Raw genomic sequence first — 121,896 nt, 5'->3', positions numbered from 1 at the left:
CTACATCAAAATCATCACCAATTTTATTAAATCTTGTGCCCAAACAATTTTACATAATTTTGGCGGACGGAGGGAGTAGTGTTTTTTTTTTTTTTTGAGGAAAACTATTTAGGAGTTTATAAGTTCTTTCAAAGTATTTGACAAAATAAACTACTAAATAACTTATAAGCTACAAAAATAAGCTCAAAGAGCTTACAAACTCTTCAAAAAATAAGTTGGTCTACCCCAACTTAATTTTAATAATTTTATATGCAACAATCATTTTACAAATATTATTAAACCATAGTTTGTTATTTTCATCATATATTTTTTCAAATTCATCTCTCTTTAATTTTCTCTCACTAGCTTAAAAGTTTAATTATCCATACACTTTGATAAGCTATAAACTTTTAAGAAAACTACATCTTATAAGCTCTTAAAATATCTAATAAGAGTGTGTTTACTGTGATTGTAAAATTTTCATCGGAAAATGATGGATAAAAAAAGATGAGAAAATATTATCTTTTTTTCCTTTCCTATCATATTTGTTTATTAAAAATGAAAAAATATTGAAAAATATTTCACATCACTATCCAACACTAAAGATAAAACAAGTGAAAATGAGCTGCACGATAAAATATTCCATTCTGTCTGTAGAAATTTCTTTTATCATAGTAGTAAATATGTGAAAATTGTGAAAATATATATTTTCTCTCATTTTCCAACAAAGTAAATGGCCCCCAAGTTATTGGAACTTATAAGCTATTGAAATAAACTTAGCCAAACACCCTCAACTTCATCTATAAAACCTTGTTGTTTGGAAACTTAACTTCACCCAAATATGCATCCACGACAAACCTAATGACATCCTTAAGAATGGCAGGTCGCAGTTGGAAATATAATACAATAAGGAAGAGAAAATGTGAGATGCTGATGTATGGTTATACAAGGCAAGGCAAAGCAGTAGGAATTGGGAGAGTTGAGAGAAATGGTCTACCATCCTCCACTTTCCTTTCCTTTACTGTCTCCTCCATACAATCGAAAGAGGCTAAAAGCGGAGACAGCAGAGAGGATGAGTGTGGAGAGGGTCATGAGTAGTGAGGTGGCGACGCCTTCCCCGATTTGGTTGCAGAACTTCCCAAACATAGTGCAAGTCTTCATCCACTCCAGCTCTGTCTCACCATATTTCGAGAACACCGCTGATTGAGCAGACGCTCCCACTGCAGCCAAACTCAAGTACGCCAACACCTGCAATGCAATCACTCTTTCAACTGCAACACCACACCACCTACTTTACCAATTCTTCTATCTCTAATGCCTAAACTTAGTAGGCTAAAAAACTGGAGTTGTTGAAAACAAAACTAAGAGGATATGAAATTGCCTTTTCTGAGTTTGGAAAACTATCACCAAACGGGATCTTATATTCCCTAGACACAAGGTTATAGATGAGCTAAAAAACAAGATTCAAATATGTAAGGAAAGGTAAAAGCAAAGCAAAATCACACATTGGCACAGTGATTAACATAATTTGCACAAGCTAGAGAAGCTGTATCCAAATCTAAAGCTAAAGCTAAAGAAGAATGAGGTAATTAAATGGTGTAAGAAAATAGGAAACCTGATCCCCAGAGAAAATGGCCCAAGCCAAGGGCTTGTTGAAGAGCACAGTCCCTCTAAGCATACTCACACCACACCTCACAACTTGGAAGAGAGAGTAGGCAGCCGCAATCCCATTGGCTACAACCAAGAAACTGCAATCACAAAACATACAAATTAGTAACACATGAGCCTACAATGGGGCCAACCCAACTTGCTAGCAATCCCAACATCTTACACGAGTGCTTTCATGTCTGTGAATTTGGCCCTTTTCCGAATAGTGAAGAATTCCTTAACCTGAGTGTCAGTCGCTATTAGAACAGCAGAAACGAGGGCCAAAGCGCAGATCAGACACCTCAAAATCAGCTCTGCAATCCTCACTCTTCTGTCCAACACCCTCAGATTGCTGCCGTGGTACACCGGAACATTGCCAGGACTCACACCCACACCAAGATAATTCATCTTCTTTATCAAGATTCAAACACTCCACTCAAGAAAGAGAGACTAGTAGTTTATACTAAATTCAATTTTTCACCTACCTGCAATCCCACCACTTATATAGACACCCACTTATGTACTGTATATTTCCAATTTATATTTGTGAAATTTCTAACTACGCCGCTCTTTCTTTCTTTTCCAAGCAAAAATCTTAAATCAAATGGTGTTTCAAGGGTTATCCGAGTGCCAAGTTTGGAGATGGGGGGCCTACCACAAGATTAACAAGAAAAGATCAATTCTTTTAGCTTTCCTTGGGAAGGGGTTATGCCCATTATCATTATGTGTAGAAATGTGGAGTGGGGGAGACCCACCTAATTTCAAGAATTGATAGAGCATTTAATGCATAGCCTAAATTAACATTGAATGAGGTTTGATCAGACATCTGAAGCAGCATTTAAGAACAGAGCCCTAATATTTGAGACTCTTCTTTAATTTGCCAAAAGTTTTTTTTTTTGAGTCATTTTCTAGTGTAGTTGGAGCAAGGTAAGTGGGATATTAGTGGTGGAATTCATGATTAGGGTTACCCATTCTTTGACACGAGAGAGATAATTTGACATGTAGCTGTCAAGACTCAAAATTTCAATTCTTGGTGTGAATACACGGCTATATAGTATTATTATGGAGTTAGATATGGAGATACAGAAATGGCAAAGTTGGTGTGCTTTGCAATTATAATTAATAAATAAAGTGGCCACAATTAATGCCCATATTAATTAGTAGTGTTGTTTTTTTTTTCGACTGTCGGGTTTATTTCTAATCGAGAAAATACTTGAAGAAAAATTGATGTGCCCCACCACTAATCTTCATTGCTGAAACACCAAAAACACACATGGTTAGTTTTGTACGCTGTAATTAATTTGTTACATACCTAACTATATATAATTAGTTAATTAACAGTCCCAAATCTATAATATACACCTGAGGCCCTAGTCCAAATTAAACATTTTCCGGTGTTCGATATTCTCACGCATCGTTTTACATATAAACTCTGATAAGTTAATTGATTATTTTCTCCAACTCCTAATTGATTCGAGCTGCAGAGTACTTCGTTGGCACGAAAATTCTTTATCCAACATTTTTGGCATTTTTTATGCCTCTCTACGGCTAAACACTTTTTCGTTTATTTCTCAAAATTTTCCTTCTATTTTAGCTTCTTCTCTTTGAAGGGTTTTTTTTAATGGATTTTTTTAGTATTCTATTAGCACTATATAGATGTGCGATATTGTAGATCACTATAATAACTAAAACTCCCTATTTCTTATACCATTTCTTTCATCTATTATTGTGTTATAATTTCATGCAAATATCAACGAGGATATATTCGTATTACAACAGATCATTTTCTTTTTGTAGTTTCAGTCAAATTAAAGCACATAATATCTAACATTTATGCACTCATATGTATATAATTATTATTTTACACACCTAGCACAAATTTTTTTGCGACACTGTGAAAACTTTATCACAAATTTCAAATATGCTGGAAACATGTGCTATCAATTGAAAAAGAGGAAAATGTAGAAAATCCGGAATCGAATTATATAATTGTATTTGCGTGAATATTAATCTCTAGGTATATCATGTAGTATAAATTTATTTTATTTTTTGATAAATTATACTCCCTCCGTCCCAAACCGAGATTAAGAAATGTGTATAAAGTAGATAAAATGGGTTGGTGAAAATTATTTAAATATTAAGTGTAAAGAGAGAGTGTATTGCCAAAAAAGGAAACATGACATTTCGTTTGGAACAGCTCAAAAAGGAAAACATGACATTTCGTTTGGGACGGAAGGAGTATAAATTAATAAATAAATTTAAAGACCGCGCGACATGAACTCGAGCCCAAAACTTTAAATTTTGGGCATTAACCTCCTACCAGCAGCCCAACAGACGTAGTATAAAATTTGATAAAGCAATGAGTGGTTGTTAGGTAAGAGCATAAACGGTCAAGTATAGTCACCATTACATCATCCTCACTATTGCAGAATAGCATGACGCAGTCTTGGGCTGAGTTTTTGGGCCCATTTGGAATCACAGATTAAATTTTAAGGCTCGAATAAGAGCACTCGGTGCCGAATTAGATGTCTAATTTTAACAATCAAAAAGCACTACTTTGCACTTCTCACAAAAGCACTTCTTTGACATTAGGAAAGAAAAAAATGGAAACAAATCACCTTCTTTAAATAATAATAATAAAAAAAAAACGAAGCCTGTCATAAAAGAAATTGAGACATCTATTACAACTATAAAATATGAAGAAAATTTGATGACGAGTTTTGGCTTGTAACAGTGCTCAAGGAAGATACTCGAACTTGCACGAATTGTGACCTGTCATTGAGAGTAGATTTGCATTTACTTTATAAATTTTTATTGAACAAAAATTTCAATTGAAAATTATTAACAAAGAGCAATCTGTAAGAGATCTTGTATTAATCATTAGCTAACACTGAAAAACGTTGGCTAAAACTGATTTACACGATAGAAATATATCGAGCATAATATTTGTTTCAATCTTATTCTATCCGTGATGTCGGCTCTTTTTTTTCTTTCTTTCTTTTCTTTTGTCCTTTTAAAACTAGGAAAAACTCGGGAATAGGCAGGTCGATTGCATGTGACATATCTAGCATGTAAAACATTATATTGCTTCTTCTACTATATGAAATGAAAATCCTGATTTACATTCCTTAAACATGAATGCAATCACATTATATTATCACAAGTGATCTCAATACAACTTTCCAATTTCATAATCCTATTGTAGTCAATTCATGAAATATTTATTGAAGAATTTTCTAATTGCTTTATTCAAAAGGAAAGTATATATCAACTGTGCTGACTCTAAAAAAGTTATCAAGAATTCCATCTCCTTGACATGAAATATAATCTTAATATGCAAGCAAATCAACAATATATTGTGTAAATAATTAAAGAATAGCATAAAACTTACTTGGATCGAGATCAGATAGAATTGCAGCAGCATTAAAATAACAGCTGCCTCCTTTGTGCTTCATGTTCTGATAGTAGCTGTTGAATGCATAAGAGGCGTGGTCCTTGACTGTGTTGGGAAGGTAGCACACCCCATTCTCTCCGATGGCGCTGCAGTCGGCTCCGTTGCCGCAAGCCCACTTCATGGCTTGCACCACCTCATCCTCCGGGGTTTGCTCGTCTGCTATGCAATAGTCCGCAAACTGTCCATCTAAAAGTAATCCAATAATACCTCATTCATTTTCATCTTTGTAACTTCTCGTGGATATGATATGATATGCGATACATTAAGAAGAAAAACATTGATTAATCATATTCCAACCCGTTACAAATCTTTAAAACAAATTCAATTTGTAGTAATTCAATAAACCGGGAAAAAGGTTGAGTTTCAAAGTGGTGTAAATCTGCATAAATGTAGGGACTAAACAGAGGCAGAAGAGGAATAATGCAATAAGAATGTTACCAGAATTGTGTAGTAGCGAGAGCAGGAAGAAGAGAGCGACTAGAGTCCTGGTCAACATCTTCACCACAAAATCAAAAGGATTAAGTTGTGTACAAAAATGTAACGACAAAACTTCTCTCTTTATATAAAGATTGATACACAGATTATTATATATTTATAGCCTTTTCTACACATATGGCCCAAAGATGAACCTTATCAACGTAAAAGATAAAATTGGAATGTTGTAATTAGTAATTACTCCAAGCCTCGTTCTTGAATTTTTGTAATCAGATGTCAGGATTGCTCAATAAATACTGAAAACTGGAAATTTCATACTGCAAATAGAGGCGACAGGCATGAAATTTCATACAGTATTATATTTTCGCATTACATGTCATATTCTAAAGGCTTTTCGCACATGACGGCATGTTATTGGAAAAGAATACACATCGAAACCATTTGCTGTTAAGAGCACCAACATCGCCTTAACTACGAAGGAAACATAAATAAAAGTTGCAAGTAAAGATTCTCTTCCTTTCCCTTTTCTCCGATTCCACCGACATAACGAATCAGATAGATTTGATTCTTGTCCAATTCCTTTACTCCACATACAACAAACACAACCAAAAGACAACTACACACCTTCGTTTACAACAGCATTACATCACTTGTCCTTATCCACACGCTTGAACAAATCAGTGCAACCTATAGAAAGATCCAAGTCAAAACGTTTAAATACCTAATTTAGATGGGGCCTCCACCTTCGAAGGCGTGCTGCTGTACATGTTCTTGAGCAGGTCTTGGATTTTGTTGTACATCTGACAAGACTCGTTCCCGCCAGCGCTACTCTGCGACGCTCTTGAACTCTCCTGGAGCTTGATCTTTTCAAACAGATACTGCTTCTCAGCTTCGGCTTCATGCAGTCTCTGTTTGAGATACCTACTGGCATAATCATCCTCTGACTTCTCAGTCTTGGCGAGTGCAATTCTGCGCAGCCTCTCAGCTTCTCGTCGGGCCTCATTGGCCTTCATCTCAAACATATCAGCCTCAGCCTGTTTGAGTCTTACAATGCTTTCGAGCTCATCAATCTGCATCTTCTTTCTCTGCCTTTCCATCTTCAGTTCAGAAACTTCCCTCGCTTTATCCTTGAGCTCCTGATCACAAGCCTCGACAGAAAATCGTGCCTTTTTTACCATCTGCATCTTCTCCTCAGCTACCATTTCCATCTTTCTAACAGCTTCCTGCACTACTTCCGCTATCCTATTGAATGCTTCCTGTGGAGACAGCATTCTGCCAGCTTCTTCATTTTCTTGATTTTTGAACGAATCTTCAAGTTCTGTTAAAGAAATAAGATTTTGAGCACAATTAACACCACTACATAAACAATTAATGTTATCAATGAGCACAAACGAAATATGGCAATGAGTAAAGCTCTACCTTGAAAGAACATCAAGATTACTTTACAAGGAATAGGTTCAGCTGCCCCATTTTTCAATTTCTGTATGATCTCTTCACATTTCCATAATAATTTCCTGCCTCTTGGGTCCTCACTCCCACGGAAAATTCTACTTACATAGTCGAGCTCTCTAATCAAAGCATCCCTATCCCAGCTTGGTGCACATTGCTGAAACACATCTTTTACCCACCCGAACAACTCAGATGTTCGACTGCAAGCTCGGCACCTAAAGAGCATCTCTGCTGAGCTCACCCCATTTTTAACAGAAGGACCCATGCCAATCTGTCCATTTCGAATAGCACAGTCAGTGTGAGTCCAGTGAGAGCACGAGTCACACCCAATCCAGCGGCATGTGTTGACCTCAAAATCGAAAGTGTTGCAGATCACACACATGCAGAGATTGCAGAAACCATTTCTTCTCGAGCACAACTCACAGGCACAGTCCTCTGCAGGCAATGTGCTTCCACATGCTATGTTTCTGCACCTCCTGTATAAGAATATATCGATAAGAGAAGCTTGAGATAGACTGACACTAGGATGTAAAAATGCCTGAATTCCAGTCTTCATCGCAACCAGGATCTCGAGCTGAACCCTGTGTGCCATAATCAGTGTTTTATCTGTCAAATCACCCCTACTCTGAACCATCTTCTGAAAAAATAGGAACTCTTCTCTTTGCTGTGAACCACCTAAACCTTCGAGAGAAGCCCGGAGCTCGTTCTTAAACTTTTCCAGATACTCATCTGGAAGGTTTTGCATCCTCTCTGCTATAATTTCTACTCTTTCTCTAGCTACATCCATAAGACACAACTTATCTGAACTGGCGACGTGCTGCATGACAGACTGCTCTGCGAAACCATTCTCTCTTTCTTTTTCCTTCTCCAGTCTCTTCGCTACCAAAGCATCAGCAGTGGGCCAAGTTTCTCTGGAACTAGCACTTTCAGATGGCGATTCCCGGACCTGATCAGAATTTGAGCCGCGCTCATGAAGATTTGGAGATCCACAGGCATCTGAAGAGACCAAGGAGAGGGATGTCTGAAGCCCACCTCCTCCAGACCGTGGCTGTTGCCGAGGAGGCAGCATTGATGATTGGTCATTGATATGAGCTCCAGAGGATGTCCCCATTTGAGGCTGCCCCAAATGATCTGGACTCTTGCAGAGATGAAAATTGAAGCACAATCTGAAATGACTATATGGTCAAACTGATCGCCTTCTTTAGTTAACTAGTAAATTTCAATGTTCCAAATCAAAGTGTAGGTTTTGGAAGTTACAGAAATTTCATGGAACTCAAAAAAACTTAAATAAAATTATTAGATCCATATTTTAACGACTGAAAACGAACCAACACTTGTCACTATCCATTCGAGCAAATACTCGAAGTGAATAGCTGGTACAAACAAGTATAGATGCCTACCACAAGTGGATTTTAGAGTGGTCCAACAAGCCCAAACTTCATGACCACAAATTGAAATACAAGATGTGTATGCATTTAGCGCAACAAGTAATTGAAGAAAAACAGCAGCAAACATGCAAACGCTTTCCAGCAAAGTTGAGGCAATAAAATTTGATAGCCACTACCCTACCTATGAGACTTGCTTTTGCAAATGCAGTTATTAGTGGTAATAGGGAAAGAAATTTGCAAATATGTTTTATCAATTAAACTGCATGATGCCGAATGTTCGAAAGTGAGATCATGGAAGAGTTTTCAGTCAGTACATTTAAGATAACAAAAAGTGAGAACAAATTCTATGAATTTCCCATCCCTCTTAAAATAGTAGCTCTATCCTCTAGTGTTTCCACAATAAACTCGAAATATTTTGTGTTTTTTATGTACTTCAGTGAGATTTTTCTACCCCCATTATACATAGTCGACTTTTATGGACTACAGTCTCCTGGTTTTTCTAACTTGGGTTTCCAAGTGAAGATTCTTATCTCCATATCTTACTATTCTGCACTTTATTGCGATTTCTAGGTTTGGCCCCACATTTTGAATTAAGGTAGTCGAAAAAGATCAGTCTAATTCATCTATTTAGGTGTCATTTGTTTTGACATTCTTTCCCAAATTTATGCATAACTGATAATAGAAGACATTTTCTCCATTCCTCAAAAAATAATAACATAGACATTTTCTTCGAAAGCATAAAATAAGTATAACATCATGAGCCAGTGTAACACCGAAATAAAGAAAAGAAAATGAAAGAACAAACTTTAACGGGCTGCCGCCTGTGTAAGATCTAAGTCAATTTTCATCGTTACAGAAAGTTCTAGCAAATCATTCCGAGCTCTCTACTTAACAATTTTAAATTTCCAAACATCAAGTTATTGATTCACATATAAAAGCTTTCAGCAGCTACTCGGCATAACAGAAGCGATATGAAAGTTGAAAATCACAAAAACCTAAATGAACAAATAAAATCTTTAAAGCAATAACCAATTCAATCAACCAAAAACTCAATTTAGACAACAGAAAATTGATCAATTCAAAAGCTATATCTAGTGCCAGTAAAATGAAATTAAGGACCAAGTAATGAAATAAAGATCCAGATTTTACCTGCGTAAGTGGTGTTTTCGAAGGGATTAAATTTGAATCTCCGCCTCGATTGACAAGTTGAGCTTTTCTTCCCGATTGAAAGTAGAAACCCTAACCCAGCAGAGATTTTGCGGTGTTGTTGTGGGGAAGTCCTCTGGTTTGAAGCATTTGACCCGGTAAAGCTAAAGCGTAAATGAATTCGGAAAAGAAAATAAAAAATAAAAAGAAGAAGAAAAATCTGAGTTGTGCCGCATTAGGAAGTAGGGGTGAGCAAAAAATCCGAAACCGAATAACCGAACCGATCCAAACCGAAATTTTAAAATATGGTTCGATTTTTTTGGTTTTTCGGTTCGGTTCGGTTTTTTTTTCCATAAAATTTCGGTTTTTCGGTTCGGTTCGGTTCGGATTTTTTAAAACCGAACAAAACCGAAAAACCGAATTATATTTATAATATATATATAAATATATATATATAATATTTTAATTATAATTTTATAATACTCCTAATATTTTTTTAATTTTATAGTTTTTTTTGGAATTTTCGGTTTTTTTCCGAAAATTTCGGTTTTTTCGGTTTTTTTTTCGAAAATTTCAGTTTTCTTCGGATTAATTCGGTTTTTCGGTTCGGTTCGGTTTTAATTAATTCGGTTCGGTTTGTTCGGTTAATTCGGTTCGGTTCGATTTTTTTTTTAAAACCGAACTAAAATATGGTTTGGTTTGGTTTTAGCAAAAACCGAACCATATAACCGAATGCTCACCCCTAGTAGGAAGAGTGGCCTAAGTCCTAACAGACACATTAGTCAACTTTTTTTTCTTTTTCTTTTTATGTCAGCTGCTCATTAGTTTAAGTGTGAAGGGCCCACGTAACGGATTTTCGGGCTTGTATTTGTTAGTATTCGGGGAGAACTGGAGAAGCATTAATTTTTTTTTCTCCGGACGATCTGTAATTAAAATGGAAAAAAAAGAAAGAAGGAAAGGAAACATTAACAAATATATCTAAATTTTGGTAGATATGTTTCAATTAGTTTAGTGTGACCAAATTAGTAATTTAGAATCTAGGATTTATATAAAGAAAATATACACTTTAATTATAGACAAAATTAGGATTAATGCAACAGATCCTTCACTTATATATCAATTGATAAAAGTTCTTGCTCTCGCAAGTTAGAGAATATTGGAATAATTGTTTGAATAAAGAATCTAATAACTACTTTTAAAAGCAATAAATGAAGTGAAAAATAACACTACAAGAAAACACGATTGTAACGACCGAAAAATCGGTCGGCAAACGCGAAAAATCGGTCGTTAAATGCTTAACGATCGAAAATTATTGTCGCAGTTTTGTTCGTCGTCCGGCCACTAACGACCGAAAATTTTCGGTCGTTAAATATCAACAACCGAAATTTAATATTAACGACCGTTTTAGTCTGTTGTTAAAATCGTGGAGAAGTCGTGCACGGACGACGAACCGGGAGAGCTAACGACCGAATTAAAACGGTTGTTAATCTCTGGCGACATTTAAAGACCGTTTTTTTTATTCAGTCGTTGGTTGCCGTTTTATCTGTTATTTTAAGGTGACAACTAAGGACCGTTTTTAAAAGTAACGACTGTAATTTCGGTCGTTATTTTTATTTTTATTATTTTTTTGCAGAATTTATATTTCCCGTTTTCAGTAATATAGCAATATATAAATGATTCAAAATAACGAAGATGATTAAAGTAGAAAATCATCAAATAACAAAGTAGCAAATCATAAAACACGTCAACGAGTTTAGAAATGCAGTATTCAAAGTAAGAAGTCATCACATAGTGTCTACAACAAAAGAGACTGAAGATAATCAAAGGTCCGGGTGGGTCCCATCAGAGACATCGGAGGGGGATGGTGGTCGATATCCTTGCATGAGCTGCGCGATCTGGGCCTGCATCTCCTGTATAACCTAGGTATGAGCCTCCTCATTTTGTATCATGACTTCTAGCTCCTCCCTCAATGTGGAGACCTCAGCCTTCGAGGCAACAGGGAAAGGAAACTAGGAGGTGCTAGTGGAGTGTGTGCCCGACGACTCGCCGCTCTCAGTTTTCGCCTTCGACATCATCATACCTAATCCCATGATGCGCCCACTCGAATCACGAGCGACAACCTCTCGGAAGATGCGATCCACATTTGAGGGCGTGACCTCCTCCTGTGTCTGACGCAGCTCTCCCAATCGCCTCTCGACCTCCAATATATACACGCATACATTAATAAAAACATGTTTAATCGTCTCTCCCCCACCGGCAAATGAATAAAATAACATTTACACTCCAAATAACTAAGACTTAAAAGATGTTGTGTTCTTCAAATAAACTTAAGTTCAAAATAGGTAAGAATGTAACTAAGTTTTCCAAACCAAATAATTCTAAGTTTTACTAACTAAGTTCGACGAACTAATTTCTAAGAATGTAACTAAGTTCTTCAAACCAAATAATTCTTAGTTTTACTAACTAAACTCGACTAACTAAGTTCCATGGTTCACATAAACAATAACATAATTCACATATAATTTGACATAAATTCACATACATTTTAAAATTAATTCACATATATATATTCACATTGGTTCACATAATTAATTTCACTAAGTTTTATATAATTAACAATGTCTAACCTAAATTAATAAAATCTAACCTATATTTCACATAATTAATTCATATATTTAGAATCAACCTAAAATCTAAAAAATTAAACTAACCGGAAACAGCAAATTCCGGCGATGGCAGGGGTGGTTTGGCTAGGGCAGGGGGGTCCGACGATTGGCAGTGACGGTCCGGCGAGGGCAGGGGCTGCGAATTAAGGTTGGATTAATTTTCAAATGTATTAAAAATAAACACACACAAATTAACACACACAATCAACACCACTCACCGACAGAGGCGTGGACGTACGGCGTCGGCTAGTGATGCCACCGGTTTAGGAACCGCCGATTCTGGGCCCGAACCGGCGGTTCAGGGTCGGAAAAAAGTGGAACCGGAACCGATCCGCTAGTTCTGTTGAAGGGTCAGTTTTCGGGCCCTGAATCGCTGATTCCGGGCTGGGCCGAAAACCGACTTTTTCTTTTTTCTTTTTTAATATTTTTTATATTCTTTTTTATGAAATTAAATGATTTGTGTTGAAATTTCAAAATTTTTTACTTTACAAGTGTTGAAATTTTTTCAAATTACTCAACTTAATAACTTATAGTCTTATAATTTTTAAATGGGTAAATATCATGAAAACCCCTGAACTATACCCACTTTACCAAAAATACCCTAAAACTTTCGAAATGTTCTCTAAACCCTCAAACTATCAGATTTTTATCAAATACATCCTGCACCTATTTTTCGGTTACCATAAACGTGATGTGACTCGCCGGATGCCACAATGTAATTTATATTCTATTTTTCTTAAATACATAGAAAAAACGACTTCGTTTCATACTATATTCTATCGTGTTTATCCCTAATTCTAGGTTATTAGCGTGAATTTCAAGCACGATAGGGGTGAATTTTAAATTTCAGAGTGAATTTTTTTAAGGGTTAAGTATCAAATAAGCCCTTAACGTGGAAACCCTTATTACATTGAACACCCTATGGCAAGGGGTGTGACAAATAAACCCCTAAACTAATTAAAATCGAACAATTACACCCTTAGCCCTAACGCCTACTTAACAGCCGTTTACTTTATATATATATTTTTTTTCTTTTTTTTTATCGGTGCGGAGATGACGAAGGCAGCCGCTGCTGCCGGGCCAGGGCTGGGAGATGGAGGGAGGCGGCGGCGTCGCCGAATCTGGAGAACAAACGGCGGCGCTGCTCTCGTGCGGAGACGACGAAGGCAGCCGCTGCTGCCGGGCCTCGATGGGTTTTGAAAGCCCTCGCTGGGAGAGCAGCAGGAGCGAGATGGAGGGAGGCGGCGGCGTCGCCGGATCTGGAGAACAGACGGCGGCGCTGCTCTCGTGCGGAGATGACGAAGGCAGCCGCTGCTGCCGAGCCTCGATAGGTTTTGAAAGCCCTCGCTGGGAGAGCAGGGCTGTGAGAGCAGCAGGAGCGAGATGGAGGGAGGCGGCGGCGTCGCCGGATCTGGAGAACGGACGGCGGCGCTGCTCTCGTGCGGAGATGACGAAGGCAGCCGCTGCTGCCGGGCCTCGACAGGTTTTGAAAGCCCTCGCTGGGAGAGCAGGGCTGGGAGAGCAGCGGGAGCGAGATGGAGGGAGGCGGCGGCGGCGCCGGATTTGGAGAACGGACGGCGGCGATGCTCTCGTGCGGAGATGATGAAGGCAGCCGCTGCTGCCGGGAGAAAAAAAAAAGAAAAAAATATATATAAAGTAAACGGCTGTTAAGTATCCGTTAGGGCTAAGGGTGTAATTGTTCGATTTTAATTAGTTTAGGGGTTTATTTATCACACCCCTTGCCATAGGGTGTTCAATGTAATAAGGGTTTCCACGTTAAGGGCTTATTTGATACTTAACCCTTTTTTTAATGATATGGTACGAAGTCGTTTTTACCATTGCATTTTAGTAAAATAGAATATAAATTACATTGTGGCATTCGGCGAGCCACATCATGATTTTGGTGACCGAAAAATAAATGCGGGATATATTTGATAAAAACCTGATAGTTTGAGGGTTTAGAGAATATTTTGAAAGTTTCAGGGTATTTTTGATAAAACGGGTATACTTCAGGGGTTTTCATGATATTTACCCTTTTTAAATATATGTTGTGTTTTTTAAATTTTGTAATTACTCAACTTAAATAATTTTGAAATTATTCAACTTAAAAATCTTAAATAATATAATAACTTACTCATCAAAATAATTCTTATTCTTTATGTCATTTTTTTTTAATTAAATGACTTGTGTTGAAAATTGAATTATTGAAATACAATAAAGAAAAAATAATACTAACACATTGACAATCAAAATAATGCATAAAAATTGATATCTTTATTGAATTTATTTTATGTACAAAAAAAATATTACAAAGATACAAATTACAATATTCAAAATTGAATAAGTAAACTAACTAATACTAACTAAATAACTAATTCACTATACTAATTCCAAAATAAAGTTGTCTAACAGTGGGGGGGGATAACTAATTAAGAGTCGGAACCGCCGGTTCACGGGTCGAACCGACGGTCCAAGGGCCGAGAATTGCTGAACCGTAATCGGCCCTTTGCTTTAGGCAGTCCGGTTCTGGAACCGGCCCGTGGTCAACGGTCCGAGCCCGAACCGTTGACTTTTGGGTCGGTTCCGGGCCAAACCGCCGGTCCTGGTTAGCCCATGGCATCACTAGCGTCGGCAGGGGCGTGGACGGACGACACCAGGCGTGCCTTCAACGGGCGGGAGCGGGGACTGACGGCGTCGGATGGGAGGAGGCGACGGCGGGGATGGGGGCTGACGCCTCGTATGGAAGTAGGCGACGGCGAGGGAGGATGGCAGCGGCTGGGGCGTCGTGGATTCGTGGACGTCGGTGAAGGTGGGCATTCATCGGGGAAGGTCGAACGGCGGAAATCGACGGGAGTGGTGAAATCGGCGGCGGGTGGGGGGGAGGGGGGGAATCGGCGGAGGAAAGGGGAAGGGAAGAAAATGGGGGAAAAAATGGAGACCCTAAGTATAACCCGTAAGCCTAACAACCAATATTCGAATTAACGACCAAAATTTCGGTCGTTAATATGTATAATTTAATTTTTTTTATTTCGATATATAACGACCGAAATATACGATCGTTAAAAAGGAATAAATAATTATTTATTTTTTATTATTATTGACGACCGAAATTCGGTCGTTAATATTAATTAGTAATAAATTAATTTAAAAACACAACAACCGTTTAGTAAACGGTCGTTAAAATTAAACAAAAATTAAATAAACCATTTCTGAAAAATTATTAACGACCATGTAACGATAGTCTGTAACGGTCGTTAACTTAAAAATATATCAAAAATAAAAAAGATAACTAACTATCGAAAATTGGTCATTAGAACGGTCGTTATTGTTTAACGACCGTTTGGTTCGGTTGTTAATTTAAAAAAAATTAAAGTTAGAAAAGTAAAATATTTTCAGTCGTTATTTTTAAAAAAACGGTCGTTATGACCGCTTCTTTAACGACCGAAATTTTCGGTCGTTAAAATCGGTTGTTACAGGAGTTTTCTTGTAGTGTAAATTGTGTATACAATCAATACAGTAATTAATTAATTAATTGCAGTTGTGAATTCACTATAATTATCTCTCAACAACGACAATCATAGAAATTTCTCTAATCCTATCGAGAATGCTAGCTAGTAAAAAGTTAAGACTTACTTAAGTTATTGAAGACGAATACGAAGTCCTCTCAACAACACAAACGCAACCAATCTATATCTACAACACATGAGTCCCAATCAAGATAAATGAGACGTGTGTTTGGATGTTGGAACAAGCTTAACAACAAATCTACCATTCGATGTACACTTGTATTTTGCTCTGGTGAATTGGTGTCGATTGCAGTGGGTCTCATCTCTATTTATTTATAAAGGCTTTGAAGCTTGAAGATCAAGACTACATATATAGGTGAGATCGTGCATGAGAGAATGTGGGTTGAGGTGTGTACTTGGAGCCAAAATAAATGTGGTGACCAAGCACATTATTTCTCCTAAAATGTAGCATTTGACTAAGTCTTCTTTATCTAATCTTCAACCCCATAACTGAATTTATTAAGCTGAAAAACAAACAAAAAATATATTCTCCAAAAGCAAATATATATATATATATATATATATATAGAGGTGGGCTAAAATAAAAACAGTTTTTTTTGTATAAAATAGGAATGGATCTCACCCCTTTATTTTTATAGATCCTATGGCTTGATTTCATCCTAAAGATCTCCCTTAAGATTAACGTTTATAGGCTTAGAGGATTAATTTGTCATTTTAATTTTTCAGAATCGGTTACCATAGATTTTTTATATTCTTCCCATATCAAAACATATCTTTACATTATTAAGAAGATTAAAATATATCTCTGCAAATTAAATCCCAATTTTTACACATAAAAAACCTACTTATTTGCTATTATCTTCTCCAAACACGCAAAACACACGAAACAAATTTTTAATCCACAATTCAATTCGTCATTTTAGAGCTTCACATGGAGTCGTCTGGTACGTTACTATTCTCAGTTCTCTCTTCTATGTATCCATGTCTACTTATTTGTTTTCCATATTAATTCGGCAACAATACATACACTTGAATACAAATTCTTGATTCTATAATAATTGTTGGAATTCGTTCAAAAAATTAGTTTATCATTCTTTTACTTGTGGATAAAGAACTTTCAATTAGTAATATGTAATATGGGTTAGGTATATAACAATTTTCGTGAACAAAAACACTGCTTTTTACGACATTATTTGTTGGAATTATTAGTCCTACACAAATGACATGAATTACGTGTTGATACAGAACAAATCAAAAATTAATTTGCATGAATCACCCGTTGATACATCACGAATCAGTAATAATCCAAGGTCTATATTCATGCAATGAACTATGTGATTCATGCAGACAATTATGTAATTCATTAGTATTGTGAATTTTGTGGTGATTTTAGTGCTTACTCATGAATTAAGTTATGTCTCATGCTTTTACTTAGCAATCATTGAATCATTGTCACAATACTCTTATGGCTCTAATTAAGTTCTTGCAGAGGAAGAGATTTGTTATTGTTGAAAAAGCTGTTGCAGAAGGAATTGAGGAGGTTGTTCCAGATGTTGTAGGACATAATTTTGTTTCTTATGTTAATAAAAGGAAAATGGGTTTAGGGTAGGGAATTTGCTAAATTATTTTGATATTTGTCTCTAGTTCTGGAGTTATATCGTTTATGTAGTGTGTAGGAAATATATAATTTTTAACAGATCATGCATTTTTGTGATGAATTCACAAAAATGTATATAATGTAGATCAAATCAACTCGATTAAGTTGCACATTCATGTACAAATCCAAAAAATGTTGATCAATTCATGCCGATTAAGTCAAAGATTCATGCAATTGTATGTAATAAATGTACCACATGTGCCGCCAATTCATACCACTTCCTAGACTGTTTAAAAATTATACACACACACATGAACTGTCCATATACTTTAACACCCCCCCCCCCATCATAAAAAAAATACTTACACTGCATTACTTTCTAAAATAACATTATCTAATTAATGGGCATTGATGTTCACGAATCGAAGTAATAATATGTAAATGTTGTACAAAAAATGAAAATTGATATACTAAAGGCGATACAAAATATTTATTCCCTGAATTTTTCATTAGACCAGTTCAAGTAACCATTATATTTCGTACAGATTGTAATGGAAAATGACAACCAACTTACAAAAATTCAATTATTATAGTCATTCTTAAAAAAGAAATATCTCAACAATATGAAATCCTTACTGATACTAAACATAACAAAAAAGTTTGTTATGAAATCCAGTAAATAATCAAATCCTAATATCGTCATTGCCTCCCTTTGACGATCGTTCATCTCTTTAACAGCTTTCACCAAGACACAAGGAGTAGTCCTCGTAAACAATGACGGATAATCCTCAGGATATTTGACAACCCACTCCTTGTAATTCACCATCTCCGATTTGCACTTTTCATATCTTGTCTTCTTGACAGCAGCAACAGGAGACCCTCCACCATCAGCCAAGGCGTTTGATGCCTCATCAACAGATTGCTTAACAACCTCCATGAAAAGCTACCTATCTAACGTACAATTCATTCATGAAAAGATGGAATTTATTATCCATGCACACATAGATTTTTAGATTACCATAAAGTCCACGCTCATCAGCCGCATAACAACATACAAAAACACCCAAAGAATGATTACAACACAAAGAGTCACCATAAAATTCATACATGCATTTTGTAAGCCAATTAATTCACACACCATTTGATAGTGATTCACATTAAAACTATCCGGATTCATGGATCCATATGCAAAGTAAAAAATAAAAAACAAAGAGGTCAATGTCATAACCTTGAAACACGTCATCTTCCTGTTCATCCGTAGCAAAAAATAAAAAATACTTCATACAGCAGTGTCCTTTGAACACTGAGATTGATGAAACATTCGATTTATAAGCCAACTGGATATATAAAATCAGGGTATGAAAATTTTGATTCATACCTGACACAGTTGGGTATGAACCATTTGATTCATAAACCAAAAAATTAGATATGAACCAATCAATTCGCACACAGCTGCTAAAAATTTCGATTCATAGAAGACGAACGATTATTGAACCCAAAAAAACCCACAACCAACAAAGCTATAATATTTGCTTGACAAAAAAAAATAAAAAAAAGGAAAGAAACCCATCTCAGTCGCACTCACCAGCTTGTTTCGATTACGTAATAGCCATTGTTTATCACCAAAACCCTAGCCCGTTATGCTATTCTTTTTATAAAAAAATGGAATCGGAACCAGTTAACTTAGAGTAGCCGAAATCTAAAAAGGGAGTAGTTCATACGCCGGAAGTTCTTGAGCGAGATAATAATAACAAAGCCCTAGAATTTTTGGTTCATACTGTATTTGAATAAAATTTTTACTTCCTTCACTGAATCCAGTATTTCTGCATTAATGGTCAAAGATTTGGAGAGATTCTGCGTTATCTCACCATTTTTTCGAAACCAATCATATATGGAATTTATTCTCCTAATAAAGGCAGCACTATTATCGGAGGGAAGTTGGTGCAGGTGAAGGGCCAAAAATTGAATGTCAAAAATACCCTCAATCGAAAATTATGTATGCATTCTCTAGTATATTTAATGTGAACCAATTAATTAAAAAACTTTCAATCTACATCGTTAATCTAACTAGATCTATGGTTAGGATTTATACTTATTTTATACACTAAGGGGTGTTTTCACCCTAGCCCATCCCTATATATATATATATATATATATATATATATATATAGGGTGTGGTTCTAGAGAGAACTACATTATTTGTGAGAACGGGAGAACCATCAAATCTAATGCATTCACTGTAAAAATTAATGCATCCGCTGTTAAAATTAATGCACTCAAAAAAATAAAAAAAAATGCTCCCTTCAGGATTCGAACCCAGGATCTGCATTCATCCAACAAGATGATGCATCCACCGTAGATCTTGATGATCGAATGACTGAAAATGGTTCTCCGGTCTTCTTTTATTTATGGTTCTTTCCTGAACCTCTCCATATATATATATATATATATATATATATATATATATATATATATATATAGGGTGTGGTTATAATGAGAACCACACTTATCGTGAGAACATAAGAACCATTAAAATCAATGCATATGCTATATAAATTAATGCATTCGCTATTAAATTTAATGCATCCGAAAATAATAAAAATTTTGCTCCCTTCAGGATTCGAATCCAGGATCTGCATTCATCCACCAAGATGATGCATCCACCGTAGATCTTGATGATCGAATGGCTTAAAATGGTTCTCCGTTCTAATTTTATTTAGTGGTTCTTATTTGAACCTCTCCATATATATATATATATATATATATATATATATATATATATATATAGGAATTGGTTCAATTGAGATTTATATATATTTTGAGATTTTGAGATAAATGAACATATAAGTACATTTTGATGAACTTGTCAATTAATTTTTATGAACGCGCGTTGGTCTGGGGTTCAATCCCTACAAGTGGCGTGTTTTTTAAATAAATTAAATAGATTCATATGTTCATCAGTTATATTGGTTATGTTCAAATAATTTATTGATATGTTCATTTATCTCAAAATCTCAAAATATTTAAAATCTCAATATAAGCTAACCCTATATATATATATATATATATATATATATATATATATATATAGGCTAAAGTTCAATGAAGAAGGCCTAAATATAAGAAAGAAGAGAGAAGTAATCTAATCCGTTGATCTTATCTAATCTAACGGACATGATTTATTCACACCATGTTCAACGGATTTTTTCGTTGAACATATGGGGGGTCGAAACCCAGAACCCCCAAAAATATTGTATATGTTCACGAATGTTCAACGAAAAAATCCGTTGAACATGGCGTGAATAAATCATGTCCGTTAGATTATATATGATCAACAGATGAATTACGAGCCAGCAAAAATGCATGAATTTTATGTATAACACGCATGAATAAACTGTATAAAGGCATGAATTGCGAAAAATAATTTTTTGCTACCTTTGGGATTCGAACTCAGGACCATGAATTTATCCAACAAGGTGATGAATCAACCGTAGATCTTGATGATCTAAGGGCTGGAAATGGTTCCTAATTTATATTTTAAGAAGCGTTCTTATTTTAGCCATTCCCTATATATATATATATATATATATAGAGAAAGGTTAAACAGAGAATGATAAATATTTAGAGAAAGGAGAATTAATCTGGATCATCCAATCTAACAAATCTAATGGCCATTTTTTTTCTATATATTTTCTATTATTATAACCGAAAAGGTTAGTTTTGTACTTTGATATTTTCGACCAGCATGTTTTTAGGAAAACAAATCTTAATTTATCTATTTTTATTTGGTAAGATTTGATTCTCAATATCTATTCTACCGTAAATTCTTCTTCTGTAAAATTTGTTCTGCTTCTCATTATACCGTAAATCTTCTACCGTAAAACCTCTTCTTCTCCTTATTATACCGAAAATCTGTAAATCTTGGGAAGCTTGAAGTCGGCGGCCATGAAGTCTGTTTTCATGGAAGATCTAGGTAATATTTTTCATTTTCTGTAGATACGTTTTTCCCATCTACACCATTATACCGAAAATATGTAAGTCTTGAGAAGCTTTAAGTTCTGTAGGAATATTTGTGTTAAGTTCTGTATATGATTTGTTTATCTAAACCATTACGTCAACATCCCTTACAGTGCGTTCCTCCCTGTTCGGTTGTTTTAAGTTGTCTGTTCGTTTTGTGATGATGTTTATTCATTTCTCAATTGTGTTATGAATTCCCATTTTTTTTTTTTGCTTTTTAAAGTGGACTTCATATTTCGCTATTTTTTTTCCAGTTTACTGTTATTTTATTAAACTAGCATTAACACTTCATCAAACTTTAGTTTTAATAATATATCTACGTCATTTGGTTGTTTACTGTTGTGCGTAATTCTCTGTTCGTTTATTAATTGTTTCTGTTCGTTTACTTAAATTGCTAATTCATTTGTTAAATGGTGCTCATTGAATTCACATTTTTTTTGTTTTTCCTCCTTGCGAGGAGAATACTAAACATTATGAGAGGCAGATATTTGCAAACTCTAAAAAAGCTATCTTTGTCTCCTTCGATTTTTTTCAGATGGCAAATCTAATGGCCAACAATCAAGTTCGTGTTCTCGTCACTGACGTTGCTGTTAGGAACTCTTTTCATGTTTAGCTTCAATGATTTGTTTATTTTTTTTTTCATTTTTTTTTGTGGATTTTTTGATGTGTATACAGCTAGATCGCCATTTTCTGTCGATTTATTAGTCGGATTATCAGTATATTATTTCGACTGTTTATTAGTTGATTTTATGGAGATCTAGAATTTGCTCTGTATCTAACTCGTTGATTCACATTAACCTTATCTGATTCGCCATTGTGAATGAAATGCAGGATTATGAAAAAGTCCATGTGGTTTATGCGGTATTGAAGTTCGATCCCATTGGGAACTTTTTCAGTTATTTATGATTGTGATTTTGGAATGAATATTTCAATTTGAGAGATACCTATATAATGTAACATAATATCAAGTCTCACTTTGAATATAATTCATTTTATGTTGGTAGGAATTGTCAGTAAGAAAAATTCAAATATTTTTATTCAGGTGTTCGTAATTTTATTATGCTTGTTCAAAAAGTTCTATGTTAAATATTTTATGTCAGCAAGAAAAATTCAAAAATATTTTTATGTTCATAATGTTTTAATGCTTGTTCGAAATGCTTTATGTTAAATATTTTATATCAGCAAGATAATATTATTCAAGAATTGTGAATATTAAAAACATTAAGATGAATAAGATCATATTATTCATGAATGTCATATGTAATGAATAATCACAGAGTATTTAATGTCAGTAAAAAAAAATTCGAATATTTTATTTAGATGTTCGTATTTTTTTTAAGCTTGTTCGAAATGTTATATGTTAAATATTTTTACAATTTTCAATTAGATATCAATAGTAGTATTCAGGAATATAATACGTAACGAATAATTATATCTTATCAATGAACACGCACTCTAATTTTCAATGAACATAACATAATTTATAGATGAACAAACCACAATTTCAAAATTAACAGAACATATTTATTTCAATGAAAAAAAAAACAAATTTTGAAATAAACAGCCAAATAAAAATCATACTTATGAAAAATCTCTTCATTCGTCTCTATCAACTATAGAAAATTTGTTCACAAATTAATAAAATAAATTTATAAAATAAAATAGAAAAATGGAAAAGAAAAAGGCATCTTTCTTCATCCTCCTACTCTCACAATCATTCCTCATTCTCGAAAATCTTGAACTATGCCAGAAAACCCACTTTCATGGCAGATCGGGAATTATGCATTTTGTTTGTTAGCCCCGATCCTCGTCCACTGCATCCCTCACCTGGGCGTATTATCCGCGATCTGCTCCGCTTGCGTGCTCCACCACCAGCATCAGCCGTTCATCTGCCTTCAGTATGTTTCCAACGTCTTGGGGCTCGGATCGGATGACGACAATGATATCTCGCAATAGGAAGTCTATCAAATAATAATTTCGCAAAATATATTTTGAACAAATATGGAGAACAAATTGAACAACCAAAGAAATATTTAGAACACATGACAAAAAAACAAATAAGATGTTTATCAAATAATAATTTCGCAATAAACATTTTGAACAAACATGGAGAATGAATTGAACAATCCGACAAATATTTCGAACGGGTGGTAAAGCAACAACTCAAAGCTTTATGAACTGATATATTGGTGAAACCTTCTTTTTCCAACAAACTTAAAAGAATTCAACGAAACAACATTTGATTATTACAGTGGAAAATTTGGAGATCATTAATAGAATATTATTGATTGTTCTACAAACCCAAAACGAATATGCAATCAAAACCAGAGTATATTGAAGTTGGAAATGAGGTCTTATGATTTCGGTTTTGAACTTTCAACAAACATATATTGTGTAGTTCGCATTTAACTAAGTTGTCAAAGTAAATTCAATTTAAACTTGTTCATGTGGTTGATTTGCCCAGAATTATAATTCCATGAAAGTGCCAAAAAAAAAATGCCAACTGAAATCCTCACCTTGATCGGCGAGATGGGCAGCAAGCACGGGGTGCTGCGGTGCCAGGATGCGCGCTCGAACCAGCAGCGGCAGCAGTCGTGTGCTTCGACAAGCCCGTCACGTAAAGTCAGCGAGCGACTGCCGCGTTCGTCGCAGATGCCGACGATTGAAACGATGACCGTTTTTTTTCTTCTGCATTTGTACATATCAACCAACACCCCAAATACTTTAAACAAAATCCAATCATGCTTTAAATCGACATCCAAAGCCTCAAAATCAAAACCACAAATTTTATAATACACTTATATTTCATAAACCCATATCTTCAAGAAATTGAAAAACTGAACTTATATTCAAAAAATTGAAAGCCCAATATCTGAAATCTCATAATCTCGAATTGCAATTTTACAAAAAATTTCTTCATCGTCAACAACAATCAGTTGTTCAAAACATCATATTCGAAGCAATAATACCTAAATTAATTCCATGGAAAGGCAAACAAAAATCGAAAAAACACTGATTTGTTTTGTGAAAAATCAGAACTTGAAACGAATAGCTACCTGCAATCGAAGTTGGTCCGTTCGATTTCAGCAGATCTTCAAAACCTAACCCTTTACGAACAAGTCGCCGACGATTCTGACATTGAAATCGAAATAACAAAACAAAAGTTATTGAACCATAAGATTTTGAATTGATTTGTTTAGTGAAAAATCGAAACTTCAAACGATTACCCACCTTCAATCGGATTTGTTGCGTCGAAATCTCCTTGGAACCTCAAATCGGACGATTACCCACCTTCAATTGGATTTGTTGCGTCGAAATCTCCTCGGAACCTCAAATCGGATTTTGAATCGATTAGGTTGACAGTAAATGTTGGGGGGGATGAAATGCGGTAAATGAGAGTAAAATCCGGTGGTTGCAGTTTTTAATGATTTGCACAGATACCAAAATGCCCTTATTCTATTTAAAATGTAATTTCGAACAATATTTGTGGTAATTAAAATTGGGCAGCGGATTTATTTTAAACCGCACGATTAAGCGGTTTTAAGGGCCAAGATTTATTCTCTATTCTCTATACATAGGGTATTTCTTTGTTTAACTTGACCCTATATATATATATATATATATATATATATATATATATATATTAATTTAATTGAATACTCGCCTATCCAAATACACATAAAATCTCGCAAACATAGCAATAACCAAAAATAGAAATAAACACGAACACACAAATTGGTAACCCAGTTCGGTGATAGAACACCTACGTTTGGGGGGCCTTGTCCAGGGAAAACGATTCACTATGAGAGATTAAATTACAGCAGGACTCACACAAGACTCGATCTTCAGTGGCTCTATAATTTCCCAAAACCTCAACACTAGAAATCGTTGAAAGCTAGATAACACTAACCTTACTAAGTGTATACCCTAACGAGATAAATGAAATTGCTTTGCTATCAACAACAGTAAACGCGAAGCAAAAGAAACCAGAACATATAATCGAAACAACGATGCTCTTTCAAAGAAAACGTGCTGCACACATGAACTGCTTGAATAAATGCACAAAAAACCCCACCAGACTTCTTGGATGATTCGACTTATATAGAAGAGATCAAAGACTACTTCTTCGATTAGAACTCGTCATTGCTAAGTTTTGAGTCAATTCATAAGCTATGAGAAGTCTTCTTCGAATATAACTCTGATCTGGGATCATAATCTGTAATAATCTTTGTGCTCGTCTGCAAAGGAATCTTCAAGGAACATTTTGGAGCAATCGGTAAGTCGGTAACTCAACTGGTATCTCCGATGGTATCAACGAATAAGCAAGTGTCTATATAAATTACAATATCTAAATAGAGTAAACACAACTCTAACATTAATAAAGAAAATAAAATAATAAAATAAATAAATAACTATAAAGTTAATAAATTAACTCTAATTAACCATACAAATTGGTAACAATTAAATTATTTTAATTTCAAAGATAATTAGTGCGACATTAATTAAGTGTTAATTAATTAACTTCCAGTACGTGCTGGCGACAATCGTAATTAATCTCATAGAAAATAGATTAAAAACATAATTTATTAATTAGAGTCGTATAACATCTATAGCATCCTCCATGCGATGACAATAGGATGGACATACTTAAGCAAGCAAACCCTATCAACTCATACAATATCACAGTCACAGATGAAGAGAAGTGTCGATATCAGAGGCGCAGTTTTGATCAGCAAAGCGCAACGACTTTGAAGGATTTGATCGGGGCGGCGGCGGCGGCGGCGGCGGCGGCCAATCCGGCCACATCGACAGCGAAAGTTGGCAATGCGGCTTCGGTGGCTCCGCAAAGTAATTAAAACTGCTAGTGCTACATAACAACATTCTCACTAACTCTCTCTCCTCTCTCATCTCTTTCATTCTTTGCAACTGTCTGAACCTCTCCTGCAACAATAGAGGGACCACGCCATGCCCGCCTTCGCTCATCATTTTAATTTACAGAATTTACTTAGTAGAAATGATTGATTGTTGCATTTGCATGGCTTCCATCACACGCATTTATATTGAGAGAATTGCGCGTGGGAGCCTGCCCTTTTCTTTTTAAAAGTTTGGCGTTTTTCGAGAAATTGAAGAAGATGTGGGAATCGCCGATCTAAGCAGATAGTCCAAGAGCAAAACTACGACACCTCAATCTTGGCTAGTGTTTGGTGGAGAGAGGTTAAAGCATTAATGCTTTCTTACAAACTACCAAAACTAGGACATGGAATGGTGTGTTTGGTAGAGCCATGCATGCTCTTTCTTCACATTCTCCCAACTCTTTATAAATTTAACTCCTTGCCTTATCCTACACTTCTATTTTATTTGTGTCATAAGATTAATAGAATAACACATATATATAATTATTTAGTATTTGAAAGATTAATAATTATGTCCCAAATTAATCTGTTCGTTAAAATAAATTAGGACAACCTTTATTGTTTTAAATTAATTGATTGGATATATATGTGTGTGTGTGTGCAATCAAAACATAAATTTGTTACTACATCAAATACGTGTTTATTCCTTTTGAGGTATATATATATATATATATATATATATATTCGACAGATGTTAGTTTTAAAGAGAAATGATGCATGTCAAGGATTCAAATTCACAACCATCAATCTCCCTTTTGCTTTATAGTTCACCTTTAACTTTCTTAGTTGTTGGAAGGTAGTGATTTGGAGGGAATTGAAGGGCAAAAGAAAGAAGACAAGTGGAAAGAGTTATGATTTAGTGATTGAACTATAATGGTACCATGATGGGCTTTTAAAATTATTAAAAAAGATTGCCCAACATTCCCTCTATCGCTTTGATAAATGAGAAAAACAACAAACATTCTCTCTCTTCTCAATTCATAGTTTTGTCGTGGTCCAGTTGGAATGAAATGGCATGCATGGTGAAAACAATTGATGATGGGATGCATCTAAATATTTTATGCAGCTGCAAGCCGTGGCCTGGTCCCACACATTTGAAATGTGGAAGATAATAGTAGAGAAATGCGCGCATGCTATTGGTAGTTGTTGATAGTGCGTGGCTGTTTTGGACACTAGTTGATAGCGCATCATCAGGAACTCTTGTCACCACTTCTTCATATTTCCCATTGTTTGTCGCAAATATGTCTCACAAAACAAATGTTTTCCATTTTTCCTTTACTTTTGAGATATTCTAGTGATGCTGCGAGGAGAATTCCATCAACGTCTATGTATATGTCTGATTAAACTCATGATTCATACGTTTTGAATTTGTTATCATGTCGACACAATAACAATACAATATAATAAAATTATATATATGTGAACACCATCCGATCCGTTTAAAATTTGTTCAAAACAAAAGCCACATGAAGGTGAAATAATTTCGTTCATGTCGACACGAACGAACCGATCGGCACACTCCACTACAAAATAATCAAATAGAAAAATAGAAATTATAAAAAATATCATCATATTGTATGAACATGATACGATTCAACACGAACATAAACATGATCATGACATGAAATTATCGAGTTATACAAACATGATATGGATATCTGACACAAACACGGCACGAAATTATCGAGTCCTTATTGCGTCGACGTGCTAAGTATATGAACACGACAAGGTTGAACATTAACTCATTAATTATGTGCGTATTTCATGTTGTGCTTTCATGTCGTGTCAAAAAATGACAGGTACAAGGCTATAGGTTCGAACTTGTCACACGTGATCTCTTTTATATGCTTTGCAGGAGTAAAACACATAGAAATTCGTTGTGTAAATGTATGAATTGCAAAAAATAATTTTTTTTTCTATCTATGGGATTCGAACTCGGGACCATAAATTCATCCAACAAAGTGATGAATCAACCGTATAATTATATTTTAGCTAGTTTGTATTTTATTTGTTAAGAAGCGTTTATACCCTAGCTAGTTTGTATTATATATATATATATATATATATATATATATATATATATATATATATATTGCACGAGTTTAGCTAAAAACAGTATCATCAACATTCATGTGCTAGCATGGTCACTCTGTGCTATATATTTGCTTTTGCAAAATAAAAAAAAATGGATCACGTGAAAGCTACAATCTATATATATATGCATGCATCCAGTAGGCAGTAGTCTGCGATAAAGGGCCAAGTCTGCAGCCATTAACTGGATGAACCAAATTAACCATAGCGTGTAGAGAGTTGAATATAATTAATGAAGCAATTAATTCTTGCTATGTAGTAAATGAAAACAAGTTCGAATTGTGACGAATTGCATGTTCACAATTTCACATGCATGCATGAACTCTAGTCTCAAATGGCAAAATTTTCGACTGGAAATCTAATGAAACGCGATATTTATAATCTTTACGTTTGCGTTGCTATGTGTTCACATGCATGAAACTTGTTTAATTAATAATTAATATATGTATTTTATTGATCGAGTAGCTAGTCTGGAGTCTGGACTGTGAGATATTGCATACGAGAGTGCAAATATATAATTACATACTAATAAGCTGAAGGCCAAAAGAATATATATATATATATATATACACTGCATGTTTTAATTCAATAATATTATATATATATATATATATATATATATATATATATAGAGTAGGGTTAATATAAAAACCCCTCTTAAGATGAAAACTAGGAACCAATTTAAAGCCATTGATTTAAATAAAATAGAGGGCTGAGATTAAACTACAGATGCACAATTTCGATTGCATAGATGCACAGTTTCAATTGTATAGATGCACAATTTCGATTTGCTTGAGTATTTTGCATTGTTGGTTTCAATTGCATAAAATGCATATTTTTTAAGTGCACAGTAAAATATAATAGATGCACAGTTTCTTTTGTTGACTAAATCATAACCATTAGATCTAATATTTAAAAGGTCAAGATTAGGTTCCTAGTTCTCATTTTAACAGAGATTTTTATTAGAACCTCCTCCTATATATATATATGAATACATAATACTTGATATATCCAGAAAGCTTATAATACTTTTATCATGCATGAGACCAATTTTGGATGTCGAGAAAATCCCATTTAACGATTTATTGTGTCCTTTCTGAAGATAACGATTTATTGTGTCCTTTCTGAAGATAAATAAATAAAATGAAGAAACAGAAGAGAAGAGAAGATATTGAATTAAGAAGCTTGCTCTCCGCTAGCTTTTGATACTTGGACTTGTCTTCCTTGCAATTGGTGTGAGTATGAGATGAGGGCTGCGATTAATTATATTCCATCAACTCCTTCTCACCCCTCACAACTCACATGCTTTGGCTCTTCTTTTTTTTTTTTGAGTAAAAATGGCATGCGCGAATCTCATATCACACTGGATATCAAAATAAAATTGAAAATTTCATGAGTTTATAATGTATGTGTTTGTATATATTGAGTAGACTTTAAAAATGTCTAAATTAAATTAGCAAAAATAAAAACTAATCCATTAAGATTAAAAAAATAAAAAATAAAGTTAAAATTGAATCAGACTTACCATTTTATTCTTCAAATTTTTTTTTAATTATCCACTGATTCGTTTAGTTGTGAATTCGAAATCACAACCAAGACTATTCCTAATTGTGAATTTGAGTATTGAGTTATTCTAGCTTTAAAACTCGAACTCGCAATCAAAATTATTTATAGGTGTGATCAATTCTAGCGTTAAAACTCAAATTTACAACCAATGTTATTTCGAGTTGTAAATTCTAATTTTAAAACTGGAATTCATAACCAAGATTATTCATAGTTGTGAATTGTAGGTTTAAACCTGGAATTCACAACTAAGACTATTCCAAATTGTAAATTATAGTTTTAAAAACTCAAATTCAAAACAACGACTATTCAAAGTTGCGAATTGTAGGTTACACCTCGAATTCAGAACCAAAACTATTTGGAGTTGTGAATTCTAGTTTTAAAACTCGTATTCAAAACCAAGACTCTTCCTAGTTTTAAATTCTAGCTTTAAAACTTTAATTCACAATCAATCTATTCGAGTCCTGAATTATAGTTTTAATTAAAATTCAAATTCACAACTAATCGAGTTGTAAATTCATCGCTATTTTCAAACTAGTTGTGAATTCAAAAATATTAATACAAACATAAAAAAAAACTCACAATTCAAACAAACATAATTTCCCAGCTTACCTCTGCTTTGCTGGAATCACCGACACAAAGAAATAATGAGAACATGTAAAAGAAAAAGTAATCGGATGAAATCATGCTGCCATTAAAAAACTCCCAAAACTCTTCCATGTCAACGTCTCTTCAATCTCCTCCAACAAACACCCATTCCCTCAGCACCACTGTCCATGGCTCCATTAGAAAAAATCATAAAAAGTAAACGAGCCATAAAGTACAAAAACAAATGATAAATTATACTCCCTCTGACCCATTTCAATAGGTTCATTTTCCTTTTTGGGTTGCCCCACTCCAATAGGCTCATTTTTTTTTGGTAAAAAAAATTGTACTTAATTGATGTGGATCACACCACTTTACTACATTTTTTCTACTGAAAAGTACGTTTTCTTAATCTCCGTGCCCAAAAGAAGTGAGCCTATTGGAATGGGACGGAGGGAGTATATAATCTCAGGTTGCAGTGTATTACTATTCTTATGATTATAAGTAACAGTTGCCGTGTGTGTTGACCTAACGCTATCTCAAATTCGAATCCATCATGGACAGTCATGATCTGATCTTTAAATTTGATGTTATAATTACCACCCACAAAAAAAAAAAAAAAAAGTAGTTGCGAAAGTGATAATTAATATTAATAAAAATGATAATATTAATGAATTAATGTGATAGTTCGTGTATACAAAAATAATTGGATTAGATCTTAGTAGAATTTTAGGTTGGGACGGACTTGAGTTTCGGCCGAATCCGACCCGTGCACACCCAAGTGCGCCTATAATGAAAAATTAAAATAGTCCCTCCCGGCAATGTATAAACTTTATTCATTTGCTATTTATTAGTTTTTTTAAAAAAAAATTATTACAACCAAAGAAAAGAAAAAACTCACTCATACTCTAGCTCCTAAGGTGACTCGAACCCCCGACCTATTGGTTGGAGGGGAAGCGTCTTACCAACAGACTGCGCTTCATCGTCATGCTATTTATTAGTTCAAAATACTCAACTTTGAAATTAAAAAATTGCGTCCTTTAAGAAAATATGTAACATTGACTATGTACAGATTTTATGAATATCGTTCTCAACTTTTTTTTTTTTACTTGAGGAAAAAAAGAGAGTGAGATTTAAATTTTAAATTTCAATGTTAACAAAAGATCGTTAATTTGGATATTTTTGGAGGGACAGTTTGATAATTTAGATAGTGTACTCTTTCAAATTTGATAATTTGGTTTCGACAATTTCTAATTACAATTACGTTTCGAAATTTATCAAATACTAGTTTATATACATTTAGGATGTGACATGTGAGGTGTAATAATTCAGCCCATATAGTTCACGATACTAAAAAGAAAGTAGTCACAAGACTCACACAGCTGCCGAGAATCATCATCTTTGATTCTTGCAGTTGGCACATTCGATGCCCTATTTTTTGACGATAAAAAATATGATATGGTACAGTTTTTTCCACATATATAAAATTTTTTATTTCCATGTAATGGACGAACGCCGTTTTGAAACAACATGAAAGATGACAAGAAGCTGCAGTTAATTTTGACCCCAAACGTTTAACTTTCTTTAAATAGCGATTAATAATGATTTCTTTGATAAATTAATAAAGATCAAATTACGATATTAAATTCAAACTTAAGATCTTTGGTTTTAGGCATTAAGGCCTCTACCGTTAAATCAACACACACACTTAATAAAGGTTCCTTATTTCTCTTTGTGGTGACTCAAACTCTAACTTAATGATAAAAAAAACTATCTTATCAATTAAGTTGAACTTCACTGTTAAAAAAAATGCAAATTTAGAGTTGTGTTTTCATACGCAACGTTGGGCGAGAAACGTATTAACTATTATCCAATAAAATTATGAAAATCTTGAAATATTAAGCAGAGAAAAAAGAAAAAAGTAAAAAGAAAGGCCAATCTCCCAGTGTAATGGGGCTATGAATAGAGTCACTCTTATAGTCCCCTTTCTACGCTGCATAGCCTCCTATTTAATAAAAAATTATAAGAGCACTCCCAGCAAAAATCTCAAAATTATGCTCTTATATTTCTCCCTAAAGTTTCCCTATTTAATTTTAGGATCTCGATTTTATAAATGTATACACCAGATCTCCTATTTTCTACATAAAAACAATAATTATGTGTGGGCCCTACTAATTATAAGCTTAAAATAAATTTAGGGTGGGTGTAAATTTAAGATTGAATTTAGGTAGGTGTAAAAAATTTTGTGGGCCCCATCCAATTTAGGGGATCTGTTGGATGCATTTTTTATCTCATTTTCAATTGTTTTAGCCTAAATTTAGAGTTAGTGGTGCATTTAGGTGATCTGCTGGGAGTGCTCTAAATATACTATCTTATTTCATAATCCCAAATTAAAATAACATATTTATATATAGCATCCAAAAATATAAAAAAAAGAACAAGCACCATCCCATTAATTTATCAACCGTCGCTTTTGCGGGTGGTGGTAGTTCTAAGAGTGTCGTTGCACTACAAAGGCTGCAATGGTAAAATGAGAAAACATACTCCCTCCGTCCCGTTATTAATGGCACGTTTCTTTTCGGCACGGAGATTAAGGAGAAGCAAGTTAAGTGAATAAGGAGTGTGGTGTTTGTGATTAAGGAATTATTAATTGTTTCTAAAAATTTCTGCAAAGATCACAGCAAGATTAAGGAGAAGTATAACCCTTCCTTTCTCCTCCAACCTCCAAAATTCTGCCGCCGGAGGCCGGTGGCCGGAGTCGCCACCGCCAAGAACAGCTCCTGGCCGGATCAACCCATCTCCAATCACCAAAGACTAAGGCTCTAAAGCATCTCCAGAAATTCAGTAAAAACTTGAAGGAATTTCCAAAAATTATCTCAGCAAATTACCAAAACAATCACAAAATTACAAACCACAACATTACAAGACCCAGATTACAAACATTACAACGGGAAGGAATTGAATAATTAAACCCAGATTACAAACATTACAAACATCAACCCAACAATCTCCGCCTCGAAGCATTTTAAGAAATTCTCACAACATTACAAACCCAAATTTTAAGAAATTGAATATCAAAGCTTACAAACTCAGTCCGGCGTCCAGTAGAGAAGCCGGCGTAGCGCCGCCATCTCTGAAAATTGCAGCTGCCTCCTCTGTGAATTGCAAGTGTCGCAGATCCGGAGGCGGCGCAGATCCGAAGCCCTAATTTTTGAAGATTAAAGGGGAGGTTGGAGGCGAGCGAACTGGAGGGCGGAGGCGGTGGGTGGAAGCGGCGTTGCCGCGCCCTCGCCTTCGTCTCTTCTTCCTCAGCACCGGCGACGATTTCAGATCGCCAACTCAAGCGACGCAGTAGATCTCTGCGACACAACAGAGGAAAGACGATGGAGAATAGGGAAGGAAAATAAGGGCGAGGCGAAGGGCGCTCTTCGTCGCCGTTGCAACGAGTCCGGCGAGCAACCAGTGGAGGAGGAGAGGCAGCGAGAAAGAGCAATCGGGAGAGAGAGAGAGAGAGAGTGTTAGGAGTGATTGATAGAGTCTGTTTTGTTTTTAATTAAAGTAAGTGTTATTAGGCTTTTAATTAGGGTTTTAATTAACATTAAACACTCCCTTATTTTTTCCCAAAAAGGAAACGTGCCATCAATAACGGGACAACCCAAAAAGGAAAACGTGCCATTAATAATGGGACGGGGGGAGTATTTATAGAATGGAAGGTATGCGTGTGTTTCTTGTGAGCCTTAATTTTTTGTGATAATTGATTTTGTGCAGTAATAAGGCCCTCCAACACTGATTTTGCAGCGAAGAAGGTGATAGTCCTACGCCGTTGGAGTTGCTGCTCGAAGGTGAAAAATGCGCTTCGATCATATCATCGAAATTCAACTATATATTGCGGTTGTGTTAATGAGAGAGAGAGAGGTTTCTTGAATGATTTGATAGGATGTGGAGCAGAGAGAGAGACGAGGAGTGCAAAGATGGTGATTGGAGATGACTACTGTGATGATTTTGGTGAAATGAGGAATAATGATGCATCTCAAATCCATGGATTGAATAGAAGGTTCTGATTTTGCAGCGAAGAAGGTGATAGTCCTACGCCGTTGGAGTTGCTGCTCGAAGGTGAAAAATGCGCTTCGATCATATCATCGAAATTCAACTATATATTGCGGTTGTGTTAATGAGAGAGAGAGAGGTTTCTTGAATGATTTGATAGGATGTGGAGCAGAGAGAGAGACGAGGAGTGCAAAGATGGTGATTGGAGATGACTACTGTGATGATTTTGGTGAAATGAGGAATAATGATGCATCTCAAATCCATGGATTGAATAGAAGGTTTTGATTTATTCAGAAGGGGGCTAAGGTCACGTCAAAATTGAAAAAGAAATTGGGGCTAAGGGACTATATATATAGAATATCTCCACTCAATATCCAATGAGAAGGCCCATTCAATAACGTCTCTACCCAAGCCAAATTACATTCAATAAAGGCTCAAATTTCATTAGAAGAAAGTATGATTTAGTAGCTGATAATTAATCGAATTTAAGTCATTATCTTTCAATCATAAAGACACCGACCAACTAATTTAGAAAAAGCTGCTTAATAAAGTAAAGCATTTCCACATAAGAAATTAATTAATTAATTAAAGGCACAGCAACTACTTAATGACTCTTTCCCTTTCCTAGTCTTTATCCCGTGTTCCATCTTTTTCAACTTACTTAATAATTAGAGTATCCAAAAAGAAATTACAATTTTTGCTCTCTATAAAAAATTAATGCTATAAAAAATTAATGCATCATCTGCTAAATTTGTTGCACTGAAAAAAAAAAAATCGCTCCCTTCAGTTAAAATTTTAATGATCTAGTGAAAATTATATTTTTTGTGAGAACGTGAGAATTATTATAATTAGTGAATTTATTGTAAAATAAATTCATTCGCTGTTAAAATTAAAACGATATTTTTCGTGAGAATGTGAGAATCATTCTAATTAGTGAATTTGTTGTGAAATTAATTCATTCGTTGTTAAAGTTAATGCACTAAAAAATCGTTTCATATAGAATTTGAACCCAGATGATGCATTCATCCAGCAAGATGATGCATCAACTTAGATCCTGATGATAAAAAAACTGAAAATAATTGTCCGTTGTTATTTTATTTAATGGCTCTTATTTGAACATCACCATATCTCTCTCTCTCTCTCTCTCTCTATATATATATATATATATATATATATATAAATGAGAATGGACAAATGTGGTGAGAATGAAGAATGATTGCATAAACCTGTAAAGATGTTGCATAAAATGCTTGTAATTTGCAAAAGGTGCTTGTAATGACTGCATAACGAAATTCAATTAATTAGATAAAAATTTCGTTCCCTCCAAGATTTAAACCCAGGTAAAAATTTTATGTAATATTTATACTGCAGTTTATGCAACACTATATACTGACTTATGCAATCATTTTCATTTCTCACGAAAGATAGCATTCTCAGTATATATATATATATATATATATATATATATAGGGAAGAGCTAAAATAAGAGCATTTCTTAAGATATAAAATAAGAATCATTTTCAGCCCTTAGATCATCAAGATCTACGGTTGATTCGTAATCTTGTTGGATGGATTTATGGTCCTGAGTTCGAATCCCAAAGGTAGCAAAAAATTATTTTTCACAATTCATACCTTTATACAGCGAATTCATACGTGTTCTACACAAAATTCATACATTAAAAATTACTCTTATTTCTTACTCCATTTTAAGATGTGCTCTCACGGTAGCCCACCCATATATATATATATATATATATATATATATATATATATATATATATATATATGGTCACATTCTACAAAAAAAATGAGTTTATACAAGAAATTAATAGTAATGCGGTTGAACATACCAATAATTTTATTGAACGTTTGAGAGTTTTAGGGGTTCGAAATCTGGATACGTTCAACACAATTACCAATATGTTCATCATTTTGCATGACTGAGTATTTTTATTTTAATTTTAATTTCATCATTTTAATAGGATAAAAATTAAGTAAAATTAATTCAAATAATATAAATAACTAAATAATTTAAAATATCTCAAAATTTCAATATAAAAATTAAATAAAATTAAGTTTATTAGTTTTATCTATTAAAAATAATTTTTAAAAAAATACTCTTTCTGTCTCGTTAGGGCGTGCATCACTTTTAATGACGCATATTTTAATAAAATGTTAGATGAGTCAATAGTAGTTGAAAAATGATTCACTTTATACTAACAAAGTAAAATGTGAATTAGGCGATAATTGAGTGTTGGCCCCCGAGTTTATGAATAGGTGTTTTGTGCTTTATGATAAGAGGCGGCAGAAAGAAGATTCTTCCACACCACAATACAATATTAAATCCTCCTTCACACGTCCGCATAAAAGGGGATGGTAATCATCATTCGTCATGCTACTTGACACCAAAAATATTACCCCTACTACTTTGAACCCACCACCCCTCAAACACACACACCAAGAGAGAGAGAGAGAGAATAATGTTATGCAATATTTAAGAGCCTCCAATTTCCACATTTCAACTTTAAAAAAGTTTGAGTCAGAAATGTTGATTTGGTCACAAATGGTGACGCAAGAAAGTATTATTATCCTTGCCTCATCAATACAAAGATTTGTTTTACATTACACACATATTATACATTATAAAACCAGCAAATGGGAATTTATTGGTTAATAATTTTATAAAATTAACTAATCAGTCCAAGATATTGGAAAAACATAATACTTCAGCCACATATTAACATATAAAATTACCCTCATAATTTAATTTTGTTAAGGTTTCATAAGGACATAAATGTAATTAATTTAGCACCCGTCTTTATAATTCATTTAACTCATTATATGCGGAGATTAATATTGGGGTTTTCTCGTTGGTCATATAAAATTGTGAAAATTAATAATTATCTTTAAGCATAATTTCAATAAAGTATCAAAAATAAGTGTTTTAGACGATATTATTTAGCCTTTTTTTTTTTACGTACAAAAAAAAAAACAGTGGCTCTCTTTATTTTCATTACTTCCGCACTCTCTCTCTCTCTGAAATCCTAGTTTTGTAGTCGCGTCTCCATTGTTGCTATTTTTTTTCTTACAATACATCTCTCTATCTCTCTCGATAATCTCTTCTCTCTCCATCTCCGATGTCACTAGTACGTTGCCGTCAATATCCTCTTTTTCATATTTGCTTTCATTCAAGATCTTCGAGAATCGTGAGATCTAAGAAGATTTGGTACGAAATTGTACCATCCATTCCAAGATCTGTCATGTAGCGCCAAAAGTCATTAGCACCACCATTCGTGTCACGAGTGAGAAGAAAACAGTCTCCAACCATGCATAGTGGAGCCTTCCTCTTCTCCAACTGCGGTACGAAAATATAAATGTGTACCCTTCATAATAAAAGGGTCCTGAACACATACAAAAAACATACTACAACTGGAAAGAGGATTCACCTCCGCTGCCGAACCAACTCGTACCCTTCATAATAGGAATTTAACTAGCTTTTTTAGATTTCGTATTATTTTGTTTAATTTGCTCATATAATTTGTAATTGTATTTGTTGAAAAATGAAGAAAAATAATAAAATGTTGATTCGAATTATACTCATCAATTGTACTTGAATTTATTCGTGTTTTTTTAGATGAGTGGTACGAATGAGACTGTCCACTATTCGTTTCAAGTGAGGTACCACAAATGTTGGGACCAATGGTGAGAATTGTTATTTTGTACCATTCGTTCCAAGTTCTGGCAATGCACAACTTGGAACAAATGGTGGGAAATTGCATATTTGCACCATTCATTCGAAGTTGTGCGAATATGTCATTTTTGTACCATGAATCACAACATTTGACACGATTATTGGTATTAATCACACCATTTCGTACTATTCGTCTCAATATTTGGGCATACCTTTGAATGAATGGTATGAATAGGTTCTTTTGTACCATTCGTCCCAATATTTGGGACTACAAACCTTTGGATGAATGGTGCGAATTGGTTATTTCGTACCAATCGTCCCAATATAAGACACAACATCTCTTTGGGGCGAATAGTAGGAAATTAACACAAAATAACACAAATTGGGAAAACACACACGCAATTTCAAAATAACTCCTTATGGACTCTCTCGAGAGCCACCTTTCTACAGAGCCACATTCTCCACAACAGGGTTTCTATAAAATGGCTCTATAAGTATTTTATCTAATTTTTAAAAATTGAAATTTAAAATCCAAAATTTTATTAAATTTAAATTTGAAAATTACAATAATTAAAATAGAAAATTACATTAAAAATTACAAATTGGGCAAAAACAAAATATAAAAAAATTATAAACTAAAATTGAAACTGAAAAAAAAAATCAGATTTTTTTACTGAAGAGCACGCACCTGGTATTAGACACTTCGAATCAAGCTCATTTTTTAGAGTCACCCATCAAGCTCGGCAACGAGATCAGTCTCGCTCCAGCCCAACGAGCGTCGTTGTGTATGCTATTACAAACTCCACCAAACTTTAAACCTAAGATGTCATGATTCATTTTTAAGACCTAATCTCAACACTAAACCATGCGTCACTGTATTGCGACTTGTGAAAATGGATTACATAAAACTATGATGGCTCACTCAATTATTCAGGCGCGCAAATAGTGTCGTACAATTAATTTAACCTCGGGTCCACATAATAATTATTTTTTATTGATTATGACAAAAAAAATACGAAATTTAAAAAAATTACATTTTTTTTTAAACTTTCAATTAATTTTTAAAAAAATAAATTTATATTTTAGTTGTAATTTTCATCTAAATTTGATATCCGTCAAAATTAGAGCTTAATTAGTTGACAATCAAAATTAAGTCAAATATATTAATTTTTGCCTTCTTAAACCTACGAGCTTCTAAATGTTCATTATCATCAGAAGTTAGACAAACATCAGGCGAACTTTCCAATGTCAACTAAGCTATAATTTCGTCGAAAGTCAAATTCACGTGAAAATTACAATTTTTTTAAAATTCGTGTAGTTTTTTGCCATAACCCATTTCTTTGTTTCTTTTTCTTTTTGAAAATTGATTGGATTTTTATTCGTATATTATATCTTTAATCAGTTTGACGCACGTTAGGTCCGATATGAGCATTTAACTAATGTTATATGCTCACCTAATCAGCCTATCACCATTTAAACAATGATTGGTTTTTTCAAGTTGATGCATGATTGATTAATCTCAAATGCTGCCCACCTGAGGCCACTTTAAGAGATAACAACGACACTAAATGAGATACCAACTACAATTTATTATTTTTATGAACTACAAACATTAATACATAGCATAAATGTTTTTCAACATAGACTTTTGTCATTAATCCATGAGTACTCACATAGTTATTTTACGACTAATTATCAACAGTAATGCAACAATTTAAGTCGCTATAACAATGAAATTCTTTATATGAGTATATAACAAGAAAATAAAAATCTACCACTAAAGTTGTCTCTTTTCGTAGTGTGACGAGAATGGCCTGATTCCCAGATGAAGTCTTTTTATTAATTTTCAAAAAAGGTAAATGTAAAACTAATCGTAATATGCCTTTTTTGCGGTCTAATTAAACTTGGGATAGGTCAATACCCTTTTAACGAGTTTAAATACGATCATCTTCCTATATAGAGAAGTTGCTTTATCATTGAACAAGCTCATCTAAATTACACTTAATTAATTATCAATTTAAAGGCACACCAATAAACTTTGATCGTCAATCACTAGTGATCTTTATAAAGTGCGTGGAGCTTTGCTGGGGGAAAAACTTGATTTCAACTATTTATAGGGTAATTAGAATTCCACATTGATTAAATATGAGGATATGCTTGAATTCATAAATATAAATCATATCTCTATTAGCATTAATTTTTTAGTATCTACAACACCGATCTTCCTCCAAATAAAATAATAATAATTCAATTTAAATAATATGTTTTGGCTGGGGAAAGGTTCCATCCCCCTAAACAATATATTTTGGGTATATGGAAATGTGAAACACAGACATCCGTTCCACAGTGGAAAAAGCGCACACTTACATATCTGTAGACAAGCCAATACAACGATCATTTTCATTGAGAATTAGATGGAATAATTGGCGTCCCTCTTTTGTGGAAAAACATTTAAAATTGGATTTTGTATTATATTAAAAAGTCAATATTTTAATTTAAAATTAATTTTAAATTGATTTTAAAATTGAGTGACAATTTTATAGTTATAATAAAAACTTGAAGGTTTATCTGTAAATTATACTACTATATATATATATATATATATATATATATATATATATATATATATATATAGGGGCGCGCTCCAGTGAGACCCCATAATTTTCGTGAAACACTAGGACAATGAATAAGACATATAATACTAATGAATAAAACGTATATATAATGAACAAGATGTATATACTGATGAAAAATAAAATTTAAAAAATTCGTAATGAATAAGACATATATACTGATGAACAGGGCCGTATATACTGATGAACAATGCAGTATATACTGATGAATAACAAAATTTAAAATATTCTGCTCCCTCCAGGATTCGAACCCTGCGAAAAAAAATCACCCTCCAGATACAATATCAGCCATAGGATTGATAAAATAAACGCACCAGATCGTGCCCTAGATCTCACTAAAATTAGGGGGTCTCATTGGAGCGGCCCCCTACATATATATATATATATATATATATATTGATCTTCTTATCGTTTTGTTTTATTTCATTCTAAAATTGTGAAATTTGACTAATCATAAAATATTTAATATGCATATCAAATTAAAGATTACGATAAAAACTTTAATTTGATACTATATTTTATGTAAATATTTGATTTAAAATGTAAAAATTATATTTATCTAAAGATTAAAATAAACAAAAAAATTCTCTCTCCTCTCATCTATTTTTTTAATAAATCTATTTTTCAATTCTTTTGTTCATTTTTTAACTTATTATTGTGAATTCTTTTTTATTTTTTTATTATTCAGCTCAAATATATTCAATTAAAATTATTTTTTATTATATTTATAAATATGATAATCGAATTAATATTATTTTTATATAAATATAAAAATATTTCTCATGTATTACAAGGGATGTAAATATGCTAGTAAAAGTAAGAAAATTTGACCTAGATTTCATTTAAAATAATTGTTTATCCAGAAGAAACAAATAAACTAATATAGTGATCGGTGAGCACATGATAGAATATGTATACAGAGTAGATGTAATTTTCCGGCTATCAATGAGTTTCGACGCATCATAAGTAACGTATTTTTAGCTGTAAATTTATTATAAAAAATTCAACGTATCAGAAGTAATCTAATTCTTTTTAGTTGAAAATTTATCACGAGAAAAGAAGGTGAAAAATAAATTTCTTCCTTTAAATCTCATCTTTCTTTTTCCTTATTTTATAAAAGAAATTTTCACACTGTATATCTCATTTTTCCTTTTCTCTTCAAGATGGGATAATATTATCTCTCACTAGAGTGAAAACAAGGAATGAGCAAAGGTGTATTTTCTTTTATAGATAATGAAGAAAAAAAAGGAGAAATTTAAAGAGATATTTTTTTTTTTATCTTTTTTTATTTTTTATTTTTAACGATAAATTGCCAATCAAAGAGCACACCGCCCTTAATAAAAAATATATTTCAAGTTAGATGAGATGATGGTATATATAATGTCGTTTATCTAGTTGATGATGTGAGCAATTTCTATATCGATCTATCTATAATATTTTCACGAATTGCGAAACTAATTAACAAGAAGACAAAATAAACAAAACAAATCATTGACAGTTTATGTGGCTCTCTATGATCAGCCTATTTTCACCAGCAAAAATAGTTCGTCTATATATTATTTTGATTGAAAAATCAATGTACAAAAACCCAATTGAATACCTCATTGTTGTGCAAAAATCCACCACATGAATTAGGGCTCTCTCTCCACCAAATTAAAGGGTTGTATTGTTCCCATCGCTCTTCATGATCACCACAACAGACCTTTACATAGGAATTGCCCACCACAAATCTAGGTCGGGTTATGAATCACGGTCTTTATTTAACTTTGAGTTAATAACACGGCTACATTAATTCACCTATAAAATTAACAAAAGGTAGTAATGAGGGCGCGTGTAGAACACGCACCAATTTTAAAAAGAGATCGGATATACATACAGTTCGAGTATCCCTCGAGTAGGATTGGCTTGCAACGTCCTACTCGAGTAAGCCCCATCGAGTAGGGCGATGCAGATGCTCTAAAAATCACCTATAAAGCATCAAACATGTCATATACAAGTCTTATTTCCAACAAGTCTTAGTTCCATAATTAATCTTCAAATTTCTTCGAACTTTCAATATAAGTAAATTTATTAGTCATTATTCTTTTAGGGTGTATTCTCGTGTAAATTTATCATGAGAAATGAAGGGATAAAAAAATTCCTTTAAATTCCTCATTTTCTACCAAAGAAAATTTCATTATTTCATGTTTCACATTTTCACTCCAATAAGAGATAATGTTATCACACTAAAAATGGAAAAATAATATTATCTCTCATTTGAATAAAAAAAACGTGGGAAATGATGAAATTCTTTTTTTTGTAAAAAATGAGAAAAAAATAAAGAAAAAATTTAAAAATATAATTTATTTATTTTTATCGTGATAAATTTACAATCAAATATAATATGTCCTTAATCTTATAAAACAACCTTTTTACATTTACTTCATTCATTACATGTCACACTGGATTCGAAAGAATATCATACTAAGCCCACGTTTGGTTGAGTGTTTTTAGAGGTTGGAAAGAGAATCAATTAATTGAATCAATTACTCATTGTTTGGTTTGGGAATGAGTCAACCATTACCCTTACTTAAGGGTAACCCAATCACCCAATTTATTACCACTCAAAATAGAAGGGAAATAAGAATCCCTTACTAATGATTCATTTCCATTATTAAACCAAACATTCAATAAAAATAATGATTATTATTACCATTCCACGCATCTATTTGATTCCATTCTCTTTCCATTCCCCTGCTTGAACCAAACGAGCACTAAATTCTAATCAAATGAAAAGTCTTCGTTCTATAGAAGAATTATAAGGATAAATTAATCCTGGAAAAGTGTAGGTAGAAAAAAATCGCATGATCTGACGGTGGGAGTGAAATTAAGGCAGCAGCTACTCCGTTACTTCTGCCGTGTTGCGCGTTATATAGTAGTATAATAATACTAAAAGGAAATGCAAAAATGCACCATTGGAAGAATAAAATTATTTATTCGACTCTCTCCAAAACAAACATATGTTGAAATTAATGTTGCTTCTGGGAACAAGGCTGTCAAAACGACGCCGCAAATCCAAAATCCAAAATTATTTAAAAACACAGCTCTAAATCAAAGACCCTTAGTTTTTGTATTTAATTACGGGCAATGCCATCGTGTACGGAATAGACTGCCCATTGGTTTTCAACGGTCCGCGTTGTCCGGATCATCTCCGGTTTGTTACGTTTTTTTTGTCTTCTAGCTCACCAACTCATGCTTCCAAAGTTAGGATTTTATTTCTGATTTTTTTCTTTGTAGTTTATTATCTTTGATTGTAAATTTATCACAACAAAATGAGAGATAATTAAAATTTCACTTTTTAAATCATTCTTTTATTTTCCCTCATTTTCTACTTGATCCTTACTCGTTCATCTTTTTCACTACAAATAATGGATAATATTATCACACCATTTTTGGAGGGATAATATTATCTCTCATTTACAGTTAAAATGAAGAATGAATAAGGGTCAAATAAGAAATGAGAGAAAAGAAATGAATGATTTAAATGGTGAAATTACAACTAAAGAGAACATATCCTTAAAGAATTAGTCTTGATAGATAAAAATGAATAAAATTAATTTTTTATTTATTTTTCTATTAATTCATACCATTCGTTTCAATGATTGTCTCGACATCACCTGGAAGACTGGATAATATATGTCAGCGTAAATATCATCGAACAGTCCGAAATGACATATTCCCTCCGTCCCCCAAATAACTTATTTTTTTCTTTTTTGGGTTGTTTCCCAAATAACTTCATATTCATTTTCGGACACTACCGCACCACTAATAAAATTTCATTTGTTCTTGATTTTAATCTTTTCATCATTTTGAATATTAATTATAACACTGTTTCAATACTTTCAATACTAATTGTAACACTTTTTCAATAATTTCAATATACTCAAAAACTTTATCTTAAAATTCGAGTCTAGAAGTTATTCGGGGAACGAATGAAATATTTCATATAATTCGTGTTGCGCACATATGCAACGGATCCATGAACAAACATGATGGATGGTGACAACGGATCCATTTGGACCATCTATTCCTTCGAGTAAAACGTTAGATCTTGAAAATGATAGTACAAAATTGTATGTCAAGAAACAAAATCAAGGTAGTTATATTAAAAAAAGTTAAAATTAATTAAATATTATTAAAATAATATAAAATAAATAATTATTAATTATCATTATCCTCGATAAATATTTTACACCATTCACAGTTTAACACTATACAAAAATGGTCACAATTACGGATTGGAAACCGTTACGTTACAATCCAAGCACCTAAATATATAATTATCCGCATATTTGACTTATTATTGTTGCGATTTTTCTATTTCCTTTAACCCATACTGGTGAATACAAAAGGCCAATGCAACAAGTGGATAAACATATCATTAGTTGCCTTTGAAATTTGTTTATATAGTCAAGTTTGGCGCAATACAATTAAATTTACTACTTTTATTTCTTGAGTAAAAACATGAACTCGATTTTAGAGAAGGAATAGGAGAGTAAAAAAATACACATGATGTAAAAATACTATCAGATGACGATGCACACACGCACGTGATGTAACTATCAGCGCGGGCGGATCTACACGCTGCTAGTGGCATTTGCGTAATAACTTAAGGAGTGCAGGGCATCTTGATTGTTTTCCAACTATATAATCAATCTTACTTTAATCTCCTTTTTATTCTTCATTTCTGCTCAAAGCCAAAAAACAGAAATAGAACTTCCTCCCTCGCCCAGGCCAGGACAATTCCAGCTCAAATTTTTCTACGGCCTACAGTTTCCGTATGTAATTTGAATACAACCTTGTCTTTTTTTTTTCTTTTCCGATGAGCTTGTTCCTTGTTTTTTGCTTCTGTATCTTCAATAAATGTTTGTCTGATTTCGGACTGTATATTTGTGATTTATGAACTTTGTGAGGATTGAGGATCGAAATTTGAGATTTGGGGTTTCATGTTCTAGCTTCTATATATTTTCTGTATGTTAATTTTAATTTTGCCTTTCTGCAATTATGTCTAAGTTTCAGATCATGAGTTGCTTGCTACTCTTTTCTCTTCTTTTTTGTTAGAATAGTGTAAACCAGAAAACAACCGAAACTATACAATTTTAGATTTTTATTCTTGTTCTTAGAAGATCTGTCCGTGAGCTTAACAGGAAACTTCATCTATTTGGAATATGTTCTGATTTGTGCAGTAGTTTTTTTATTTGTTCTCTTAGTTTCATTTCTTGGAATCCACAACATAAGGCTAATCGGAAATACACTGTTGGATTCTTTTCTTTCTTTCTTTTTCTTTATTTTTATTCTTCTTGGACGATTTACCTTTGAGCTTAAGAGTGCATTATAGTTGATTCTGAATTTATTCAGATTTTTCCAATAAGTTAATTTATTTGTTCCGAAATTCGGGTTGAGTTTTAGGCTGCAGATAACTTGCTTTATATGTCCGCTGAAAACTAGTTCCTGATTGACTGTCTATTTGGTAGTTCATGGTTCGTGGTTAAGGTCAAAGTGGCAAATTAAGCAGGGAATTATTGGGGTTTTGCTTTTTATAATTGCTAGTTGTGCATCTTCTTTTGTGGTATTTAGTTGAAAGCTTAACTATGTTGGTACTTAGTACTAGCAAATAAATAGAGTAGCTGTAGGATTAAATGCTTATATTTTTCTCCCACAATAAGAAACGGAATACTGATGCCAAGTTATTAAAAGAACTCCAGTTTTTATTTGGTTTTCCTTTGCTTAGATCTTTCTTCTACCAAGCTGACTGTGATGTATTTTAGTGTTTTGATTATAATCATATTTGCTTGTTTCATTACAGGCTCTAATAATCTTACTAAGGCTTTGAGGAATCTTCTCATTAGATACTGAATTTCTATGCTAAAAATTTATAATTGGTGAGTGTGATTGGTGCAAGGCTTAAAAAATGTATTGTCTAAGTTGAATCAAGAACTTCTTCTGGTGGAATACATTGACCTATTTGTCCTTTCTATTGGCAAAATTTATGGTTTTCATGTTCTCTCTCCATCAAGGTTTCAAGGTTTTGAGTGAATGTAGCTGATTTGGATATGTTATTTCCTTTTGTTTCCACAGGAATTCTTGCTATAAATTAAGGTGCAGATGCCCATTAGACGTGAATGACGTAGCCTGTTCGTATCAGTGTATCCTCTGTCCAAGAATACCACACAGGACGTCTCGAGTTGTCAGAACTTAACTGAAGTTGGTTGTAGTTTTTCTTCAGATGCAAACATCCCAAACATCTGCCTCTTTCCAAAGCTTTTACAATCAGCCTATGCAGCAGGTTGACCCATACGGAAGTTCAACTGGTAGCCGAAGCCAGGGAACTGAAGTTTCTTTTCAAACTTGCCCTGATCAGTTCTTCACTCTGGAATCAACTCCAGCGACTGATTATGCTACATACAGTTCACCTTCAGCTGTAAGTGTCTCTTCCAGTAGAAGTCCATTTTCTCCCCAGGGCTCTCAATCGTATGCATCCGATCTCTATCAGCCATCTGATAATACTTACGGTTCACCTCTGAGTGGGTCTTCTGGGGTTGATGATGAGAACAAGTTGCTGCATGCACTGTGGGTATTGAGGAATGAACTTCTGGGTCCTGAATCTGATACAGATGATAGTGGAACCTTCAATGGTGTAGTTACTCAACCTTCTCCCTTCACAAGATACAACAAAATCTTGGAAATGGCCCCTCACATGGACCTGAACCAATTGCTTGTTGCCTGTGCTGAAATAGTATCAGAAGCTGATACCATATCTATGTCAGACAGGCAGGTGGCCATATCAGCTGCAGAAGCTTTGATGGATATATTGGAGAAGAAAGTTTCAGTGTCTGGTGAGCCTGCCCAAAGATTAGGTGCATACATGTTGGAAGGACTCAGGGCTAGGCTGTTATCATCTGGAAGCATAATTTACAAAAAGTTGAAGTGCAAAGAGCCGACGAGTTCAGAAATGATGTCTTACATGGGCGTGCTCTATCAAATCTGCCCGTACTACAAGTTTGCTTACATGTCATCAAATGTTATCATTGGGGAAGCCATGGAAAATGAAAGCAGGATCCACATAATTGATTTTCAGATTGCACAAGGTAGTCAGTGGATCTCCTTGATTCAAGCTCTTTCACGTCGGGCTGGTGGGCCCCCATTTATTCGCATCACCGGTGTTGATGATTCACAATCAGCTCATGCTCGGGGCGGAGGACTCGAGTTAGTTGGTCAGAAACTAGCACAACTGGCTGAGTCATGTGGAGTGCCATTTGAATTTAATGGTGCGGCTATGTCCGGGTGCCAGGTCCAACTGGAGCATCTTAAAGTTCGGCACGGGGAAGCTTTGGCTGTGAATTTTCCCTACATACTGCACCACATGCCGGATGAGAGTGTGAGCACTGCGAATCATCGCGACCGACTCCTCAGACTAATGAAGAGCTTGTCACCCAAGATTGTGACCCTTGTTGAGCAAGAATCCAACACTAATACCTCTACTTTCGCTCAACGATTCTGTGAAACCCTAGACTACTATACAGCAATGTTTGAGTCTATTGATGCAGGACGCCCGAGGGATGACAGACAACGGATTAGTGCAGAGGAGCACTGCGTGGCAAAGGACGTGGTCAACATAATAGCATGCGAGGGGATTGAGAGGGTGGAAAGGCATGAGCTCTTTGGTAAGTGGAGAATGAGACTCGAAATGGCGGGCTTCTCCCAACTCCGACTCAGCCCATCGGTTAGTAATTCTGTGAGGGACATGTTGAAAGAATATAGCTCAAATTACAGAATAGCGGAGGGTGGCAATGGTGCTCTGTATCTTGGATGGAAGAATAGAGCTTTAGCTACAAGTTCTGCATGGAGATGATTATCCCAATGTGAAGAAATTATAATAATACTTGGTAGGTTTAAATTAGAGTTAACTCTACGTGTAAAGTGAAATCCAGTGTCTTTTCTTTCTTCTGTGGCGTTTGTGTAGTAGTAAGAGGAACTGAGTTTTAATCTGCGTAGCTGATGATAGGCATCAGTTGTCACACGTGATTCTAAAACTTCACATTCTTTGCTAGAATTTTTCTTTCTGCTGGTGTTTCGGTTTTATTTTCAGACTCCGTTCTACTTTGTTGTACACTTATGCAAATTCATGTGTCATTTGTATCACTAGGGAAAATCAGCAATTTAATCTTTGTTGCTATTAATGGAAGGTTGCAACTCCCAAGTGAAAAATCACTTATATAAATTTAAACGAATGCTATCCGAGCTAAGTTTTGAAACTCTATATTTTGGTAAGTGTTGCTCCGGTTATAATCTCAACAATTTGTATCAACAGTATAGATTTGTATAGGCAGCATGCTCATGTTTATAGTATTTTTGTTTGGGTTTATGACAATATACTCCGTATATTGTATACGACTTTTTCTGGGTTTAAAGTCCAACTGCCCCTTCTGGACGAATTTTCTGTTTAATTTTTTTGTCAAAAAAAAAAAAACGTTGGGAGTAATTATGTGTAATTTTTTTTAGAGGATTTTTGCGTCATATTGGTGAAACATGACATGAAGCAATGGTTGTGGGATGGTCACAGTACAGACGTGTTTAGTGAGGATGTGAGTAAAATGATTTTTGATGGAATTGCAAAGTATGTCTCCAAATTAGGTTCTCAAATCCAAATAAAATAGTAGTAGTATGTGTTAAGGATCTTGACCATGAGTTTGAAGACAAGTTGTATTTGGTGATAATGAAATAGATTTTTTTGTTGATGATGGTTGTTTTGGAGCTCCCTAAACTCACTCCTCAATTACTTCCAACTGAGATGATAGTGGTAGAGGTAGGATGGTGGTAAATGTGAAGAAGATGAGACAAAGGAATAGGTTAACCGTGAGAATATGAGGCAGAGCAGCATGTTGTAGAATTTTTTAGATTAGGTCAAGTACGCAAGAAAACAGTTGAAGAATTGCTCAAATTAATGCCCTATTACTTGATGTAGAGCTAATTAAAGTAACATGTGCTCTAGAGTTTTAATTCATGTACAGTTGATGCACGACATATGACGTGCCTATAATGGGTAAAAATTGAGATAAGAAACATATTCTTTAATTTCTTTATTTAATATTATAAATTTGTCAAAAAAAAAAAAAAAACATAGTCTTAAGCAAATGAATGAGTGGTCCCCTTATTGCTATGAAAATGAAAATGTATATAGAGAAGAGAAGAGAAGCAAGATGTTGCTATTGGTTGTAGGGTGATATTGATATGGAATGCTCCAATAGGCTATGAAATTGGTCATGCCCTACATAAACATACTATGTACCTACCATCAAATTTATTCTCTCCCCTACCCGTTTATCCTCTCTTTTCTTTTTCTTTTTTATTTTGATTCTTATCTAAAAATCTTCAAATTTGATTTTTTTTAAATTTATTTTTAATTATGTTCATATTCAAATAATTTTTTTTCATGATCTTTAATTTAAAATATATATTGAATAATTTTTCATAAATAAAATATATACAATGTAAATATCTTACATATGAAAAGATCATCTCCCAAAATAATGTTGTTCTACCATTTACTTCTTGAAACTTGTGAAATTTAATTTATGAAAAAAAATATTCAATATAAATTTAAAATTAAAGATTATGACAAAATCTTTAATTTGGGGTAGAAATAATCAAAATTAAATTTATAACGAATAAGTTATGATTATTTAAAGTTTCAATATAAGCTTTTTCCTCTATCATATTTCCTCTTTCCTTAATATTGAACATACTATAATTTTTTTAAGTTTTTAAAATTAATTTTTAATTTATTTCGATATCAATTTTATGATTTTATTTATGTATTTTTTAATTATAATAGTTTTAGTGAAATTAAGGAGAAATAAATTGTATTGATTCATTTTAGAACTTTTCATTTTTAAAAATCACAAAAAATATATTTAGACTGAATAAGTTATTGTACTGTAAAGTTTAAAACAAATTTTATCTCTTTCCTCTCCACTCTCTTAAATGTTTTTTATTATTATAATAATAGTTTAGAATGTAATAAAGATGAAGAAAAATATATTTATTTCATTTTATAACTCTTTTTTAAAAATAATTTTTTGTATTAATTTTAATATAACTTTGTAGATCAATAATTAGTTATATACACACACACACACACACATATATAAAATTTCAAATTACTTTTTATTTATGTTTGTGTATTTATTTATTTATTTAATATGATGTGTAATATTCTAGCTACAATAATAATTTATAATGCTAATTTTCATTATCAAGTAATTTTCAATTGTTTGCAAGTTATAAATGATTTTTATTGAATAATTGATTTGGATTATATTATATTATTATTTTTATTTTTTTATAAGATATATTTTTCATTTGCTTATATTTTAATTATATTTAATGTTTATATTTATTTATTATAAAATACCGTTTAATTTGGATGCTAGTTTATTTTGATCACGGATGGAGTATAATGAAAACTTCACAAATAATAGGACACTAAAGTAAGTTTTAACAAACAGCAGCAAAGTTCATATGGACTATGAAACAAGATTCAGTTATTTTGGAGTGAAACTGGATGACGTTACCGTCGTTATTATGATTTTGTTAAGTGGTAATATGTAAAGTGGCAATGCACGAATAAGCGATTATTTATCAAACATAATATTTTCTAAACACATTTTGAGATTTGTGTCTAAATTATCTTTCAGTTTTCTCATTTTCCATTTATTTTTTGGAATGTGTCGGCGAGCCCGAATGGGGGAGTTTGCTATTTTCTGTTCACTTAGGCGGCGCCAATTGCATCCAAGTGGCTATTTGCATAAGCCTCCTAAAATCCAATTATTTTTCACTCGACCATCATATACTGGATCTGTGGGCCCACAATTCAATTTAGCCCATTCACCCCAAAATCATTTCCAATCGACCCCACACTTCATATTGATTTACTCAACATTTTTTTGTTGAGGTAATTGATTTAACATGTTCAATTTGTCTCATTTGAGATAAATTAAAATTTAAGACTATGATTTTATTTCTATAGGCCCTAATGCGATCTAGGAAATTAATTCCATGCTAATTCATTGAGTAAATGAGAAGTAGAGATTTTATATTTTCCTAGTTTAACATCTGTAGATGATCATGTGGAACAATATTTAAGCATTAGGGGCACGTGGGATTCACCTATAAACATCATTTATAGTGACAATCTATGCAAGTGATGAGTGACAAAACATCAATCCGTGATTATTGCATTCACCATCCACTAATTAAATCTCAAATAATTCATTCGTGTCGTGGAGTTACAACTTCTTCATGTCACAAAAGTATGTTTCTAATTGAACTTCAATAAAAGTTCAGATCAATATAGCACGAAAGTTGTGAACATGAAATGTCTTTTATTTTTACTCCTAAAAATGTCTTTATATTGACATGCTTCTTAAAATCTCAAATAATTCATTCGTGACGTTTTTTTTTTTCACTCACCATATACATGTTTCTTAAAATTATTTTTGTGCACTTTACTAAAGAAGAGTGGACGAAGAAAGTTTTTCATTATTGTTGTTGAACTTTAATGCTTTTATCGCCTAATATATGAGTATCTTTTGGCACTGAACTCAAAAGAAAATAATTAAAAGCATATTTTATAAGTAAGGAGTGTGGGAATTCGATAGCCGTGTTTCGTTAAATTTGTTGACCAACTCATTTAAGGGTGTGTTTGATATAAAAATGAGATAAAGGGTGATAAATAAAACTTAGATAAATAATACCTAGATAAATAATACCAGGGGGGAGGAGATATTAATTTTCTTAGTGGAACAGTGATATAAGTGCGGGCCTCTCCCTTAATGCGGGCTTTCTTGTTAATCAATATTGCTATCAAACGCTTAGATAAAACATGATTATTTATCTATTTTGCTTTATCTATGGCTATCAAACATGCCCGCTTTTTACCTTGTTGATCTTGCAATACTTATTCAACGTTGATTACATGTTGGATTTGAATATTTTTTACATGTTGGATTTTGAATATTTTTTAAGGTTAATTGCATGAAAATACATTAACTTTAGTGACTTTTTTTTATTCTGCACATGACTTTTGAAACTTACATTTTTAATCATGAATTTTGCATTTGTTCCATTTTTTTCATAAAATTGAAGTCCGGCAGTCGGAAAGCTGACGTGTCTTTAAACATGCCACGCATATGTAACACGTCATTAATTAAAGCGACGTGGCATGGAAACGACGTCGTTTTAATACTCTCTCTCTCTCTCTATCTACTTCTCTCTCTCTTTCTTTCTTTTCTCCCTTCGTCGGACTCTCTCTCTATTTCTCTCCATCGCCGTACACGGTCGTGGACCGCCGCTGCACATGCAACGCCTCTCCAGCCCGACGCCATCCTCTCTCCTTCTCTATTCTGACCCTCTACCCAACAAAACCCCCAAATTGAAAACCCTAGCTCCTTCAATCTCACAACCCTCTCTCCCAAAATTCCAATTTGATTGGGTGATTGTGCTTGACGGCATTGATGTTCCTCGAAGGGTGCCGACGGATAGCCCCGTTGGCGTCGGAATGGTACAGGCTGGAGAATCAGAGGGGCAAGAGGGTGGCCAGAGAGTTGATGTTTGCTATTTGGATGGGGACGCAGGCCAATGAGGCGTTTCCGGAAGCTTGGCATTTGGATGCCTCCATTGTTAATGGCGATGGCGTCACTGGAATTAGATCGAAGGTTTACTTATCTCCTTGCCTTTGGTATCTTAGGGTTAATGTGATTGAGGCTCAAGAATTGCAGATTGCCAAAAAAAATCGACAGCAGCCGGAGATTCTTGTGAGCACTTCACATGGGAATATGGTTTTGAGGACTAAGATTTCTCAGAGCAGGAGTGTGAATCCGTTGTGGAATGAGGATCTGATGTTCACTGTCTCGGAGCCCTTTGAGGATCAGTTGCTTTTTGAAGAAGATGATGGGCGGAGGGGCCGATTCCTTCCTCTTGCTCTGCCATTGCAGGGATGTTAATTTTGCCTGTTGTGACGATGATGGGTGTGACGGAAACCTTGCCGGAAATTAGAAGGAATAGGCGATTGCTCTGAGTTTTGGGAGTGAGAGGAGTATTGTCGATTCTGATTCCAAGCTCTTGCGCTGATGTTGTGGTGGTTGCCGATTGAGAGTGAGTTTTGGTTTTTTCTATTTTTTAGCTTTTAAAAAACGACGTCGTTTTGCCTGCAAGTTTTCGGCCGTTTAAATGGCACATTTTCGGCTGCCACATAGGCGCCACCACCTCAGCATCAAAATGGTTGGGGCTCAATTTTATGAAAAAATTGAAACAAATGCAAAGTTCATGATTAAAAATATAAATTTCAAAAGTCATGTGCAAAATGAAAAAGTCACTAACATTTATGTATTTTCATGCAATTAACTCTATTTTTTTTTTTTTTTTGCATAATTGACTGCAATTAATGACTGGTGAAGTTAACGCGTGTGCACGTGAACCTAGTCCTATATTCTGGGATTAGATAAAAAAAAATGATCAAAATATTTCAATTCCATCCGGGTGGGGGTAGTTATAAATAACAAGTTTGAATAATTACTGATCATCAGCGAAACAACTAATCAATTGCCTGGAACATACTTGTTTTTACTAATTTTGGGTTAACAGTGAGTTGTCAAAAATTCAACCTCCAATTTTGAATTTGCCAAAATCGATTCTGTAGGATAACTTGAGAATGATATTACTCTTCTTAAGGGAATATAAATTATTTTCAAGATGAATTTTTAGGGCCATTATTTATAAATTAAATTACTGATCTTCATCTAATTGTAATTTTATATACAAATTTTAAAGTTTGATGTACTCTCTCCGTCCACGAAATGTTATCTTAATTTGTTAATTTGATCCGTCCATAACAAGTTGTCCTAATCTATTTTTAGTAAATTTGTGGGTCCCTTTCTCCACTCACTAACATGTGTATTTCATTCTCCACTCACTAACTTAATTAACTTTTTCCATTTTTCTTCATTTGTGGACCCCTTTCTCAACTAACTAAATGAGCAACACGAATTTTCTTAAAGCCTCCCTCCCTTAGGACAACATTTCGTGGACGAAGGGAGTAATAATTACCGAACTCTTGATTTAATACTCACTCTGTCCTATTAGTAAGTCTCAATTACTATATTGGAACACCCCACTAGTAATGTCTCATACCCATTTAAAATGTTACTTCTTCCGTCCACCGAAAAGATATCATAATTTCTCATTTTGGTCCATCCACAAAAAGATGTCCTAATCCATTTTAAGTAATAACTTGTGGGGCCCCTTTCTCCACTCACTATCTTATTTTTATTTTATTTTTCACTTTTCTTAATTTGTGGCTCCTTTCTCTACTCACTAAATAAACAACACAAGTTTTTTAAAAACTCGTGTTACTCTCTTTTAGGACATCTTTTCGTGGACAGAGAGAGTATTAATAGTGGACTCAACTCACTTTATACACTAACTCACTTAAAATAATTCTTAAATATATTCCACCAAATCACTTTATATACTAACTATACTTTTCTTAATCTATGTACTCAAAAGTAGTGGACATTACTAATGAGACGTAATGAGTATGATTTTTATGTACCAACTTCAAAATTTGGTATGGTAATAGTGAGGCATTAATTTAGTCTGATTTTGTTATTTATTAGAATTTCAGTCAAATTTATTGCTGACATGATTAATCGAACAATGTGTGCGTGTATTGGCCAAGCGGTAAGGGGTTAATGCCTAAACCCAAAGGTCTTGGGTTCGAGTCTCCTGTGGCGGAACCATTTAATTTCTTTATCTAATATTGTAAATTTCTTTATCTAATATTGTAAATTTATCAAAAAAAAAAAGATTAATCGAACAATTAACGTAAATGATGTCATTTCTGCCAATTAAATACCATACAAGATCGATTATGTCACGCTAGTTTATTTGCTAGTCGTTTTAGCAATAAATTTAATTAGAATTATAATTAATAGTAAAATTGGATTAAATCAATAATTGAGTAATTGTCACATTAAAATTTATATGCAATGCGAGAATTTGGCAAGAGTTAAGTAGTTCCTAAGCACTAAACCGAACCCTCTAGTTACCGTATTTGGAGAAGCGAAGAAGAAGAGTCTTTTACTATAAGTAGAAGTTTAGCGTCATCAGAAGTCTAATTACAAAATAACGTTCATCTTCACCTTACAAAACCTCTGTATTATTCGTTTAATTCATTACCAGTCAACGTAAACCCTAATTCGAATCGCATTCAAATCACAACTAACGGCTCTATTTAACCAACCAACTTCAAATTCTTTCTCCTCCAAATATTTCTTCATCTTCATCACTAATTCTGTTTCCTCTCCCTGCCTGCATGGATAATCGAGTTTCTCAAACGCCCAATCATGGCGAAGACGGCGCCGGAATCGTTGATGCCAGAAGCGTAATTATACATTTTGGGAGTTTAAAGCTGTGGAGCGACGGCAGTTTGGAGGTGGGAGCCCCCGCCGCTTCTGAAAGTAGCAATGCCGCCGCTTCTGCTTTGCTGGAAAATCCTGCTCTTGATCGTGGCAGTTTGTTGGGCCATAATTTCTTCAAGACTCAGGGTATTTATTGCACTACTTTTCTCTTAAATGCATGTGTTATCAATTAGGGTTAAGAAGTCGACTTTCTTGATTTTGTAGGACAAGAATCTGCACAAAATCAGGGGCAGCAGAGTTTGATGGGATTGCAAGATTATAGAGACAGTTACGTTGATATGTATGACTATAAACAAGCATCAATGGAGCCTCTCTACGGCTATTCATCAACATCTAAATATGTCGAAAACAATCCAGTCTTCCTTCAAGACTCAACTTTGAGGTCTACTGCGATCACAAACAACGTAATTTACACCGGCTTCGACTATGGGTCTACGAGCAGCAGCAGTCCGGCTTCTGGCGAATCCACTGGGCCTCGATTTGACCTAAGTTTGTTGCAAGAAATTGTGAATGGAGGAGGTAGCATGGAGATGAGCATGTTGCTTTTGACTCTGCAGGGCTCTTATCTGGATATGATGCTGGATAGATCACTGTCCCTCGTCTTCATAAAGCTCGTTAAGGCGTGTCGAGGCCTCCAGTTGGATTTAGTCCTTGAAGATGTGCTGTCGTGCGCCCAATCCTTTATACTTGCTGCATTCTGCAAACAAGGGTATGCCCTTCAAATTCCACATTACACATTTAATTTGTATATATAACTTTGTCTGTTTCCACAGAGCAAATTCGATTTGCAAACTCATCCAAAGGGTGAAGAAGTCGAGCCACGCCTTCACCATAACACAGATTCTATCCACGCAGTTTTTGGCTATAATGACTCATGAAATAGCCAGATCGGTGATACAGACTTGCTTCGACTGCTTCCTTCATCATAATCAGGTACCTAACCTAACCTTCCCTTCATCTGCTTGTTTATGTTTTACTATTATGCTGAAATTTATTGGTTGATCAAAGGTTCTGTATGAGAAAGCAATACTTCACTGCCAAGAACTAGCCACAGACAAAGTGGGGTGCATATCCCTAAACGAAGCCGTGGGGAAAATCAGCGGGGAGCAAAGATCAAGGCTTCTGAAGGGCATAGCAGATTGCTCAGCTGAGCTCTCAAACCACCCATACGGGAACTACGTGGTGCAGAACGCGCTGTCCCTGAAAAACGAGAGTGCAGGCATCGTGCTAGGCCTACGAGGGCACTTTGTGGAGCTGGCCCTGCACCCGGGAGGCAGCCATGTGGTGGAGAGATGCATGGAGGTTTCCCACCTTGGATTAGTCTATGTGGTGAAGGAAATAGTTGAAACCCCTAAAGCATCTCTGCGCCTTGCTCAAAATCAATTCGGGAACTATGTCATTCAAAAGGCTTTCAAGATGACCAAGGTTTCATATTTTAATTAATATCAATGGCTCATGCCATCTTTTACTTTGTTACTTCGATTCATTCCATCTGTTACTTTGTGCAGGAGCATAGGTTTACCAAACTGCTGCACAAGTCTCTGATAAGATCTCTGGAGCCTTATTACAGAGAGCTGAGCAAGACGATGAGCGGGAAGATCGTGCTGGGCAATCTCAGAGAGGAGGTTGGCTTCAAATGGCGAAACAGAATAGATGGTGGGGTTTGGCGCTCTAATAAGGACACACTGCTGTAATGGAATTGTTATCAATATTTCTAAACTCTAATTTTTGTATAATTGTAGGGATGCTAACCAATAATATATACTCATGTTTCTTTTTATATCTTTACTTTTCTAATGTTTATGTGAATCACGAAGTTTTAATTTGACTGTTTCCAACTTGTTTTTTATTTGAACTACATCAAAAATAATGTTTTCTGGAAGATTCTTTTTTCTGTAATAACTTAAATTAATTGTTTTTAAAAGAGATCAATGAAATAATTATTTATTCATTTATTAAGATGATTTAAGAAATGATTTCAAATATAATTGATTATAGACAAATTTATGATTTCAACATATAAATTTTAAAAGTCAACAGTCATCCTAAAATTATTTCAAAATAACACAAAATTAATACTCCCTCCGTCCAATTCTCAACAAAAAAAATACTCCCACCGACGCATATATATAGGCTTGTTTTCCTTTTTCAGATGTCCCATATATATAAGCTTATTTCCTTATAAAGTAATGTCTTTTCACTCATTTACTATTATATCTCTATTTAATTCTCTAATTTACTCCAATTTTAATACATTTTTAAATAATAAATATGGACTTATTAAGAAATTTACTTATATATTTTCATCTTCAATGATTTTTTTTTAATCTTTGTGATAATCTCAATTATACATTAGGAATCGAGGGAGTATATATATATATAGGAGAAGGCTAAAATAAGAACGCTTCTTAAAATATAAATTAAGAACCATTTTCAGCCCTTAGATCATCAAGATCTACGGTTGATTCATCACCTTGTTGGATAAATTCATGCTTCTGAGTTCGAATCCCAAAGGTAACAAAAAATATTTTTTGCAATTCATACCTTTATACAGTTTATTCATGCGTGTTATACATAAAATTCATGCATTTTTGTTGGTTCGTAATTCTTAAAATAAGGGTGGTTTATTGAATAACCACCCCTATATATATATATACTCCCTCCGTCCCTGAAATGGCTTCTTCTTTGGGGACGGCACGAGTTTTAATGAAAAGTTGTAAAGTGTATTGATAGTAGAGAAAAAGTGATATAATTATTATTGAAAGTTGTGAAAAGTGTTATAATTAGTATTGAGAGTGGTGAAAAGTGAAAAGTAAGAATAAATAAAGTATTATTAGTGGTGGGGTATGTGTCCAAAAATGGAAAGAAAGAAAGAGGAAGTTATTTGGGGGAAGTCCCAAAATGGAAAAAGAGGAAGTTATTTTAGGGACGGAGGGAGTATATATTTAGGACCGGGGACTGCCTGTACCAAACCATTCGATGCACTATTGTAATTCCGTATTTGAATGTATTCTTCATATACGACATCAACAAAGCTTTCATAGCTCAGTTGGTTAGAGCACCCGTTTAGTAAGCGGGAGGTCTTGAGTTCAACTCTCAATGAAAGCAAAAATGTTTGTAATATTTTTTTGATTGATAATTGGGGGATTTGCTTTTAATACACTTTTATAAAAGTGGTATCAGAAAATACCCATTTAAATTTTGCTTCACATTTCAGTCTTTTATTTCTTGATTCGTATTGGGGGATTTGTTTTAATACTCACTCTGGTAGAAGTAGGTATAAAAAACACTCATATTTTAGTTTTACTAGTATTACCTTATGCCCATTTTCATTTTTAAAGGTTTGTTTATCAGAAAAGAAAATTTGATGCTGACACTTTTTTCATTGCATAAGTAATTACGACTAGAGCGAGAGAGAGGATTTCCTCTTAGCTAGACATGTAAAAATGGGGAGAGAAAAAAAGGAAGAATGTGTGTTTCCATATATGAAGAGGAATTCAATGTCTGACACAATTAAATTAACTTTTATTAATATGAATAATTGTATACACTTAAAATAATACTTCAAAAATAAACGAGTAAGTAGTGTAGATTTTTAAACGTTGGTAGTTTTGATACACTTTTACAAAGATGGGTAATTTTGTGTATTCCCATTTGCGTGGTTGCAAATCTAAATCTTTTTCTACAACGATTAGAACGGTGGAAAGCTCAAAGTAAGCTGGAGACAACAATAAATCACAAGCTAATGATAGAATATAACACAACCGAAAAAAGTTATACAGAGCTACAAGATCCCATAATAATACAGGCAGAGGCAGAGGCAGATATCCCTATAAAAGGGAGCTAATCTTGAGATTGCGAGACTCGAGCACAGCTTTGGTAGCCTCTTTAACCACTTGTCCGCTTACATAGTGGTTGCGGCACACAGGCATATACACTTCTGCCCCAGCAATAACTTCTGTTTCCGTCTCATCTGTCTTCCTCAATGTAAACAACGCCCGTTTACCACAAACCTCGCACCGGGCACTCAGTTTGGTAACAGAATCGGCAATGGGAATCACATCAAGTACTGAACCGAAGCGCCTTCTACAAACAACAACACACAATGTGTAAGAGAGGCTAGCCTTTTTTACTAGTCTTAGTCTTCTAAGATAACAAACTTGCTACCTCAAGTAATCACCATCCAAACCGGCTATTATTACAGTCTTTCCATCATGATCGGCAGCTTTGCAGCAGAAATCGTACAAGTCTTCAAAAAACTGAGCTTCATCGATACCAATCACCTCTAGCTGTTTGTTAGGCAAAGAGCAAATATTAGCAAATATACTATGGCACTACATTTTTGAAATCTTGACAAGAATGCCGCATATTAGCTTCTTTAACTAACATGTAGGCAGTGCCGAGTATTTCCAAGTCAAATGTGATAGAAACTAGACCTTATCATATAACTCAGCACCCAGCTTTTCTCGAACTGAGGAGAGATCTGCTACAGGCAAGCATGGCAACTTTTCTCCATCATGTGTCACAATAGAATCTAACCCGTACCTATTGTCTTTGTTCGATTTTATTATGGCTACACTTCTGCAAAATCATAAGCCCAACTAAGATTTGACACAACAGCAATACAAGGAAAAGATAGCTTCACACAGCTATAGATGAAATCACATTCAAAAGATGCATAAAAGAGGAATATTGAACCACCAAGAATGACGAAACATGCATTAAGTTAACATCATCATACGAAGGGTATGGCTCCAAGTGACTATCAAATAAATCTATATTGGCGATGCTCATCCCCAAACTGAGAAGTGCAGGCATGTACGATATTCTTTACACCCCTACCTTTAGATACAGTCCATCATGTTGTCTTTATGCAGAAAGTTTGCATTTATTCTCAACATAGTAGTCCAACTGTCGGAATTGATTAGTTGCTAACTGAAAATATGGCACGTCTATCTAACATTTCCCATATCTCACCACTGATGAGTGATGAGCATTTATGCTACTGAAAAAATGTAGCTGAATTCCAATTCTGGACTTTCTAAGATAATAAACACCAATAAAATCTGATCACCATAGGAACTATAATTTTACTCCAATTCAATATTGAAGTCCGGGGCATCGCCAGCATCTTTCATTATAAAGGCTAATTCTCTAATCAGCCCATGAATCTGTTCTGTTTCACTATGAGTATTATGTCCCATAAAGAAGAAATGGACCTCCTTTCGTACCTCTATCATGCTATAACCAGGCTCCTTTTTTATTCCTGACCCTTTCATTACCCTCCTAATCTCTGCGACATTCTTCCATAAACCAAACGTCGCATAAGCATTAGACAGGACTACATACTTTCCAGCATTTTCAGGTTCTAATTCAAAGAAGTTCTTCGCAGCAAGTTTCACCATATCTATATTTCCATGAATTCTACACGCGCCAAGTAAAGCCCCCCATACTGCTGGGTGCTCTTTATAATGTGATATTTGGACGAATGCGTAAGCCTCCTCTAGTCTACCAGCACGGCCTAAAAGATCAACCATGACTGCATAATGCTTTCCTCTTGGCTGAACACCATAGTCTCTCATCATTGAAGAAAAGTATTCCCACCCTTTATCCACCAGTCCTCCATGGCTGCATGCAGAAAGTACAGCAAGAAACGTGATTTGGTTTGGTTTGACACCTTCACTTATCATCTGATGAAAAGAATTCAAGACCTCAGACACTCTCCCGTTCAGGCCATATCCAGATATTAATGAAGTCCAAGTTATGACATTTCTGTCCAAAGACGTATTAAATACTCTAAACCCATCAAAAGGGCTACTGCATTTGAAATACATATCCATAAGTGCACTATTAACTACAACATTTCCGTTAATTTGACTCTTAATCAGTACACCATGGGCTTGTTTGCCCTGTTCCAGTACAGCTAGAGAGGAACAGGCCCTAAACACAGAGGCAAAGGTGTACTGGTCAGGCATCCAACCAAGCTGTCTCATCCTGTGATACAGACTCAAGCCCACCTCGTCCATCCCCTTTTGCACGTATCCTGCAATTAATGCATTCCATGAAATCAAAGTTTTCATTAGCAACATATCAAAAAGAATGTGTGCGGAATCCAAATCTCCAGACTTTGCATACAGGATCAAAATCTTGATCTTTAGATACTCATCGGGAACGAATCCAAATGCCACCATTTGCCAATGAATTCTTCTGCCCTGTTTATATTCCTTCCTAAAAATGCATTCTTGCAAGACAAGTGAATACGTGTCAGCATGCACTTGCACTCCTGTGCAGCATAATATTCCAACAGCTTCTTTAACTCTCCCCGTGAAACAGAGATCCTTTAATGTTCTATCCAACTGGCCGGAATTCTTGTTGCCCTGAAATCTGGGAATATCTCAATAGTGACAATTAATCCAACCATTAAACTCAAAATTGCGTCAAATCCTAACTTCTGAACTAAATGATAAGAGTCCAAACTTATTGAAGTTCCAAGGCAAGTAACTGATGGCACCATTGAGTGCTTTATTATCAATTCTACAACCCTCAAAATCCAATAAAACTTATCTTACAATGAAAGCTGTGAACATATCAGAACAAATTGCAACCCAACAAATGAGCGAATTAAATCAACAAAGTTCATTAGAGGCAACGCATTCACAAACAAAGTTAACAACTAAAACAATGAGTGCCAACAAAAAAAGAAAATCAATCCAACCTGCCATTACTGCTCTCTGACTTCATTCTCTTAAGAAGGGTGGTGGTCTTCCCAGCGAACATGGGTCCCACAATTACATGAATCTCCCCCGATGCACGGCCATCCGTGCACAAGCCCTGACTTTGACTACTACTATATGGTTTTGTATAATTAGCGTGTGAATTGACCGAAAATATGGCCGGAAAAAAAGTAGGGTTTTTCAAGGGGTTAATCTTGGTTTTTGTCCGAAGAAGAGTGGAGGGTCTTGAAAAAAAGTAGAGGTTGAGAGAAGCTGCGGCAGCGGCGGAATTGGAGAAAGATGGACTGAGAGCGAGGAGTGACTTCATTTTAGAAACTTTAAACATTTATTGTTGTAGTGTAAATTGATGCGGGATTTTCTCAGAGAAATGCTAACTGAGTTATATGTATCATTTGATAATATGAAGACATGGATATGTGTGAGAGGAGGGAAACGAAGGTGGAAGGGATTTTGAGAAATGTAGGGGTTTTAGGGGTTAGGGTTTTTGGCTTGGAAGGAAAGTCAAGACGACGGCAATGGTGAATTGGTGATTGGTAAAGGATATGAAACTAATTTTGTTTTTGTTTTTATTTTTATTTTTCTTTCGCCTTATTTTCCAATATTTTAAATCAGATTCTAGTAAAATATATTGAAGCGTTTGATTATTCATGTTTTTAAATAATTAAAATATCGTTCATGCAATACACAATAAATATTTTATATTTTAAAAATAATTAATTATATATAAATACGAATAGATTTAGATTTCATGATTTATAAGAAAAAAATTAATAATATGAAATTAATTTAATTATTAAAATATCATTTTTATTATATTCATACATTGAACTAATGTATATTTTATAATTTTAAGTTGAAAAAATATTTTAAAACTACTTCACCAAATTTATATAAATAAAAATGGAAGTTAAGTTCATATTCTTTAAATAGTTAAACTATTATTCCCTTCGTCCGATAAAGAACTTTCTAGGAGGGAGTGACACGAATATTAAAAAAAATATTGTTGAGTGTTTTTGAGAGTGATGAAAATGTATTGAGAGTATTGAAAATTGTGAAAATGTATTTTAATTAGGAGGAAACTTATAAAAAAATACCACCTTTTAAAAGTGATATGTTTTTTAGCCCCTCTTTAAAAACAACTCTTTTGTATACCAAAATAAATTAAAAGACGAAAATACCCTTTACGGTCCCCACCACTTTAATTTTCGCGCAACATTACACGTGCCCACGATCATGATCACAATGGTGGACACGATCGTGCCACGATCATGATCACGATCGTGCCCACGATCATGATGATGGACACGATGGTGGACACGATCGTGCCCACGATCATGATCACTATGGTGGGCACGATCGTGTCCACAATCGTGGGCACGATGATGTTCATCGTGGACACGATCATGCCCATCGTGCCCACGATGGTGGACACGATCGTGCCCATCGTGTCCACGATCGTGGGCACGTGTCATGTTGCGCGAAAATTAAAGTGGTGGGGACCGTAAAGGGTATTTTAGTCTTTTAATTCATTTTGGTATACAAAAGAGTTGTTTTTAAAGATGGGCTAAAAACATATCATTTTTAAAAGGTGGTATTTAAAATCTTTAACCCCTTTAATTAGTATTGAGAGCGCTGAAAATGTAAAAAGTAAGAATAAATGAGATATTTATAAGTGGTGGGGTATAATCCAAAATTAGGTAGCGTGTGAAGGTGTATTTTATCAAAATCCAATATATTGTATGTTGTATTTATAAAAAATGTTTTAAATTTTATAATAATATTTTATCATACAAAAAATAAAATTGAGTTAATTTAATTGATTAACTTAAATATGAAAATTCTTGAAGCAGATTAATTACAAATGCACCTAAGAGAACATGTATGTTTGACATAAAAGTATTGTTAATTGAAAATATTATTCATAGGTATTATTGCTTTATAACATGACAAAAAAATAATTTCATTTTTATAGGGGTTATTATCTTAAAATACATAAGCTTTTATTTATTTTTGATTTTGTACATAAACTTAAAATGTTGCTCTTAAATACATGAATTTAGGATTGCTCCTAAAGTACCCATGAAGCTCACCATTACAGAGAAAAGAAAGTCTCGCTGAAGACTGAAGAGAAAAAATAATAGAAATCCAGCGATTAAAACGAAAGCACTAAGAACCTTATAAATAAAATTCAATTTCATCGTGTCAAAAGCTTTTCTAATATCAATTTTGCACGTCATATTACATTCCTTGCAGGAACGCTTCATGCAATTAACCTCTTATGAACCCAATATGATGCAATCATGAATCGAATGCTCAGTGATGGATCCAAATTACTTCACAAAAACAACATGGTTGCTACTCATTTAACCTTGAGGTCAAAATTTTAGATATTATTTTCAAAAGAAAGTTGGACAAAATAATAGGACGGAACTTCGTAACCATATATACAAGCCACCTTTTTTTCAAAATCAAAATAACAATGTTAAATTCAAACCTTGAGAAAGATAAAGAGTTGCGGAAGAAGGTTTGAACAACCTAGGTAACATCCTAAGAGCACCTGCAACGCAGCTACTCGAGGGCCTCCTCGAGTAGTGCGTTGCACTCGGGTAGACCGTTGCAACGAGGAGGTACTCGAGGCATACTCGAGTCTTCGAGTATGCTCGAAGGGGGAGAGAGGATGACGCGTGCAATGCACGCGCCCTAATAAAAAAAAGGAAAAATTTGATAAATTCGAATTTTGACTGCATCTTCTCGATTTGCGCACTTTTGACCGACCGTTTTCAATTTTTTTTTCTTCTTCTCCTCTTTAAAAAACCCCAACTTCTCCCCACCATCTTCACACCTCTTCTTCTCCTCTAATTTCCATCTCCTCCATTTCTCTTCAAGAATTTTCTCCGTCATGGATCCACGCAACCCTTTCTACGATCAAAATTGGTGCCCCGATCTCTCCTCCGATTATCATCCCGATATGGGAGGAATCAACTTGGAGGAGAGCCCGCCCGAGGAGGAACCGGTCAGTGCACAACAGAGTGTCTCCCCACCAAAGAAAGGCGACCGGAGGAAGGAAATGGCCACCAAAATCAAGCACGACAAGGAAGCTAGGTACCGTCATACTTACCTTCCCGAGCATACGGATCTCATCGTCCAAATTTGGGCGGAGGAGACCAACGACGCCATCCGTGGGACGGATCAAAAGGGAGATGCGTATTGGGGTTGGATCTGCGCACGTGTGAACCCCATCCTCGGCGTCGACCTTAAGATCAAGCAACTTCAAGGCCACTGGTCCCGGGTGAGCGTGGATGTGCGTCTCTGGGAAGCTGTTTGGGTGGAGACGCGCAACAATTGGCCCTCCGGTCATTCGGATGATATGCTTCGTGACAAGGCCCAAATCTTCTTCAGGGCTCGAAGCCCACACAGGGCCTCCTTCAATTTCTGGAACGCGTGGAAAATTCTCTGGAACAATCCCAAGTTCAAGTCAATGTACCTCGTTGGAGACGTGCATGCCTCCAAGAGGACAAAGACCACGGAAGAGGGCGGCTTCACCACCTCGGCGTCGGGCGAGGAGATCTCTTCTGCCCGGCCCATTGCCAACAAGGCGGCGAAGGCAGCGGCGAAGGGGAAAGGGAAGGCATCAGCGTCGCATACGAGCTCGGATCCTCCACCGGCAATAGTGGAGAGGTTGGACAGGACCGACGAGCAGATGAGGGCATTCACCGCCCAGTACCAGCGGAGGAACGATATCAGGGAGAGGGAGCTCGATATGCAGCTCCTGAACACGGATACGACGCACATGACGGACGCACAACGTGCGTTGCACGCGTCCATGGTCGCCGACGTGCTCAGGCGTCGTGGTCTATCCTAGGCTTTTAATTATGTAATTTCAATGATGTTTTAGTTGTTTTTAATTTTTATGTAATTTTATTTTATGTTTTAAGTGTTTTTAAATTTTTATGCAATTTTTTTTTTATGTTTTAGGTAATTTTAAATTTTATGTTTAATGGCGTATTTAACTATTACAAAAATATGTTATTTAAATTATGCAATAAAATTTAAATGAAAAACATAAAATCAAAACTAATATTATCAAGTAGGCTATCAAGGAACCCCAATGCAGCACTACCTACTCAACAACACAACCATTATCAAGTAGGCTATCAAGGAACCCCATTGCGGATGCTCTAAGGAATGATCGACTAGCATGTCTGGTAGAAGACCTCAGAGACACCGTTCGAAACCGGCAAACTATTAGGGTTCATAGAAAAAACAATAGCTTTGACCTCTTCACCTACGTGAATGTTGCATAACATGATAGCCTGGTCGGGCAAAACTTTAGGATTAATAATAGCTTCAATTTCTGCCAGATTAATCACTGTGTCGTTAGTTTCAATGAAAAGCTTCGAGAAATACCTCATAATATGTGATGAAATTACTAACTGATCATGCACGTCTACTTTCATGCGTGGAATAATAATCTAAGATCGACAAAACTTAATCACATTGTGGAAAAAAGTCGAATTTCAGTCGCCATGTCTTTAAGCCATGCAACCCGGTTCTTTTGTTGAAAGAGATGATCCTTGCCGTTAATAATCAAATTTAATTTCACATAAGTCGCGACTTCCTCATCAAAGAGAGCATCTGTGTACCTAATCTCTGAAATCTTGTGTTGAATATCACAAATTAAGAACATGTTGTTGTTCATTAATCTGAGAGTTAAAATTGTCAAATCTCTCAATGTTCCAAACTTTCAGGATCGCTTTAATTGTATGTAGTTTAATCACCACCTTCCTAATATAGCAATGAACAGTAGGGGTTTATTTCCAAGCATTTTGAACAATACTGTGAAATTCCTCATGCTAGTCCACATTTTTAAAATCCTAAAAGACCGAGAGCACCTACTGTTAATCAAGCGACATTGTAATACAATTGGTGAGTGGTTTGAGGCCAGACGCGATAAAACTAATGTATTCACCGAATACCAAAAAAATAGCTCGGTCCAAAACGGATTCAGCGTGAGAGGAAAAGAACCTCTTACCAGACCATGTAAATTTCAAGCCCAAAGTAGCAGATTCTAAGATGCCTATGTCATTAATGAACTCACAAAATTCCTGACAAGCCGCAGCATGAGGGGCCATCGGTCTACGATGCTCATGTGTTCCTCGAATGGCGTTAAAATCTTCGATGAAAACTGTATTGTCATTCTTATTGTTGAGGAGATCAAACCACATAGCTCGTCGAATTCTCTGCGAGCATGAACCGTGCACCACAGCCATATTACGCATTGAGTAAACTTATATTCATTTGTAATAACATATAAATCACATATGACGAATAATCCACATTTGAAAAATCAAATGTGATAGATTCAATCCTATTTCATTATGGGTATGTGTAAACACAAATTTATGTATTTAATTTTTGTAGATTGAATGTTTTGTGCAAATTGCTATCTATATTTGATCATCTGAGTCTTCTTTTCAAATTGATCATTTGATGATCTTTGAGTAGTAATTGAGATTTGTTGGACAAATATGTATCCTAGATCTTATTTGACTTGGTCTTTGAGCTTTATGACTTTGAGTTTGAATTGAGCTTTGGACTACTTTCACGAAGAACGTCTTGAATCTTGATGAGACACCTTGAATATTGCATATGAGTATGTTGTAGACAATTCTCCTCCAATTATTGAACTCTTGAATTATGATTTGGTATGCGTAGAACTGATATAGAGACCCTATTTGTGGTTGTAAGAAGAGTAGGACTTTAGGCTTGAGCCCGTATAATTATGGGCCTAGAATCAACGTGATGTGATTTTATTGACCGTTAAAGATTGATATACATATCAATATCAAAATTTGACTTATGGGCAGAGATAAAATTAATACAAATATACGTTATCCTGTCTACGAACAGTGAGGTCTAGGGTTCAAACCCCACTGCTCCCCCTCCCCCATACCCCCAATCAAAAAAAAATTATGACAAAATCTTTATTAATAATAAAGTATCTCATTTAATTTTGAATTTTATGAAATTCTAAAATATACCAAAATTTAAAATTAATACAAATATACGTTCTCACAAAATTCCGTGACTACACTATGCATATTTTTTGTATAATATTTGATTTTATAAGAATTTATAGCAAGACTTTAATGTATGACAACGTGGTAGACATGGACTCGGCATCTTGCAAATTATCAAGATTAATTAGATGAATAAATATGTCGTCTTAATTATAGTTAATAATGGAGATGGTGATGGGTTATCTCGTGGACGCCCAAACATGCGATTCTCTCTGTCCCTTCACACACTTCTCCCACTTTACTTTATTAAAAAAAATATATAAATCACTATACCTATTTAAAGTGGCAAATAAAGCAAGCCCTTCAAATCCTCAAGACCTCAACTTTCTATACATGGTTAATTTCATTGCTACTAATTACTTCTTCCGTTTCGATTATTTCGAGACAAAAAATTTAATACAAAATTTAAAAAATTGATATTTTATATGTTAAGTGTGATATGTGAAAAAGTGAAAAAAGTGAATAAAGAAAAAAAAATATCAAATAAAAAAATATCTTAAGATAGGTGGAATGCTAAAAAATAAAATTGTTTCAAGATAGATGGGACGAAGGGAGTATATGATTTTTTTTACTTAGTATATAGTATTCCCTCCGTCCCAAACGAAATGTCTTATTTCTTTTCGGCACGAAAATTAAGAAATGTGTATAAAGTAGATAAAGTGAGTTGGTGGAAATTATTTAAATATTAAGTATAGAGAGAGAGTGTATTGCCAAAAAATGAAACAGGACATTTCGTTTGGGACAGTCCAAAAAGGAAAACAGAAAATTTCGTTTGGGACGGAGGGAGTACTAGTTTAATTTATTCAAATGAAGAACTAGCATTATCTAGTACTCCCTGTAAGATGTTTTCCAGATAATTAAATAACTTGAGGATTTTTTTTTTCTTGTAAAGTGCCAACTCTAGAAAAGGTATTGCATATTGTAGATGTAGAAATGTTAAAATTAATTAACATTTAATTTCTCCTGTATGGTCGTCTTTTGGATTATCTAAATTTATCATACGTCGATTAAATCTAGCATATTTCTATTAATTTAATTATTGCACATAGGAGTTTAGAAATACCTAAAGAATTCGAAGATGAATTCATCAATTAGTTACTGAACATGCTACCAAACTTCGATTCCCCGTTCGACCTCTCAAACTGATCTCCTTTCACATTCTGCTCAGACATATATATGACTTTTTCATTTTTGAGAAAGCTTTCTGGGCTACCTGCTTTGTCTCAATCGGAGTCCTGTAGAAGAAGGTATGGTTGTTCGACGGAGATTGCCAGAAGGTGATTTCCTAAGAAAATATGTCTTCAACTCGATCTTCTGGATTGTATCCCACTCAATACGATCGGATGTACGATAATCTTCGAAGATTCCCCGGAGAAAAGTCTCACTCAACAAGGCGCCACTCAATTACTCACAAAAATCTAATTTTTTATAATATGAAATTACATATATTTTGTTCTGGGAGTTAATTTGTATTTATAATAATTAATTATAAATACAAGATATGAGCCTAGCTTATGAGTTGAACTATTTTTTTCTCCTACTAACTCATGAGACTTTGGGCTAGTCCAGAGATTGATGAGGACAAAAATATGCATCCCTTGAAGACTGAGAGATTAAGACCAATCCAACAATAACAGCGTTGTCCACGGTCTAGCAGCCCTGATTTTTCAGAATTTGAAGCTATCTCAGAGACTATCAAATATCCAATAAAGAAGGAGATCACCACGAAGATATGGATAAATATGAAGAATCATAGTCCTATTATAAGTCTAAAAGGAGTCTTATTCCTATTAGAATTTTTAGTTCTCTGCCTATAAATACATGTAAAATTATAGTGTAAAATCATCTATTATCATTGTCTACACTTTATAACCGAAATCAATACAACATCCAACGTTCAATGTCCTTCTTGCGTTCTTTTAGTGTCTGTTATAGCTGTTATTTTTTGGCACAACAGAGATCAAATATAAGAAATACAATGGGCCTCAAATGAATTAATTCATATGATCAGCCTATATCATAATTAATTCATAAATATTAATCCATTGTACTATATAATCAATATTGGCTTACCTTTTTTATTGTCGATGATGAATCGAGTCTTGTATTTAGACTTATCGAACCATTGTATTTAAGATATTCAACATCCATTAATTAATTAAAGCTTCCGATAGCTTATATTAATTAATTTCTTGTTGATCTTTAAATAGTATCACTCAACCTTATTATTGCACCTAAACTTAATCAAACTTAATCAACCTGCAAGGTTAGTGTAATAAACATTTCAAGTTATCATCATATACCGAATACGATTACCTATGACAATTATCAAATGTCATATATAATTGTTATCATCCAAGAAACAAGACACAAAGTACTCAAATTAATAGACAAGTAGCCAAAACAAACTACTTTTATCTATACTGTATTCTAAATCAACAATTTGTCCTAGAGTTTTCTCGCCTATGATCAATTTTATATCTTATAAGGCTATTTCAATTATATGGTCTTCTGTTATTTATAACAAATCACATAATCTACTTATATAAAGATAATTGGATATATATATATATATGTATGTGTGTGTGTGTGTGTGTGATTTTGAATAATTCAGATAGAAGATAAGATAACGAACTTAGAAATTATTGTATATAAATATAAAATATTTTTATTTTTAGTATACAAATTCAACAATAGGATGCATTGGAGGTAAAAAGATAATTATTTTTAGTATACAATAATACAAATCCAACAGTAGGATGCATTGGGGTAAAAAGATAATTAATTACAAATTGTGACTGACCAACGTATCTCAATTTGTAGCATGTGACGATACCGTCCATTACATTTCGTGCCTTGCCTTCACATGAAGCAAGCATGTCTGTTATTTATTTTCTAATGTTTTGCGTTACATATTATTACTCTTTACTCCTTTCTCCTTTTAGTTATGCACTAATAAATTTGTGTGTTATCTACATTTTCTAAAGCAATGCAACTTCGAGACATCCTGCATCATATGAATAATTATTTTTTAGGGTATATATTATAAGTCTTGAAATGGTAATTTTCACTTAAAATTAAAGGGCTTGATGTGCAATATATATAATTGAATATCTCTCTAACTCTCTTAGAGAATAGTTTAGTGATAAAATAGATATTCCTAAGGCCAAATGTCTCATGTTTTTATAAGTTCAAATTCGTTACATTTGATTTATTTAAATATGATTTATTATCGGTTTCTATGAACTCAACAAAAGATGTTTCAATATCTGTTCCAATGACAAATTTTGAAAATGATGGGGTAAATGTAATGTTCATTTCTAATTTGTCAAAACTTATAAGTTAGTCTCTTTTACCACAAATTTTTTTAGACGGTTTTATCATTTCTATCCATACCATTACCACCTACACTAAAATATAGTACCATTCAAAAAGTAGATTATACTACATATCCTCGATGATATCAATATATTAGGTTGTACTCCTAGTAGGCTGCCCTATACAATATAAAATTCACCTAAAATACGTTAGTGTAATTACAAGTCATGATTTTTAGCCACAAAATCACTTACTCCACCATTCAGCTATCGATCTAACTAAGGAGCAATATGCTATGTGCTGTGGCAAATCAAATGTAGCAGTTAAGGTTCACCAAAGAAGAATAAATAAATAAATGAATAAAAGAAAAGAAAAGAAAAGATGGACTCAATTTTTGAGATAACCATATTGAGCAATAGAATTCAATATTTGGCTATTCATCCTTAAAAACATAAATTTTGGATATTTTTTACAATTTCGGACTATATTGTCCTTAATTTGGACGGACCGGATCGGGTTGGGCACGCGTGTTCGGGTGGTACTTTTGGCACTAATGTTATATAATTTGTGCCAAAAGTATCAAATTAATTAAAACAAATGACAATATTAGTGCCAAAAGTATCAAATTATATGGTATTTTTTTGTTCTAAGTAATTGATACTTTTGGTACAAATTATAACATTAGTGCCAAAAGTATCATCCGAACCCACACTCAATCCGATCCGGTCCGCCCAAATTAAGGACAATACAGTTCGAAATTGTAAAAAATTGTCAAAATTTATGTTTTTAAGATGGATAGTCAAATATTAAGTTTCAATCCCCAATATGACTATACGAGTGCATATTTTTATAAAGATTATACAACTCATCTCAACTAGTGTTTCCCATTTCTGATCGGCCCGACAAGCCAAATCATAAATGGGCCTACTATCGATGGTGTTTGAATCGTTGATCACAATTCAAGCTGAATCGGAATTGGAATTGAGGTATTCCCGATCTAGTTTAAGTTCAAGTATTTAGAGACCCCGTAATTCAACTGTTAAGCGTAGAACCAAACTGTTGGAAACTAGGCCCAAACGTAAACCCCCTACACCACAAAACAAACCCTAAACACTTAACGACCCTATTTCCATTCTCTCTCCGTGCCGCACACACAATTCACACACAACACTCTCTTAGGGTTGTATGAGGAGGTGAACTATTTTTTCCTTGGCGAAGTTGTGGCGTCGTTGCATGTGTGGGCGGCGACATGCCTCTCTTGATCAAGACGTGTAGGCAGATGCCACCGACGACGACCATGAACTACACGTTGTGAATTGTATTGAGGTTTATGTCAGGTACGAGAAAGAGAAATAAGGATATATTTTTATTTTTTATTTATATTGTTATTTAAATATATAAAATAATAAAATAAAATACTATCGGTTCAAATCTGAACCTAAATCGTCAACTTTAGTTCCTACCCGAACCTTTTATTCTTATCCATGGGTCGATTTAGATTCACCTCCGAGGTGAACCGTAAACTGTCGGTTCCGATCCGAAAAAGATGGGCCTGCAGTCAATGGGCAACACTAATCCCAACCTATCCTTAAAAATTTAGCCTCCACCACTCAGTCAAGAAGAGTATTAATATTGCTAATAAGTTATGGTATGAAAGTAATACTCCATCTATCCACAAATTGTAACAATTTTAAGAAATTGGTTAGTTGTGTTGTGAGTAGAATAAAGGTTTTATATTTGTTATAAGTGAGTTGTATGTGGTGTACTTACTAATAATGAAAATAAATGTGCATTTTGCGAACGAACTAAAAATAAATATAAAAATTTGGGTACAACCGAGTGTATCGTACAACCGGATCATTATGACCCAAATCGTGTAACTGACACTTATTCGGTTATACAAATGACAATGTCTATAATTGACACTATTCGGTTATATAAATGACAATGTAACATTTTAAAATGTTATAGTGTCATTTTCAATCTTATAGTGCCATTTAAAATATTATACTGTCAATTACAAGAAGTGTCATTTATATTTATGAACAATGTTAATTATACACAGTGTCATTTACAATGTTATAGTATCATTTGTATAACATAATAATTTCAATTACAGGCAGTATCATTTGTATAATCGAATAATGTCATTTACACAAATTGGATCATAATGTAGGTCAGAATTTGAATACGGATCTACTCGATTGTACGATACACTTGATTGTACCCAAGACCACCTTAAAAATAAAATATGAGATGCAATTTGTAGATGGTGGGAGTAGTAAAATTTGGAAAAAATATTTATTAAGTTGCTTTATTTAGAGATCTCCATTATTGTTATTTTTGGCGTACCTTTGTTGAGCGATTGGAAAAATTGCGCCTATTTCCCTTTTCTTCTTTTCATTAGAATATTAACTTTTAGTGTAAATAGAAAGGATTACATAGGCTGAATATCAGATGATCAAAATTTGCGTGGTAAAAAAATGCTACAAATTTATACTTATAATTACATATGAAAATCTCCTTTAAAAGTGATTTTTGCATATTTTTGTATAATACTATTACAATAAATTATTGAACCCAAAAATGTATTCCACAAATGATAGTTTTTAAATGCCTCACCTTTTATCACTTGAATTCTTATTATATACTACTTGATACATATATCTCAAGAATGTGGTAATATCTTTGAGTAAGTTGAAAGCCGCTTCTCCATTAGATTTGGCATCAATCAACCTCGAAAATGAGTGAGCTCGATGGTTGAAATACAAGGCGCAAAGGAGAATAATAGAAATATTGGTCACATGACTATTTAGTATCCACTTAATTTATAGTATAATACATATGTCCATTTCGAAATTTTCAAAAATATGAGAAACAGCCTAGTCACCATTTCCATCTTCTCCTCTCCTACATTTCTTACACGAGAGAGGATAGCCAAAGAGCGCTCTCTCTCTCTCTCTCACACACACACACAATATATGTATAAACTATATATACAGAAATACTTATATTTCGCACACAACACACGCACATATCGACTCCTATATTTACCCATTTTGGATGTGAAAATCGATCTCTACGGGCCACACCATCTTGGTTTTCTCTCTCTATCACATAACACAGAATATATATAAATATATAATCTCTGGCAATTCTAACTAGGACCGAATTTTGGTAAACAAGAAAAAGAAAAAGAGAAGAAAAGAAGAGGGCCTTCAGCCCTCTGCTTCCCTATCTATGCCTCCTCTCAGATCTTGAATTCAATCCATTTTTCTTCTAGGCTTAGAGTGTTTGGTAAATACGCGCTCATATTCTGTAACGTATCGATCTTCCTTGCTCATTTCAAGTCAAAGTTTAATTTTTTATATTCTTTTTCAGGGGGTTTTGGATTGTGGCTGCTGTTGATTTTCGATCTGTTGAAGATCAGATGGTCTCCTGTTGAACACAAGAGATTGCCCATTTCTCATCTGAGTAGGTTTCTGTTGTATTTTGTTGCTGTAAGGTATGCTTTTCGTTACTCATCTGCATTACTGCGTTTCATAATGATTGTATTTCTTGCTGCAATGACTGATTCTATATTGAGTGAACTGCCTAATATATGGAATTTGATTGTCGTATCAACTGTTTACTGATCTATCTTCACTTGCTAGTGGATCTCTCTCTATTTCCGTTTATTGAGTTTGTTTGATTCTTTTTCGTTGGTGATTATGAATAAATGCGTGCGTATCGATGTGTATGAATGAAGTGATGCTATTAATAGGATTAGAATTATTGACTGCTAGTTGACTGTTTGATTGGAAATCAGGTGTGCGCACAATGGAAATGGAACCGGGGAAGCTATTCATTGGTGGGATCTCTTGGGACACGAGTGAGGAGCGTTTGAGAGAGTATTTTCAAACTTTTGGTGAAGTAGTCGAAGCTGTGATCATGAAGGATCGCGCCACTGGCCGTGCCCGTGGTTTTGGTTTCATCGTTTTTGCTAATGCTTCTGTTGCTGAGAAAGTTGTCAAGGAAAGGCACGTCATAGATGGAAGAACTGTAAGTTGTGTATCCTCATTTTGCTGCATTTTCCAATTGAACTTAGTGCTGCATTGCTTTGTTGCTCATTTGTCAAATCCAGTCAATGTCATTTCATAAGATGGCTAACTTGTTGGTGAAGTTTCGTATGTCATACATTCCATATGTTTATTACCAATGGCAGCACGCAATGTCATTCAGTTATCTTATTGCAGTTTGAAACAATAAATAGAGAAGAGAAGATAATAAAAGTAAAAGTTCTTCCTGTTTGTGTGATGTATGGCATTCAATTAGTGTTTCTTTGGATGTACATGCATGATCACATTTATATTGTTGTATGTTCGCCATGTGCCAAGTTAATGCAAATTTTTTAACGACCTTCCATTACTGATGTTTTAGCAGTCGTGATGGCATTGAACGAGGTATGTATTTACCAACAAAGCCTTTGGAAAAATGGACCGTCTCTCAAAACAAATGATTTAGACTGTTTAGCAAATAGGTAAAGACTAGAATCAGGAAACAAGATTTGGGACGCATTGCTTCTACTAGGCTATGCCATCAGGTTTCAGATTGTATAAAAAACGATCATACTGTTGATTAAACATATGATGTTGCTTAGAAATGATGAAAATAGATAAATTATGAGAATTTTGGAGATTTAAAGGGGCTAAATATTGGAAAGTCTCATGGTATCATGTTCTTTAAAGTGCTTACATCTTGAAGATGTTAGTTAAGAAAACTGGAATGCTCAGGGCCAAGTGCTTTTGTCATTTAGTTTACTTGGCTCTTCTGTCATAAAAAATAGATTGTTTTGTTTGTATTTAATGTAGTGTTTTATTGCAGCATATTTTAGTGATCGACTCTAGAGGTAGTATATGTTGTGATTCAACCAATGAAAATGTACCTCTCTTTTATTCATTTTTCTCTTTTATTTTTTTGTGGGTGGGGTGAGGTGGGGGGTGGGGGTGGGGGAAGGCATATAACATGTAAAGTGTTTTAAGGGATTATCTTCCACGAGTTGAATAAAAACTTGGCAGCAGATAAATTGTTTTGTCATTGTTTGTTCATCAGGTGGAGGCAAAGAAGGCTGTTCCTAGGGATGATCATCAAAACTACAACAGAAACAGTGTCAGCATCCATGGCAGCATCCAGGGGTCCCCTGGTCCTGTTCGTACAAAAAAGATTTTTGTAGGAGGTTTAGCATCCTCAGTCACAGAAAGTGACTTCAAGAGGTACTTTGATCAATTTGGAACAATAACAGACGTTGTCGTTATGTATGACCACAATACTCAAAGACCTAGAGGTTTCGGGTTTATCACTTATGATTTGGAGGAAGCAGTGGATAAAGTCCTTTTCAAAACTTTTCATGAACTTAATGGAAAGATGGTTGAGGTTAAGCGTGCTGTTCCAAAGGAGTTATCTCCTGGATCAACACGGAACCAACCTAGTGGTTATAACTACGGGCTCAACAGAGTAAGCAGTTTCCTTAATACTTATAGTCCAGGACATAATTCTAGCTCCCCAAGTGGCTATGGAATGAGAATGGATGGTCGATTCAGTCCTGTGGCTGTAGGTCGAAGTGGATATTCCCCCTACAGCATGGCTAACATGGGTTTGAATTCAGACTCTGGGTTTGGTTTAAACAGTGGGGCAAGTGCTGATTCTGGCTTTGGCTTTGGACGTGGGATGAACTCCTATTATAGTGGAAATGCAGATCGTTTTGGAAGTCCCATTCGCTATGATGGGGGTGTTACTGGAAATGGGCCTATGTTGAATACTAATGGTCGAAATTTATGGGGCAACGGGAATCTCAACTATGGTTCAAACTCAATGATGTCAAATGCATTTGTTGGCCCAGGAACTGGAAATGCGGGTTTAGTTGGTGGTCTTGGAAGTATTGGGGAGATTTGGGGCGCCTCTCCTACTTCATCCCAAGGCGGAGGAAATGCTTCCCTCAGCAGTGGAAATTTCGGCTATGGCATTCAGGAAAACAATTTTGGTGGTAGGGCTGGTTATGGTAGAAACAATGGTAGCATTGTTGGCACAACATCTTCATACTCAGCCCCAAACAACATCCGTGATGGAGGTTTGGGAAACTTGTATGAGAGAGAGTCCTTTTATGGGGACCATGCTTGGCAATCATCTTCTCCCGAGCATGATGGTTCCGTCCCTTTTGGTTACGACCTTGGTGTCACTGCAGATGCAGCACCAAACAATTCTGTCGGTTATGTCGGAGGTTATAGCGTTAATGCTATGTCAAATAGAGGTAAGAATTTCAACTTGATCTGTACTCTCTCCTCTGCTTAAATATCGTATATTGTACATAACGCGTTCATTTAAAGCAGGGATGGCAGCCTAGGACATATTACGGTATGGATACTTAACGATTGTAGAGGCCATATATACAAGTGGAACACGATGATGGTGTTCCTTGGTGAAGATACTTGAGCCTAGAAGTACATTGTTCTAGACAAGTCAAGAAAAAGATTTCATGTAAGGTTTGAACTCGAGCTTTTGAATATAGGCTTTTTGTTTTTGGTAATTTGTTTGAGATGTGCAATGGAGTTGCATCAAGAAAAGAAAAGAAAAGAAAAGAAAAAAAAAAGTATATTATGATTGACATGAGAAGCCTCCATTCTTTTGTGTAGACTTTTTTTTTCTATCATTTTTGTGCTGTAAGTCCCCTCTTCTAGTTCTACAACACTTTGATTCGCTTGGCTAAGCCATCCCACTTTACTAATATAACGTTTTCTTCTTCCCCAAACCTCACTCTCTCTCTCTCTCTCTCTCCATAATTATTTGATATCCAATATGTGATATATCACTTTCAAAACAACGTGCAAGTCACGTCTTTTTGTTTAAGAAACTGTCTTCTTTAAGTTTTTGTAAGGACAGTAGACCTCTTCTACCTTAAAAGGAAGAAGCTTTGGATTCAATCTTCACTCTTCTCTTTCTTCCCTAACTCTTACAAATTTCAAATGACTTCCCACTCCTCACTGCTTATACCTACACTAGTCGCCACACACAAGTAAAGTAATTGATCGCGTGACTCATTTTTCTGACAGTACAAGATAAGACTTGATATGTTTGACTGCAATGTCTTATATCGTATGCTATATTTGGTTATATGTATTAAAGTATCTATAAACATAATTAAAAATAAATGGTATCTATAAACATGTAATATTCATTATGGTGGAATTTGAGATTATACTAGTTTCTATTAATAAATTAAAACATAGTAATATAATTATATTTTGTATATATCGTGATTTACATAATGACACAAATCTATTTAATACATAATGTACTATTTTATTTTATAAATAAGTTTGTATTTTGAAGCAAATAAGATACTCATAGAACGAGCCTTAATCTAGTGCCTAGAAATATCTTGTACATTTATTTTATTATCAAAGAAAAAAGTGATAGTGGCTGCATCAATTGGTGGAAATCGATAACGAATACAATATCTAGAATGATATTCTAACAAAATATTATATGCAAAAACCACTATAGGTTATAGTTGCGTAAGCAGGCAACAGCAACAATAATTAATACAAAGAGTCATTTTCAGAACATCTTTGTTTTTCCTGATGTGTACTATTTCTTATCCTTTGTTTTCTCGTTCGGTAAACTTTATTCTATTACGCTTTTCCACTTTTTCATTTTTTTTTGTTTTCCTCTTCAAAGTCGACGAACTGCTAAAAGCTTTATTCTTTCCAAGATTCTGTGTTCCCACAAACTTTTACCCATAATGTCTACTATTTAGCCTAAGCAGTTGTTGTCCCAATTCTTTGTAAAACAGTTGGTGTCCCAATTATTATCAAATAACTAATCCAATAAAGGGGTTTTAAGTTTGATTATGAACTAAGGTTATTTTCTTTTTTATAAAATTGAGGGATCAAGATTTTATCCCTAATTTGTTCAAAAAAAAAAAAAAAGCCGTTTGACTATGGACTCCATATTTATCAGTGCGGACGTCCACACATGAAATTTTGTGTTTCTCTGTAACTTTAGGAAATAATACTATGGACCTCGAAAACTATTTTAATCAAACTAAAACTACAACAAGAATATATAAATACCTAATATCTAAATATTATTTTGAATATTATTTATTGAATTTTAAAATCATTATGATTATCTACCAAATGATAGCCATAGACTATTTGAGTATTAATTAAATATGTTCAATTAAGAATTCCTATTTCAAATATTAGAATTATTTAAAATTATGAAATCTTCCAATAAATAAGGGAAAAAAAATCAACATATATAAATAATTTAATAAAAAAATGTGTAAGTTTAAACTTATATCAAGATTGACCAATAAGATCTGGCCTTAGTTCGTCTAAAACAAGTATATAAATATGAAATAAATATAATAGATTAATAAAAATATTATAAGTGAAAAATAAGCATGTTAAATCATAAGGACAAATATTAATAGCTTAACTAGTAATTCTAATTTAGATTAATTTTTTTATTTTAATATTTATTAATGTATAATTAATTAAAATAATGGACAGCCCAAAAAATCCTAAAATCCCTAGTTTTTTTAGCCATGAAGCCCGATTAGCCCAATGAACTAATTGGGCGAGCTTTTTAGGCCCGAAAATCAAGCCGACCCCATGCGAGATCAATTTTGCCAACTCTAATGGGAAGTAATTAAATGTCTTTATTATCATATCTTCAACTTAAAAACTGACCACACGCACAAAAAAAAAAAAGAAGAAGAAGATGTAAAAAAGTCGTCCAATATTCACTAAAGTTGTTAAAATTATTTTGTAATTATTTATTGTCAAAATTCACTAAAGTTGTTAAAGTTGAAATATTTTGTTCTAAAGTTTATGTTATTTACTCATCAATTGTGACAACAATTTTCTTTTTGATATAGTAGGAAAACAATAATGAAACAATAAAAAAGCTTGTTACTCCATTCTCCCCAAACATAAATGATATGATTCTTTCTTTGTGAGTTGTGCTATCAAATCATAAAACTTTTACTACCAGATATACTATTACACTACTTCAACCTGGCAAACTCCTACTGTAGTCAAATGAGAGAAGCAGCCATTTTCCAGTAATCACAATAATTTGCCTGAAATGGTAAATGCCCCTATATTTACTGCACATCACACCGCTTTCACCCCCAAAAACAAGTATACAGAAATTGAGTTATGCAGTCAAGGAGAGTGCAACCATGTAAGTATTTGCTTGCTATCAATGATAAGATTGTATAACATACATATGAAACTCCAATATTTAGAATACATTAACCCAAAACACATCATTTAAGATTTAAAATCACAATGTAATTTTAGCAATTCTTTTTTAAAATTTTAGTACATGTTACCAAATATAACATTAATATTTTTTATAATAAAAAACACCTCAATAGAATATATCACACCTTATCTCATATTGCGTAGCAAACGAGCCTAAATAAACACGTGCACGTGCAAACATACATATCGACATGTATGTATGCACATCTATATCAGATATAGTAGCTGATGTGCAAAAGATAAGTGATTAGTGTAATAACAAAAAGGTAAATACTTGATGTAACACCTTCCAAGTCATTTACAGATTATGGTAGAAAAATAGAATTTTTTTCCTCAGAGAATTGAAGAAAAATGGAGTAAAGGTAATGAGAGTGGGCAGCATGAAGCAATCAAGATGAACAGCACCCACCTTTTTTAGCTTGTGCTTCTGTTTCCTGCTTGTTTTCATCTTCAGCCTGTAAAACCACTGTTTTCCCATTTCCCATCCAATCCGGATCTTTCACTTTGAGTTCTTGAGATTGCATAACTTTCCTACTTAAAATGTTGTAGATCTCCTTCACTACCGTCTGAAACGCAGCAGTAACGTTGGACGAATCCAGAGCCGATGTTTCAATGAAGAACAAACCCTGTGCTTCAGCCAGGGCTTTGCCCTCCACGGTTGTCACCTCCCGAGCCTCTTTCAGATCGGACTTGTTGCCCACCAATATTGTTACCACATTCATGTCGGAGTGAGCTGTTCAAAATTAAACATTGTATGAGTTGTCGGACGAGCAACTAGTGATTCTATAGAATTACCAGATAAGATATCGTAGTTTTGAGGTGTGAGGTCATTCTAATAGAGGCACACTCCGGTGCATCCGCTCTAATTAAACCCTAGTTGTACCGTATATCCGGATGTTCACAAGTATACGAGGAATGACAAACCCATATAGCAAACTAAAATGCAGCATTAAAATGTGACGTTGCTTACTGTGAAGTTCGTTAAGCCACCTGCCAACGCTATCAAAGGTGAGGCGTCTGCTGATGTCATAGACTAGAAGTGCTCCGACTGCGCCTCTGTAATACGCAGATGTCACTGCCCTAAACCGCTCCTGGCCGGCCGTGTCCCATATCTGTGCCTTAACTTCCTTCCCATTAATTTCCATCTTTTGGGTCTGAAATTCTACCCCAATAGTAGATTTTGAATTAGCGTGAAACTCATCTCGAGCAAATCTTGCGAGCAAGTTAGATTTACCAACCGCTGAATCACCAATCAGAACTATCTTGAAAAGGTAATCCTCTGTCTGCTGTGTTGGTTGCGTTTGTGGTTGTTCCTCGTCTGCATTGGCCATCTTTCCCCGCTCTATTCACAGCCAAAAATCATATCTTGCTATTGCACATATATCAACAAAATCAGGATCTTTATGAATGCCACAACTCAAGAATACCAAACTATAACCGGAAACGAGACAAGTGAGCATAAGGGTCCAGGAAGGAAGTATTGTGACGCTGGTCAGTTATAATGACGACGAGGCAGCACTCCAGCACCAAAGGAAGGAGCCTGCAATTTATATGTGCAAGTGAATGATGAAGATCAACCCCTTCAATAGCCACTACTGCAGGCAAAAGCTTTTCTTATAGATCTCCGTTTAGCCCTTCAGGAACAACTGAATGTCAAAGGCACCTGCATTACCAAGCAAGCATTACAAACCAAAAATACCACAATTTTTATAGCTAAACCTATTTTCACGCAGTCATTACAGAAAAAAAAAAAAAAAAAAAAAAAAAACTTGAAACTCCTTCAAACACTTTATTTATAATAGATTCCTGTTCCGAGAGCTTCTTCAAATTTGAAATTCACTTGATATAATTAAACACATGAAGCGCTTCTTTAATGATGTAAAATGTCTCTCCTTCATGCTAATTTTTCCCTACTGCATCCCACTCTTCCTTTGAAATCAAACCCATGGAAGGTATTGTAATTCATTACTATCAACACAAAAGTTAACGTTTCATGCATGTTATTGGCTGAAAAAGATGCATAAAAGAAACGAATAAGTATCAACACCCATGACTGACATCAAAATTAATCTTGCTTCCAAGTGCAAATTCAGTTTTCTACCAGAAGGTAATGAAACTCTTCTGGTAGATAACGTCTTTCTCAGAAGTGCTGCAAACACACTACACACACCTAAGTGACAAACTGATTACTTATAGTCATACAGCTTGAGGTATGCTATCATTCACAAAAAATTTTTTTTTACCAACATATGTAATTTATGCATTTGAAAGGAAATGATACATGTTTTCAACTTGCAACTAAAAATGAAATTTGGAATTTATGCAGACCTTCTAAGAATTTTATCTCAGTTAAAGACTAGATGAAAGAGAGCGGTTCTATTATATCACTGAATTTGCTACCCTTCTACAATTTCCATGAACAGATCGACAAGAAAAAACAAGATAAACCAATTTGCAAAAAGCTTAATTTCGCACATGACAAGCAGTGAAGTGCTATGGAACCACACAGTGAAAAAGGAGGAAAACAGATGGAAAAGAATCGACAAAGGAACACTCAACACTAGAAAGGTACAAGACCCTTTACTGCCTAAAATCTAAAAGCTAGAAATAAACAAGGATGTGACAGAGAGAAAATCTAGAAAGTGAAGGAGAAAAAACATACTTGCCCTTACACACATAGCCAAAATAAGTTGATTTTTCAACAAAAAAATAAGAGAAAAGAAAGTACAACTTTACAATTCTACAAATAATAAATGATTGAAGATGTACAGTAATGAACAGAATCCATCAAGAACCAAATTGTATCCTGAATATTTGAAACAGATAACTTAGTTGATAAAGCAACAACAACAGCTAACTTAAAGAAAGCCACCCAAAGCATATTTTCTTAAGGCCCAAAAGAGTGGATTGGTGCAAATTGCATCACGTTAACGGCTGGATTTTAGACATTCTCCAAACAAGCCATTCATACAATAATCAGAACACACACACACACACACAGTAATCATGTCTCTACTTCATCTCATACAGTATCCAGTATAAGTAACTTGTTGTCCACACAAATTCTAAGGTCTATCAACCGGAACTTTCAGTGATGAACAATTTTACCACTTCCAACTTCTTAGGAGAAACAAGAGCGAACAAAATCATATCAAAACACGTTTCCTTAATCTATTTCCTCACTCCCCAGAAAGAAAAGAAAGGAAAAAAAAAATCACCAGGAGCTTTCAAACTCAAAAGAGAAAAAAGAGAGAAAACCAATCACATTTCAACGCTTCCGCATTAGAATATAAAGGCAATTTTTTCCAAGAAAATATATACATCAATATCACCAAATTTCAAGACGTCGTATAGAAAAAGCCAAAAAAGAGAGGCTGAAATGACGAGAAAATTGAAAATTGAAACATACCCCCTCTGGAAACAACAAATGCAGCACTTTCCCCTCAATCTTATATTCTGCAAATTCTTCTGGTCAAATCAGAACCGTTCCAAATGCAGATCAAAGGAAGACAAAATCATATTTTGCAGATATATTTAGAGGGGGAAATCAATCAAACAATTCTAACGGTTCTGGGTTTAGAAAAGACAAAATCATATTTTGCAGGTATGTTTAGAGGTTTCAAGATTTGACACGAGACAAAAATTGGGTAGAGAGAGAGAAGCAGATTAACAGTTTTCTTTTGGTACAGTGAAAGAGATAGATGGCAGAATCAAGAAAAACACGGGCCTAATCTTGCTTCCGGGTTACCAGATTGGTAGCCCAATTTGATGATTTTGGGAGATTGGACTACAAAATTGTGGCAGCCCGGAAAAATTATGCATGATAGTTTTTCTTTTTTCTTTTTTTCCTTAAGAGAGAAAATGATGGATGGTGTGGTTGAGAATGCAATATATATATGATGAGTATGAGTATGAGCGGGTGGGGGTGGCGGTGGCAGTTTCGCCCCCATTGCCATGTGATCCTCATAGATGTTAATTAAACAAGGACAAACTTCGTACATTCATAAGATCTACTTACATGATTTCGATCTTGTTTTTTTGTAATAATGTTAGCTACTTGATTTCTCATTGTCCATTTTTGGAGATATTTGCTATAAAACCATCACATGTCCATCTCCACCCGATTATGTGCTTATTTTTAAATTTAATCAAGTGTGATGAATGTTGCATAGGCTGGTATGTAACAATTTCACTATACTATATGATTGTAACTTTTATGGGATTAGTGTTGATTTTTCAATACCAACTTACGATGATTAGTGTTTTTTTGCTTATTTATACTTTTCGTATGTAAATGTGTGCACGATAGTTTTAAGGTCAGCACCAAGTAGTTGATGAAAAATGTAGATAATTATTATAATAATTTCGTGTTCCTCGAAAAAATTATTAATGATTTAATAGTTTTCTTAAAGAGGAGCTTTTTTTTTCCTCCCTAGCAATGATCCAAACCTCAATCTATTAATTGGAGAGGAAACGTCTTATTAATTGAATTGCACTTTATTATTTATTAATACTATCATAGTTTAGAATGCTCATTCAATTTTAGTGATGGCCAGGATGCAAAATTTAAATATGTGATTGTTTTTGGCAAAATAGGATACAAAAAGTTATTACATATTAAGATAAATTTTAAAATGTTCAAATACATATAAATGTTTCGTAAAATTTTAGAATAAATTTACCTGAAAATCCTTACTCTATATATTACAACTAAAATGGAGTATAAAAATCCAAAAGCTGAAGGGTGTGGACGGCCCCCCTAGGCCGAAGGTGGCTCCGTTTCTAAATTCATTATGATTGAAGCAAGCATTTGTAGCCCACCACAAAAATGTGGACACAATATAATTTCCAAATTGATCATCCAAATTAATCACCACTTCAAGATGGCCCAATTGGCATGTGCCAGACTTCTAGGTAGTTCCATGTACTTGATAGAAACAATGGTGTCAAATGGCCACTAGGGCTGCTAACCGGTCGGTTCGGTAAAAAGCGAACCGGTTTACTGGTTAACCGGAACCGAATTAGGCCTTGTGGAGTAATCGGAAACCGAACCGGTTTATGGACCGGTTAACCGAATAACCGGTCGGTTAAGCCGGATCGGTTATTCGGTTAACCAACCAACCAGTTATTCGGTTAACCGGTCAAACCGATTAATTTGGTGATTTCAATTTCGCCCAGAATTAACCGGTTAATTCGGTTAACCGGATAACCGAATTAATCCCAAAAAATTTGAAATTAATGAATTTGTAGGAAGTGGGATTCAAACCTTGGCCCTTTTAAAGAAAGGATGAGTCCTATCCATTCCACCAACTAATTTTTTAAGCTTATTTAGAACAAAAAAATATTTTATAAAGACTTGTAAAGTTATATTATAAAAAAAAAGAACAATTCTAATTCTAATAAATAAATTCCCAACCTAAGCAACAATTTAACCACAAATCACAATAAACACACATTACAATCAAAAGGGAAATGACTCAAGCTCGGTTGGACAGCCCAAAAAGGAATACGACTCAAGCTCCGTGGGACGAAAGGAATATTTAATTTATAATTTTTTTGAATATTTATAATTATTATAATTAATTTAATATTTATAATATATACAAAAAAAAATTCCGTGCATCGCGCGGGAGCAAATACTAGTAACTACTCACATGATATATCATCCCTACCACCAAACAATCAAACTTATTTCTCAACAATTAAATTAAGTGGATCATAATATTCTTCTCAAAATGACCAACTTGAGAGTTGATACTAACCGATAAGCGAAAAAGATTTTCAAGTTAAAGAAGAAGATTAAAAAGACACATTAATTGATACAAGATAACAGTGCCAATCCGGAGGTTGGTTCGTCTAGGAACAAGAGTGAAGGTTCCATTACTTGCTCCCTCTGCCCACCGGAGATGCCTCGTTTCTCCACAGTGCCAACCAAGGAGTTTCGCACTGGCTGCAGCCCGAGGGACTCGATCACTCTCTCAACAAGAAGTACTTTGCTTGCTTTAAGTAAACCAGCTGAAAGCCTACACAATTTAACCACAAATCACAATAAACACACATTACAATTTCGCTTGGCACCAATCACCATCTCCAACATGATAATTCATCATTTCATTTCATCTCCATAATCCAAAGTTCCAAACATACAGATACAGTAAATTTAAATAACACCAAGTCACCACCAATCACCAATCCATCTCCATAATCCAAATTAAACAATGCCTAAAAAAGGAAGAAAAGAAAAGATTAACACCTGAATCTGAAAAATGCACAGCTCGTCGAGGTTGAGAAGCGGAGGGAGACGCCGACGGAGGGGGCAAAGCCTTCTTTTTTCCAACCAAGGGATGAGATTCCCTCTACCTGGCGGAGAGAGCGACGCCTGCAGATTGAGCGACACCGGCAGAGCGACGCTGGCGGAGGGAAAAACCAGTGGGAGAGGCAGCGGAGAAAGGGAGAGGCAGAGGTGTCGTGCTGCACTGCTGCTGCTGCCTAAAATGGTGTCGCGCTGCACTGCTGCTGCTGCCTGTTGGCGGAGAAAGGGAGGCGCCGGTGCCGGTGGGAGAGGCAGCGGCGCCGGTGGGAGGCGGGGAGAGGAGGCCGAAACGGGAAGGGTGGAGGTTGTGAAAGCAGAAACGGCTGGAACCTGGAATGGAACAGGAACCTTGTTGGCTGTTACCCTAATGTGATTAATGATGTGGCCGAGTTTTTAAATTTTAATAAATTAATTAAATTAAAAAAACTGGTTAACCGACCGGTTAAACCGGTTAACAGTGAGAGTACTAACCGATAATCGAACCGAACCGGGAAAAATCGATTTTCAGTTAACCGATAACCGATTTTTCCGGTTCGGTTACGGTTTTAACCGAAAAATTGGCACCGGTTTACCAGCCCTAATGGCCACATTGAAGATGCAAACACAATATTTGACCACTAATTGAAAAAACACAAATTGTGGACATTAATTAGGCAATATGCCTAATATACCCCTAAGTAAAAAAAAATATTTTTTTAATTCTCTGCGCCCTGTCCACCCTTGACCCCACTCCCCTCCCCCCCCACCACCCACCCACCCCTAAGCCAATTTTTTTTTTACTCCCCTGCCCCCAGGCCCCCCCGACCCCACCCACCCCCCAACCCACCAAGCCAAAAAAAAAAATTTACTTCCACTGCCTTGTCTACCCCCCAGACCCCCGACCCCATCCCCTCCCAAACCCCCCACCGCCTACCCCCAAGCCAAAAAAAAAATTCTTTTTTTTACTTCCCCTGCCTTGTCCACCTCCCCAGACCCCCGACCCCACCCACCCACCACCCACCCCCAAGCCAAAAAAATTTTTTTTTTTTACTACTACCGTCTTGTCTGGGGGGTAGACAAGGCAGGGGGAGTAAAAGAAAAAAAAAATTTGGCTTGGGGGTGGGTGGGGTCGGGGGTCTGGGGGTAGACAGGGCAGGTGGAGTAAAAAAAAAATTCGTTGGCACTTATGGCACTATTAGTGTCATAAGTGCCTAACCCGACCCGCGTGCCTGATCCTACCCGGCACGCGACCTGCGCTCCTGACCCTACCCAGTCCGCCCAATTAAGGGCAAAAACGTCCCAAAGCTATAAAAATGGCCAAAATTTATGTTTTTTCAATGAGTGGCCATAATTTGTGTTTTATGATTCATTTTTACTATTTCAAAATTTTACTCTACTTGATATATATATAGGAAGTTAGGAAGCCATATCATAAAACGTTTAGATCTTATTATAACTTACAAAATTGTCTAAAACTACTAGTTGTTCCTTTTTTACTTTCTATTCTCCTTTTGGTGAATCCAGCTGATTTGAAATCCTAAGTTTGCTTTCCAATAATAATTTTATTAGGATTATCGAGTTTTTCGATTTGGTATTGTTAAATAGGATGTGTTTACGTATAAATTATCTTTAATGAAGGAATTATGAACTAGTTGTGTTGGGAACCTTGTGGAATATCCTAACCCTTGTTTTGATGATACCAAAATTCATAGGACTTATTTGTAATAGACTAGAATCGTTTTGAACTCAAGTGTTAGAGTTCGTTTCTAGTTTAGTTGCGGTGTCGAAGACTGAAGACTGAAGAACGAAGACTGAAGACTGCAGATACCAACTGAAGTATCAGTTGAAGAATCAGTTGAAGACTGATTATTTAATGCGCGCAATGGACTGATACTAAAGTCAAGTATCAGTTGAACATTCCTCCTAGGACTGATCTTCCAATGTTCAGAGGAAGCCACGTACGCACCAGTACAGCCGCATTAAATGCAGAGATCTCAATATCTTATCTCTGCAGAGGTCATTCCTATCTGGTGGTTACTTTTCAGAGATGTCACATCTCCTGTCCATCAAAGAGAGCCGTTTCCACACAGACAAGGAACCTCGAAGATTGAAGCCTCAGCCCAAATTCGAATTGCTCTCCAACGGAAGAAATCTTGAGGACGATTTACGCCAACGGATCTATTCAAGAGTTCTCCTACAAATAGCGCTCGATGATCACTTCAATCTTCACCGATTCAACGACATAAGCTGAAGCTCTGCCGAAATTGCTACTCAGCCTAAAGCTTAACCTCCCAAAGCTTGAATCGAAGAAGAGAATTCCAAAGCCAAAATCAGTCACTGCTGATTACATACATTCTCTTAGACCCTAGGCATATATCTGTTTACCCAGAAGCCAAAGGTCAAACTTGCTTCAAAGAACTTGTTCTTTGTAAGTGACGGAGCTGTCGTTTGAGCTTCGTGCAAATAAAATAATCATGTGCCCACAACTAGACTAGCTAGCGGTAAGTCCAGAGTCGAATCCACAGGGAACTGAGCAGTAATTTCTCCTGTAAAGGGTGTCACTAAAAAGTTTTGTTTTCTGCAGTGTTCTGACCAAAACGTGGTTATGAGCAGAACGGGTATCCAATCTAAACTGAAATAACAAAGTTGATAAATCAAATAACAAAACAATTCTGACTTGGGTTCGAATCACTAAACATGAGTCAGGAAGGTACTCTGAACTCTGAGTGAAAAGTCTGAGCACGAGGTGTGCTTAGCAGGGAAATCCTACGCGAGGTGTGTGGGTGCTGAAGAGGGGTTATCTTCAGTTTACGGTTGTGTACACCAGGCAAGCACACGGGTACGGTTTGCAGTGCACCAGGCAAGCACTTGCGGAGTGGATTGTTGGTCTGATCAACCAGCCGTGGATGTAGGAAAGGGTTTTTCCGAACCACGTAAAAGTCTCTGTGTTATTTACAGCTTTCAGTTTTACATTCATACTTGTGCTATTTCAATTGATAAAACTGAACACTGACTAACAGCAAAGAGAAACCTTAATCCAACAACTTGCTCCACCGAGGCTATTGCGAAACTAAGTTTAATTTCCGCTGCGTATGATATCAATCTGACTGAACTATCCTCTGATAGTTAGGAAGAGCGATATCATCTCTATCCTTGCAAACACGACTGAAGCCCTTATTTGAATCAGTTAAGTTCCAGTAACTTAACTGATAACTCATTACTGAAGAGCTTTCAGTATCAGTCGTCAACTCTGTTGGTCAAAACTGATTTCAGTAAAACAGGAGTCTTTGTTTGCGTGTATAGTTTCGTTTTAATCTCTGACTGAGATCCCTCTGATTGAGGTCAGTAGATAGTCATAAAAATAGCCTATAGGTGTATTCCCCCCCCCATACACCTATTCGAGACCCCACGGACCTAACAAGTTGTAATCGTGTATCGAATGTTCATGAGACTTCATCTATTGAGTACCTAAATAGAAGGACATTACGCATTTGGGTAATTAGTGAGTATTAATATATAGATTTTATATGTAAATGAATAATAAAATCACTTTTTAATTTTATTTGAGATAGTTACTAGATATATTACATAAAAAATTAATTTTACTACTTGTTTTGTATGAAATTGTATATAATGATTTTTGATAATATAGTGAATATATTTAAATTGTTACCATTACTGATTATCCATCTCAACAAAAATTCGAATATTACAATGTAAATATTAATAATAAATAGTTTAGATGATACATACATATTGATTCTTATTTTTTTGATGAGGCGATTTTTGAAGTAGTCATACAAAATCGTGAATATCAATAATTGTCTATGACTACCAACCTATGTTGCATAGGTGCGGAGGTGCGGATGCGGGGGCGATGCGATACGAGTACAGGGATACGGGTTTTTAAAAATTATAGGGTGCGATTCGGCTAGGATACATCTAATTATTAAAATTTTATGATATATAATGTTTATAAAATATATACAATTTAAATTTTCTTAAATTAATTATATGTAATTTACATTTTATTTTACCCAAAAGTTAAGCATTTTCAGTTATATAAGTTAATTGAGCAACAATATAACGATTCAAATATTATTAGTCCAATATATAAGTCATAACTGAAAATAAAATTATCAAAATAACCTTGTGTAGGCCTTTCGTGCACGAGATACGTGAATTTCGCCTATGGTGCGAATCCATTTTATTTTTATAAATTATTTTAAAAGATACGCCACGTGGCGAATCGGGTGCGAATCCGACAAGAATCCGAGAGAATCGCACCCTAAAAGAATCCGATTCACCGTACATGTTAATTTTTGAAGAATCCGTGCATCATAGCTGCCAACATTATTTCAATGAAATTTAGCTAATGTTCAGTTTTTTAGACGAAAATGCCTTGAATCCATTTCAAATTTAAATCTTTATCATTTTGCTCTTTGTGCTTCCCCATTTCTCTCTCTCTTGGTCATTTTTTTCTTCTCACTGACCGTCGCCACTATCCTCTAAGAATCCGACGACGTGATTGCTATCATCTGCATTGAGTCATCCTCTTCTCCAATTCGCCGGCATCGATGACCAACGCTTACATCTAAGTTGGCGAAAACATCGTATGCCTCTCCAGAATTCGACGAACTTTGTCGTCTACCATCACCACCGCGTTGTCCCCTCCATTATTTATATTATAAATCTACATAAATGACTGAGATCTAGTTCGAGATCTACAAAGAAATGAAGAAAATAAATATTTAGTTCAGGTATTAATTAGTTGAATTTTGTTGGAACAAAGTGCAAGACTAAGGTTTTCTTTTTTTTGTTGGAATAAATTGCGTCATTTTTTTGGAGACAAATGGCAAGAATGGGTTTTGATGAGGACTCAGTTATGCACCAGCGCTGTGCTTAACAGTGCTGGAATATTTCTCTCAATTATTATTATTATTAATGCTACTGTTATCTTGAATATTTGGTGCAGCGCTAATTTGACAGGGCTAACTTTATTAATCAAGAATTATCATAGTAGTTTAACCGTGTTCTCACCTTGGAAACCCAACCTTGGCTCCCAACCTCAACGATTCGGCTCTACTTCGACTTGGATAGTTCAACCTTAATTCCCAGCGCGGACAATTCAGCCCAAGGACAAAGATTAATGTAATATGGGCTTGGCCCAACTACTTGAATTAATGGGCCCAAAGGCCTTAGGTTTACTTTGATGCTTATAGTTATAGATAGGAGCTTTATCACTCCCTCCGTCCCACTGTATGTGAGACCTTTTTCTTGGACACGGAAATTAAGAAAAATGTATTTTGTTTGTAGCTGAAAAAGTGAAAATGTGTTTAAAGGGTAAAATCTTTACCAAAAAAAGGAAAGAGTCTCACTTACAGTGGGACACCTTAAATAGAAAGAGTTTCAGATACAGTGGGACGGAGGGAGTATTAGTTTAGGGATGGACTCTTTCATTATTCTACACCATGTAAAATGTAAACACACAAAGTATAGTGAAAACCCCCAAAATCCACCGTGGACGTAGATCTTCATGATCAAACCACGTAAATCACTGTGTTCTTCATTGTTTTACTTACCCCGTTAATTCTTGCTTCACCAATAATTATAAAAAAATTTACGTAAATTCATCTAGAATAATCCAAACAATAGAATCCGAATGAGCGAATTTAGTCAAATGATATTTATATACTAATACATAAGAGTTTTGTAATTGTTTAACATGTAGAAGGGAAACGGTGGTGATTGAACCATAAACCTCTTAATTATATTTTTTGAGAATAATATTTTGTTCTTGTATATATAAAAAGTAAAACTATTCAATACAATGAATATGAAATAAGTATTTTAACCATCAATTTAATATTATAATGCCCATGACATTGAGTATATTAAACATATTAAATATACTTTCTAAAGATATCATAATAAAAAAGGGGAAAAAATAATAGTTAAAAACTTAAATCTAAAATATGTTGGAAAAATCAATGATAGTTTTGGAGGAAAATTTTGGCAACCAAATCCTTATATATATATATATATATAAGGAAGGGCTACCGTGAGAGCACCTCTTAAAATAAGAAATAAGAACTACGAAAAATGTATGAATTTTATATAGAATATGTATGAGTTCGCGGTATAAATGTATGAATTGCAAAAAATAAATTTTTGCTACATTTGAGATTTAAACTCAGGACCATGAATTCATCCAACAGGATGATGAATCAACGTAAATCTTGATAATCTAAGGACTGAAAATGATTCTTAGTATTTTATATCTTAAGAAATGCACTTATTTTAGCCTTTACATATGGAAGGGCTACCGTGAGAGCACCTTTAAAATAACAAATAAGAACTAGGAAAAATGTATGAATTTTATGTAGGACACGTATGAATTCGTTGTATAAATGTATGAATTACGAAAAAAAAAATTGCTACCTTTGTGATTCGAACTCAGGACCATGAATTCATCCAACATGATGATGAATCAACTGTAGATCTTGATGATCTAAGGGCTGAAAATGATTGTTATTTTATATCTTAAGAAGTGAACTTATTTTAGCCCTCCTATATATATATATATAGGGGTGGGCTACCGTGAGAGCACATCTTAAAATAAGAAATAAGAGCAATTTTTAATGTATGAATTTTATGTATAACACGTATGAATTCGCTGTATAAAGGTATGAATTGCGAAAATAAATTTTTACTACCTTTGGTATTCGAACTCATGACCATAAATCCATCCAACAGGATTACGAATCAACCGTATATCTTGATGATCTAAGGGCTGAAAATGATTCTTATTTTATATCTTAAGAAATGCTCTTATTTTAGCCCTTCCATATATATATATATATATATATATATGTATATATATATATATATATATATAGGGGGCGGTTATTCAATAAACCACCCTTATTTTAAGAATTACGAACCAGCAAAAATGCATGAATTTTATGTATAACACGCATGAATAAACTGTATAAAGGCATGGATTGCGAAAAATAATTTTTTGCTACCTTTGGAATTCGAACTCAGGACCATGAATTTATCCAACAAGGTGATGAATCAACCGTAGATCTTGATGTTCTAAGGGCTGAAAATGGTTCCTAATTTATATTTTAAGAAGCGTTCTTATTTTAGATATATATATGTGGGAGAGTTCAATGGAGACCACTTTCTTAGATAAAGAATAAAGACCAAATCTTGTACATCGATCTTGCTTAATCTAACGATGATAATTCAACTTATTAAGATTATTAATTTTCGGTTATTTGATTTAATAAAGGTTAAGTATGTAATTTTCTATTGTGCATATCCGTTTAATGCACTAAATATATCTAATCAAATCTTTTATTTATGAAATATTCATTTGGAGATAAGTTTGTTACGTGAATAACGCATTCACAGAAGAGGCTGCGGTATGTTCGTATAAAAAATAAATGAACATACTAATGTTCGTCGACATGTTCATCGATTTGTTCGTATAAAAACAAATGAACATACTAATGTTCATCGATATGTTCGTAGAAAAATAAATGAACATATTAATGTTCGTCGATATGTTCGTAGGAAAACAAATGAACATACTAATGTCCGTCGATATGTTTGTAGGAAAACAAATGAACATACTAATGTTCACCTATTATGTTCATTGACGGATCAAGTCCCAGAATGGGAAGAGGGGAATTTTCAGGATTTGTTCAACGTGATCTCAACTTTCAGTGGATTTGAGTGGACATATTTGCCCTTTTCAGACTAAATAATTTAATTAACTAATATTTAATTACTTGAAAAATCAAATCAGAAAATTATATGAACCGTTGATTGGAGTGAGATGAATGGCCTTGATTTGGTCTTTATTCTTTATTATATATATATATATATATATATATATATATATATATATATATATATGGTTAATTGCATCAAAATACATGACATTTTCTCAAAATTTGGTTTTTTGACAAACTTTTTAATTGTAGCACAAATTTCAGCTACGTTTCAATTTATTGCAATGTCTGTCCCGCGTATATTTCCGGCCAAATCCATTCATTTTCAGCCAATTTATTTTAGCTACGTTTCAATTTATTGCAATGGATTTGAGACGACAATGTTTCAATACCTGGCACGACATGCCACCTAAGCTTTACGGAGGTCCACCTCAGCATGGATTTGGCCGAAAATATACGCGGGACGAACATTGCAATAAATTGAAACGTAGCTAAAATTTTTGCTACAATTAAAAAGTTTGTCAAAAAACCAAATTTTGGGAAAAGATCAGGTATTTTGATACAATTCACCCTATATATATATATATATATATATAGGGTGCGGTTATAGTGAGAACCACACTTATCGTGAGAACATAAGAACCATTAAAATCAATGCATCTACTATATAAATTAATGCATTCGCTATTAAATTTAATGCATCCGAAAATAATAAATTTTTTGCTCCCTTCAGGATTCGAACCCAAGATCTGCATTCATCCACCAAGATGATGCATCCACCGTAGATCTTGATGATCGAATGGTTTAAAATGGTTCTCTGTTCTAATTTTATTTAGTGGTTCTTATTTGAACCTCTCCCTATATATATATATATATATATATATATATATATATATATAGGCAAAGGTTCAATGAAGAAGGCCTAAATGTAAGAAAGAAGAGAGAAGTAATCTCATCCGTTGATCTTATCTAATCTAATGGACATGATTTGTTCACGCCATGTTCAACGGATTTTTTCGTTGAACATATGGGGGGTCGAAACCCATAACCCCCAAAAATATTGTATATGTTCATGAATGTTCAACGAAAAAATCCGTTGAACATGGCGTGAACAAATCATGTCCGTTAGATTAGATAAGATCAACGGATGAGATTACTTCTCTCTTCTTTCTTACATTTAGGCATTTTTCATTGAACCTAACCCTATATATATATATATATATATATATATATATATATATATATATATATATAAAGATTTGACATTTTGTTTAATTTTATTTTCTGTTCCAAGTGTTTATAAGAATATACATCCATTGGTGGGATTCGAATTTCACAACTTTAGCTTAAAAAGAATTCACTCCACTATTAGATATTTAGATCTTTATAAGAATATACATCCGTTGGTGGGATTCGAATTTCACAACTTTAGCTTAGAAAGAACTCACTCCACTATTAGATATTTAGATATTTTATTTTCTGTTCCAGGTGTTTATAAGAATATACATCCGTTGGTGCAGTGGCGGATCCAGGAATTTCAAATTGGGGGTACAAAAAAATATTCTCATAAATATAAATGTAAAAAATACTTACTTTAATGTTAAAAATAGTACGTTCCAAAATATTTTACAAATGAATTAGTCATTTTATCAAATAGATTATGTGCACTATATAGTACCTTAAAATTAGATTAAAAAATCGAATTCTAAAATGAAATAGTAAAAAATACACGTTTATTAAGTTTATTAAGTTTTAGGTGATTGGAATATTTAGTTAAAGTGATTTGGCTAGTGTGAAAGTTGGGGGTACAAAAATAAGGCAAATAATACTTAATCCCATAATCATGTAATATTACTATGAAAATTTCATTTTTTTTGGTGGTACAGCCGTACCCTCACTGCCCTTCATTGGATCCGCCCCTGCGTTGGTGGGATTCGAATTTCACAACTTTAGCTTAAAAAGAACTCACTCCACTATTACATATTTAGATCTTTCCCAAGAAAATACATCTATAATATTTATAATTATAATGTCAATTTGTCTACATATATAAGTTGTGATGGGTATAAAAATTCAACATTGAAAAATTTATTTAAAATACTGAATACTTCCGGTAAACTAAAGTATCTTTTTTGCGTGGAATCATTTTCAGAGAAAGCTTTTTCGGCACTTTCGAAACTTTTGGAAATGAATAAAATAAAAGGATACACACTAGCAGTAGAGTCGTTTCAAAAAGAGAAAAATAATTGGATACGACAGCAATTGGGCTCCAACTTGCATTACTTGAAGTGGACTGATAGCCCAACTATTCCTTAAGCCCATAGACGAGTTTGTCAATATGTCCCATTTGCTTCACTTTATGGACCACATAAATGAGGTGTAAAAATTTACCGCCAAAAGCACCTTCAATTAGTCCATAGTGTTGTTCTAAATTCTCTTGACTATTGATTTTTTTTTGGGAAATTTGCACAAAATACACAAACTTTGCCGAAAATCCATATTTGACGCGATGTTAGGATTTTACATTTTAATACACCAATTTAAGAAGTTGTTCAATTTTGACACATTTTTCAATTCCGGCGACCGGCATTCTGACGTGGACGCCGGAATGCCACATCATCACCACGTCACACACACACACACACACTCCACTCTCTCTCTCTCTCTCTCACCCCACTCTCTCTCTCTCTCTCTCACCCCCACTCTCTCTCTCTCTCTCTATACACGTCACCTTCCCCCTTCTCTCTCATCACTCTCGCCGCCCTCCACCCTCTTTCTCCCTACCTCTCTTCCCTCTTCTCTCCTGCCGGCGCCGCCGCCTTCCATTCCCGGCGAAATCGCCACCAGCTGCCACCACCACCTTCTTCCCCTCATCAAACTCACTCAAATCCCGTTCTTTCATTCTCAAAACCGAACCGGATGAAGTAACTCATGAAACTCTCCCCATTTTCTCTCAATTTCCAGTCGACAGACGGCCGGCGAGTGCCGCCGCCGCTCTCTTTGTCTTTCCTTCCTTCCCCCGACTCTCGCTCTCTCGCTCGTCCCCCTTATCTTCTCCCTCACAAAAATCCCCAAATCCACAAATCACTCTCTCTAAATCCCTAAACCCTCTTTCTCCTACGATTTTCGGCGAGGTTACCGCCGGACTCGCCCCCTCTGCTCCAGCCGACAGCAGCAGTCAGCCGAACCGCCGCCTCCCTCATCCTCGCCTCTGCCCTTCTCCTTGACAGACGAACAGCAGCAGCCATCGGCCACCACCGCCGTTGACCTCACCCTCTCTGGACCGTCGGTCGACCTCAAAGGCTGAGGCTGCCATCGCTCTCTCCGCCGAACAGCCCCGCTGTCCAGTTGCCTCCCCTCACTCTCTCTCTATCGACGGTGGTGGTGGGAAATCAGGTTGGTTTGGTTGGTGGAGGTGGCGGGTGCGCCGCTGTTCTGGGGAGGGGGAAGTGGCTGACGGCGGGAGGGAGGGTTTGTGGCTGTGGGGCTCGACGGCGGTGGTGCGACGCAGTTCTGGGGAGGGGGAAGTGGCTGACGGCGGGAGGCTGGGCTCGGCGGCGGTGGTGCGACGCGGTTCTGGGGAGGGGGAGGGTCCGACGGGGGGGAGGGGGGAGGTGACGTGTAGAGAGTGAGAGAGAGTGGGTGTGTGACGTGGCTGCGACATTGGCATTCCGGCGTCCACGTCAGAATGCCGGTCGCCGGAATTGAAAAATGTGTCAAAATTGAACAACTTCTTAAATTGGTGTATTAAAATGTAAAATCCTAACATCGCGTCAAATATGGATTTTCGGCAAAGTTTGTGTATTTTGGTGCAAATTTTCCTTTTTTTTTTAATAAAAAAATCTAAAAAAAAATTCTATCTAAATTATCTTTCTACTTTTCATTTTTAAATTTTGTTTTCTGAAAACTATCAAACAAATACTATCAAGTTTTCACTACTTCAAATAATTCTAATTTCGATAATCTCAAGTCTCAACTCTTCAGTTTTTTGGTATATTTATTTTTCCAACTCCTCTTCCTTTTTGTTTTGCTCAATTTCTCTTATATATGCTTAAATATTTTGTATTTATTGCATATTCTTTGTTTCTCTACAATTTATTTTTGATTTGTCAAACTTGTAGCCATTGCTTATACTATTATTCATACTTTTAGTTTTCGTATTTGTTGTTTATTTTTTATATCCTCCTCTACAATTTGTTTATGCTTTATTAGACCTATAATTATTCAGTATATAATGCTCTTATTTTTGCTAATATTACAAATGCATTATGCGAGCCACATCGACGTTCAATAGAGTCTAAAAATTAATGGATATACAACTGATATAAAATTAATATTCCCTCCTATATTTTTTGTTTGTCGTTGCAGTATTTTCAAGTATTTTTGTTTTGATTGACCTTTTGAGGATTTATCTCAATCTTAACCTTATTTACTTATTTAATATTCTGCATGGCTGCATTAATCACAAGCACAATGACTTTTCCAATTTCCTCTAGTTTTTACTGTGATTTGATATAAGAAGATCAAGAGTGTTTTGATTTTTTTTTTGTTATCCACCAAATACATGTTGGGTTAACTAATACTCCCTCCGTCCCATCCCATATGGATAGAGTGATTGGGATTTTCACAGAGATTAAGAAAAATCATTGAAAATGAAAAAATATAAGTAAATTTTCTAGTATGCCCATATTTATTATTTAATGATGTATTAAAGTGGGAGTAAATTAAAGAATTAAATAGGGATATAATAGTAAATGAGTAAAAAAACATTACTTTTTATGGAAACAAGCCTATATAAATGAGACATTCAAAAAAGGAAAACAAGCCTAAGCATATGGGACGGAGGGAGTACTAAAATAAGTAACGTTAAATGAGGTTATGTTGAGTATAATATTTTTTATTAATAAATGTGCTTGATCTTAGGATGACAAACAAAAATGATAGAAGAGAGTAGTTAATAATTTTTAAAAGAATTCAATAATTCAAATATAATCCGCAGTGCCATAAATTTAAATTTGATATTTACAAGGTGCACGTGATACAATACTAATCAAAGTTGAAAGTTCGCTTGCAAGATATTTTTTTTATAATTACAAGATGTATTTATTATATAATCAAATAAATAATTCGCATGTACACGAGACCTCTACATCACACAAAGATGAAAAAATGATGTGGAGACAGGATCATTACCCATACAAAAGTGAGAAACCTATCCGCTTGCAAATTTTGTGCATCACTTTTTAAAGACATCCACGCAAAAATGTATTTTGCAGTTTTAAAACACTTATTGTTACTCACAAAAATCGGATTTTTTTTTGTTGAAGTCGCATCTTTTTTTGATATGGTTTAACATATACGGGGAGTCAAAGGTTATGTTTTGTTTTTCTTAAACATATACAGTCAAAGTTCACTCCTCTAAGCTAATTTTAAAGTAAACATAAATTCTCAGTAATTCTCTGCAATTCACAAATTCAAGGAATACAATTCCTAATTTCAGAACTCTTATTTCTGCAAAATTCTCAACCAAACGCCCTTTAATTTCTAAAACTTCGATATGAAATATTGCAGAAGGAATCTTGCGTTTAATTTTATTTTACAATACGATCCTTTTCATTTGTAAAAGGGACCAATGCCATAGACAGTTTACAAATGATGATGAAGTTGAAGTCAATGTGTTTTTCCTCTCTTTCATTTATGGCCATATCTTCAAATTTTATCTTAAAAGAATTTTGGAAAAAAGTTTGAAAATTTTGAACCTTTAATACCAATATACCATTGGATCCGGGGACATTGTTTTCCTTCTTTGTTGCAAAGATAAGATATCACTTAATGGTGATTGGACCTAAGAGATTCATATAAAAGTAACGGCAAAGCTAAAATTGATTTCTCAATGGCACGTGTTAATCATGATCGTGACTAAATATTTTGACAATGAAACAAAGTTGAATGCTTTTCGATCAATAATCAATCGCTAATCATTCTAAAAAAATAATCAATCGTTAATCCTCTAAAGAAAAAAAAATCAATTGCTAATATTTCGTGGAGTATTTCATAGGGTTAATTATCTATAGTAATATATTCACATTTTCGTTTTTAATCAGATCTATCATTTTGGTCAAAAATACATAAACTTTAATTATTTGAAATTTGGCCTAATTCTAAAAATTTGCTAGCCAATAAATAACTTGATTGTCTGGAGTTCGATAGATAATTTGAATGTACCGTTGAAAACCTTTTGATGATAGCTCACTAATGTTACCCATGTTGCTGAGTTTGATCACCAGAGTCCGAAAGTGATCGAAAAAAAAAGAAAAAAATGTAGAATTTCATAACATCAACTTTTAGGCTATTTTTTTGATAATTTTCGGTGATCAAAATTCAAAAATATAAATATCATTAGAAAGACAGTGTCAAGAGTTTTTCAATAGTACCTTCGGATTGTCCATGTAACTCTCGACAATCAAATTATTAGTAACAAACTTTGGGTTCAAGTTAAATTTAAAAAAAATAAAAATTTATGTAATTTTTTTTACCATAAATATAAATTTAGTTAAAAATAAAATTCTGAATATAGTTCTTGTATTTGTAGACTTGCAGTCAATTAACCATATTGGATAATATATTTTAGGTATACATATTATATAGGGAGTAATAAAATATGGTAATGTCTTATCTCGTATATCACGGGTATACAATTTTTTTCCTTGATTACAGAATTTTTTTCAAATGGCAAATGCTGTCGAAAGTGAATAAGATTAGATAACGGAAATTCTATAAATCGAGCTTTTTTTCTTTATCAAAAGCAGACAAACAAGATAAAGCCTAGCTAGAGCTATGCAACAGCAACAAACACATTATATTTTGGTGAATCTCGCATTATTTATTGCAGAATTGCGTTTAAGTGAAATTATTGTACCGTCACAAATTTTGTCGCCTTCTTCTCTATTGCCATCTTCTAATATTGGTCCGTCAAGGAAAGGCCGTTTTGTATTGTTCGTAACGTGGCACATTTCCGTATTTTGTTATTTGCAAATAATTACAACTGAAATATAAGATTATGTTATCTTCTTATCCATATTAAACTAAATCTATTCGTAATTTAATTCATTGCATCGTCGTGTGTTTTATTAAGTGATATATATATATATATATATAGAAAGGTTAAATAGATAATGACAAATATGTAGAGAATAGAGAATAAATCTTGAGCCTTGATTTATGCCTTGATTTATGCCATCTAACGCACCAGATTTTTCCTAATTTTCGGTTATATTAATTAAATTCAATGACATACATGTAATTTACTTTTTATCATTAACAATCATTCCTATATTTAAGGTAGATATGATTTTATTATTTATGGAATATACGCTGGATTATCAAACTTTAATTCTTTCACGCATTAAATTATAATATGTGATTTCTTTTTCTCTCCAGTCGTTTCCAATATTTACAATGTTGAACTCCAATGTTGTCGACGCAATTTAAAATTTGGTCAATATATTTTATTGTGATGTTCGTAATTTTGTTATGCTTGTTCTAAAAATTTCATGTTAAATATTTTATGCCATTAAAAAAATTCGAATATTTTATTTATGTGTTCATAATTTTTTAAGCTTGTTCGAAATGTTTTCTGTTAGACAATTTATGTCTGCAAAAAAAAAATTCAAATATTTTATTTACATGTTCGTAATTTTTTAAAACTTGTTCAAATTGTTTTATGTAAAAAAAATGAAAAAAAAAATATTTTATAGCAGAAACGAAAATAAAAGCGGTTCACTGAGACATAAATGAACATAGCACAATTTATAAATGAACAGAATATAATATCTAAATGAACATATATATTCAGATTTACTTGACGCATGAATATCCCCAAAATTCCAAAATTGTTCATTCAATTTGACAAAATAAATAAATAAATAGCAGTGCAGACGCAAAGAGTTAATATTGATTTGGTAGATATGGGGGATTGAAAAAAGTATAGATTTGCCCTTTCATTAATTAAAACTCATATATAATGAATATTTAGAATTTAAGAAATTGAAATTAGGAATGAATCAAAACCGTTAATCTCCATTAAATGTGGGGTTATGATTTATTCTTTATTACCTATACATAGGGTCATTCTTATATATATATATATATATATATATATATATATATATATATATATATATATATATAATAGTATTTTTTTTAGAAATTACATATGAAAATTGATACAATTTATAATATTCAAATCAAAGTCTAATAAATTTAACAAAACAAATACTCCCCCCGTCCCACGAATCTTGAGTTACTTTCTTTTTCGGCCGTCCCACGAATCTTGAGTCATTTCCTTTTTTGAAAAAAAAAATCCTTTTTATTCACCTTTTCATTTTTTTCACCTACCTAACTGAACACACTAAATACTAGTATTTTCTTAATTCCCGTGCCGAAAAAAATTGACTCAAGATTCGCGGGACGGGGGAGTATCTTATTGGGAAAATCAAATACCTCCTCATTTTTGACTTGATAACTACAACCTTTTTGTTTTTAGTTTTCGGCAATGAACTCTTATCATATTATAAAAATTAGGTGTTTAGATTAGGTAGATTAGTAAATTAAAGTTTACGGAGCTTTTAAGTTGACTAAAACTCATGCGGGGAGCAATGCAACAAAAAAAGTCAAAAGATGGGATGGATGACACACTACTTTTCCACAAGATGACTAATCAGTTGAATCTTAATATTTTAATATACTCTTAATCAACATATAATTGTGACGCTTTCTTTTTTATTTTAATTGCTTTCTGGGATGGAGGCATATAGGGTGCAAAGAGAAGGAAAAGTTTGTTGCCATTTATAAGTATGGAAATGAACCTCTCTTTATTCGGATACCATATTATGACATCCTTAGCCGAACAGTGGCATTAGTCAAGGGATGGATAAGTACCGAATACGAGAGTCGAATTAACACAATAAATAAATAAATAAATAATATTCTCGTATCACGTCATAATCGTTAGGAAATAATCGTCAAATGAGTCCAAGAGCGCTGTTATCCATGTCACTTTCTCTCTTCCATAATTTTAGATTGACTGACTCCACTCCATTTATTTGCCTCTCTGCGTGCTCTTCTTTCTCCATAGGAAAGCGCTCTCTCTCTCTCTCCAGGTATTCATTTCTTGTCGTTTCTCTCTAAACTGCATGTTATTGTTGCCTCTCCATTTGTTTGTTTTTGTATCGTTTCAAATTGTTGCTTTGAATCTCTTTGTGTCCCCAACTGCAATACAAATCTGTAACTGCATTTCTGATTTTGTATGACGTCAATCGGAGCAGAATTTTGGATTTCTTTTTCTTTCCATATGTGTCTATCGAATTTGATTTCGGCTCAATTGCTTATGCACCTTTGACCTCACTCGTTAACGGAGTAGTGATCGCAACAGTTTTAGTTTATTTAAATCACTCATCGATTCCAGATTCTCTAAAAGCGATGAAAAAAGGTAAACTTCTTGGTTTTGTTTGGAGGGATTTCGACACTTTTATGTTAATAATAAAAGAGGGATTTCGATTGTTGAATATACTACAATGCTGAATATGACAACACTTGCAATTTGGAGAAGGCGTTTGAATTGATAATTTAGGCATTGAGATGCTGCAAAATCCTAATTTTTGGTTAATATTCATTGTATTTGACTGGTGAATCCCAGGAGTCACGCTTATTTCTGGCTCAGTATTCTCATACTAACTCATTTTATTTAGGTTTATTCTATAAATTATAGCTTGAAATTTGACTCCATGGTGGTTTTTTTAGCTTGAATTAACAAATGTTACAAATATAGTCTATACTTATATGCTCCTTCACGGCTTCACGTAATAGCCCAAGTCAAAATTTCTGGCTCACAAAAGCTGACGTGTATTGACAAAAGCTAATTTTTATGCTATTTTCTTTAATTTTTTATTTTTTTTATTATCAAATCAGCTTCACATTAGTTTTTGTTGGCCAAAAATTTGACTATGACTATTAAGTGAACAATGGAGATATATAAAGTTTATATTTGTAATATTTTCGGGCTAAAAAGTCACCATTAATTGGATCAAATTTCAGGCTATACTAGAAGAATAACCCTTATATTTTTTATCTCATTTAAACGCATTTCCTCATTAATTTGTTGATTGATTGATGAGAGTGGTAATTCTTCTGACCTTTTTTTGTATGTATGAGCAGTTACAATTGTAGAAAATTTAGCATGATCATTGTATATATGTTTTTCTTGTGGATGACCCTTTAACTTAAAGTGTAACACCGAGCACAACAGGTGTGGCTGAGATATTTATTTAGGTGGTGTCTTTGTTGGAAGTCCTGTCCGTAGGTAGCTACTGAGCTCGAAGCAACATGGAGGGCGTCGTTAAACCTGATAAAACAGCATTCACAGAGTGCTGGCGAACATCGTTGGAGAAGCCTTATATTATGAGGCTAGCCTTCTCAGCTGGTCTTGGAGGCCAATTGTTTGGCTATGATACAGGTATATATACATACCCTTGTTTACTACTTGTAATTGAGTTTCTCATGTTGCTAACTGTCCTTGAACTTGCATTGATCATTTCTTGACTAATTAAGTTGTGTTGCTTAACCTCAGGTGTTATTTCTGGAGCACTACTCTATATTCGTGATGAGTTCAAAACTGTCGACAAGAACACTTGGTTGCAGGCAAGCGCTTTCTTCTTCAGTATAGTTTTTTCATCCATGTCTGGAGTGGGATAATGACCTTGTTGTATTTTCCACCTATGCAACAGGAAACAATTGTTAGCATGGCCGTAGCTGGTGCTATCGTTGGTGCTGGATTTGGTGGTGTATTGAACGACAAGTATGGGCGGAAGAAATCCATTTTGTTAGCTGATGTATTGTTCTTTGTGGGTGCAATTATTATGGCGGCCTCTGTAGCTCCTTGGATGATAATCCTCGGAAGGATCTTTGTCGGTCTTGGTGTTGGGATGGCGTCCATGACATCGCCACTTTATATCTCCGAAGCATCTCCGGCTAGAATCAGAGGAGCACTAGTCAGCACCAATGGCCTCCTGATTACAGGAGGACAATTCTTGTCATATCTCATCAATCTAGCATTCACTAATGTATGTAGTTTTCCGGCCTCCACCAACCTCACACGTCCGAATTTTACTTTTTCTTAACATGTATGACTTTGAATGCGGTTTGAAGGCACCTGGAACGTGGCGTTGGATGCTCGGTATAGCTGGAGTTCCGGCCCTGGTTCAGTTTTTCTTGATGCTGTCGCTCCCCGAGTCTCCTAGATGGCTATATCGGAAGGTAATATATATTTTGCATCTTGTATGTGTTGATCATCCTTACTAGAAAAAGGTAACATTCTGGATGTTGATCAGGGCAATGTGAAAGAGGCTAGGGTCATTTTGGAGAAAATCTACCCTGCCAATGAAGTCGAAGACGAGATGAAGGCTTTGGAGACCTCAGTCGAGGCTGAGAAGGCGGAGGAAGGTTCTATCGGAGACACTCTAATCTCGAAGCTGAGGCACATTTGGGGAAATGACGTGGTTCGTAGAGGGCTGTACGCGGGCGTGACCGTGCAGGTGGCTCAACAGTTTGTAGGCATAAACACCGTGATGTACTACAGTCCCACAATAGTCCAGTTTGCAGGATACGCTTCTAAACAGACAGCTCTGGCGCTGTCTCTCATCACCTCCGGTCTGAACGCCGTTGGATCAATCGCGAGCATGTTCTCTGTGGACAGATACGGTAGGAGAAGACTGATGATCATATCAATGTTTGGAATCATAAGCTGCCTCATCGTGTTGGCTGCCCTATTCCACGAAGCCTCCGAGCATGCCCCGCCGGTCACTAGCCTTGAGTCTCTCCACTTCGGCGCAAATGCCACGTGTTATAAGTATGTGCAAGCCTCCCAGCCATCAAACTGGAACTGCATGTCATGCCTCAGATCTTCCTCCGACTGCGCTTTCTGTGCGAATGGAAAAGTAAGATTTCTTTTTTTATTTGTTCTTCCAAAATTTAAGATTATGCATGGCTCTGACACGACGTCGTTGTATATGTGAATAGTACAAGGCTGGAGCATGCTTGGCCGTGACGGATACCGTGGAAGGCATGTGCGGGGCAGAAGGTCGGACGTGGTACACGAAAGGTTGTCCGAGCAAGTTTGGGATATACGCCGTACTTCTATTGGGTTTGTACATCATATCTTACTCGCCGGGGATGGGAACTGCGCCGTGGATCGTCAACTCGGAGATATATCCTCTGAAATACAGAGGCATTGGAGGGGGAATTGCGGCGGTATCTAATTGGGTGTCGAATCTCATTGTGAGTGAGACGTTCTTGACTCTAACGGAGACACTTGGTCCGGCGGGGACGTTCCTGTTGTTTGCCGGATTTTCGACCATCGGACTCATTGCCATATTTTTCCTCGTACCGGAGACCAAGGGGCTGCAGTTCGAGGAAGTGGAGAAGATGCTGCAGAAGGGTTTTAGACCCAATCTTTGTTGCTCTTCCAAGGATGGTGATGACTCTTCCAAGGATGGTGATGATGACGACCTCGAAACTAAGTAGTTTGTGTTTACTATATATACTACTTTCTAAGTGTTTGATATATTTATGCCCACCAAGTGCTGGGAATTGTTAGCAGCTCAACTATCAACAGAGTACAAGTTTTATTAATAATATAGTAGTATGACTTTGAGTTAATATTAAAATTATTGATCGCAGATGTTCCGTGGGCAATAATACAAATAAAAATCTCAAGACTGAAACCCACTAGAGAGTAGAGGTGGCACAATGGGCAGGCTGGCCCACTAAACCCATCCGGCCAAAAATTGGTCGGACTGAAATTTTAATAGTCGAATCTACCTCTATTCGGGTCATCAGCCCAAATCCATCCAGTTTCTTCACAAAAAAAATATGAATGTATGATTAATAAGTTTAGTCCACTGCCATTGATTCACATCGATAAATAAATTAAAAATAAAATTATATTTTAATGAGCTTCAATTTAAAATTCAATTATAACTCAATAATCGATAGTCTAGTAAACAAAGTCCTAAACATAATAAAAAAAAACCGGTGGGCTGTCTGAGGTGACAAATTTCGAGCCTTTATTTTTTGAATCTCAGCTCTAAACCCATCGTGCTAGGTCCACTTGAGCTGCTCAAATTCAACTTGAAAAAGAAGTGGAGGAATGAAGTCGAAGTCGAAATCGATTTGAAATTCGTGATTAGGTATGCATCCATCTTATTAGTTAGCAGGCAACCGCTAATCCATACTTTTCTGGAGTAGTATTTACTGCAGATTACATTACAAGTTGAAGGCGAAGCCATAAAGTGGAGAAATTCCAGATCTGTTACAGTGGAATCTAGCAAGTTGGGCATCTCCTACTTTTGCCCCTCCTAGATACACCGACACTTTCTTCACTACCAACAAAAATGATACAGAAAGAAAAAGAAAAAAGAAAATGTCTGGGAATAGAAAAATGGGCTGCACGACAAAACATACCTGCTCTGCCAGCTAAGGCCATAATAACAAGAAAAAAGAGCCCATAGAGAGAGAGTCACCACCAAACTACGTAATCTGGGTGTGGGTTCGGTGGCTGGCTGGCTGGACCTATCATGGTTAAAAATGTACAACTGCATGTTGTTGGTAGGCCTTCACACTGTAGGTGGTGGAGCAACTTTACACCAAAGACTTGGGCCCCACCTCCATGCTTATGTTTCAATCCTACTCCATACCATTTTTACATCTCTAATTTAGATTAAACACCACCTTAATCTTTGTATCCAATCCTCTGCTAGATTACTTTTTTTTCAATGTTAAACAAACAGGTCAAAGGATCACACATACAACTCAGGTGAAACACTAACTAGTGCAAGCTGGCCAGCTAAATATTCAAGATATTATTCACATCAATACCAGAGCAAGTAACAAAAGGACTGGGCTTGCAGGGAGTCCCCCTCCCTCGCCCCCAAAAATACAACACGACCATACTAATACTATACGTCTGCCTAGTCTGAAATCCCAACCAGACTACGTTCGGCTCTCACCCAACAAAACCAAGGATGATCACCCGGATTCTCAATAACTAAGCTAAGAAACAGCTTTTCCTCTCAACAACAACAAAAAAAAATACATAACGGCAGCAGTCGGAAAAGGCCGGGATCACCCTCCCCAGAAAAGAACCCAGTCAACCAAACACAAAATACAACTACTGAGGTCAGCTTCTTATCACTAACTAGTAGCTTCTTAATTTTTTATTTTTTCTTGAGATTTTTTTTTGAAAATCCTCAAATTACTCAACCACTCTCTGTACAAGTCCAAGAAACACTTGCTATATACAGCCAACAGCAAGCCATCACAAAAGCATAGTACAATGATAAATCATCTATAATACCTCTCCCCCTTTTATGGACTTGAAGAAGAAGCTTCCTGTCTTGGTTCTCTTAAGTACCCAAGAAGCCTTTCAGCCTGAAAAGAAAAAAAGTTGAAACCTAGTAAGTAATTACAACTCTATGATGGCGACATAGCGTGAAGAAAAATTGCAGCTTTTAATATAAAAAGCTAGAAAAACCAGACGCAAAATGTAGCCGAGCAACGAAAGCAACACTTGAGCAGTTATTGATCCTCTAAATAATGCAAGAATAAGATACCTAGAGGACCAGTGACTGCAATTATATACAAAACAATCAAGATTAGCACCAACCCATCAAGATCAAGCCACTGATCATTTGGAGAGAAAGATTATGACATAAAGTGCAATTATTATTAGCAAGTGGTGCTCCCTTTTTATCATAGATTCAAATATCATCGACATAATACATACAACCAGCTTATGCAACTTGCATTATCATCTATGTCCCCCTCGTTTTAACAATCATTCTCAATAATTAGGATAACTTGGTAGGCAGCATTTGACACAATAAATAATTGAATTACACGTTCAAAGGGTTTTGGATTGATCTTGTAGCAGAATGAACTAAGTAATAAAACAAATTTTGGGCAAATTGTTTCAACTATAGCAAATTTATCCAAGATCCCAAATGAATGTCACCCGAGAAGACATAATATGCAGTAATTTAACTGAGTTTCAAATGTAATGAAATCTTGAACAGAATAATCAGCTAACCTTATGCTTAGCTTTAGCCGTCCCACTCTGCGACAGCGCCACTAACGGCGGAATACCCCCTTCCCTGACAAGCAATCCCCTGTTCCTTACACTCTCGGCGCAAAGCTGGAGTAGAGTCAGCACTGCGAACTCCTTCCCTTTGTTGCTCCCATCCTCAATCGCCTCGACCAACGCCGCGATCCCGCCTTCCTCAATGATCGCCTCTTGCCCTATCTCAATCGCCGCCAAGCTACTCAAAACAACCATCGCCTTCTCAGCCAACCCAGTCCCCTGTTCAGCCACCAGCCCCACCAGCGGCCTGACGACACCGGCACTCACCGCTCTCTCCTTATTCAACGACACGGAGCACAGCTTGTAAAGCGTTGTGAGCGCGTCCTTTTTCCCTCTGACCGAACCGTTTATGAGCAACGCAACCAGCGGCGGGATCGCGCCGCAAGCCCCAATCGACAGCTTGTACTCGTCGACCAGAGCTAAGCTCAGCAGCGCGCAGGCGGCGTTCTGCTTGGACGCCTCGGTGCCTGTTTTCAGAACATAGATTAGGGATTTGACAGCGCCGGCTCTGGTTATCACGCTCTTGTTGCCGTCGTGGAGGGACAGATTAAGCAGCGCCGTCACCGCGTGTTCCTGCGTCATAGGGTCTGAGCAATTGAGAAGCGGAATCAGAGCGGGTACCGCGCCCGATTCCCCAATCAAAGCCCGATTATCGGCCCGATTTTTCGCCAGTAACCGCAATTTAGCAGCCGCCGACCTCTTCACTGCAATTGAAGAAGACTGCAATCCGTCTACGCAGAGCTTCACGGTTGGTTGGAGGTCTTCCGGCGAGATGCTCTCGATAATTTCCGTAGAAAACGTTTCTCTCTGTAGAAATCCGGAACAAGGCTCCGGTTCGTGGTCGGAGCTTGTGCCATCATTGAGAGCGGGATCAGGGAGATTCGCGAGGCGCTGAAGCTCGCCGGAAATGTCGCTGGAGCACGCCGAGAAATCGCTGAAGGCGCGTGAGATGTCCAACATATCGTCGATGTCCTCGGAGGAGGGGCTCTTGGAATTGGTAGACGATTTACTGGCGAGCTCGCCGAGGCGAAGGTCGATAACCGAGTCGGTGAGATTCTCCGATAGGTTGGGCGATTTGTCGCAGACCGGACCGGACTGATCGGTGTTGAAGATGGTGGAGCGGATTGTGCGCATGGAGCGCCCCATGGAACGGCTTATCTTGGCGGAGGACGGCGGTGGAGTGTAGTAGTAGTAGGGGCGAGCTTGGTTGTAGCTGTAGCGAGCATTGATGTTGGGATTGGAGTGTGAATGAGAGTGTGAATCGTCTATGGAGACCATGGTGAGTGAGTAGCGAAAGCAAACCAAGTCTTGGATTTTCAGTAGAGGTGATTATATGCTTGAGATTTTAGCAGGTTCAAGGAATTTCCATGGCGGATTGAAGTGAGAGAGGAAAGTAGCTCTGAAAGATAGATAGGATGGATTTTATAGGGGAGTATCGCATTCGTAATTATTTATGAAAATGATATTTATTTCTTAATTAATATGTTTGCGTTTTCATTTTGTATTTTTTTAAGAATACAATTAAATACTTATATTATGAAATTAAATAATATTTTCTTCTCATTGTATTAAAAAATATTGAATTTTTAAAATTCGTCAATACTAGTAATAAAGTAAGGACTCTTTATTTTACTCCATTTTTAATTTTATTTACATATGGAGTAATACTTACTAAAATTCAATATTTATTTATTTAAAATAAAGCTTGAATTTTGGTGATTAAAGTAGAGGTTTTGGCGATGGAAGAGTGAGTGGTTTTGGTTGGTTTAACGGGTGGGGGCTTCTGCTAAACTCACAGCTGGAGGATTGAAGGTTGGGCCCACATCGCCCTGCCGCCATTGGCTGATGCGTGTGTGGGCAGTGTCGGGCACCCTCACATCTTTTGGGCTTTGATTCTCTCCCAAATGCTTCACCACCGTAAATACTCACCAAGGATCCAACCGCCTACATACCCTATTAAAATTTGGGTTAAATTACTTAATTATAGTCAAATTCTAATTTGAGTATCAAACTTTAAAGTGTGTCATAGAAATTACTACACTATCAATTTAATCTGATTTAGGGATTCCGGCCAATTTCCGTTGAGGGTAATTTGGAAATTTTGCATATCTGTCAAATTAATGTTTGTGTTGGCATCCATGTGTCGTCCAAGAATTACACACAGCACACACGTGTCAAATTAATATCTCATTTCTTCTTCAACATTACACACACACTCACACACACCACCCCCTCTCTCTCCCTTCTCATCTGGCGGCAGTAGCAGACATCGAACACCGGCTGCCGACTGCTGCCGGATCTCCCTCTGACCTCCCTTCTCTATCGTTATCTCTCTGTATATCATCACTTCCCTGCTCCAGATGAAACGACGACAGAGCCGTTGTCGAGCCCTAGATCCCCAATCAATCACCACAGCCTTGAGTCGCGTCATTCCGTCTCCAGTCTCTTTTGTCTGCGCCACCTTGCTCCGACTCCATCTGCATTGACCGTGAGTGGTCAGTGGTTGCGGGCACACATAGAGTGTCGACAGCAGCAGCCTCGTCAGCCCGAGTCGAAGCTCCGACAGCCTTTCCATTCCCCAATTATTTCCTCGACCCTCACACTCACCGAAGGCAACATAAAGAAATTCACAGATGTAAAAAGATTTTTGATTTGGGTGTTCTGTGTTTCTGAAATTTTTAATCAAAGCTATGCGATTGTTTTTGTTTTGAACCATTCTTTCTTCCCTCACTATTTGGTTTAAAAAAGAATTGGTTTGTGAGTTCTCGTTTGGGTGAATGGCTTGTAGACAGTTGGAGAGACGACGGGGCGGAGTTGTCTGATAACGCCGTCGGGCGCTACTGCGCCACGGCGGCCAGCGGAGAGAGGGCGACAACATCACCAGATCTCGAGAAAGGGAAAAGCAGCACCAGCGGTGGCCGTTAGGCTGCTTTCCGATCGAAGAAGGAGAGAGGCCGATTTTGTTCAAAACGACTACGTATCACAATTAACGAAACGACTGTGTTTCATTTAAGCACCAGCGAGTCCACATCGAATTTTTCGTCATCCACGTAATCACTTAAGTCCCCGGAAATTTGACGGAGTTGCTCTTGCAGATTAAATTAAAAGTTTACTATTTTCCTTTACGGACATTGAAGTATGGTATCCAGACCAAAATTTGGAAATAATTGAGTAATTTAGGTGCCATTAACCCTTAAAATTTCATGGTTTTGAAAGTTAACATATAAAAATTATTAACTCGTCCTCTATGAGTTGACACATTACACAAGACTTGTGCTAAAAATATTAGACCTTACACTAGGGGTGTGCAGCGGGTCGGACCCGGACCGACCCGCCGGGTTTGTAGACCCGAATTTTTTTAAAAAAGGGACCGACCCGGACCGAAAGTAGAGAGTGGGCCGACCCGGGACCGGACCGAACCCGAGCAACGGGTCCGGGATCAGACCCGCTAAAAACCTGATTTTTTTTTTCCTATTTTTCACCTAGGCGGGGCGGCGGGTTTGAGTGAGGCCGAGGCGTCGGTCCGGTCTGGGCGTGGGCGCGCAGCGGGGAGACTGCGTCAGGCGCAGGCTCGCAAGTCGCAGCGCCGCAGCGGTGCTGGCCTGCTGGTGCTGGGCGTGAGGGCGTGGGCGCGCGGCGGTCCGGTCTGGGCGTGGGCGCGCAGCGGGGAGACTGCGTCAGGCGCAGGCTCGCAAGTCGCAGCGCCGCAGCGGTGCTGGCCTGCTGGCTGCTGCCTGCTGGTGCTGGGCGTGAGGGCGTGGGCGCGCGGCGGTCTGGTCTGGGCGTGGGCGCGCAGCGGGGAGACCGCGTCAGGCGCAGGCTTGCAAGTTGCAGCGCCGCAGCGGTGCTGGCCTGCTGGCTGCTGCCTGCTGGTGCTGGGCGTGAGGGCGTGGGCGCGCGGCGGTCCGGTTGGTGGGGCGGCGGGGCGGCGGGTTAGGGTTAGATTGAGGGTGGATGATGGGTCAGCGGCGCTAGGTGTGTGAGACCGAGAGCAGCTGCAGAACAGAATAGTTTTTTAGGGTTAGCTTTTGAATCAAAAGTATAACTTATTAATATTATAAATATTAATTATTAAATATAAATATTAAATATTAAATTTTAAATGGCATGGGTCGGTTCCGGGTTCGCCGGGTTTCGACCGGGTTCGACCCGGACCGACCCGGAAATCTCTCGGTCCTGAAAATAGGACCCAACCCGGTCCAAACACCTATACTGGGCCGGTTCGGTCCGGACCGAACCCGTCGGTCCGGGCGGGTTCGGCGGGTCCGGGTTGGGTTTGCACACCCCTACCTTACACAAGGCTTGTGCTAACAAATTACTAGTATATTGTATTATATATTTATGTTATTTAAATAGGGGTAATTGCCCCTAAATACATTACATTTCCTCATTTTCTGAAATTGCACATCACCTTTAAAATCTGTCTCATAATACATAACCTTTATTTTTCTTCTGAAATTGCACATGGTCAACCAACCACCAACCGAAAAAATGACGTGGATGCTGGAAACGCCACATATACACGCCAAAATTTTTTTTTGATGTGGCAGCCATGTAGATTTTTTTTTTTTTTTGCTATTAAATTCTAATTTTCAGAATATAGAATTAAAGCATTAATTTCTCAAATCTCCAATTTTCCCCTAAATTCCCTAGTTTTACAATTTCTCACTTTTTACAATTGCCCTAGGGTCCAGACTTGAATTTCGATCTGCTCTACAATTGCCCTAGCGTTCAGCGATCTCCCCACATTGCCCTAGCTCCGGCGATTACACCAACACCATGAAAGGCTCCAGCTCCGGTGATTACACTTGCTTTAGCGATTACACCAACACGAACCAGCGGCGAAGGCTCCGGTGCACGCGATGAACCGGCGACCAAGGCTCTGGCGCACGGGATGAACCAGGCAGGGAGACGAACCTATCGCCGCTGATTTAACTTAGATTGCGATCTTTCCCCTAACTAATTTGCATAGATTCCACAAACTCAATTAAAGCGAACAAGCCGGCAATTTGAATTATTCATTATGCATTTGGCGTGGGTTGTTTTCTTTACCTACGGCCTACTGTGCTGAAAACTTAGTTGATATAATCCATTTTTGGTTGGTTTAAATGCATTTATTGTTGTTGTGTTGTTGATTATGGTAGAACTGCAGGGGTGATGGGAAATTGTTGTTTTCGTGGGATCTAGTGAGGGAAGGTTGCGATCAGCGATGTCAGGACTCAGGAGGCCAACCATCGGGTTCGACGCAAGCCGATAAAGATCCGTCCGTTTGACAATTTGTTGCGAATGGGGAAATTGTAAAACTAGGAGATTTAGGGAAAAATTGGGGATTTGAGAAATTAATGTCTTAATTCTATATTCTGAAAATTTGAATTTAATAGCAAATAAAAAGTAAAAAAATCCTACATGGCTGCCACATCAATTAATTTTTTTTTTTTCCGACGTGTATATGTGGTGTTTCCGGCATCCACGTCATTTTTTCGGTTGATGATTGACTAACCATGTGCAATTTTAAAAGAAAAAAGAAAGATTATGTATTTAGGGCAATTACCCTATTTTAATACTCCTATCAATTAAGATGCAAATTTTGATTCATTTTACTTTTAAACGATCGCACACAATACTCATTCAAATAAAATCACGCACTGACAGAGACACACAACTTTAAATGCAATAAAATTTATGTTTCTTACCCATCAAACTCTACTTACAGAAAAATAACGATATAGTTCAAATGGTAGAACATCCAAAATAAAATAAAGAGTCAATCGACTGTAAAGAGTCAATCACTCTGCTCCCTCTAGGATTAAAATAACGATATATATTAAAATCAAATTCTCATTTCTCTTATACATTATAAAATTGGTGACAATATATATAAAGAGTCAATCGACTGCTCCCTCCAGGATTCGAACCCTGCGAAAAAAAATCATCCTCCAGATACAATATCAATCATAGGATTGATAAAATAAACGCACAAGATCGTGCCCTAGATCTCACTAAAATTAGGGGATCTCATTGGAGCGGCCCCTGTATATATATATATATATATATATATATATATATATATATATATATATATATATATATATATATATATATATATATATATATATAGGGTGTGGTTCTAGAGAGAACTACATTATTTGTGAGAACGGGAGAACCATTAAATCTAATGCATTCACTGTAAAAATTAATGCATCCGCTGTTAAAATTAATGCACTCAAAAAAAAAAAAAAAATGCTCCCTTCAGGATTCGAACCCAGGATCTGCATTCATCCAACAAGATGATGCATCCACCGTAAATCTTGATGATCGAATGGCTGAAAATGGTTCTCCGGTCTTCTTTTATTTATGGTTCTTTCCTGAACCTCTCCCTATATATATATATATATATATATATATATATATAGTAAAAATAAATACTATAGATTACAAAATAATGAATTTGAAGTTTACTGTCGGATTTTTTTTTTTTTAATTTACTTGATCTCATGCCTTACCTTCAAACACACACATATATTATTTTCATTAAAAAGTAAATAAACCTTGAGCAGCCAGAGGTATTTTGAAAGAAAGGTTCAACTTCAACTTGTAAGCTTCACACGACATGGATATCATCACGTACAGCTGGAAATTGAAAATAGATAAATTTACCAAACTTGAATAGATATTTTGAAAGAATGATCTATAATCGAAATGCTGTTATAACCTTAAATCCTTAATACGATATCATTTCATTAGCCAATGCTAAAGAATATTAATCTCATCATCATCATGAATTTGATGTTACTCGGGCATGGTTAATTACAAATATTTTGCTGGATACCCATTTTATTTATAGGAAAACTCCAAAAGTTGTAGATTTTAAAAGATATATTATAAATATTTCTTTTTATTTAAAAATTTAGACCAATTAATATGAGACATTCATGCATGCATACGTTATTACTTAATCGCTCTAAATATCTGTATACGAATAAAGCTTATAGAAGAAAAATGGTGTTGATATATATTGTCGGGTAGCTCTTCAAACCTTGTTCCATTAAATTCCATCATTGTCATGCTCCCACTTCTAATTTACAAGCCTTTCTTTTCATACTACGCCGCGATCGCCTTCGTGATCAATCGGTTTAATGGAAAAATTTGTAATCGCAAATATGTTATGTTTTTTATAATTACAAATTCTACATAAACGGTAACTAATAAATAAATAATCATATTCAATGAGGTCGACAATTGTTTTTTTCTTCTAATTATCGTCTATATATATTTCAATATTTCATAAAAGGTTTGAGAACTCTCTGTATACATTTTTTGGATATGTTATACTCATTAGATTATTACAATAGAGAAATTCAAAATATTTAAGTATTTGCAACGCAATACTATGACAATGAGAATGCAATATACAATTTTTCAAAGATTGAAGTTGGGTTTTTAATATTAATAGAAACGCAAGTTGCTAATTTTCCTAGTACAAACAGAAATATCAAGTTAGACAACTGAGACATGTAACTAATTAAAAATAGTATTGACAAATAAAGGACCTTTTATTTGACCTTTTCGGAACGAGAATAAATGAACAATATTGTCTTTTTATAAAAGTTAAATGAACAATATAGTTGAATAGGAATTTCCGCGTAGTTTGATTCGTATTGAATTGGCTTAATTTGTATCCGAAATAGAATATGTATTCGTAAAATGCAAATTACTAGCTAGTACATTTTAATAATACATCATTCGTCCCTTAAAATATACTATCAATTGAAAATGACACGAATTTTAAGAAATATTTTATATATAATATGTTGTGTAGATAAAGGATCCACTACTTTTTAAATGTGGTGCTTTTAAGAGGTAATATAAGGAGTCGTGCGGTTCATGTCCCAAAATAGACGTAATATATTTTTAAGAGATGAACGAAAAGAGACAAAGGAAGTATTATTTATTGGTTCTTCGATCCTATGATCTTCAGAAATTATACTGATAGTCGACATGATTATAATGTACTCCATCTATCCATAAAAAATAGAGTGATTGAGTGATTTGTAAATGGAAATGAAGAAAGAATTTTACTTTAAATAATTGAGTGATTTGCAAATAGAAAAATAATTTTACTTAATACGTATAGTGTTAATTAATAATAATATTTAATTATATTGTGAGTAGGGAAATAAGTTCATCATGTGATGATTGTTATTACCAAAAAAAAAATAGTTTTTGTGAGCCTCTAAAAATCGTAAAAATAAATTATTTTTGTAAAGGAAATGAGTATGATAAAGTGATGAAGATTAAGTATCGTTTAATTTCGTCCTTAAACAATTAGAAAATTGGTAGAAGCAGAAAGGGGTGAAATTTGAGAAAAGCAGTAAGAAAATTTAGCAAAAGTGGAAGGGCTTATGAAGGTGACACGTGGTTACAACTGGGAAATGGGCATGGTTGCGCCGACAAAATCATCCACCCAGATATTAAAATCTGCTGCCGCTCACTGCTTGCCGAAATCTGAGCCCTAGGTCAACTCTTTCGCTTACTTAAAAATATGTACATTCTCCGAGCCAATTCAATATGGCCGTCGATGTTAAAAAATAAATAATTTGTAATAAAATAATTAAAAAAAAATTGAGGATATATATATATTTATTCAAAAAGTAGAAAAGAGAAATAAAAAAAAGATAATTATATCTAATGTACAATAACATTTGATATAAATAATGAGTTATTTGGATATTTAGGAAGTGACATATTGAAATAAGACATATCAAAATAAGAAAACATAACCTATTGAATTGAGACGAAGATAGTAATATTTATTTAATTTTATTTTATCTACTTCTTCCTTTCTTCCAAAATTTGCTTCACAGGAAGCGGCATGTAATTTAATAAAAATTGATGTTACTCTAGAATTACTGATATGCTAATATACGCTGGTGGGGATAATTGTATGAAGGCCCGTTGTTGATAGACAAAATTTAGGACTTGCTCCAATTTTTTTATACATTGTTTTCAAATGAAAGATAACATGCCCTAAACATCGTTGTCTAATATATTTATAGACAACGGAGTTTATGCGTTTGTCGTCTATGTGGGGCGATAATAGACAATATATTATTATCTATTTTGTAATAGATAATAGTTTTAAAGTATGTTATCTATTAACCCACATAAATTACTAACGCGTATAAATCGTTGTTATAAATATATTAAAAAATGACTTTTAGGGCCCATCATCTAAATGTCGATCATAGATAACGACCACGGTCAAATCTATATTATATTAAAAAGGGATTTTTCAATTTCAAATTAATTTTAAAATTGAGTGGCAATTTTATAGTTAAAATAAAATTGAAGGTTTATATTTAAATTATATACTTTTTTTTATTTTCATTTTCTTTAACTTCTTATTTGTTATTACATTTCTTTCCAAAATTGTGAAATTCGATTAATTATAAAATATTTAATATTGATATCAAATTAAAGATCACGATAAGAGCTTTAATATGATATATTTTATCAAAATATTTGATTTTAAATGTAAAAAATAAATTTGTTTAAATATTAGTAAGATTTTATAAATTTCTCTCTCCTCTCTCATCTTTTTTGAATAAATATATTTTTAATTCTTTCTAATTATTATTTTATTTTTAATTTTTTAAATTATTTTTTGTTTTTGTTTTTCATAATATCAAATTTTATAATTGTGAATTCTTTTTTATTTTTTCAATATTCAATTCAAATATATTTAATTAAAATTAATTTTTTATTATATTTATAAATATAATAATTAAATTAGTATTAATTTTATATAAATATAAAAATTAAAAATATTTTTTCATGCATTACACGGAATGCAAATGCTAGTTATTATTTATTAGCAAATTTCTTAAAATGATAAATGCTCTCAAGGTACAAGGTCCTCTCCCAAAAACAAATGCACTCAAGGTACAAAGTAAATGTACTAGAAATTTACACTCTTCCATTTACTTAATCTTGTAAATTTCTCTTTTATCTCAAGAAATATATATATATATATATATATATATATATATATATATATATATATATGAAAGGGCTAACGTGAAAACACTTTTTAAAATAAAAATAAAAATATTTTTCAATGTACGAATTTTATGTAAAACACATATGAATTCATCCAACAAGGTACAAAGTAAATGTACTAGAAATTTACACTCTTCCGTTTACTTAATCTTGTTTCTCTTTTATCTCAAGAAATATATATATATATATATATATATATATATATATATATATAAGGAAGGGCTAAAATAAAAACACTTCTTAAAATATAAAATATAAATAATTTTCAGCCCTTAGATCATCAAGATCTATGGTTGATTCGTAACCCTGTTGGATGAATTCGTGGTCCTGAGTTCGAATCCCAAAAGTAGCAAAAAATTATTTTTCACAATTTGTAACTCTGTTGGATGAATTCATACGTGTTCTACGTAAAATTCGTACATTGAAAAACGTTTTTATTTTTATTTTAAGAAGTGTTTTCACGGTAGCCCTTCCCTATATATATATATATATATATATTTATTCTCTTGAAATTGTCCAATAAAGTTTAATTTCAATATATCAACTAATAAAGAAATTTAAAGATAAGTTTAAGTTAGGTGATACAATCTTCAGAAAATGTGTTTAAATTAACATTGTCGAGCAATGCATACCTTTTTTTTTATACTTCATCTGTCCCATAAAAACATGCATAGTTTTCATTTTTCGTTCGTCTCATAAAAACATGCATAATTCTCCAACTAAACATCACAATCAATGTGGGACCCTTTCTCCATTTACACTATATTTTAGAGAATTTCTTAAAATTCGTGACGCCCCAAATTATGCATGTTTTTATGGGA

General features: G+C 34.9%; 11 protein-coding genes, 1 long non-coding RNA gene and 1 other non-coding gene across 25 annotated transcripts; 5 read left to right on the top strand and 8 right to left on the bottom strand.

Moving 5' to 3' along the window:
- Nucleotides 1–755: 755 nt before the first annotated feature.
- LOC130985904 (CASP-like protein 2B1) lies at nucleotides 756–2,581 on the bottom strand. Its single transcript, XM_057909077.1, has 3 exons — nucleotides 1,811–2,581; nucleotides 1,595–1,727; nucleotides 756–1,227 (listed from the first exon to the last, which is right to left on the bottom strand). The coding sequence occupies exons 1-3, from the start codon at nucleotides 2,032–2,034 to the stop codon at nucleotides 973–975; spliced, it is 612 nt and encodes a 203-aa protein (XP_057765060.1). The 5' UTR covers nucleotides 2,035–2,581; the 3' UTR covers nucleotides 756–972.
- A 1,601-nt stretch (nucleotides 2,582–4,182) lies between these two features.
- On the bottom strand, nucleotides 4,183–5,962 carry LOC130985902 (glucan endo-1,3-beta-glucosidase 4-like). 4 transcript variants are annotated; one of them, XM_057909076.1, is made up of 4 exons: nucleotides 5,889–5,962; nucleotides 5,519–5,576; nucleotides 5,018–5,266; nucleotides 4,183–4,398 (listed from the first exon to the last, which is right to left on the bottom strand). In XM_057909076.1, exons 2-4 carry the CDS (start codon nucleotides 5,574–5,576, stop codon nucleotides 4,364–4,366), a joined length of 342 nt encoding a protein of 113 aa, XP_057765059.1. In that variant the 5' UTR covers nucleotides 5,889–5,962; the 3' UTR covers nucleotides 4,183–4,363. The 4 variants fall into 4 exon arrangements, with proteins under 4 accessions (XP_057765059.1, XP_057765056.1, XP_057765057.1 ...); XM_057909073.1 differs by having other exon boundaries at nucleotides 5,868–5,958; XM_057909074.1 differs by having other exon boundaries at nucleotides 5,710–5,895.
- Nucleotides 5,963–6,010: 48 nt separating this feature from the next.
- Nucleotides 6,011–9,741, bottom strand: LOC130985901 (OBERON-like protein). The gene is made up of 3 exons (XM_057909072.1): nucleotides 9,502–9,741; nucleotides 6,935–8,130; nucleotides 6,011–6,833 (listed from the first exon to the last, which is right to left on the bottom strand). The coding sequence occupies exons 2-3, from the start codon at nucleotides 8,073–8,075 to the stop codon at nucleotides 6,229–6,231; spliced, it is 1,746 nt and encodes a 581-aa protein (XP_057765055.1). The 5' UTR covers nucleotides 8,076–8,130; nucleotides 9,502–9,741; the 3' UTR covers nucleotides 6,011–6,228.
- Nucleotides 9,742–22,880: 13,139 nt separating this feature from the next.
- LOC130985900 (uncharacterized) lies at nucleotides 22,881–24,841 on the bottom strand. Of its 3 annotated transcripts, none has more exons than XR_009089113.1 (4): nucleotides 24,533–24,841; nucleotides 24,362–24,437; nucleotides 23,822–23,993; nucleotides 22,881–23,251 (listed from the first exon to the last, which is right to left on the bottom strand). It is a non-coding gene; the product is annotated as an uncharacterized LOC130985900 (long non-coding RNA). The 3 variants fall into 3 exon arrangements; XR_009089112.1 differs by having other exon boundaries at nucleotides 24,537–24,836; XR_009089114.1 differs by having other exon boundaries at nucleotides 23,822–23,939; nucleotides 24,537–24,835.
- A 20,663-nt stretch (nucleotides 24,842–45,504) lies between these two features.
- On the top strand, nucleotides 45,505–48,955 carry LOC130985899 (scarecrow-like protein 13). Of its 3 annotated transcripts, none has more exons than XM_057909070.1 (3): nucleotides 45,549–45,645; nucleotides 46,674–46,749; nucleotides 46,946–48,955. In XM_057909070.1, the coding sequence occupies exon 3, from the start codon at nucleotides 47,094–47,096 to the stop codon at nucleotides 48,717–48,719; it is 1,626 nt and encodes a 541-aa protein (XP_057765053.1). In that variant the 5' UTR covers nucleotides 45,549–45,645; nucleotides 46,674–46,749; nucleotides 46,946–47,093; the 3' UTR covers nucleotides 48,720–48,955. The 3 variants fall into 3 exon arrangements, with proteins under 3 accessions (XP_057765052.1, XP_057765053.1, XP_057765054.1); XM_057909071.1 differs by lacking the exon at nucleotides 45,549–45,645 and adding an exon at nucleotides 45,653–45,838; XM_057909069.1 differs by lacking the exon at nucleotides 46,674–46,749 and having other exon boundaries at nucleotides 45,505–45,645.
- Nucleotides 48,956–56,064: 7,109 nt separating this feature from the next.
- Nucleotides 56,065–58,098, top strand: LOC130985897 (putative pumilio homolog 8, chloroplastic). The gene is made up of 5 exons (XM_057909066.1): nucleotides 56,065–56,472; nucleotides 56,551–57,055; nucleotides 57,120–57,279; nucleotides 57,355–57,771; nucleotides 57,855–58,098. Exons 1-5 carry the CDS (start codon nucleotides 56,241–56,243, stop codon nucleotides 58,038–58,040), a joined length of 1,500 nt encoding a protein of 499 aa, XP_057765049.1. The 5' UTR covers nucleotides 56,065–56,240; the 3' UTR covers nucleotides 58,041–58,098.
- Nucleotides 58,099–59,380: 1,282 nt separating this feature from the next.
- Nucleotides 59,381–59,454, top strand: TRNAT-AGU (transfer RNA threonine (anticodon AGU)). The gene has a single exon. It is a non-coding gene; the product is annotated as a tRNA-Thr (tRNA).
- A 463-nt stretch (nucleotides 59,455–59,917) lies between these two features.
- LOC130985898 (thymidine kinase a-like) lies at nucleotides 59,918–63,672 on the bottom strand. Its single transcript, XM_057909067.1, has 4 exons — nucleotides 63,062–63,672; nucleotides 60,783–60,927; nucleotides 60,514–60,635; nucleotides 59,918–60,432 (listed from the first exon to the last, which is right to left on the bottom strand). Exons 1-4 carry the CDS (start codon nucleotides 63,403–63,405, stop codon nucleotides 60,177–60,179), a joined length of 867 nt encoding a protein of 288 aa, XP_057765050.1. The 5' UTR covers nucleotides 63,406–63,672; the 3' UTR covers nucleotides 59,918–60,176.
- LOC130985896 (pentatricopeptide repeat-containing protein At4g16470) lies at nucleotides 60,788–63,068 on the bottom strand. Its single transcript, XM_057909065.1, is given in 2 exon segments — nucleotides 60,788–60,927; nucleotides 61,189–63,068. A coding segment is annotated over 1 exon segment (1,632 nt). The 3' UTR covers nucleotides 60,788–60,927; nucleotides 61,189–61,436.
- An 11,669-nt stretch (nucleotides 63,673–75,341) lies between the features above and the next one.
- LOC130985894 (heterogeneous nuclear ribonucleoprotein 1-like) lies at nucleotides 75,342–79,262 on the top strand. Of its 2 annotated transcripts, XM_057909064.1 has the most exons (5): nucleotides 75,356–75,775; nucleotides 75,860–75,983; nucleotides 76,287–76,519; nucleotides 77,570–78,764; nucleotides 78,844–79,262. In XM_057909064.1, the coding sequence occupies exons 3-5, from the start codon at nucleotides 76,298–76,300 to the stop codon at nucleotides 78,855–78,857; spliced, it is 1,431 nt and encodes a 476-aa protein (XP_057765047.1). In that variant the 5' UTR covers nucleotides 75,356–75,775; nucleotides 75,860–75,983; nucleotides 76,287–76,297; the 3' UTR covers nucleotides 78,858–79,262. The 2 variants fall into 2 exon arrangements, with proteins under 2 accessions (XP_057765046.1, XP_057765047.1); XM_057909063.1 differs by having other exon boundaries at nucleotides 75,342–75,775; nucleotides 77,570–79,262.
- A 2,758-nt stretch (nucleotides 79,263–82,020) lies between these two features.
- LOC130985893 (ras-related protein RABA5a-like) lies at nucleotides 82,021–85,772 on the bottom strand. 3 transcript variants are annotated; one of them, XM_057909062.1, is made up of 4 exons: nucleotides 85,199–85,731; nucleotides 83,028–83,452; nucleotides 82,760–82,943; nucleotides 82,021–82,522 (listed from the first exon to the last, which is right to left on the bottom strand). In XM_057909062.1, exons 2-4 carry the CDS (start codon nucleotides 83,118–83,120, stop codon nucleotides 82,179–82,181), a joined length of 621 nt encoding a protein of 206 aa, XP_057765045.1. In that variant the 5' UTR covers nucleotides 83,121–83,452; nucleotides 85,199–85,731; the 3' UTR covers nucleotides 82,021–82,178. The 3 variants fall into 3 exon arrangements, with proteins under 3 accessions (XP_057765045.1, XP_057765043.1, XP_057765044.1); XM_057909060.1 differs by having other exon boundaries at nucleotides 82,760–83,452; nucleotides 85,199–85,772; XM_057909061.1 differs by lacking the exon at nucleotides 85,199–85,731 and adding an exon at nucleotides 84,118–84,624 and having other exon boundaries at nucleotides 82,760–83,452.
- An 18,895-nt stretch (nucleotides 85,773–104,667) lies between these two features.
- Nucleotides 104,668–108,545, top strand: LOC130985891 (inositol transporter 4-like). Of its 3 annotated transcripts, none has more exons than XM_057909056.1 (7): nucleotides 104,668–104,984; nucleotides 106,130–106,336; nucleotides 106,451–106,521; nucleotides 106,608–106,943; nucleotides 107,029–107,136; nucleotides 107,211–107,816; nucleotides 107,899–108,545. In XM_057909056.1, exons 2-7 carry the CDS (start codon nucleotides 106,207–106,209, stop codon nucleotides 108,400–108,402), a joined length of 1,755 nt encoding a protein of 584 aa, XP_057765039.1. In that variant the 5' UTR covers nucleotides 104,668–104,984; nucleotides 106,130–106,206; the 3' UTR covers nucleotides 108,403–108,545. The 3 variants fall into 3 exon arrangements, with proteins under 3 accessions (XP_057765039.1, XP_057765040.1, XP_057765041.1); XM_057909057.1 differs by having other exon boundaries at nucleotides 104,783–104,984; nucleotides 106,172–106,336; XM_057909058.1 differs by having other exon boundaries at nucleotides 104,983–105,313.
- A 1,171-nt stretch (nucleotides 108,546–109,716) lies between these two features.
- LOC130985892 (U-box domain-containing protein 4) lies at nucleotides 109,717–112,490 on the bottom strand. The gene is made up of 2 exons (XM_057909059.1): nucleotides 110,966–112,490; nucleotides 109,717–110,307 (listed from the first exon to the last, which is right to left on the bottom strand). The coding sequence occupies exons 1-2, from the start codon at nucleotides 112,292–112,294 to the stop codon at nucleotides 110,245–110,247; spliced, it is 1,392 nt and encodes a 463-aa protein (XP_057765042.1). The 5' UTR covers nucleotides 112,295–112,490; the 3' UTR covers nucleotides 109,717–110,244.
- Between the last annotated feature and the right edge of the window lie 9,406 nt (nucleotides 112,491–121,896).

The sequence above is a fragment of the Salvia miltiorrhiza genome, chromosome 5 (assembly GCF_028751815.1).
Source record: "Salvia miltiorrhiza cultivar Shanhuang (shh) chromosome 5, IMPLAD_Smil_shh, whole genome shotgun sequence".
Taxonomy (NCBI): domain Eukaryota; kingdom Viridiplantae; phylum Streptophyta; class Magnoliopsida; order Lamiales; family Lamiaceae; genus Salvia; species Salvia miltiorrhiza.
This window is presented reverse-complemented; position numbering and strand designations above follow the sequence as displayed.

Bases quoted from the DNA above. Each gene is read 5' to 3' on its own strand.
- LOC130985904 (XM_057909077.1), bottom strand. From the start codon at position 2,034: ATGAATTATCTTGGTGTGGGTGTGAGTCCTGGCAATGTTCCGGTGTAC. The intron at 1,728-1,810 runs GTAAGATGTTGG...TTGTGATTGCAG, and splicing joins ACAGACATGAAAGCACTCGT to TTTCTTGGTTGTAGCCAATG. The intron at 1,228-1,594 runs GTTTCCTATTTT...ATTGCATTGCAG, and splicing joins CCATTTTCTCTGGGGATCAG to GTGTTGGCGTACTTGAGTTT.
- LOC130985902 (XM_057909073.1), bottom strand. The intron at 5,267-5,518 runs GTAACATTCTTA...GATTACTTTTAG, and splicing joins CTCGCTACTACACAATTCTG to ATGGACAGTTTGCGGACTAT. The intron at 4,399-5,017 runs GTAAGTTTTATG...TCTCAATGACAG, and splicing joins TCTATCTGATCTCGATCCAA to GTCACAATTCGTGCAAGTTC.
- LOC130985901 (XM_057909072.1), bottom strand. From the start codon at position 8,075: ATGGGGACATCCTCTGGAGCTCATATCAATGACCAATCATCAATGCTG. The intron at 6,834-6,934 runs GTAGAGCTTTAC...TTTCTTTAACAG, and splicing joins AATCTTGATGTTCTTTCAAG to AACTTGAAGATTCGTTCAAA.
- LOC130985899 (XM_057909069.1), top strand. From the start codon at position 47,094: ATGCAAACATCCCAAACATCTGCCTCTTTCCAAAGCTTTTACAATCAG.
- LOC130985897 (XM_057909066.1), top strand. From the start codon at position 56,241: ATGGATAATCGAGTTTCTCAAACGCCCAATCATGGCGAAGACGGCGCC. The intron at 56,473-56,550 runs GTATTTATTGCA...TTGATTTTGTAG, and splicing joins TAATTTCTTCAAGACTCAGG to GACAAGAATCTGCACAAAAT. The intron at 57,280-57,354 runs GTACCTAACCTA...GGTTGATCAAAG, and splicing joins GCTTCCTTCATCATAATCAG to GTTCTGTATGAGAAAGCAAT.
- LOC130985898 (XM_057909067.1), bottom strand. From the start codon at position 63,405: ATGTTTAAAGTTTCTAAAATGAAGTCACTCCTCGCTCTCAGTCCATCT. The intron at 60,928-63,061 runs GTTGGATTGATT...ATGATTTTGCAG, and splicing joins TCAGAGAGCAGTAATGGCAG to AAGTGTAGCCATAATAAAAT. The intron at 60,433-60,513 runs GTAGCAAGTTTG...TGTTGTTTGTAG, and splicing joins TTGGATGGTGATTACTTGAG to AAGGCGCTTCGGTTCAGTAC.
- LOC130985894 (XM_057909063.1), top strand. From the start codon at position 76,298: ATGGAAATGGAACCGGGGAAGCTATTCATTGGTGGGATCTCTTGGGAC. The intron at 76,520-77,569 runs GTAAGTTGTGTA...TTTGTTCATCAG, and splicing joins ACGTCATAGATGGAAGAACT to GTGGAGGCAAAGAAGGCTGT.
- LOC130985893 (XM_057909060.1), bottom strand. From the start codon at position 83,120: ATGGCCAATGCAGACGAGGAACAACCACAAACGCAACCAACACAGCAG. The intron at 82,523-82,759 runs GTAAGCAACGTC...AATTTTGAACAG, and splicing joins GTGGCTTAACGAACTTCACA to CTCACTCCGACATGAATGTG.
- LOC130985891 (XM_057909056.1), top strand. From the start codon at position 106,207: ATGGAGGGCGTCGTTAAACCTGATAAAACAGCATTCACAGAGTGCTGG. The intron at 107,137-107,210 runs GTAATATATATT...GATGTTGATCAG, and splicing joins CTAGATGGCTATATCGGAAG to GGCAATGTGAAAGAGGCTAG. The intron at 107,817-107,898 runs GTAAGATTTCTT...ATATGTGAATAG, and splicing joins CTTTCTGTGCGAATGGAAAA to TACAAGGCTGGAGCATGCTT.
- LOC130985892 (XM_057909059.1), bottom strand. From the start codon at position 112,294: ATGGTCTCCATAGACGATTCACACTCTCATTCACACTCCAATCCCAAC. The intron at 110,308-110,965 runs GTTAGCTGATTA...TTTTCTTTTCAG, and splicing joins CGGCTAAAGCTAAGCATAAG to GCTGAAAGGCTTCTTGGGTA.